Genomic DNA, 140,584 nt, shown 5'->3' on the forward strand with positions numbered 1-140,584 from the left:
GCTGCGCCGCTCTTTGAAGGCGTGTCCGGCCACTGCGCGAGCTGCCATTGTCTGACCGGGCCAGCCAATCAAGTGTCGACCGGTCGTGTTCCGTGTCAACCAGTCAGTGAGCTGTCGGAGGCCTGTGTTGCCGAGTCAGTCGAACAATGCATACCCCTGTGCAAAGATTCCATTCAGGACGACCTGGGGTGCACTGTGGGTGTGGGTATGTAGAGGCCACCAGGCTGGCCAAAGGTCAATGGAGACATGTGAGAAGTGCGGGTTATTCTTTCGCAGCTCTCTGTGTTGGTCGAATGGTGCCAAGGAACAAGCGCAAGTGATCGCTTCTGTTCCAGTCCAGTTCAACAGAGCTTTGCAAAGGTGTAGACTCAGCTTTCAAATCAACCGCTAGTCTGCAATCTACAAATGCCTACAAGCTCGTAAAAATGTAGCAATGCAGCGAGCCGATAGGATCGTGTAAGGCTAGCATTGCCAATCCGCCCCGGCTGCTGTCTCGCTCTGTTCAGCAATGTGTTCTGGAGGATGAATGAGTTCTGACTTGTGTTCTGTTTGATCGACTGGATCACCCGGGATGGCTGAACGTACCGAATGGTTGATCTGCAAGCGATCTGCAGAATGACCTCCATATTCTCGCCATTCTGGTAACAGAGATCACTCGTGATTTGTGGATGTCTCCCGGACGTCGCTGACATCCAGCTAGAACAAGATTCTGAACGAGCTGGAACTGTTAAAACTTTTGGTACTGAAATAATGCAGTTAGGTACAGTTAGGGCCAGAAACCCCGGTGTGGCTCATTCGGACGACCGCGAAGAGAAGTATAACTGACAAGTGACAAACATATAAAATCGGAGCTGACGCCAGCTGTGGAGGGCTAAAACGATGGGTGGCCGCTTCGCCCCGGGTGGCCGCTTCGCCCCGGGTGGCCGCTTTGCCCCACTATAGGTACCTACATATATGAGTTCTATTTTAGCATGTATTCGGTACCTGGAAAATGAGGGATAATTATCCGGGATCACCGGTAATTATTTGGTATTACAGTGACCAATGACCATTATGCAAGTAGTCACATTTTTAGATTGCTTTTGCCTTACGAATGGCTCTTTTACTCGTTGTCATGTCCGTTGTGCACTGTGTCAGCCTAAAATACCGAATGATCCCGGCGATCTCGGAAAATTATCCCTGATGATTATCCGGATCCCAAACGCACGCTTATTCTACAGACTAAACTAAATGCATCAGCTGTCAGCATTGTGTAAGGACGCCATCGTTGTTTTCGGTTGTCACAGCGGCACCAGTGCGTCTCAGCCAAATCTCAGCCATCCAACTCAGCTGTCATCGCCTCACCGAGCTGCCAACTCAGCAGCTAGCGGCTGCTGGTGGTGGTGAGCGTTGGGCGGTGGACGGTGGGCGGTGGACGGTGGACGGTGGACGAGGGACGGTGGACGGTGGACGGTGGACGGTAGACGGTGGATGGTGGACGGTGGACGGTGGGTGGATGGTGGATGGTGGACGGTGGACGATGGGCGGTGGGCGGTGAAGTAAACGTTGGACGCTGGACGGTGGTGGAAGATGGTGGTCGGTGGACGGTGAGTGGTAGACGGTGGATGGTCATGGCTGATGACCTGCAATGTAAATGGCGACTGAGGTGGTTGAATGGCAGCTAGGTAGATTTAAAAAAAAAGTTTCTTGCTCAATGCAATTATGCAAGAATTCTACTCTATTCGTTCTACGGTTTCTTTAAAGCTTCATCGGTCCTGCAGCGATATTTCTGTGCTCCGTTGCCATCCATATGTTCCATCCAGTGTGTCACTCACTGTGGTCCCTCGTGTGGTCCCGTGTGGCTCGTCTGTGGTCCGTGGGTGGTCCGTTGTGGTCCCGTTGCGGTCTCATAATCGGATTATCACCACCGTGCCGGAAACTCGGCCGATGTGTCCCCACTTCTTCCGCCGCAGCCGTTGGCAGTGATTGAGATGTTGCTCACCACACGTCAACTTTGCAGGCATTAAATCCTCCACCGCACAGTGACAACGCTGCGGCGAGCTGTCAGCTGAGGGTGAGACTGAGAGCGAGATGGGGCGTTACGCAGCCTCCCAGCAGCTGGTTGCCAGGCCATTGAAAGGTTTTGGATTTTTTAGATTGACAATCTCAAAAATCCAAAACAATCCTATGGATTGTATTGTGTTGGCTGCTGTTGAAGCACTTGTTACCTGCAGGTTATACAGAGGCGGAAAGAAGTTGTCATGGAGGTCAAAGTCAATCATAAATGCACGTCATCTTCGTTGGTCATCGACAACGACGGAGGAGATCATCGACAACGACGGAGGGGCTCATCGAGAACGACGGCGGCAGTCGTCGATAGAGCGCATGACGAGCATCCGACAACAAACAACACAGCGGAGACGGGAGTGATTTACGGTGATGGACTGGACCTCCAACTGCTGGAGAAACACTGTGAAACTGTCGTCATCGGACTGAAATATACGACCGCGGAGGTGGTGTGGTGTGGGCAGAAGAGGCAGGTCCAGGCGAGAGATGAATGCTCCGGACCGAGTCCGCGGCTGGCTATCACCGGGCAGAGAGCGCTCTCTGCGGTTACCGGGACGACACACCGTGAACGATTGACGTCAATGGATCCTCAGATGACGTCACAGGGTTACCAAACCAGGGCGGACGGCAGCAGCTGCTACATGTGGCCTGCTGTTGAGGTGGGACTCGAGGGGTAACTGAGTGTGAATGATTGGAATCGAATGCCAGTGTGGTGTAACGATTTCACGACATGAATAATATGAACGGGAACTTGACTTGAGGTACCTATGTCAAATAAATAGAAATTCGTCTCATTTTATTTATCTCCGCAATCAATGGCTTGAATATTTTACCAGTTTAGCAGCAGCTGCTGAATTTTAGATGACAATAGCTGGCGTTTATACATGATCGTTCGCACTTGCCTCTTTTATTGCATTAGAAATGGGTATGATGAATTATCTTGGAGATTCGTTTTACAAGGAAGCACAATCAAATGCCTCGATTTTTCCGAAACGCGATTCTTCCTGTTAATTCGTCCAAGAAACGATTTGAAATATTGATGAAACATTCTAATATCTTTATTTGACGGTTTCGAAGCCGCTTAAAAGTTAGCGACCGACAAAAAAGTCACACCGGTGACGAAAGGTGAGCAATAACTGTAGCGAGATTCATGCACGAGAAAATTAATCGGCGGGGTGGTGAGCTCGTTAGCTCGGCCGAAACCTACCACCACCACACCAAAGAAGCTCAGATCTCAGCGTCGATCCCTCCCCTCCCCTTCATCCGACGACCGACCCCATCCCATTGTCGTCTGCTCCTCCCTATCTACCGCCCGGCCCCGTGGCTCCGGAGGGCCCATAGAGCCAGTGAATCCGTCTCATAGGGGTGTGGTACCGAACAGCGGTTCGCACCATGCCCGCACCTGAGCAAACAGACCATCGGCCACCGTTCACTGTTCGAACTGGTTCAGTGATAGTCGGCGTTCTCAGATCGGAGTGCAGGCGGGTCTTCTGAACAAACATCAGGTAGCGCCACAGCTGGTTACCTATCTGCCGGGACAGAGGTGGCGACCTGATGACAAAGGGAAACGTTATAAAAATCGATTCATAAAACGCCACATTGTTGGCTGTAATTTATCATAGCCGTATGAATTATGATAAGAATTTTTGACTAAGGTGTTTTACTGGTTTCTTGCTTCGAATCAGTTAACAAAAATGGACCAAGACAGAAGACCACGATAATAAAAAGCGTGAAATGAAGCCAGAAGGTACCTAATTTACTTTGGCATAGCTAAATAAGTTAGAATATCCCACAACGGAGAGTATTTGGCGCATTTAAAAGCTAACCATCGTTCCAAGTGCCGGACAACCAGAAAGCAGACTGGAAGTGTTGCTGGCACTGCCATGGGACCCTCCGCCTGCAGTCCCCATTCTGTCAGGTGACCGTTCACCGCCGTCCCACGTCTCATCTCACCCTGGTCACGTGACAGCGCACAATACCGGAGCGGCGGTGCCGACGACCGACGCAGTGACACGAGCGACTGCGCCGGCTTTGTGGCGACCGCGCCGCCTTTGTCGCACCTGCAGGCGCACAATGTGACGCGGCTGAGGCTGCGCGGATTACTGGCGTCGTGAGATGGAATTAAGTCAAACGGTCGCATTATTTGTAGCACCATTAGCGGGGCTAAGAAGCGGCGCGCCAAACGAGCGTCTGAATGGCGCGCTGGCGGATCGCGGCGCGCCACAATGCGACTTAGCGTCCGCGCGCGAGATGAAATATGGAGGGCTTAATTAAGGCGCGGATTCAGCGCCACCGCCAGCGATCTCTGTTATTCTGGAGCCGGCCGTGGACATAACTTGTGCTGTGAGCGTCACTGGTGACGTCATAAAGAGGCCGATGATACGCATAGGGGGTGAGAGGGATGAGTATTTTAACAGTGTTGCATTGAAGAAAGGACATTCGCTTAAGAACCGGACATTCCTCTTTTGCTCTATCTTCCCTGATCCCTCTCTCCAGCTTGGTAGAGAGGATGCGTCTTCAGTCACATACCACATCACCCTAAGAATGAATGTCCGACGTCATTGTCTGAGAGGCATCATTGCCCATTGGCGATCATTATTCGTTCGCATAAATCACAACGGATATTAATTCGGAGGCCTGGGGAGATAACGCTATTGTCAAGCATATAAAGCAATAGGCATGCTACTCGTAACGTCTTGCTAGCACTTAGCAGAACATTTTGCAGCCCAGCAACTTTATGTGGGGATGGTGCCTAACTCCACATGTGGAGTTTGGCCCTTTCCGTCAAATGTCAGTTGAGAGCATCTCTGATCTTAGGGCTGCGTCCGTGAGATGGAAACAGCTATTGGGCCGAGGCGACCGCGGGGTACGGACTGCCACGCTACAGCGGGCAGGCCCACGCTGTAAGGACAGGAGTGATCTGGATAGACCATCCAGCCGCTCAAACGGTCGTCTCACCCCGGAAGATATAAGGTTTGGCATTGAATGCTAGCATGTTGGAACCGAGCTCAGCTAACATGGCCACTGCTGGTCATTGCATTGCTGACCGTCAGCCTGGAAAAAGCAAACTGATTATTCATCCAGGAGGATTCGGGCTGATACTGAGCGTGGAGACTGGAGAGCGACAGACAAAATACGGGGAGGACGGATGACAGCCGAAAGGGAGGGGACTCGATCTGGGCTGAGGCCTCAGAGGCTCTCAGAGGCCAGCTTGCAGAACACAGAGACATCTACAAACTATTAGTTAGTAGTTACTATAATATTTGTAAGGGGTCGCTGCTATCAAACACCGCGGCTTACAGTGACATCTAGTGCCGATAATGATAACTAATATCAAGAGCCTTTTATTTTTGAAGCATGAATGACGCAGCAAAGACATTCGTGAGAGAATGTAAACAAACGAAAACAAGGAAGGGCGTCGTTAGCGCTGCGCCCGCTACGGAGTTGTAACTTATGCCAGCTGTTTTGTTAATTTGTTTCAAGTAATGGCGGATACAGTAGAAAAATCGGAGTTTCAGGAAGGTCTTTCTCAAGATGAGGCTTTTCGTTATAGTCGGCAAATGATCCTGCCTGAAATAGGGCGGGAGGGTAAGTCCAGGATGTTTTCAGCTCAAGCTCAAGCTCAAGTTTTCCTCAACCTTTGTTTTCTCCTTCATGTATTCATATATTCATACAGTACAATCACAGCTACCAAAGTATGGCCTTGGTGATGTTGGCTATCGCATACATATGGGCTGTGTTAACATTGAATGCTTGAGTCTCGCAGCTACACGAAGGCGGGTGATTTTTAAGGCCTTTGCCTATCAAATCACACATTTTCTAATGTCGCCTAATGTTGCCGCCCTACCTTATCAGTAATCTGACAACATCTGTGCATGAATAGAATTTGAATTATTAATTGGCCCTTCTTTGCAAATCCTCTGCTTTACAAAACTCTTCTTCAGACGCAAGGTCTATGAGACAAATCTATTCATTCAGATTTTAGAGGAGCCAACTGGGGTAAGGCCAAGGTGTAAGGCTTAACTTAGGCACAACTTGGTTTGGTTAAAAAGATGTAAATATTTCATCAGCCATTGTTTGATTGTCGTTTTTAATGTTTTCCTATTTCAATTTACCTTAAATTGTCAATACTCTTTTACAGGTCAGGAGAAGCTGAAGAATTCATCCATACTGATTGTGGGAGCTGGCGGTCTTGGCTGTCCAGCGGCAATCTACCTGGCAGCAGCTGGTGTGGGTATGTTATAGCCTGATAGGATTTCTTACAGTGAGAAATATAGCTCAATGATGATATGAGTTTGTGACCTATGGTTAGCCTTAACTATTTCAACCTCATGTAGGTAGGTAGTGCATGCTTGATGGCTTTCTTTGTCCCTGACTGTTGTAGTCTGACAGGACACTGTTCCAGGTACCCTTGGTGTGGTGGACCATGATGTGGTGGAGGTCAGTAACCTCCATCGGCAGATTTTGCACACTGAGGGACGGATTAACACCCCAAAGGCCAACTCCATTGGAGAGGCAGTTGCTGGGTGAGTCCAGCCTGATATTGGGATGGTCTGATTGTTTATTTTTGTATATTCAGTGTCTGGTAATCACCTGACCATGTTTCTTATGAGTCCTCAATTTATGGCTCATGTCATACGGACACATTCCTCTATCTACAGACTGAACCACCATGTCTGTGTGGTGCCGCACCACCTGGCTCTGGACAGCACCAACGCCCTGCAGCTGGGTGCAGCGGTACGAGGTGGTGCTCGACTGTACCGATAACGTAGCCACCCGCTACCTACTGAACGACGCCTGTGTGCTGGCCGGCCGGCCGCTGGTCTCTGGCAGCGCGCTGCGCTTCGAGGGACAGCTCACCACGTACAAGTGAGTGGGTTGGGGATGCAATTAGGGGTAAGCCCTGGCAATGGCTACAGTGCAAATGCATGCTGTGGTGTGATGCGAACAACTATTTCTCTAATTGTCCCCTGTTCAGTTATACCTACTTACTATGTTTTTACCATTTTTCCCTCGCTTCACCCTCGTCCTCAGCACGGCACTTTGTTCGCAGCTCACTGCACACTGACCTTTTCCCACCCCTTTTCCACCTTTTCCAGCTACGCGGGCGGTCCGTGCTACCGCTGCCTGTACCCTCGGCCGCCCCCACCAGAGACCGTCACCAACTGTTCAGACGGCGGCGTTCTGGGCGTGGTGCCAGGAATCATCGGCTCTCTGCAGGCCCTGGAGGCGGTCCGCCTGCTGATACCCGGCCTGCGCGCGGCGCACGCGCAGACCCTCCTTCTGTTTGACGGTCTACTGGGAGCGTTCCGGTCGGTGAGACTGCGCGGCCGACAGCCCGACTGTGCCGTGTGCGGCGACCAGCCGACCGTCACCGAACTGGAGGATTACGTACAGTTCTGCGGAGCCGCGCCTACCGACAAGGTAATGGACTGCTGGTGGCAGACATGGTTAGGAAAGCATGACCGGCTATCGGCTGGAAATGAAGGCAATATTCCTAGCAGGTAGGCCCGATGAACTCATAATCATCACTTGTTTTGTATGCTGACGTTTGTAGAAACCTATTCATTGTCATCGTAAAGGGTATATCCTATTGATTAGCCATCATAATAACGCGTTTCGGTCGCGAATTTCCAGCGACGCACGTTCTTCTGGACCTTGCGCCAACGAAGCTTGGCCGTCTGGTATGCCTGCTTCACTCTACACTTGCTCACGATTCATGATTGTTCCGCTGTTCCCACGTTCAGGACTCCGGCGTGCGTCTGCTGGCTGCCGAGGAGCGGCTCACGCCTCAGCAGTACCAGCATCTCAGCACGCCTAAACTGCTGGTCGACGTGCGCCAGGCCAATGAGCTCGACATCTGCCGACTGCCGGACGAGTTTCAAGTTCTGAACGTGCCGCTAGGGGCGCTGCGGACGGTGGAGGGCCGGGAGACTGTGCGGCAGGCGGCCCTGGAGCGCCGCGCGGGGGATGGACGGGTCACAGGTGAGTTTGAGCGGGTCACGGTTGAGATATTGAAGAAGCGGTTTAAATGTGGGATGGGTCAGTCGGCAAGTATATGTGGGTATTGACCATTTGAAGTGACTGTAATGGGATATTGGCGTCCCGTCCTGGGCATGAGGCGTGAAGCATGAAGCTAACAAAGCTATTAGTTATTATCTACATCTGGCTTTCCCAGGAGCCGGAGTCCCTTTTTCGCTTACCTTGTCGTAATCCTCGACCCTAATCGCTACACCAGACTTTAAACCCCTTGATACCCACCGGTAATGATCTTCAGCTGTTGGCACTCTTTGGTCCCATTCGCCTAATTTGGCCACTTCTATACGTTTATGCCCTTTGTTTGTTTGTTTTGTTGGGTTAGGCCCTTTCGGTCCAATGAGACCATTTCAGAGCCGGGAGGATGATAGGATATAGGGGGAGACATTGGTCTGGGCAGGCACCCTAGTGAGTCGCCGGGGCTGAGCCCGTCCAGAGGACAGGCCACCCAGCCCCAAGGCACTCACTGCACCCGGCTACGGGGTGCGCTCCCTCGGGAGCAGCGGTGCCGCTCCAAGGGAGCAGCCCGCATGAGATAAAGTTGCCTGTCCAGCCCGGAGGGGGGTTGCGGCGTGGAGGAGAAGGATTTCAGTATCCTGAGGATAGAAGCACGGAACGGAGGATTATGCCCTAACCCCCGTCTCTATTTCAGTGGTGACCCTGTGCAGACGCGGTAACGACTCTCAGCGCGCCGCTCAGCTCCTGCAGAGACATCTAACGGAGACCCCCGAACTGGAGGTTCGTGACATCCGCGGCGGCCTGTACGCGTGGAAGGACGAAATTGATCCCTCACTGCTGCTCTACTAGGCCCCAACTCTTCCCAGTCCTCTCCTAACGAAAAAGATGTTTGCTGGCGAGCTATACACGCATACGGCACTAAAAATACCTTTTATACGCCGTTGAGTTTTATAGCGTGTTTGTGAGATTTATGCGGGGTTATTCGTTTTTAGACACCGGCAAGCTGGACAAGAATATGTGGTCTGATTCGTAATGTGCGAGATGTTGTCCATTTGTAACGCCACATAGATTTTGACTTTCATTCCTGCTGTCTTCGTCATATGTGATCCAGTGGCTACTTTAGGTGGAAATGAGCAATGGAAGATATCGGAGGTGACGTTCATTAGATTTAGATCCCAGACTACGTTTCGATATAGGGATAGGTGTTCGACGCTTCATTCCACGCAAATGGTAACAGGGACCATAAGACAATCATCGCACCATCAAGCACAAAGCTTCTGATCTCCGCGTAATAACTTCAGATCGTCACTACTCACTATGTTAGTACAACCATTCAAGTTCCGTATGCCGCGAATATCAAGCCAAACAGCAAGTGATGTCGATGGTTATATTTCGATTAAAAAAGAAACAACTACCGAGCATGCAACGCTAATGAACATGTCTAATGTGAATAAATGCGGCGGCACGGATCGACAATGTTTATAAATAACGCCCGGCGGGTTCGTAATATACACACAGCGCACGTTCCTGTCCGAGTCAGCGGAGCGTGGCATTATAGTGAGACGGCGATAGAAAAGTCGCGCAGAGTGGCCGGATGGGAGATCAGAACGGAACTTTACACAGCCGTCAGTGAGATCACCGACTCGCAGACGGTTGTATGATAGGACGCGATAGCTCAGAGGCACATTACGCCATAATTCGACAAGCTTTTACGACCGCTGAAATATTAAGCACACTCGCCATTTTCGGCATTGCTTTGATTAAAAGCATGCCTATGTACATTTTAAGAGAAATTAAAAAGCCAACAACAAATCGTTATCTTATAACTATGTCTAATATTTACAACGCGTGCAATCAAGGAAAGTGTAAACGAGATCGAATCTAAGCAATGTCTGCTACTAAGACTGCAACAAACCCTGTTAAAATGTGGTATCTGGGATATTTTCTACCGGTAAAACATGAGCATCGAAGAAGCACGACAGCTCCAAGACGGAAAGGCCACTGTTGATTCGATTGCATGTCGCAATCATGCCGCAACGATCAAGGCAACACGTTTCAAAGACATCTGAACATCCGCACTTCCGAGGAGACAAGTCCCGGCTTCCCCGACACCAGCCCTCGCGGACGGTCGTGGTACTCTGCCAAACATCGAGACAGGAGAGCCAAGTAACCGCCTCGGACGATACACAAACGCATTGCCACTTGCCCAGGAGCTTTGGTGGAGTTACCCTGGTCATACACAAATTGAGTCAAACGCTCCAGCTCCGTGCCATCCAAAGTCCGCAGTGTGGCGGACCTTGCGGCTTAGTCTCTTGAGGGAGCGAGACTCGGACGGAGAGGGTTGCGATGGACGGAGTTCAAGCTCACGCAAACTTCTCAGATTCACACACAGCACAGTATGGACGGAGCAGCAGCGGCAGCGGCGCGGCGCCTGGACTCTCACTGGACGGACTGGACAGGGCTGGGGCGCCGGCGCGGGCGGCTCGGCGTCAGGTGGGCTGTACAAGGCAGGGGTGGCCCGAGAGGACACGCTGGAGGGAGCGCGGCCCTCACGACTGCATCGCCACGTCCAGAGTCGGGTAGTCGACCAGCATGGCATCTGACAGACAGAAAATGCGCCGGTTATTACACGCAGTAGGTGTATCAAAAACATAATTCAGCTGCACATGATACGGTAATTAACAACAGATGGTTTTGATATGTATGGGGTTAGCTGATGCGCCCACCCTTGTTAGTTCCCAGCACGCAACAGCCTCGGTTACTCCCCTCCCCTCCATAAAACTCCAGCTCTCTGACCGTCCATCTCACCCTGGGCGATCCTGTCGTTCCGGACGGGCGTGATGAACTGCACCTCCACGTGGCTGTTGGTACCGCTGAGGATGCGGTCGGCAGACTCCTCCAGAGTGAAGGTGGTCGGCGGCGCCGTCTGCAGCAGCGTCCCCGTTATCAGCTGTGTGGGTCCGGGATAGAACGGCACGAGCACATCAGACACGCGACGGGGTTAGGGTAACAGCGCAGACCAGGCTCTACCCGACACCCAAATCCTTACGGGGGCTGCCGTTCTCTTCTACAGCTTGCAAATGTCGTGGTTGGGTTCCCAAAGCCTCCGCACAAGAAAAGCATCTGCTCCAGTCACCATGTTCTCAACAGGTCACCAAACGCTTTGACTACACAACACTATCAATGTTCAATGTTCAGCGGCAGCCCAGGCCGGTCGGCGGGACTCTCTCACCTGATCGGGCACGTAGTCGAGGTACTCGATGCTGTACTCTCCCGTGATGGGCATGTTCTCCTTGTTCTCGGCAGCAGAGCTCAGCCAGATGTCGTTAGCAGGGGAGGGGATGTCGTCACACAGGTCAAACTCGACGTCATCACTCAGCTGGGAAGAGACGGTGGCTGTGGTCAGCGACATGTCCATACCGGGACAGATCGGATACAATAACCAGCATGAGCTGGTTTTCGTAGCTTATTACTATAGATCACGCAAGAGAGATAGCACCAATGAAAATGGAGCTAACAAAAAAAAAAATGCAATCATCCTTACAAGTTATACGCAAAAAAAAAGAAACATTGAAACTGAGCTCTTTTCAACAGTTAACAAAATCTGACGGTCAACGTTCAACAGTAGATTACATTTCCTCCCACTCCCTGGCAATCAGAAGAGCAAAAAGCTAGGAATAGCGGACAGGACGACTCTATCTTCGGTCAGCTGCATGTGTGAGGGTATGATCCAGGACGGAGCGGGACGGGCTTTACCAAGGACACGGACGAGGCAGAGTGCGGGCCGGGTCTGCCGCCGCGCCGGCCGCCCACCTTCCTATTCGGCCGGCCCATGCGAGCGGCCACGTTGTTCCGCCGCACGCGCCGTCCCTCCACGTTGGCTAGCATCCAGAGGTGACCCGAGCCGCCCTTGGCCTTGTCGCCCTTGCGGAAGTACGGGTTCATGGAGAGGTTGTGGCGCACGCTGTTCTTCCAGCGGTCGTCGCACGATTTGTAGAACCCGAAGTGACTCCTGAAAATAAATACAAACGTTCATGTTAGCATGCATATCTCTATTAACTTCATGACGTTGCGTTATTTGCATTCCTGCCAACCATCCAATAAATAATTACGCCACAACCCCTTTACTTCACCATACATCATCACGCCAAAATCACTCAGTGCGAGTGAGGGCGCTCTAATTTGTCGCGCGACCACACACATTCATTGTCTGAGAGGGCGGCGTCAAATCTAACGACCCGTGACCAGTGCCGTGCCGGACTGTCGCCGCCGCATACCTGCCACACAGACAATGAGCACTCCTAACGATTGTCATTGCGAACAGAACGCCTGCGAGCAGCGCCGCCGGCTAAAAAGGATGACGTATGCGGTCCATTGTGCACCAGTTTGTTCGCCCCCGCGAATCGTAATGAGACTGTTGCATGTCTCGCGCTGGCTCGAATTCCTCAGCTGCGTTGACAGGAGTCGACTTCCGGCAGCCGCGGGCCGGCTGGGGGTGGGGTAGGATTTGAAAAGCGAAAACCACTAATGAGGATTGCCGATTTCGCACATTTGCTGTCAAAAGTAACATCACATAATCGTAGGGGAAGCGCAACTCGAAGCCACGTGTCTGATTTGCTCCAAGTCACTATTTCCAGTGACCCAATAGTTTAAGAAGAAGTATTACCGAACACCGTCCTATAAAAGTATGTTTGCTTTCCTGAATTATTAAAAAAAAAAATCCGTGGAACCGATCCCCATTCACACCGAACCAGTGTAATGCACGGTCCATGGCCCTATCCATCACTGGCTGGCGACACTGGGCTCGGGTGTCACTCACTGCTTGGTACGGTCAGATTCGCTACCGGCAGCGACTGGTTCGAATCAGGGGTCCGCCCATTACCGGTACAATACGCCTCAAACGGCTCCAATTGACGCCGGTCGGGCGGCAGGTGTCGGCCGTTCCGTGCCGGGGCCCATTTGAGCGGGCGTCATATCGCTGCACACACCGGCAGAGTCCGCTCCCCTCCCCGCGTGGCCGGTGGGCTCTCAGATGAACCGGCCGGCTGGCTGCGGACGCCGGACATCCGGCCCGGCGGCGGACAATGTCCGCTGTCCACACGCGGTACCCCTGCCTCCCCTCGGGTGATTCACAGGCACCGCCTGCAACTGAGTTCCCGCTAACCAGTCTATGAGCCGGAACATCACTTGTCACTCACTGAACACACGTGTATCATCGTTATACGGCGACGGACAGCTCCAAATGGCCACCAACGTCAGGTGCAAATGAAAACGACCTCCGCCACATGGGCGGCGCGCTCATTTTCCCATGGCAAAGTTACCGCGCAGTGAGCCGGGGACGGGCGGCCGCCTGCCCGCCCACCGTCCGTCATAATACGGCGCAACTTTTCGACATTAGCTACATTAGCCGGGAACGTACACGGTCCCCGATCATGCAGCTCGGTTTTATCGCCGGGTCGGCGGACGGCGCCAGTGGATGAAGCACCGAGATCGATGCCGTATCGTCATCAGGCGGCGGTGGCGGTGACAATGGCGGACCGTGTCGCGCCGGCCGTGTCCGAGCGCCTCCCGCCGGGCGCGCACAGGGCCGTTCACCGTCCCACGTCAATGAGCTGTGATGCATCACTGCGCCGACACGCTGTGCCGTGGGCAGACACGAACGTCGAACACAGACGCGCCGTGACCCCATCACTGCGGGCGGGGTGGCTGCTACGCGTGACGTCGCGACACGGGGAAACGGAACGGCGGCTGCAAATGCAAACGCGGTGATCGGGATGACTGCCATTGTAGATACGAGTACGACGATGTTACTATATGAAAAGCATTGAGAGGAGTAACAAAGCATTAGTGCGAAAGCATTGAGAGAAGCATGTGTTGCCGGTATTTGTGCTGTTCAAATAAAGCAACTGCATTTTTAATTAGCCAGCACCACACCTAAAATGCACTGTTCGTGACGTGCAACATAGCTTCAAAAGCATCAACTTGTCATTCACTCACTAGATGGCACCAGGAGTCTGCGCCTGAACTCATACTGTGCCGCCGAACTCGCACATCAAACCTCAGCGCCCGAGTATTTTCAGTAGCTCCCACGACTGGAATTTAGTTAGCCCCCGAAGGCTGTTTTTGACTGCCGCATCCAGTCGTCAGGACGGGGTCAACTGAGCAAGGGGAAACAATCCCAATCCGATACCGTCTCGGTCTCCGTCTCGGTTTCAGTCGGCACCGGTCGCGTGCCGTCTGACGTTTAATCGCGGCTGCAGCGACTGCCGTCCGTCAGGGCCGGTCCGCCAGCGCTCTGTTTTGATTAGCCGTGTATCAAGCCGGGCCGACCAACTTCCCACATAAAGGCGCCCGGTGCGGCCGGTATTGGGAACGCACCACGTGCCCGGGGACCGCACCTGCCGCCGCCGGGACGGGCTGCGCTCCGCCGGCCGCCCGTCGAGCCGCTGTTTGGCCGGCGCGCCCAGCACGCAGAAGGGTACGAGCGGAGACAACACACTCCACACGGTCCTCAGAGCGCGGGTCATAAATCGCTCCACAGCGGCACTCATTTGTCGCAGTCATAAAGGCGTCGATTGGTGGACGCTCGTTTTTGTGAGCCGCCGCCGGCGCCGTTATTTACTCCAATTTCCTGGGGGATCGGCGGCGAGCACAAAGCCGGCCGGCCGTTAATCACATCGATGATGATGGAAGCGCCGATTGCATTCTGTCGGTGCGAGCGGGACGCGCCGGCGGCGGAGGCGCATCGCTTCCGGACGGCACGCAGCGCACTGCCGGTGACAATGGCCAGTGGGCGTGAGCGGCGCGTCGCCTGAGGCGGGCACGTGCGGCCGTGCCGGGGCGGTGACGCAGCACCTGAGGCGCTGCCTACCTGCGACCGGTGACGCGCGTCCGGCCAGGGGGACGCTGCGCCGCCCGGGGGGACAGCGCGCCGCTCCAGGCGCCGGCCGGCCGCTGTCAGTTTACAGCCGGCCATTAGTGGCATTACCCTAAACTAGCCCGGTGGCACTCGGATCAGACATGTTTGAATACTAACGGGTGTCGGAGACAGGCTCGGCGCTTTTCCGCTCGGTCCTGTTTCATACATCCGAAGTGCCCTACAGTAATACGGGGAGCGCAATGAACGTTGGAAAGGAAGGCGGTCCTTCATGTTGCTCAAACTGTGACCACTGTGACTAAACGAAAGGCCTGGCGCTTCGTAAAATAAGGGAAGACATATTGGTTTCCAGAACGTGAGCCTCATTAAATCGTAGAGCGATTTACTAGTCGTTAAGCCGGGAAACTCAAACTCACATATTTGACATGTTACCTGAGCTATCGTTCACCCCAAAAGTTGACAAAATTCAGTCGCAGGAAACAAATTATCGTTTTGTCGTGATCACCAGGCATTGCCTCTATGATTCACTGGTGAGTTTGACCCCCTACCAGGAACATGACACGTGACAACTACATCCAACAAAACCACAGCGCACCGTCCGACCACCACCAGGCAGCACCGAGTGACAAAGTGCAAACGACCACCCGGAAACCGCTCCCCAAAGGGACATCACTTAGCCCCCTTCGGCGGCCGCATTGCGGCGACATTTCTCACACCCGGCGGCACTGCGGCGCGTGTCAGCGCCGGTCATTACCTGTCGGCTAATGAAATTAGACGCGCCGCGCTGTCCGCCACAATCAGGGCGGCCCGTGTGACCGATGACGTCACGTGCCGGTCGCCGGAACCGGTCGCCATTACCGTCGGCAGCGCCCATTACCGCCGCCGTGCTGACCGGACGGACACGCATTACCCTGAGCGGAGCAGGCACATCGGCGCTAAAAATCGCTGCCTGATTGATGGCGCTCTTGCAGTCGACACCTGGGAATCAATCAGGGCTAATGGCGGTCGACGGCCGGCTATTGTGTGCAGGAGCCGGTCGGCTGAGGTCCGGTGGCCGGCGCGCTGCACTGTGTGCCTGTCTGTGTGTGTGCACGGTGTGTGTGCAGGGGGCGGGCGGCTCGGATCAGGTCGGCCCGTCCGCCGCCGCCGGGCTGCCACCGGTCGATGGTGAGATTCTCCCTGCCGCCTGGCACGGACGGTACCGCCAGACACGGCTCCGAGGCCGACAATCGATCCCCGCCGCTGCCGGCGAGCACCCGACCCCGCCGACGCCGCAGCCACTCGGCGAAATACACACGAAATATGGCCCGTCTCTCAATCTGGGGGCTGCTGCGCACATAGCACGGGCACGGCGGCACCGTATTGCGCTGCATAATGGTGAGGGCGGCTAACTCAGGCGTGCTGGCAAGCGCGGTGCGACTGAAAAATTTCCAACTAGATTGGCTAGATTGAAACTAGAGGAAAACTGTTCAGACTCATCTGATCTGGGCTGAATGTGCTCATGCATATTAGAGTAAGGCATTATTGGCTCATCTGAATCTTCTGTAACAGTTACATAATGGCGTCACGCACGCATCTAAGCATGCAAATAGTTAGTTAATGTACATATTTTGATAAGAATTGGTAATGAAGTCCCAATCAAATCTGTCATCTACTAGAGGAGCCCTGAGGAGGCTTCTAAACGTCTTCAATGAAAAATGACTGCACTATTGCTCACATCTTTTAGCATCTGGACGCGCCAACATACGACTAAAAATAGGAGCTCACTATATGAAGAGCACAAAGTCAACAAAAGTTACTTCCATTAGTGGAAATGTGGAAAGTTGCGCAGCTTCGTCAACGGTGGAAAGTTTCCAGCATTAAAATGCTGTAAAAGTCAAGTGAACTTAGCTGGCTCAACACAAAATGGATGATCGTGGCAGAATGGGGTACAACCCACGCTCATGAATTTAACCGTCAGAAGGGATGGCTATTGGACAATGGACAATATTCTAAAACAAAAAAAAAAGACTACCTGAAGTGTTCCCGACTTCAGAATTTCCCCCCCCCCCACCCCTGGCTAGGTAGGGACGTAGCCAAGAGCTTTTAAGCTTGAAATGTCCGTAAATAGCACCTCCATAGGTAAAATATGTTTAGGTCTATATCTGAGCAAAATTGGATACTTCCTGGACAATTTTGGCTACGGGCATGGAAGCAACGAATGTTTTCGAATAAGCCACTTGGTGGGAATATTCAAATGATTTCAGACGAGCGGCCCACGGTAGGGCTCGCGCACAGCCCTCGGGGTGCGTGCCAGCTCCGACGTGCGTCTGACGCGGGCCACGCCGCCTCAATCTGCGCTCTGACACACGGCTCAAGGCGGTGCGCCGGGGGCATTAATCTTGTATTGTCCGTCGGACCGCCGTTTTAATTACCGACAAACACCGCGCTGGCGGCCGCTCAGTGACGGCTGCTGCGGTCGAGCGCGGAGAGCGGCGCGGCCCCTAATTTCGTGGCGCACGTGCCACGGCCCGGGCGGCGGCCGACGCAGGCGCGTGACCGTTTTTGAGTTCGCCCGGACACGGGGTGACACGCCATGCCGTCGCGCCACGGGGGCGGTCCGGGTAGACAGGGGACAGGGGTGCCGGGGGCGGGACGGGGCGGGGGTCGTGATCCCGAGCGGCGACAGCTCCATCGCCACAGCCGGCCGACTCCGACCGCAAAACAAACAGAGTCACCGCCCGCCCATCAAATCACCGGTGGCGCGCCGTAACCACCGGGTGACCGTCCGGTTACCGCACGGTTAGCGACGGTTATCGGCGGGCGGCCGCCGGCAGCAATCACGGACCTCCGGCCGGGCCGGCGGCGCCGTGTGAAGCCGCCTCCGCCCCCGATCGGCGGCCCACAGACTCCCCCGTACGCGCGCGGTGTGAAACGGCCAACACCTGGTGCGCGGACCAATGTCCGTAAAACTGCAGCGGCGCCCGCGGCAGTTAGTTAACACCGAACGCCGCCGTTACGCGATATTGGCTGCAGGGACATTGTTTACACGGTCAGAAAATGAGCTCCAATTTCAATCTGAGCTGTTAATAACGACCGGGCCTAGTGCGAGCAATCGGATATGGTCATATTTTCACCTGAACACATGGTGCTACCCGTGAGCAAACTGGCAAAAACACTCCCATAGTGGTAGATTTATCGCGGGCGTGTGTCCGTTTTTAATCGCGCAGATAGGGCGTTCATCGCGTCGACCCCTGTTTGTCGTACTGCCACCTCACATGCACCTGTCGCACACTGACCACATCGCGAGAAAAATCACCCTTTTTGAGCTGGGGCGAGACACGCCTCGGTGCCGGTCTGGAGCACGATAATGAACCCTGGTAGTGATAGAACGACCAACACCTGGCAAGTATCAAAGTTCAAACCCCAAATGGCGCAAATGGCGAATCCCAAACGGCAAATGGCAAATGGCAATATGGCTATGCTGGCATACTGCTGCAGTACCGAGACATGGTGCAAACTCCACGTTGGATGTAACAGACCCGTGTCGGCAATACCGGCCGTCGCACCGAGCACACACCGGCAGCGGCGGCCCAGGTCGGCTGAACAGTAACTGCAGCCGACCACAACAGGACAACACCAGCGGCCGCCGCCCCCGCCGCCGGCGCCGGCCGACCGCCCGCGGCGTCAATCACGCGCAGCGCCGCGGGGGTCGGCCGCAGGCTGTGTCACGCGCCGCGGGCCCGCCGGCCGCCCCACCGGCCACCACCCCCGGCGTGGGAACCGCACCGGCGGCTGACGGGGCACGGCGCCGCGCGTGTCCTGTCCCCACGGCCAGCTCATTTTAATATCGGACCGCGATGCGCTTTAAACCCACGGACGCACCGCCGGCTGCCACCAACTTTTCCAACCGAAATGGACTCGAGCTGGGGGAGCGCTGTAGTTATTAACTCCGAACAGGGTGCTCTGTATTTATGGGACGAGTGTAATGCGCTTGATGCGACATTCTGGACAAAAACTGAAATGAAACATCGCCACTGAAGCATGATTGATGGGTTGTTTGCCTAAAAACGTTAGCAAAGGTAAGATCACGGCTAATCAGGAGTCATACGTCAGTGAGCAGAGTGCCTCGCGTGATGGCCAGGCGAGGCACAGTAATAGCTTTTCGTTGACTTTGTGCCCAGCGCTACCCGCTCCCTTACAAAAGCCGTCATGAGATGATGGACGCCGATCGGTGCCGTTTGCAGTGGAAAGGTCCGATAACCGGACGGACCATCTGCCTTCAGTGAGCCTCGGCTATTATCCCAATTAACCTTCCAACTGCTGGCCTTTGACTGAGTTACCGATAGACGCAGTCATCCATTAAAAACGGATCATTGTGACGGATCGCCGGGGTGTCTGGCTACCAGTCGCTGCTGATGGTGGACGGACCCGATCGGTGTCCATCGGAACAACAATACCGCGCGCGGCCAACAAAGCAGCCGCGGCAGATACTAATGTAGATCACAGGAGGTGGGCCAATGAAATACAGTTTATCAACGTCTAGTTTGATCCAAGAACGTAACTGAATGATTTGTTTAAGACGTCCAACCTAATGTTGTTAATAATGCATTACAGAAGATGGCCAGAGCAGAGTAACAGCAACACATTAGGTAAGTTGATACCATTTGTTTTAGAAGGGTGCCAGCTACACCAAATATACAAAACTCAAAGAAATCTTGCAAAAATTCGATAACGCGAGCACCGAAAATATCTACCAGAAAAACACTTCATTTACATAACTCGGGTGGAATAAAATGTCGTGAAAAACTTAAAATGAAATATCTGACAAAGCAGCCATCAATTTTAACAGAGAAGTTATAACGTTCCAACTTTGGCACTTTGGTCATTTATGCGGTAGTTGGCACTTGCCATCGCACAGTAACTTAATGCAGAAATACTAGCTTAAATTAGCGCCTCCTGCGGGCATAAATGCAGCGAGAGCACCAAACTCGTTTAGTTGAAGTACTTCCTGGGCACTTCATTGTCAGTTCAATAAACATTTAAAGTTGGCACGTTTCAGCTCAAATGTAATTAGTTTGGCAGCAGCAACAGCTGCAAACCAGCACGTGCAAATCAAGTGGTGCTGGGGAGACGCAATACGGCTAGCATATAATTCTGATGTTGCCTCGTATGCTGCCGAGTGAGCACTTACAACTATTTTTATCGAAAGTCCATGTTTCTCGCGGCTTTCACGAGAATCGCGAAGGTTTTTACCAGGCCCTCTTACATTTAGCTATACTCTGTTCTATGTCAAGCTTGCGGCCGAAGTGCGCTGCTGAAAGCAGTGCATAATTTCTGTATATACAGCTCCTGCATTCAAAGACGCAAACTATTAAACGGAGGCGCAAACTGCTGAAGGAACTCCGACCGCAAGCTTCATGTGGAACAGACTATAATAAAAGTAAACTGCCCGGAGTAATAAATACATAAGCAAAAAGGGAGATAATTGAAATTCGATTTGCTGTTTTGATATCTAACTGGATACCAGCTATCAATAATACAGACCCAACATTACAAGGACGACGTAATCAGAGAAAGACGGACGCAGGGTAAAACAAACTTATTGCCCTCCAGGCATTCTGCATAAATGCGTCTTTTATCAAAAACCGATCCATCACGAGTCCAACCAACAGATTAAATAATACATAGATAATTTATACCTACAAAACCAATGATACTTAAGTTGCAGAAATCTTAAGCTCTTTTCCCATACTTTCATTCGATATACGCGTACCTTATGTTCTATTGTACTTACCGTCTGAACCCGCTCCCCCGTTTATATAGTTTTAGTTATCGGATTTCCTAGGTTATTTCACGCGCAAAAAAAAAGTTAAGCGCAAGAATGGGCAGTTTCCCCCTAAAAGTTTAAAGTGTCCGAGACCAAACTACCTTCAAATGACGACTGCACGATTCACGTCTAAAGCACGAACAAGAAAATGAACAGATGTAACACCATTATGTGTTCAAATGATTTTGGCCGAAAATGCATCGCAATTTCATGACTTACGTGATCCACTTGTAGATGCCGGACACGGTCAGTTCGCCCTCCTCCAGCATGGCCTGTTCGATCAGCTCCGTGTACGTGAACGGAGGCTTCGTCGTCGAGTTCGCGTAGTAGCCTGTAAATGTACGGAAAGCATTTCACACGCCGGAAGCGAAAACCAGACGCGAGGCGTATTTCCGTGGCAAAGTTGGATACAGACGAAACAGTGCCTGTTTCAGTAATATGGCACCGACGAATGAGCAAGCAAACAATTTATCTATTTTAATTCAAACCATTCACAACCTAATATTCAAGTTAACCGAGCACGAACGAGCTCCCTCCAATGAAGCTGTAGAAAATACTTGTAGTCTGATCGACACCATTCTATCATAGCGGCCGATTTCGTGCGCCTATATAGTTGCAATTGTATACCGATGAATAGGCAATCCTTGCAGCCCGGTAGTCCCACCAAACCTGACAAATGTGTTACCATTGCTAGCACTCACGGTTGAGTGCAACTGCTTAGAATACATGACAATATAAAAAATGAAAAAAACGATATGCTGTGAGAATTCCAACTCAATTTCACGCAAATTTCGCATCCGTAGCAGTAAGCGATTTGGGTAAGCCAAACCTACCTTTGGGTAAGCGAAACAGAACAAAGTCTTATTGAATCGGAAGGAATTACCTAAATCAAAATAAGGCAGAAATGATCTGAACTGATATGATTAAATACGCTTAAATGGTTTCAAGAAAAGACAAAATGTTATCCTGTATAATTACCTTGCTGCCGTAGCATGTCCTGTGTAGCTCTGAAGTCTTGCTCGCACTTCCTCTCGGAGGGACCGCAGTCGGCAGATCTCTGGCACCAGCCTGAGTACGTGGTTTCCTCCAGCGCTACAGGATCGGGCTGGGACTGCGGCTGCGGCTGCGGCTGCAGCTGCTGCTGCTGCTGCTGCTGTTGCTGTTGCGGCTGCTGCGACTGCTGCTGTGGCTGCTGCTGCGGTTGCGGCTGCGGCGGTGGCGGTGGCGGCCGAGCTTGCTCCCGCAGCCTGCTCGCCGTCGCCGGCGGCGGCTGCTGGGGCGGCGGCGCCTGGGGAGAGGACTCCTGTGCCGGCTCCAGCAGATGGTCTAAGCGGTAGTCGAGCAGCCACATCAGACTGGAGGCGTCTCCGTCCGGCCGGCACGGCTGAGCCACTATGCCGGCCGGCGGCTGGCTGGCCGCGCACTGCAGCGGTCGCTTGTAGTCGCCGCCCTGCTCCGGCGTGATGGGAGCGTTGGGAAACTGCGGCATCGTCTGAGTCGGGTGCCCCGGAGGCGTGTAGCACTGCGAGTAACTGGGCTGCCAGTCGATGCCACTGCAGTCCATGCTGCAGCTGCTGTAGCCAGACGTGTTCGTGATGTTGGTGTTGTCGAACGCCGAGCGGACCAGCACGGTCTGCTTCGTATCCAGGTCGCAAAGTTCGCTCGCCATCACTTCCTGCTGATGTCCCATTGATATTTTAAAGTCTGGTACCTCTTTGTTACCGACTCTGACCCACAAGGCTGATGGCTGGGCCCTCCGATAGCCGACTTTCCGGTGCGAGCGCTGGAACGTTTTAGGCGGCTGCTGGGTACGCAGCACCGACGGAGCCGCTTCCCGGTCGGGGGCGGGGTGATCGCGCGATGCCGTCGGCGCCGACGAACTGGTGACGGCGCCGACGGTGAGGCGGACCCTGCCCGGCTGCGAGGCGCCGCCCACCGCGAACAGACGCCGCTTCACTGGTGGACGCGATCCACATGGCACGCGTCGAATGATCCGGGCCCGTGGCTGGGGCCGCGGGGCAACAACTTGAACTGGCTCCTCGGGTTCCTGCTTCATTCCTGCTGAAGAGATAAAATTTACCTGTGATTCCCAGACAGCGATGAATGTCAAAACAGCAAACGTCTCCGGCAACTTCCCAACTGCACAACACGACGCGAGGACTGCGGTATTCTTGCGAAGACAAATAAAATGCAATTGATTAACAGCAATATTTGACAATTAAATTGCAATGAATGCTTAATCTACTAATTCTACATAATTCCAAGAATGGCATTTTTAAGTGATTCTAGAACTGCTACTTGGATACCTAGCATGTTTATACTTAGGTATCTACTCAGCATTCAGCAGTGCAATGAAGGCATCAGCATCAGCATGCCATTGCATAAATGCAAACAAAGACAAAGGATGACTTTGACATGGGCTAACAGCAATAATATTTTAAGAGCAACGGCAAGTTCAAAGTTCAATTAAAATGTATCTCATGTTCCCTTTATCGCGAAGCACAAGTCACAAAGAGAAAACAAAATTATTTCCAATAAATGTTGAAGGCGCCGGCCCTACCTGCAATGGCGTCCACCGGCACCACACAACAAATTTCAAGGATTGTACTCGCAAGAAAAAATTATAGCAACTTATCCTCACCTTTCTGCTTTATCACAGAGTACATGAAATATAAAGAATAGTTTTAAAATGAAAAAAATCGAGCAAAACGCCCTAGGACGTCGCCTTTCTATTTTCCGACGAGCTCGCGCAGCAATATCGCGATCAAGAACTTTTGCGTAGGAGAAACTAATAACCTTTGCACTCCCGATTCCGGAGAAATCGAAAAGCTATTTTATCCGAGTATAGAACATTTAGCTATGGTGCGGTTCGGAAATCGGAAATCGGAAATAATTGTTCGAATAAAATTATGGTTCGTGCTCCCATCCTCGATCTATGGCTTGTGGGGCTTGTGCAACATTGCCAAAAAGCATTAAGCACACTGCATTGTTTCAGCATTTAGCATTGTTTTTTTTCTACATACGCATCTGGCCGTATGTGTGCCTTGATCGCGTAAAGGTCTCTGACACCGGGGGGAGGGAGGGGGGGGGGGGGGATTGTGGGCTTTGGATGCTCCGGTAGCACACCACCAAAAAAGTTTATCCAAATTAAAGGGACCCTCCCACCTTAACATTAGATTTGAGTTGAGATAGCCAAAATGGGGTCCCTGGCTCACAATTACCGGTTTCGGCACTCACAACATCGAGAAATGCCTTAAATCGGAAATATTGAATTTCAAAATTGCAGCATTTTGATTCAGAGGGGCTAATGCTTAGGAATACCCCTCTGAATGTGTGACGTCAGCGCAAATATCTAACGATTTTTAAATGTTTGACTAAAACGTTTTGTAGCACGCGGTGGTATATGCTATTTGCGCGCAACATCTGCCGCAAACGCCGCACTTCTAAAATAAAGTCGCTAGAAACAGCGGAGATCCCAAAAAAGTAAACAAAAGTAAAAGTCTAATATCTTGAAAACCGGTATATTTTTCGGTGAAATTTGGTAGATATTCGTTTTCGCTCTTTCTGAACCGAGCGACATCACTTTAATGCCAATTCATAAACTTTTTTGAAGGTGGGAGGGTCCCTTTAACCCTATTCCTGGCGGGGGGGGGCCTCAGGAGCCCCCCCCTGAGGTTTTTTGGTTATATCTCCCAAACGCGTTGAGCTAGGAAGCTTAAATTTTCTGACTTTTCCTTAAAGGCTTCTACGCAACATGTCTGAAAATTTTGAGTTGATCTGACCTCAGGTCAGGTCACCAGAGGCGGTTTGGTGACGCTACCTCATAAAAGTTTGCAATCACGCCAGAGCTAGAGTTTTTGACCGATCAATTTCTTCTCTTCAGGGTTTAGTTAGGGTACCAGTATGTGCAATTTGTATATCTCGGAATTTTGATATCGGTGACCTAAGGTCAGGTCAATTTCGCGACCTCCCCATTATAAGTCAATGGGGGAAAAATCAACTCCCTGTTTTTACCACTAAAACGGGTCGGAATGGCCCCATATACCATACATGACTTCATATACGATCAACCTTCACTACCTTGAGGTCTGTTTTGCTGTTGGGCAGCTGTGAGGTCATGTGACGTCACCAAAGGTCACCAAAGGTTTTTGGCCAATAACTCCGTACAGGAACAAGATACAGACGCGTGGATGGTCTCATTGTGTTCAGCTCGTCAAGACGCATCGAATGATATACATGATGACCTCGAGGTCACGTGACCTGAGGTCAACCTTTGACCTTGACCTTTCGAGGTCAACATATATATCATTCGATGCGGATTGACGAGAGGATCACGATGATGCCCTTAGTTTGTTCCTATCTTGACTAATTCGAAAGTTATTCGAGAAAAACTCTCTCCATATCTAGTGCCGCCATTTTGACTTTTTCGACCCCTGTGACGTCATCTTTGACCTGACCTGAAAATGACCTTTGTAAAAATTGTAGATCTTGGCCGTGCGTATCCGATGCCGTTTACCGCTTGTCGCTATCTTGCTTCGTTCTCGAGATCTCAGGGGGGGGGCCGAATCGCCCCCCCCCCCCCCCGCCAGTTTCTTGTCCCGGCGGAGCCCGCCAGGAATAGGGTTAAATAGCAAAAAAAAAAAACTCTTCGGATTTCGATTCCCTACGCACTACTAAGCAGTTAAAAGAAACTTTTCTTGATAAAAGTTGTTTACTTTTCGTTCCATTCTTGAAAAACCGCAAATTTTCGTCAAATACGGGCGCCCCGGGGAGGGCATTTGCCCAAATGCCTCCCCCCCCCCTGATCCGCCAGTGCAGTTGAACATCAGTGGACCAGATAGAGGCCAGATTTGAGCGCAACGGGGGCCAGATTTGAGCGCAACGGGGGTTGACAATTTACATCACAATAAGTCGGCAAATCGGGCTGGGCTGGGACTTGGCTCGCAGGGCCGTTGTAAATAGAGATCAGAGGCCTGTTTCACTAAAAACTTGTATTTACAAGTGTTTGTAGTTTACAATTCATAAGTATTTTTACCAACTACGTAAAAACCGATTTCACTAAGCTTCATCGCCAGTGGCACCTCCGATAAGAAAATGTTTGCAAATAAACTTGTAAACAGTAAAATTGTTATGAATCAAGAACTATAGCATGTTAAAGATATTGCTTCTTTGTATCAAATATAGTCTAGTATTCATGTCAAAAGATGCCTAATTAAACTATAAATAATGATGCTGTTGGAAAAAGATATAAATGATAATTCACATTGTCCTATTATTGAAAGAAAATAACACGCAAAACATTTGACAGCAGAAGACTGTTGAATGCAATTATGGCGCGCGAATGACAAAACATGACGATATTTTAATACCGATCATTGTGCTCAGCCACGTGGTTAGCTCGCGTGTCGGAGTTATTCGATATTTTTGCGATAGGTGTTGCGATATAGATATTTTCTCGGCTCAGTTCTCTTATCTCACAAATCACAAATTTCTTGGAGCCTCTGTTTGGTACTTAGTTTTCGGTTTTGAAGTTTTCCGTGCGCGTTGGTTGAAGTTGGCGTCTGCACGTCGCCATCTTGTCTACTTCATCAGGTCGTATTGTCCATTCTTTTCGCTTTCTTCTTTACTATTCTAGAGACTTTTCATAATCAAGGTCCTTTGTTCTCTATCTGACCATGCCGCCTGCCTTCTCCAAGGCGGTCACTGCCACGCTGGAAGGAAAGTTTGTCCCAGGCGGCCCAGCCTACGTTCTTGCTAGATTCAAAAACAAAGACAAAAGCTTTCGAAATTTTAGCCCATACAAAATCCGGGATGAACTTCTGAAGGTTCTGTATTACCCAGCAGCCAAAGTCTCTGCCCTGCGAAGTGGAACTCTTCTAGTTCAAACACAGGATGCCAAACAGACTGATGCGCTTCTGGCATGGACCTCGTTCGGAGAGGACGAAATATCTGTGATTCTTGCTGATCGACTTAATCAGGTTGAGGGCATTGTGTATGCCCCAGAGCTCATGACAGAATCGCCTCAAACTATCCTCCATGAAAGCCGCGACCAGGGAGTAGTGAGCATCACTCGACTTCCTTCCAAAAACAACAAACCCAACCCGCTTCTCAAAGTCAGGTTCTCTGCAACGCAACTTCCAGCTCACTTCTATGCTGTATATGTGCGGTACGAGGTGAGGCCCTCATACCAACTCCCTCGACGCTGCCCCAGGTGTCAGAGATATGGACATGGCAGGGGCACGTGCAGGGCTCGCACGGAAAGATGCGCAAGGTGTGCTGGAGACCATCCAACTCTTGGCTGTGATGCCCCACCATGCTGTGCGGCATGTGGAGGCCCCCACCCAGTCACCAGCAGAGAGTGCCTTGTCTGGAAGGAAAAGGCCAATGAGCTTCGAGGTGTAGCCCCACAGTCGTCCAACCAAACCCGGACCCAAGCAAGGGTGGTCCCTCAGGCCAGTCCCTTCAACCAGGAGCGCGATTGGCCAGAGCTGACTACCCCAACAGCTGGCCCTTCTGGTGACAGGTCCCGGCGAGCTGCTCCCAAGCCCCGACCTGCGTCCTACAGCTCTCTCTCACAGGCTCCTGCAACCAAACCAACAAAGGGGCCCCAGCTCGTGCGTGAAAGCACCGAGGGTCGCCCCCCGGCCCAAACATCAGAACTGAACGGAGAGATCGAGCAGGACAGAACCCCCTTGCTCACTGACCCCTCCCCAGTAACTCCGATACTGCGGTCCAGGGCCCTCGACTCTGATGACTCGACAGGTCGTGAGCAAACAGAGAATCTCACCGATGAGGAGGAGACGCCAAACAGTCAAAACAAATGGAATCAAACTCACTCTCCTCATTTATATGCGATCAAGCAAAATCTTACATCCTGGACAACTTGTAACCAGCCAAATAGGATTCGCGAGGTTACACTGGCAAGGCTACGATGCGGACATACTCGTTTCACCCACTGTCATCTTTTCGAAAGGACGGACCCACCAATATGCCAAACATGCAACACACGCATTACGGTTGAACACATTCTAATCGGATGCACAGCCCTCCGCAACGAACGAAAACATATCAACAACCACCTTACAAAATATCGCCTCAGAAACGATCTTCCGACTCTTCTCGGAGATGATCCAGCACTAACTGATCTTGTACTTGATTTTGTCTTAAACTCACCTTATTCCGACAAACTGTAAAGTATGCACCATTACTTGACCTCCTTCTCGCTATCATCGCAAGGGACTGTCCACATACTCTGGGACTGTCCCTTCACCCACTGCACAACGACGAGCAGCGGCCAAGGATTCTACAGTCACGGACCCGGCCGCTGAACAGCGGCAGCGGCCGGGTTTGGGCGACCACAGGCCCGGGTACAGCAATCGGCCTTCAACAGCGGCAGCGACATATCCCCCACTCTTCAAACCATTCCTATCATCCAACTTTATCGTAACATCGTAACCCTACCATTCACAAACTTCCTCCTTCCCTCCCCTCACAAACATCAATTTAACGGTAAGTCGCACTGTCATTTATGTGTCTTAACGTAAATTCATGGGTTTTTCCCCATATTCATGGCATAGTACATGGATATGGGTTTTCCCATGTTGTCTTGCAGTAAAAGTGGCCACCGGTCTTAGCAGGGGCGGCGCCACGGGTTTTCGATAGGGGGGGACGGGGACCGAAAATCGAAAATCCCAAAAGTAGATACTGATCGTGTATGCAAAAAAAAAAAAACGAGGCACGTAACGCCGCGAAACTTGGCAAGGCCCAAAACACATCGAATGGTGCATCCCGCTTCCAAACTTATCCTAGGAGTAGGACACCCTAAGATCGATCACCTTTTCAAGCATCCTTGCCTCTAAATCAAAATTTGCAGTCTTGCCAACTCAAAGCTGGTTTCCTACAAGCTGCGAATTGCTTAGGTATGAGTAGCAGTGCCAGCTATTCTTACGTTTCGTACTTTCAAATTTTCGATCTTACGTCTGGTCAGCTTCAGGGCTTCACCATCATATAGTCATGGAGGAAAAGTGGGAATGTCTTCTGCTCTGACAAGTGCGCCAAAACCGCAATATAATTTCAGAATCATGACATCACCACCTGATCCATATGCAACGGGCAGGGTGCAGCTAATGGCTAGCCGTCAGTGGTCATGTCATCGGTGGTCACTCAAAAGGCCATGCTAGGTCATGGAAGGTCACCAGCCGTTATTTGATCACACTTTCTGATGGATTTTACTTGCCAAGAGCTTCGCGGGAAAAACGAGCGCATGCACCGTTGAAAAAATTGAGTGAAAGGGTCTCAGGTCCGGCGACCTCTGCAGGTGAAATGCCCCAGGGTAGGATTCCGGTCCTTGTTGATTAACTTCGTCAAAAATGGCAGTAGAGCTGTGATGTCGGCACCATTGTGTTCGTCATGATCGAGCTGGCACGACCTGCATCGTTCTCATATTCACCCTCCAATCGTAACAACTACAGCAGGGATTGGCAAATGGCGGGGCACCCCCTTTGGAAGGTAATGAAGGTCTCTGGAAACCTCATCCCACATCTCTTTAGCATTAGTGGCTCTTCTTATGGAACAGGTTTCTTGACTGGTCTGTTTCACCCTGGGGGAGCCGATGCTATATCCAATTATAAGGTCTTGGGCTACTGCGTGCTTTTTTGGTCCTGCCTGTGATCTATCCGAACACTTTTTCCCACAAGTGCTGGGGTTAAATGGCATAGATTTCAAATGGTTCCTGTGGTAGAACTGCCATGCTTGAATTTGACTAATTAGGAATGGAAAATTTTCATATAGTAACGGAAATCTATGGAATTTCAGTGAACTTGGTATTATCGGCAATGGGGTCTGGCAGTGGGGTGGGGAGGTAATAAGTAGGTAATAACCCTGCCTGGCGCCCCAAAAAGGGGGCACGATCCCCGAGGCCCTGCCGATCACCTTATAACTACAGGCATCACAGCTCCACACCTTTTGCAGATGGCCAGGACCCCCTGCGATGCATCCCAACAGCAATCTTTATTCAGAACCTGCCTTGATTAACCAACGATGCATTAAATGCGACGGATAGCTCTATAATGCATTGTTATCAACTATTGAACGGGCCTCGCCGATAGGGGGGTACTGTACCCCCCTAACTTTCGATAGCGGGGGACCTGTCCCCCCCGTCCCCCCCGGTGGCGCCGCCCATGGGTCTTAGTTAGGACGGCCGGTTTCTTTTGCGCGGCGTAGTTAGGTCGCCGCCCTCCTCGCGAGGCCGGTAACGTAAGTTAGGGCCACTAAAAAAAAAAATAAAAAAAATACTGATCATTTTGCTTCTTAGGGTGTGTGCTAAGTAAAAAAAGAGCATAAAACGACTCAACAAAGCATAGTTGTTCTAAATATATGACTGTTTTGCATTATTGCAAAAAAAAAGTATTAAAATTCCGAACGTCAGGACCACTGGAATTTCAGGTTTGTAATTACGATGTTTTCTTTCAAGTTTCTGGTCTTCGTGAAACAGAAAGTTTGCGATTCCCATGTTTTCTAGCAAACTTTTTCTTGTAAAAAAGTTTGCAAATTTTAAACTCAAAATTCATGTTCAAAGGTTTCGTGAAATCCAAATCTCAAATGTTGGTAATTATTTCTTGTAAACTCAAGCTTTTTCTTTGTAAATACAAGTTTTATTCGTTAGTGAAACAGGCCCATGTTGCGTGTGATTAGACCACAAAACAAAAACAGATGTTGTACGTTTATTACTAAAACGGGACACGAAATCACGTTGATCGTATGTTACAAAACGCTGTAAGCTATTACTCATCGCCTGACACGAAAGCACTTCCTTACATAGGTCGAACCACAGGGGTTGTAGCTTGCACAGAAAATACAAAGACGGAGCCGAGCGTTAAATGCTTAGTATGGCAGCTCGATACTCGCAATACGGCGTGGTTTTGAACATCTATACAGAGTCAGAGTCAGACATGGCGTCAACACTTAGCGTTCTTTCCGGCCCATAAACCGGGCACCGATATAAATGGAAGAAAATGATCATAATGATGCGTTGGCAGGCGATTTCAGACATACAGAAGATGAAGATGAGAGAGAGAGATAATAGCATGCAGATAGTATAGAGAAGGTGATAATATAGAGGCTACAACGCATGTCAGAAACGCTACCAACATTTCATCGCTGTCCTTAAATATAAATTGACAAAACAGACTGTTATGTGATGCATACGCGATAGTGACAAAGCTGCAGCAAATCGATTTCAAATTTAAGATAGAAATGAGTATGAGAAAGAAAATGCTACGACAGAAAAGGTTCTAAAAAGCTTTGAAGCGTTAGTAAATAAAATGAGCGACCGTAGCCGCCATGGCTGCTGCCACTAAGCTCTAAACGCCGCCAGCACCCGCCTGCGAGTCGCGACTAAATAAGAAACACAGCATACACACCTCTCTTCACACGATCCAAGTAGTTGACACTCTTGTTTCACGAGTAACACCTCGCGTGAACCCAACAATTGATCCAGCGTCAGTCCGGTACAAACATCGCTCAAGCCTACCTACCCACGCTCACACCGCACAACACACAAACACAGACACACGCGCATTTGTCGGCGCCACCCGGTGTACCCACGGACACCGTCAGTCCCTCACAACATCCACCGGTCGGCACGTGCCGGCACCCCCGCCCGCCCGTGGCACCCGTGGCGCCACGTGTCCGCTCAGTACGAGGACTCGTATCGGACAGGCATCTCGTGGCGCTCGGCGCGTGGCGACGAGTCCATGTTGGGCGCCCCGAACTGCTGCTGCTGCTGCCGGCCTCCCGGCGGCGGGGCCTTCACCAGGGTGGAGGGCTCAGAGGAGGTGCCGCTGCGGCTCGATCTGTGGAGCGGCGCCGCGCTACCGGTCAGCACTGCGACGGAAGGCAATAGCTACTAGTGATGTCAATTACGGAAAATCGGAAAACCGATACCAAACCAAAAACCAACCAAAACCACGGGAAAATACCGAAACCAAACCAACTTGGGAATCTGAGGGAAATGCCAACTTTTTACCGATTTCTTAGCCTCTTATACATTAGTGAGGGCTTAATGGTATCAACAAAATACCAACACATTACGATTGAAATACCAAATACTCGTACCAAGTTGGTATCGGTTTGGTATCGGTATACCAAAAAGTTGGTATCCGATTGACATCTCTAATAGCTACTGTCTACCCTTCGGAAGAAGGATGCACTACTTTGCTACAGTGGATTGATTTACTACACTAAACTACATCAAATAATGACAACTATACGTAGCATGCTTAACAATAACGAAGTAAAAGGTCGACTGTACTCTAATCTAGGAATACGTTGCTGAACACGTATGTATGCAGAACAAGCTAATCCACCGTACTACACTACACCAAGAAATGACCGGAGCGAAGAAGTCAGGAAGCACTACACACAGTTCAAACTAGCATCCCATGTTAGTCATGGGTTATTGGGCATTACAAAAAGCACACACCAAAAGCCGTGGTTACACTACGGGAGCATAGGCTCCCCTGTCGTCTCTGTTGGAGCGTTTCTGCACCGATCGCCGAACTTACCCCCTGGCCACGTTGTAGCCTGCGTGTCGGCCCACGGTCTCCCTGTCCATCTCGTCAGCCTGGCTCTTCAGGTGGAAGCCGAAGCAGACCAGCGCCGCCACGATCGGGATCAGGATGCTGAACACAATGCCCGCCTGGATGCCGACGTACATGGTCTTGTACTGGGCCTCGCCTGGGGAGGAAGGAGGCGTGGTTGTAAGACTCCAGGGTAGTCACTGGGGAGATGTTTGGTCAAGCAGATGGACAGTGAATCTCACTGAATCTCATGACTGTTGTAAAGCTTTGCAAATCTGATATGGTACTCGTATATGGGGCATTCCACGATAGATCGTACCAGGCCCGTCACCCTCATCTCTCAGATTTTAATGAAAATCGGTCCTAGGGGTAATCATAGGCCCCAAAGACGCCTGGCAAAATATCAGACTTCTCAGATCAAAACTTTTTGAGTTATATTGCATTACATCTTTTAACTTCGGTTTGTAACGGTGAGTTTGATGGCCTATAACTCAAGAACGGGTTATGCAACCAACAAACGGGAAACAACACTAAGCTTGCGATGAACCAAAAATTGATATTACTTTTTAAAAATTCTTAAGAAAAATTTTGATTGTTGAGCAAAAACCTTAATCTTTTTTCATTTGCCTCTAATGACTTTTGGGACCAAAATTGTTCACATTTTTATTTTTTCAAAATAAACTTCATGTCATTGCAAATCGACATGCAAAAAATTAGAAAGGAGTTCTTTCTATAAGTTCCTCATTTTCCCGCAAACAAAATGGGTTTCGGAGGGGTTGATACGACCCCAGCACGCCGTTTTGCTTCTAATAGAGGTAGAGCCTCGCGGAAAAAACGAACGTGTGTGCCGTGACAAGTCGCAGCGATTGGTACTCAATTTTAAGGTCTCAGGTTAACCGGTAGCGTCTGAGGTCAGGTCAAGTGACTGAAGTTACGGGTTCGGTTTTTAGTAAATAACTTCGGAAAAATGGCCGCAGAGCCGCGATTTTGGCATCATTGTGTTCGCCTAGCTCAGGTGCGTCGAATGGTATACTTTTTGTTAGGGTGAGGTCAACTTAAGTAGTTGACCTCGGGCCAAGGTCAGGTCAGAGCCCCTCAGGTCACGAAGCTGGGCAAAGGGTATCATATGGCATATCATTCGATTCGGAAGGTCTTCCCGAGTCCATTGGTGGCTTTCCCGACTCTCTAGCTCAATTTAATCGGGAGTTATTGACGAAAAACTCGTACGACCCTAGTGACGTCATAAATGACGTCACGCAAGGTTAACAATGCAAAAGTGAAGCATTGGACTTTGCAAGGAGTGCATGAAATCACGATACCATGTACGTGAGATAGTTTTAGATCATTATCGGCGCCAAAATTACAGATTTTATATTTCCCCATTGACTTATAACAGTGATGTCACGTGACTCATGTGACCTTCAAAAATTCCCAGATATATAAGTTGTGAGACCTTTGGAGGACACCATGTATGCGTCCTGTAACTTTTATCCCGGACAGCTATGGTCATTGGTGTCCAAAACAATGTCAGAACCAAACAGCCTTTTTCACTCTCGCGCTTATAGGAAAGAGGCCGGTTGGATGAACCCTCTTTTCATTTTTTTTAGATGACTAAGAATTCAATTGAAATTTCAGTAACCCGTGATGTCACTAGGCAGCTTTACCACGCCATTTGTAAGCTCCCCTCCCAAAATCACTATTCGAAACCGTTATCGTGACGTAAAATAAATACATTTATAGAAAGAACATCTTCCTAATTTTTTGCACGATTCTTAACAATGAGCTAAATATTTTTTAAAGAAATAAAAATTCAAAAAAAAATTGGTCCCAAAGTCCAAAAATACAAATGAAAGATAACTCGATATGTCATATTTAAAAAATAGCGTATTTTTCGAAATTTCAAAAATACATATTAATCTCTGTTTCATTGCAAGTTCAATGTTATCCAACATTTGGCATTTGAATAATCCGTCTTAGAGTTACAGCCCGCCAAACTTAGCGCTGCAAAGCAAGATCCAAAAAATGTTAATCGCCATAACTCAAAAAATACTTATCTGATAAGCCTAAAATTGTTACAGGTAGATTCAGAGCCCCTGATTACCCCTGAAACCAATTTTCGTCAAATTCCGAGAGATGAGGGTGTCAAATTGGAAAAAGTGGTACGATCTATCGTGGAATGCCCCATATACCAAAATGACTATACTACACAAAATTAAGCGCTGAGGTTCGTGAGAGGCAGGGCAACAAATGAATTAGTTGTGCATCTTGACATATCAAAGGTAATAATTAAACCACATAATCATCGCATCAAAGAGCATCAGTAGCTCTGTAAACACCTCAGCCTCCACCCGCCGCGGCGTCACACTCACTCATGCAGTTGACCTCGCCGTCCTCCGGCCAGTTCCAGTCTCCGGAGGCGTAGCACCAGCGGCGGGCCTCCCCGACCAGGATGTAGCCCGGGTCACACTCGAACTTCACCATCGTGCCCGGCGTGAACGCGAACGTGTTCTTGCGACCGTTCTGCGGTGTCGGCAGCGCGCCGCACGAGATGACTGCGGGGAGGGAGGGTATGTCAAGGGTCAGAGGGGAGAGAAGAGACATAGGGGCGTGTCAGATACCGAGGTCATTGTCTGCAGCAACTCTTGAGGTGGTTAATTCTGGTCGGTGGTCCAATCGCAACGTCATTGGCATATGACCTAGAATCTAACCAATATTATTTTGGCTTTCTTTCGTATTTTGCATTTCACACAAAATTTGCGGCAGTCGACAAATAAATATCGCCATATAATCTCATTTAGCCACTGACTTGTTTCCAGTCCGCTGGACTTGATGTTGACGAACTCGTCCTGGTAGAACTTGGTGAAGACGGCCACGTCTCTGCGCTCCGTCATGATGAAGTCGTATGCGCATTGGTAGGAGCTACCACAGACCCGCTTCACTTCTTCGACATCCAGCGTGCTGACGGAAAAGGTCACAGGTCAGGGACATCAGATCGGAGAGGAGACAGAGCGGTAAATATTTCCAACAGGGGGTCGGATAAGATAGAACATATTACAAAGGCAGAGTTGGGGAGGACAGGACGCTGACCGATCGAATCGAAAGCAGCCCTAACCGAAAGCGAGTCATGGGTCGTTAAGAAACAGCTGGTTGAGTAGATGCCGAGTCACAGGTCATTTCCGATACTTTTTAATTTTTGACGTTTCTCAGCTTGGTCCGTAAAGTCAATTGGTTACTACGTTTGCCAAACGCGGTTATCTGGTTACGACAAACCATCAGTAAAATATCGGAACTCACGCACATCGCTACCATACCACAACACACCACCGCCAGCGTCCCAACTCTCTGTCTTCCCATAGCTTACACCACTGTGTCTCGACAAACTCACCTGTTATCGGGAATATCCGGCGTTTTCTCGAACTCAGGCAGGAAGTCCGGGTCGTAATAGTTACTGGAGGAGCGTCCGTTCTCGTGGTAGAAGAGTGACCCGCCACGGTACGGGTCTTCCTTGTCATCCAACATCCCTGAAAACGAGGTCAAGGTCAGGCATCTGGAAGATGCTGCTCTATGGACGAATGAACGACAACAGACAACATGCTTATACTGAACGAGGGAGTTACAAGAAAGACAGGCATTCTTTTTCAGACATGAAAGGTCTCCTTTACTAAATTAGGAGCACAATCCCCTTTAATCGGCATACTAATTTAGTTCCTTTCAATCGCCATCGTATTTTACATGTTTAAATAACATGACGATGATAAATGCTAATAAAGGACGTAACATATATATTATCCAGTAGCGTATGTCAAATACGTATGCTGAAAATATGCTATCAGAAATCACAACGCGTTCTTACTCACACTGCAATCCGAATCGTTCGTAGATGGACTCTGAGTTGAGGATGTCCACATTAGCCTGGGTGCCGTCTGGCAGAACAAAGTCGTCGCCCGGATCGTTGGACCAATTGCCAAACAGACCCTTTGTCTGATTCTGAAATAAAGCGCAGTGGTTCGTAAGATGAGTATTAGGAGATTGGATATTGGCATTCAACTAAACAGGATCGATGGTTTGCCACGATAAACGCTGCTGCTTTTGCCACTATCGCCGCTTTGTTTATCAAGAATTCGCCCATGAACCATGTGCGATAAAAGTCCGTAAATTTAAACGAACGATAAACGATGTGTTTTCGATGGAGCCTCATGGACCATGGTCCCTTGGAATACACGTCCCCCCCCCCCCACTAATCTTAATCTTCAGCAGCTTTAACATCCCCCAGACCAACCCATTCGTCGTTTCAAGCTATTCCTCGCTCAACCATCCTTTCAAGCAGAATCCCATCAACTATAAATCATTGCTTGCCATGAACGTGAGCGGCAGGTAGAGCCGCGCGGCCATCTGTCCCTGGTTCTCCAGCACCTCGACACCGGCTCCCGACTGGAACAGCACGATCACCTGCGACTGGTTGTGGATGTAGGTCGGCACGTACACCAGCATACCTGCCAGATGGGTCACAGGTCAGAGGTCAGGTCAGGGCAGGTTAGAAGAGACAGTTGACTGACAGTGTATCGCGCTGGCCAGGGCAAGTACTGGATTGGCGTGTTTGTGGCCGATTGTTGCTCACCTCTGAAGATCTGCATCTTCTCCGGGTATCTGTCGAAGTAGAGGTACTTCTGGTTGACGAGCACGTTCAGTTTGTAGCGCCACTGGGCCTCGGTGGGACGCAGACGGATCTCCACCGTCGTCGAAAAGTTGTCACGAGCTGTCGGAATAAATATCATTGTTAGAAAAATATCATTGGGCAGAACTTGATATCAAATCATAAATAAAAAATAACATATTTTTGCTTTTTGTATTGAAGTGGCTAACGAACATTTTAATAACGACAAGAAAGCATGCTTATCAAGAATATATGTACATATAGATGTATTTTCGTGATTCTGCTTACACCACTTACCAAGAACATTCCTACAACCCAACGAAGCGATCAGCCAGCCGTACCATTCACCTCTCCCTTCCCGCTCTCCCCCTCCACCGAGATAAGGAGACATCTCCTCCCCACTGACCTGCGATGGCGGTCAGCTGAGTGGCAAACACGGGCCCCATCTCATTGTCGGGCGCCTGCTCGAACCGGGCCTGAACGTCCAGCTGGTTCCGGTTCGTGTTCACCCGCGTCAGCACGTACTCGCCCTTTCCGTTGAACGTGTACTGGACGTCATCGAACGTGTAGAAATGCGGGTCGCCGAACACGGTGGCTGTCGGAGAAGAACCGAGCGTAAGTAATAAGTGCACGATAAAACAGCAATACATAATTGCAGTAAGCGCAGATTGCATAGAAGGGTCCTATTAAGACCTAAATACATTGTAATGAAGCATCGGACGAAAATCGACGCCAGCGCCGCCAAATGAATGGCATACTCGTATACGAACAAAAGAATGAGGAATAGTATTCGTAGGCTGCAATAATTAAGGTCGGCTCATGCACGATGCTTGCAGCATCCAAATGGAGCATTCACAAAATGTCACGCCCGTTTACCTCGCTGTGCTTTCGGCAATAGATGTCACACATTTTAAAGTCGAAAACAAACAAGTGACAGATCAGCGCCACCCCCGGTCGCAAACCGAGTTAGAGGTTGATCCCCTCACCGGCAGAGGGCGGCTGGTAGCCGACACAGTCCTGGGAGGCCCTCCTCTCGAACCGGTAAGTGGTGCACCCCTGGCTCTGCTCCCCCTGCCACCGACAGCACGAGTAGAACGGAGCCACGTCGTGGTACCAGTGAGACAGCGACGGCATCTGGAGGGGGAGAGAAGAGGTCAGGTCAGGTCAACACGGGGTCAGGTCAACACGAGGTCAGGTCAACACGAGTAGAATCACCGTTCCATGCTTCTATACTCAGGATACAGAAATCCTTCTCCACGCCGCAGCCCCCTCCGGGCTGGACAGGCAACTTTATCCCATGCGGGCTGCTCCCTTGGAGCGGCACCGCTGCTCCCGAGGGAGCGCACCCCGTAGCCGGGTGCAGTGAGTACCTTGGGGCTGGGTGGCCTGTCCTCTGGACGGGGTCAGCCCCGGTGACTCACTAGGGTGCCTGCCCAGACCAATGTCTCCCCCTATATCCTATCATCCTCCCGGCTCTGAAATGGTCTCATTGGACCGAAAGAGCCTAACCAAAAAAAAAAAAAAAAACGAGTAGAATGGAGCCACCTCGTTTTTAAATACATGTTTCACGAATTGTCGACTGAGTATCTGACAGTATCTGCTCCACGAACAATAAAAACGTTCCACCAGCGATCGAAAGATAAGTGCAACAAAACCTTACACGAAAGTTTACGCAGTATGATACAAAATAAGCACAAGCCACGATTCCATATCGATAAAGTCACTCGGACCGCCATTAGCATTAAGCCTTTTCTATTGTCACTGTTCTCCAACCCCACCTTGTTGGACTCGTAGAAGGGTCGCATGCCGAGGTTGTGGGCCCGGTGCGGGTTGCCGCCCCACATCGTGTCCGAGGTCATCATCAGGTAGCCGTCGATGTCGTAACAGCACTGCTGGCCGGCGCCGTCGTTACTGTAACGGGATCGTGAAGTCGTCAGAAACGCTCCAAGGCCTAAGTAAAGGCGCAAACTGGAGCTGCCAGTTTTTCCATATTTCAATGTAATTCTTGTTCCCAAAATATAGTGATGGACGAGGGCAATCGTAGCAAACTATAAAAAATAGTCAATTAAGGTTAAAGAGATCTATCCTCTTTAGTTACCTCGTCGAAAGCTTGTGCCGTACCGTAGTGCGCCCAGCACCGGGTCATACTGCTAAGTGCAGGTAGTACCGCACCGCAGTGACTGCGTACAGTTAAGTGTCAAATTTCATGAAGTTTCCTAATTCCTATACCCTGTCGACCTACTCTACAATGCCATGCTCGCTTTACCTGATATTACCGTAATTACCATGCTTTTATGCTATTCTTGTATCACTCACTTGACCATGCCGGCTCTGACGCAGTGGATGGCGCCGCGGTGCTCGTCACAGGCCGTGTTCCCGTCTCGGTCACAGTCAAAGTCGGGCACGTACAGACCCTTGTTGGCCACCGCCTGTTCGATTCGGCATGGGCAGCGGATCACCTGCAAACGGAGGGAGAGAGGTCAGCGGGAGAGTCGCAGGTCACCAGACTAGACCCAGGTTATTTAAAAGGTCAGACGCCACTAGATAAGACACATGCTACTGGGCAGCTTAGGACATGAGCCTGATAGTATATGAGACTACTACGGGCTCTGGAGGTCACATTACAGTCGCAGGCCAACTCAACGCCCTCCCCGCTGCCGGCCTTCCTAAGCACTCACCTCTCCGGCAAAGTGTTTGAGGTTTCTGTCGTTCTCGATCCAGCGGTTACAGACGCGCGCCGCCCATTCGGAGCCGTAGACTCGTTCCCACTGCGGCCCGAAGTACCAGGCTAGCGGCACCGGTCGACTCCATAGCGTACTAGAAGAAACGTAACGAGACGGTAAGTAGGTATCGTTTGAAATGTATGACTTAAGAGTCATGCTACCTTTTCCTCAAGTTATAATGAATATGAAATAATATTTTCGGAGTTTCTTGAGTGATATATATTGAAAAATTGATAGCAAATATTTCGATACTCGTAGTGGTACCTTTTTCAATGCGAGTGATGCACAGTGCGAGCTTTGTTAAGCACAACAAAATAACACAATTCCCATGCAATCGGAGGAGCTGGGTCCTCCAGTGCAGATAAAATAACCTATACGATACCGCCTTCCTAAGAACTTATACAATATCACTGTCTATCACGGAATTTTAATTAAATATTTAGACAATCAGCGCTAATTTAATAAAAAGAGCGTCACTTCAGTTACAGGTAAGTCACACTTACACAAGGTGACCCCCCCCCCCTCGCGTGTTCGTTCAGCGTGCCAACCACTATTTTTTTAGCACAATGTCCCATATTGGGCTCAGCTGGACGCCACCGCTGTGGAGATTCATTGACGGGCGCAGCTGTCGGATCTCGATGGCCTCCCTGATTTTACGTTTTTTCCGTAAACGTAAAATCAGGGAGGCGATGAAGCTCGCTCACGAAGCTTCATTCACGGCGATGAAGAAGATGAAGCTTCATTCACGGCGATGAAGCTCTGCAAGAGTTCCACCAGCGGTTGAACGATTTCTGCCCAAGTATCCAGTTTACACTGGAGCGGGAGGTGGACCAGAAACTGCCGTTTTTGGACGTTCTTGTCCAGAGGTCAGAAGGTCGGCTGGGCACCTCAGTCTACCGGAAGGCGACCGCATCAAACGTGTACCTGAAGTACAACTCGAGCCACCCCGCGGCCATGAAAGCTGGTCTAATAAGATGCATGGAAGCCAGAGCAAGACGGGTCTGCAGCGACATGTCAAGTGTGAAGGAGGAGAAGAGCAAGATACGGGATGTGTTCGTAGCCAATGGCTATCCGGAGCCGTTTATCAAGAGGGCTATGAGACGCCGTGACGCCAGCCAGACCGTACAGGGGGAAGCCGCCGCCAGAGACCAAGAAGCCTATGCGGCAGTGCCCTACGTCCCAGGTCTCAGCGAAAGGATAGCCAAGGTTCTCAGGCCACACAGAATCAAGGTAGCTCACAAATCCAAGCGATTGAGGGGTCACCTGGTTAACGTCAAAGATCCCGTGGAGCAGAGCAAGAAGAAAGGGGCCGTATATGAGATAAAGTGCTCGTGCGGCTCCAGCTATATCGGAGAGTCAGGGCGACCAAAACAGGACAGATTGAAGGAGCACACCGCCGATATCAAGCACGGACGCTGCGATACGTCAGCGACGGCCAGACACTTTTGTACCTGTGGCGGTGACTTGAACCCGTTCGAGGCGAGAACCCTAGCCATCGAACGCCACTGGAAAAAACGTAAAATCAGGGAGGCCATCGAGATCCGACAGCTGCGCCCGTCAATGAATCTCCACAGCGGTGGCGTCCAGCTGAGCCCAATATGGGACATTGTGCTAAAAAAATAGTGGTTGGCACGCTGAACGAACACGCGAGGGGGGGGGGGGTCACCTTGTGTAAGTGTGACTTACCTGTAACTGAAGTGACGCTCTTTTTATTAAATTAGCGCTGATTGTCTAAATATTTAATTAAAATTCCGTGATAGACAGTGATATTGTATAAGTTCTTAGGAAGGCGGTATCGTATAGGTTATTTTATCTGCACTGGAGGACCCAGCTCCACCGATTGCATGGGAATTGTGTTATTTTGTTGTGCTTAACAAAGCTCGCACTGTGCATCACTCGCATTGAAAAAGGTACCACTACGAGTATCGAAATATTTGCTATCAATTTTTCAATATATATCACTCAAGAAACTCCGAAAATATTATTTCGTATCGTTTGAACTTGGGACATATAACAACTCGTTATCTATTTAGAAGACACGGCAAAAAAAAAACAGGCATGACTACAACAAATACATTTTTGACTTCGTGTGTGCATACTCACTTGAGCTCAACCTTGTCAGCACTTGCGTTCAATAATACAACTTGATGAACAACGACCTTAAACGGAGGCTTACCTAAGTTTACATTTGACCACATCAAATACAGCAAACGTTAAGTTACCAGTCCTCGCCCACTGCCCAAACTCACGGTGAGCTCTTCAGTCCCGACAGGTAGGTTCCTGGATTGGTGAGGTTGATGTGGATCAACCCGACCTCGATGTCCAGGTAGTCCCAGTTGTCGTTGCCCATGAAGTCGGCCGTGCTGATGTCCTGGATGCCGTCGTTGCTCCCCTCCTGCAAACATTATCAGAAAGTCAGCCCGTGACGTAAAAAGAATACATCGATACGATACGGAGAGTCGGATTAGATAGCACTCGGCTTAGGGCAGCTGCGGGGTGGATTAATTGTACAAGACAGGGCGAGATGTCACTGACTGGGGAGCAGATAAGCCTGATACCGGCAACCATCTAAGAGCAGAGATACGGCAAGTCTGTAGTGAATGGCGTCTGTGCTTTCAGCGTAGCCTGAATAATTGTCTGTACTGCTACCAAGTTTGTCTGATCAGTCGCCATGGCTGTCTGTTCACAGGGACAGCTCGTCCCATGCTTCTGTCCGTTCAGACAGACAAATGGCAGTCATAATTGGCCGGACGTTGCAATGACAGTTCAATCGGCCGGCCAAATGCCGCCTTCCGGCCCCATGCCTCCTGTGTTCGGGCGGACGTCAGGGAGCGTGTGGTCAATCCAGCTGCAATGCGGCGCATAGGAACGATGGACGGAGGACGTTGATGGTAAATTCCATGGGAGAGATTTACACGAACACATGATTGTGTACGTTTGTGGGAACCATGGCATGCCAGAGAACGGGACGCCGCTTCAAATCATCCCGGATAACACTTACAACTACCAGTATAACTATAAAGAATTATAATTATAACACTCGGCATCAGCTTTTTCTACTGAAATATTCTGTAAACGAGAATTCACTTAGGAAATCAAACTAATTTGGCCTGTCCCTGCAAGGATAAATAAAGCAAATTTACGGCAAACAGATTGATTGACCTTTCTTTCTGATGCACTCTCTCTAAGCATCCAAATCAATCCCACCCAAGTTCTTGGTGGCATATCTCCTGCCCGCTGTTACAACCGCCCGTTTCCTTTCCGCCATCATCCACCCACCGCTATGGTGTCGATGTACACCAGCTCGGGCGTGTTGGTCGTCTCCCGGTAGCCGTAAAGAGAGATGGTGACCTTGGCGCTCTGATCCATGGTCAGGTTGTGCCACAGCCACTGCAGGCGCAGTGAGCCCGGCTCGGCCAGTTGGTAGTCGTCGTTGGCGAACATCACCGTCTCGGCTGATGTCAGAGGAGTCTCTGAGGGCCAGAGGGTGGAGGTCACCACGGCGTCAGATGATGGCGCGAGCAATGAAGGGCCAATGACGTTAAAATATGGGCTGTTCGTAATTGAGACACATTTTACACTTTAAGAGTTCGAGTTATCACCTAGACCCAGACGCAAATCTGACCATGGTTGTCCCTTCCCGTACTACTAGATCCTCTTTCTAGCACTAACAATCTTTTAGCAAGAAGCAATCCAATCCTCTACCGAGCTTTTACTTCATCCCTCACTCCACTGATCCACTAACCGACATAGTACTGTCCCTTCCAGTAGTAGGGTCCTCCGTCCAGAGACACGGCGATGTCCACGAATCCGGTGGCGAAGAGGCGCGGCTGCACGCAGAAGGCCGTGTTGGTGTCCCGGACCACACCCTCTACCTCTCGATCGTAGAAGCGGCACTTGACCAGCGTGTTGGGGCCGAAACACGGGCCGGAGATGTTGACCAGGTTGCCGCCCAGCATGTTACCCTGTTCCGGAGCGAACACCAGTGGAAGGTTCGAACCATCTAGGAATGGAAAAGACAGGTGAGAAAGAGAACGTTAGTGCATGAGTTACCAGTTTTCAGTCGCGCAAGAGTTATAGACATCGACATTGTGATAAGACGATGGCCCCGGCGGCAGGAAGCCACTGCGTCATCGGGTTTATACACGGCCGATCGGATGATCACGCAAAGTGCTGATGATTTATTCGAGCCTTATCTCAGGTGAAGCGTTCTGACGCGATAGCGAGCATCGCTGCGACGTTGAGCAATGTAACGCGAGTGAATCATACAAGGACGATGCCGAAGTTCAAAAGTGATACAAAGCTCGGCAGCATGAGCAATGGCTTACACAAGTGGCTTATCAAAATGTGGCCTGTCGCAACACCATCTTGCGTCAGTTAAATGCACGAGCTAATCGTTTTTCCGTATCAAGGGCCAAATACCACCCCACACATCTTAGAACACCAACTCAGTTTCTTAGTTTCATCCAGCCACTCCTAACTCGCACTCTCATAAAGCTCAGGCCAACCAAAACTCTCTAACACTCTAACTAAAAAAAATAATAATAAAAAACTCACAGAGTTCATGTCGGCAGTTGCCGGCGAGGATCTTCTCGTCGATGCGGAAGATGTGTCGACCGGGGAAGCCGTTGGCCATGCCGGTCGAGGTCAGGTCACGGATGTACATGGTCTGAGAGTACGGCGTGTACGGGTAGGCACTGGTGCCGTTACCGGCATTAAAGCCAACCTAAGAGAGGAGAAAACACGTGAAAATAGGGCTCGGGCGAATCAGCAAATATCTGTGATAAGGAAGCAGACTTTGGTGACAAGTAGTTGCGATTATTCGCTGCTCACTGTACGACATAATCACAATGCTTCGTCGTAGCTCGTAAGCTGGTTTCAACGAATGAAACAAAAAGGATAATACACCTCCGCCATCTCCACATGTCGTGACAGTGTCACTCACGAGTCATTCAATTTCACATATCATATTGGCAGGTTGGCCCCCTGTCCTCCCTCCAACTCACATAAGCAGGAATGCCTCCCTGTCCCTCGTTGCCGTCGCCGCCCGCCTCTGTATGCGTGGTCCAACCCATGTGCAGGTAGTTGAAGAGCGCATACGAGCGCACTTCGTCAGTCGCAACCATCAGCTGGAACGTGTTCGTCTGACGAGAGGAGATAATGGGTCAGGTACCGATAAATAATAGAAACTTCATAAATGGGGCTAGTTATGGCGTTTCAACCTGACCTGACCGATATGAGTTAATCGGGAACGTTGCTCAGAGAATTGGCGACAGTTTTTACAGGTTCAGATAAGCGTGTCTTTTCGTTACGGGATAAAAAAGCAAAAGAAGCATACAGTCGATAAAAAGCAGTAATGAAGTGGGCACAGAATCACACATATCTTACCATGAAACATTGTGACTTCTCTCTGGCGACAGTTGTTGATGTATGGTGTCATAAATGTAAGCCGAGTAAATAACAGCGTTGTGACAGCCATATCAAAGATACAGCTTTGAGACGATAGACGGGCGAAAAAAGAACGGACAATCAATAAAGAAAGTGCTGTCTTTATCTTATATGAGCAATTACAGCGGTAACTGAGGGTGACAGTCAACCGAAAACAGTCGGCACACTCACCACTCGTCGGGCGCGCGAGTTTGAGTTTCCTCCGTTGAACGAGACATTCTTCCACGTAGTGATGACAATGTGTTTGGGAGTAAACGCCTCGGCTCCAACGATTCCCTCGCGGATGTCCCATTTAGCCCGCTCGCGCAGCTCCACACCAAACTGGTCATATCTCTCGTACAGATCTCGCTCAATCCTGTGGAACGGACGGGAGAGAGGAGAGAGGCCGTCAGCAATGAGGAGAGAGGGGCAGAGAGGGGAGGGAGGAGGGGAGGTCATCCCCAACCGACGAGCGGTTGGGGAGGGGCGCAGGGGACAGCGGTGGCGGTGGTGCCGGCGGCAGTCGACGGCTGACGGCGAACGGAGCAAGTGGCCTGCAAATGTGCACTCGGAAAAAGGTTACAGGAGGGAAGAAAACTATCATCAAAACTGCTAAACTGACTCTGCCACCGCAGACGAGTCTAACGACTCAACCAGCGACTCAGTCGCCACTGCTGCCTGTACTGCTGATCGCGCCGGCTCTGGTCTTCTTCGTTGACCTGCATATTCGGTGAGGTCTGTGGACATCTGACATGTGCTTTTTTACTGTGATCATACCAACGACTTTTTAGCATTCTCAACGCCAATAAGTCCACTTCTTGACTAATGAACAAATCAATCCAATAGGGTGTAACAAAGATTCTACGTCTCTTCGTCGTAAATTAGGATCAGCTATGAGTATCCCAACGACGAACGTGAGCTGATAACATTTCCAGGCCGTGGTCATTTTTCAGTGTTAATCGTTATATTTGTTTGTTTTTGTTTTGTTGGGTTAAGCCCTTTCGGTCCAATAAGACCATATCAGAGCCGGGAGGATCATAGGATATAGGGGGAGACATTGGTCTGGGTAGGCACCCTAGTGAGTCGCCGGGGCTGAGCCCGTCCAGAGGACAGGCCACCCAGCCCCAAGGCACTCACTGCACCCGGCTACGGGGTGCGCTCCCTCGGGAGCAGCGGTGCCGCTCCAAGGGAGCAGCCCGCATGAGATAAAGTTGCCTGTCCAGCCTGGAGGGGGGTTGCGGCGTGGAGGATAAGGATTTCAGTATCCTGAGGATAGAAGCACGGAACGGTGTGTCGTGTGAACCGACCTGTAGTAGACTCCTGGCCGCCGCGTGTCGGTCTCCTCGCCACCGATCTCCCCCATGACACACTTGCTGTAGAAGGGCCCGATGAAGGAGGGATCGTTCTTGACCGGCCAGTCCGGCTGGGGGAACGTCAGCGGGTACGTCTGCGGCTCCGAGGTTGGTACGGAGAACCCGAGGAAGCCGTGCAGAGACACCTGTTAGCGGTAAAGAGAAACGTCAGTACAATGAGAGGTTGGGAGGTGGCGGATGTGTCGGTTGGAGCAGGGGTTACAGGCGAACGTGTTAGCATGGAAGGAAGCTTCAGCCCTGCGTACGGTAGGACAATGGATATTAGACATGCTGATGTTACGTGGAGTACCGAGTGGTTAACTCTCTGATACAACAGGCATCGTGTATCATAAGAGCTCCATTTGTCCCGACCAGACCAACTGAATAACCCCTGGGTCTTGGCGCGAATCATACCTATTACCTATGCACTATCGTGGATCAAGAGGATACCCGTTTTATAATAAGTTCTACGCAGTACGTACCCATGTATAGTTGAAGAGGAACCCATAGAAGGGGAACCTGAAGTTGAGCTTTTTGTCAATCTGCGGCGTCAGGTCGTTGATGTCCTTCTGGTAGTCGTTGGGGTCCTTGTAGGGGTACATCATCTCGGATCGGATCTCGTTGAGTCGGTCCTCGGTAATGACATAGTGTTCCTCGTCGTCCCACGCGTCGTACGAGTTCAGGCCGCCAGAAGGACCACCTGGGAAAAAAGAGACACAAGAGGCGACGGATCAGGACAAAGGGATGCCGAATGGTCATCGGTCATCAGAATGAAACGACTTCGTTTGTGCCCTATTCTCTTTGTCGTTTCTTGGAAATTTCATGACCCGTTTTAAAAGCGGCAGTTGGCACCAACTGATAGCTCAAGAGCAGCAAGGAGCACTCCAACTATTGCACCATCACTGTGTCAGCATGTCAGTATCTTACTATCTAAGAAGCTGTGTGTCAGGAAACGTGACCAGTATCTCGGCAACTGTGTGTCAGTGCACGGGCCAGTATCTCGGCACTCGGCAGCTCAGAGCAGAGTGGCTGGTGACGTCACCCCCCCCCCCCAGTACCCCCCCCCCCCCCCTCCCCTCCACAGCCCGGGGTATTAGCGTGGCCGTAGATAGGCCGCCGTGCTGGCTCGCGATAAGACGTTATCGGTGACTGCGAGCCTGAGGTGCCGCAGGGGGGCCGGCACCGCTGCCGGCGCTGCAGCCGAATGACAGAAAAGGAAAACGGCGGAAATGTTAGCACTTGGAATGCTACTGTGTGAGCTTTGAGCCATTTCAAGCCGAGGAGATGGGATCGAAAATGGCGGAATCCCTGGAAGTGAACCATAAAAGCATGTATTTAGGCTCTACTATGCTGCAATGTCATGCGAGGGCGCGGTTCCGCAGTAAGAAGCCTGAGGACGGACTGGCCCGCAAAGCAAATGCCTGCATGTATTGTTGTACTTCATGAAATTCACATCAAATCAGCACATTGTTCCGACCTTTCTATGCATCTGGCGCTTCGTCGATAGTCAAGAGTTTTTGAAAGAGTTTACTTCGAGTATTGACCAAAAGTTATTTGAACTTCTAGAGGTCCAACTGGCCCAAATAAATCGGGCGGAGCGCACAATCAGTTTCAGTGCAATGCCGGCAATGTTTGCAGTGGCTCAGCAGCTGCGCACTGCCATCCTGTGCTGACGAGGACGTTTAATGTTTATCGAGCCGCGTATGTTGTGACACCAGTACCGGGGTACGTCGTGTCCGGTGACGTGGTACGGGCCAGTTTTGGTGGAAAACACTGCAACCCACTCAGTTGTGACGAGGAGGCGAGCCGCAGCGGACTGTCTTCTCACTGGTCAGGCAGGAGTTGCAAGAGTCGGGAGACGATACGACAGAGTCGGAATTATGGTTATCCAGGCGAACAGTCATTGCTTTTACGGTGAGTTGTGTGAAAGTGATAGATCACTTTGCCGTTAACTGTTGAAAACGATATCACTGCTGTGTGACTTCATACGGATTTTTTTCTCCTGGGTCGTATCATGCACGATACTGAGGCCAAAAACGCGCTTCTGTGAACAAGCTTTACATAGGCTGATGCTTCTAGAGATTCCTCTTGTCACTTCTTAAGCATAGCCCGCGCAACATTCAGGACCCCTTGCTAATTCGTTTGCAAACAAATAATCGCAGCATGCATTAGTGCAAAAAAACCGGAGTTGGCTTTGTGTGCATTATTTCAAGCACACGCATGAGTAAGACAAGAAGTCATCTTGGTGACCCTTTGTGCCATCCTGAACAGCAAAGATAGCCTCCTCAGCGGGTGAGTCACGTTTCTTTGTGTCGCAGTTGTGCGATAGTGCGATATACACCGTGGGTAAGACGGAAGTCCCACAGTATCGGTGATTGATGTCGAGAGGCCACGCCGATAGCGTAGCTCCGCGGTGCGTAAATCCGATCATGAATCATAGCCAGCGGCAATGTCAGCAGTCCGCACACAAACGACTGACAAACTGCAAGCGGATCTTTGAATTGCATTGGCTTAGATAGCTAGCAACTACCACTTAAACATTAAAAGCAGGTATGTAGATAGAGTTTAAACGGATGGATGGCTCATGCCTGTTGAGCCAGAGCCCAATGACAGAGCCGGAGCTCATGCTTAAGGAGCTGCATTGCATAGGTCCCGTATTGGCATATAGGCCATTCGATTGTGCGATTTCGAAGATCGGGAGGATTTAGATTGCAAAGTTTAACGTGTCCATCAAAGTCGGAAACGGTCCGTTCCATTCAACCGACTTCAACAAGCTGCGACTGCTCCCGCACCAGCCGCAGACCATCTCTGTCAGGAGTGAAAGATAACCCAGCTATGGCATCCCCAGCCACCCAAAGATATTCGAAAGATATCCGCAATGTCAATGTCAACAAAATGTATCCAAGATTCATACAAAAGACGGAACACATTTCTAACAATTTTTTGAATTAAATAAAGCAAGTACATCTAATGCTTCATTACGGAGGAGGCGCCTGATTCGAAAAGAGCGTCAATTTATGCGTTAGCAGGCCCGTGGAATGCAGCATCTAACCATTCGGGGCTCGCCCAACAAAGCGCCGCCGTACTCACTGTAATAAGAGTTGCTGATTTTCCCGGAACCCATCTGGCGCCGGGAGCGATTGCGGGCCGTCGCCCCGCTTACTGCCACCACCAGCACCAGAAGAGCCAGGGCCAGCCCCGTGCTGCCGCGGGCCGCCGCCATTGTCTGTCGTGCTCGGACACCGAGCTGCCTCAGAGCTCACACCCCGGCAGTCGGTCTTCAAAGAGTTACACAGTGGTCGGAAGTCACTGTCTTCGCAGTCTGGTTGGCTAAATCAGTTTCCTTGCAGTCCCACTGACTTATTAGTCAGCCTTCTAACAGCTCGAGGGGCTCTTCAGTCAATCGTCTCACAGCTAAGCGGAGTTCTCAGTCTCGAATACGACTTTATCGGGTCCTCAAAACCCCAGCAACAGCACTTCTCTGTCGACAGCCGCCACACCACTGGCTGCCGGTTGGCTGGCTGCGTTCAAACTGTGTCTAATCGGGGCACTGATAGCGGCAGGTGAGTCGCCGCCGCCTCCGCAGCGACCCGGGCCGCGCAGCGCCGATAGCGACAGCGAGGGCACAGGCGGAGGTAGAGGTGCAAACCTGGCTGTATGACTCGGGTTCCAGCCCACCAAGTTTAGTAGAGGTGTCCACAAACAGGAGCATTCTCATATGCTTCACGTCTGATGGACGGGAGGGTTCCATCAAAGACAAAATACATGTTTTGCGTAGGATGGTCAAGCCCGAAGAGTACAACATCGAGGTCAACCTCAGCCCACGAAGGCAGCATAGCTCGGTAAGCACATGGATTGAAGGATCAGATGAATACCTACTATAATAGTCACAAAAATGTCAGCGATGAATAAATCAGAAGTCATACGTTCAAACGTTACCTACTTCCGAAAAGGCGACAGAGAACAGAGAGGTCGCCAATGACAAGAAGAGCACCAAGCCGTCATTAAATTTTTAAAACGGACATTGAATCGGTGATTCCAACCAACTAGACAGTGGACACCTCCCTAACAACGAGCAATATGCACCTGCTCTCATGAAAAAAAAAATACGCACTACGCAGGGTTTGCATCTCGAGCGATAGCACATATGAGTGGTGCAAGATGCAGCCGTGAACATTCCTGCGTGTTCACGATAGGGAAGTCCGACGAAGGACGATAACATATCGGAGTGAATCGAACTAAAATGGCGCCGAAATTCGATGAGGTGTGCAGATGCCAATACCTATAGAGATGAATGAATCATCAATTGACATATTCACTGATGTTTCGTAATGATCAGGTAAATGACAGGTCCATATTTTTTTTTTGTATGAAGTCATTACGTTTGACGTCATTATGAAGTATGAAGTCATTACGTCAAACGTATTATGAAGTCAAACGTATGAAGTCATTACGTTTGACCTGTTTCGTTCGTATTCCATTGTAAGGTGAAAAGGCTCCAGTGACTCCTCAGTAATAGTTTATTTGGGCAGTCAAAGACAGAATTTTCACTACATGCATGACGTTAAGCTTGGTAACCCAGCATGACCCATAAATACAGGGTGTTCATTAGCAAATGACATAAAGTAAGCCCCCGCTGGAGGCACATAATGTGTACCTACTTTAACATATAAACAGCACACCGTTAGTATGATAGATCTTGGACATTTGACATCACAAACACGAAAATCAGTTGTGACCCTTGGTTTCTCTATAGGAGGTGCTCGAAGTGTGGCAAGCTCTGCCCGGCGCCGGATGTGCCGCGCCATTTTTCTCAGATGCTCGCCGACCGTCTTCGGCCACTTACGGCAGCATGTATGTAGTTCATCAAGGTGCTTGAGTTCTTTCCGCACCTTATTGAGCTGCTTGGAGCCAGAAGGTGAAGTTCAGGCAGGAAAATCCTTAGAAGGTGGAGAGACTTACCATTCTTCCAAAAAACACCCAATATCCACGCTCGCAAGTCTTCAGGAGGCCGGGAAATGTCTTTTTTTTGGAATGTATGGACAATTCTCTGCAAGAAACTGAGCTGGCAACCATACCGGGCGATCGTAACTGCCGTCCTCTCCACTGACAATATGGTGTCAAGGCTGGAAGCGTGCACCCTCTGGCTCAGACAAGCGGAATAATTGTTCGAATGGGTGATCTGGAGTGCTGAGAAGTGCTTAGTGCTACAAACAGAAAGAATACAGACCAGTCTCCTGGTCACCGGCGAATTCACAGAGGCTGATTCCATGCAAGAATCCGCACGGAGCAAAGGTCATGGGCCATGATCAGAGTAGAAAATGTATTCCTCGTTACTCGTACTGAGTCATATCACTAGAGTGCCGTGCTGAAAACCATGGCGCAGTTTAACCATGATTATTTGTCTAGCGATGAGTGATGAACATGCATATGGTTTTCATCCCGTGAAATTCCATTTTGATTCTACGTCACTTTCCTACACATATTAGTGCAAACAAACTCAGCAAAGATCTATGTAGATGAACCCACGCAATAGAAGGCAATAATAGAAATACTCCGCATTCGAAAAAATATGCATTGTTATTAGCCTTCTTAAAAACGATAATGAGCATCCACTAGAACTGATACGTCGGCCATCCACTGAAAACGCCGGGAGGTGATAAAAACGCCGTCAATCACCGCCCTGTCTGAAGCCTACCGAGCGCATGTAATTTCACATACCTACATATAATTACTTTCCCAGAAACCCTTCACCTCGCCGGGGGCTCCCTCCGTACGGAGCAGCAGCGTATGACCTCGCCAGAAGGGTTATGACGCAGGAGACACACCCTCTTTGCCGGGAACCCCGTCCACACTCACAGTATGACGTCAATATGACGTCACCGACTGGACGACGGCGGCGGCTCGGACGTCTGTTATATAAGGAGGCGCTGACCGCCCGGACGATTTTAAACCGAACGTAACGCCGGAGCCAGACGCATACGCATGCTGATCGGTCCAGTTTAGATGCGCAGAAACCGTCCCGAGCTCCGATAACGCAGTCTGAATCTAAACTGAAGTGCTTTAGAGAGGTCATTGCTCTGATTCAGACAGAATCGCAAAGCGTATTTATCATTTGAATATAGGGTGGCCGAACTATACGAACGTGCATTTGGTACATAAACTGTCGAGCGGCAGTGGCCAGAGCGGCTTGGATTGGTAGAAAATCGGACAAAGCCACGCGCTCGGGTGACCTTCGATCGGTTTCGAGCACCCCAAAGAGGACAACGGAGGTGTGTGTGTGGCCACACGCGGAGAAGGAACACTTGAGGCCAGGAACATCGACCGATAGCGGCGCATCCCACCGACAATGATTGCCAGTGAGTGTGTGGACGGTGTGGGCAGAGGCTGCGTTCCCCCGGATCGCAGACTGGTGTCCAAGAGTGCCGTCCAGCCGCTCACTGACCGGGGAGTGCCTGTAGAGTGTCCGAACTCCGAGGAGTGTGTTGGGAGTGTCCCGGGGTCGGCAGCGTCGCTCTGCGGCAGGAAGGGTGTTCATAGAGTTGGTGACGGCTGCTGACGGAGCTCACAATGCCTCCAGGTGTCGAGGAGATGCGGAACCAGGCGCACGGCCTCTGCCGAGACTACCTGCACGGCGCGTGGCAGCTCATCTCGCCAGATGACATGGTCATCAAACCCATCAGGTGGGTCCCGTGTATCATTTCGTCAGAAAATAAAGCGATCACTAAACCATTCAGGTTGGTCACGCTCATACGCCGAAGCGAGCATGGCTAAGGTATTTAAAACAAATTCATTTCGTATGTAACATCCACTCAATGAGGATTGGCTACCAATACGTTCTCTCCTATTCCTCGAGTCAAAGTCTCGGGCCACAGATAACAGTAGTACTACTGTTATTTGTGCTCGAGCCAATATCATATTCGAGTCTCGACAAAACTAGCACAAAGGACTGGCCGCCTTGTATTTCAACTAGCGTGCCAGGGCTGCCCAGATGGTTATACGATCCCCAAATATGACGAACACCTGTGACTCTGAGCCACATGGACAAAAAAAATGGGCACTGTCACCCAACTTACCCGCAAGTTTTCTACATATTTCTAATGTGTTTGCAATTGCATCCACCGTCATTTGAATGGTATCAGTGCACCTCAGTCGTATTAGTGAATGATATATTTTTTGTGGGTAAAAAGTATTTAAAAAATGTCAGTGAAACATTACTTGAGTTTTTTTTATTCGGATGGCCGCTGTCTATAAAACTTATTTTGACATTTCGGCGATGGGCTCTACTTCGCACATAAACATGTGACTAAAATCATGAGGAAAATCGTTCGAAGTCATCGGCGATAAAAGAGAATATCACCGCATCAACTGTGGACATAAATGTTTTCCATTGCTCACCCACATGTGCCGTTCCGCGAATGACGCCTTGCTTGAGTTAATGTTACAAAATACGCGAAGACTTATAGGAAGTGTTCACATTTCTGCCCTTCTGTTTACATACGGCGACGACAACCGGAGCATATCATCCACACATTTATCAATTCAAATGAAAAGGAGCCCATTACAACCAAACCAGGCACGCCAGAGCGTACAGTGGAAATGTATGCGTACAGTGCGCAACGCGCTAGCTTTAGCGGCCTGGCATGCCAGACACCAGACCGAAGACAACGCCAGCAGAAGAACGAACTTATGCAATAACATCCGGCCTACGTCGCTATACGAACGGCCAGCCACGCAGTCCGGAATTCTTCCACGAGCATACGACAAACGTGCCGGCCTCGGTCCATATTTTGTGGATTGTGAAAGCGAGCCTTGTTTGAGATCTGGCTCCATTCAACGCAACTTGAGGCGGGGGAGAGGAATCAACAGATGAGAGGTCGCAGCGCGTGTGCTTGCTTTGAACGTCACTAACGCGAAACAGTTCGTAGATTGGAACTAGACACGATCATGACGAAGTTGTGAACGCCGATGCGCACTATGAGACTACAGGTTAAATTAAAGCTTGGTTTCTTAAATCGGAAAGGGTCTCCATATGGCGTTAAAGTGGACCACGCTGCTCGTATACACTGCAGTCCACTTGTCTACGCGGCTCTTCTTCCATTCCGATCTGGAATTGAAATCATCAAGAACATCAAGAACACACCAAGGTCGATAGAATCAAAAGTTCTTGGCCAAGTTAACAGAAAAACAAATCAAACCTCTATAATTGGCAACTGAACCAAACAACTTTATCATATCAGGTTGAAATGAATCAGATAAGGCACACAAAAACGGCTCCAATATACCTAATCGAGAACAGCTCTGGAAGTCAGTAATCACTTTGTTTTTGGATATCAGTATTACCTACGGACAGGCGGCTCTAAAATTGGGCACTATTATTTTATAGTGCAGTTGTCTGTGTAGCTATCAATCCGTGACAAACTATATGTGTGTTTTCAGCGGCGGAATGAGCAACTTTTTGTTTCTGTGCGAGCTGCCCGACGATCAGCAGCCGTTGGCCGGGGAGCCGTGTCAGGTGCTGCTCAGGATGTATGGACAGGTAAGCAGAGCCTCGCATCCCAACAACTCGCGAGAGGAACATTCCCATTACGTTGTGAGTACACTGAACTCCATGATATTTTACTGTCGGCGTTAGGTAACGCGAATCAGTCGTGATATTATTGGTCTGTAATTGCTAAGGCAGCGGATTGACCAAACGTTCGTAATTCATCATGCAGCCCTCCCTCACGATTCTGCTCCTATCCAGGTGCAGGACGGGGGCCACGAGTCTATCACGGAGTCGGTCATCTTCACACTGCTGGCCGAGCGGAGACTCGGGCCCAAACTGTACGGCATCTTCCCCGGGGGAAGGCTGGAGGAGTTCATTCAGGTCAGTGGCTGAATCAGTGATCAGTGAATCAGGCAGGTCAGTGATCTGAATGACAGAGGAGTTCATATTTCATTCAGAGTTTACCGACAAAAGCTGGAAACCAATAGGTACGGTCAACTCAATTATATGTGTCGCTAAACGTCAATGAAACGTAAGTCACACATTTTTCATCGATAACATCTTCATCGACGTTTGAAAATGAACAAATCGCCTATTTCCAGTCTACTGAACGAAATACTACGATGCACTAAAGAAAGATATGTTGAGATGTCACGGATCAACACGGCAATGTCTTTTGCACCCCCAGGCCTCCTCTCTGCGGTACAGTGACCTGCGCTCTCCCGAGGTCAGCCGTCAGATCGCCCGTCAGCTGGCCACGGTCCACTCGCTAGACGTGCCCATCTGCAAGGAGCCCAGGTTCATCTGGCAGATGATGAAAAAGTAAGAAAGCGTTGACAAAGAATCTTATAAGTTATACCTCTCTTAAACTACATAATTTCTTCTTATGTCTCAGCTTCAGCACATGGGCCTCAGTCGCTGTGGCTCGCTAGTTTGCAGGCAACTATAATTTGAGCACGGCTTCATATTGATTTTAGAATAGTTGGAATAACTGAACAGACTTTAAAATGTTGGAAAGACCAAACTGTTTATTCCCTTTTCGCCGACAGGTGGATCCGGATGACCAAAGAGTGTCTGGACGACCGAACCATGGCAGAGCACGCCGACAAGGTGGATGTCATCAAATCACTGCGGCTGGTCAGCTTCGAACAGGAAATGGAGTGGCTCAAGTAGGTGGCACCTATATACGGCCTTGGGTGGCACGAAGATATGTAGTATGTAGAGTAATGCATGACATTGCATTTGTACCGGAGGTTTGATTTTGATTTTGGAGGTTCTCTAGTGCATTTGAATAGGTTCTCCGTGGTCAAGCGGAAGATGACAAAGGTCACGAAGGGTTCTGAAAACAAAATTAGGAGTTAATTTCCAATCAAAATTTTGATTTTTTAACCAAGATTCCGAAGGGCACGCTTGTCAATACAAAGATGCAGCAGGGCTTGGTCAGCGCCGGCCGATAATTGTCACGTTGATAACGATGTCGTGCTTGATATTAAAAGGTCAACTTGAGGTAGGAAGTAGAAACGCATTAACTTATTGCTAAGCATGCATGCTGGCAAATGACTCACTTGAAAAGTATGTAGAAACGATACCATACAGTGTAACCCGATGCTTGTCGCCACGCTCCACCAGAACGCACAAAACCTCAGCTAGTAACAAGCCAGGCAGCTTGAGTTCATGTTCCAACATTTCCCAGTGCTCCTGTCCATCTGCCCCCCCCCCCCCGTCTGTCCGTCTGTCTGTCTGTGTGTGGTCGCCGGTCGAGGAGGCGATATGACACGGGTTCCGAACAGACCCCTGTGGTGACCTTTGCCCTATGCACCAGTCTCTCTCGGTCCGGGGTCCACCCGCGGACGGTTCGCCGTCCAGACCACTCACGTGGCCGGCCGGCTGGTCCAGTCCTTGTGCCGAGGTCGGAGGTCGCCAGAATTGCGTCGTCGAATGATGCAGTCAATGCGCGGATCATTGATTTACAACGAACTAATATCATGTCTGCATATCCAATGTCACAACAGTTAATGTCCATCGTCCAAGTAACCTTTTAAACGTTTTCCCTAGGGACATCAACATAGAATACTCGTAAGCTACTGCAGTTACATACGAATTACAATTAACTTCATAAATGTACTGACGGCGGGACCACGGCGGTACTGACCACGAGCGGTCTTCAACTCCCGTTCTCCTCGCCCTCAGGCGGTATTTCGACCGAGTACCATCTCCGGTGGTATTCTGCCACAATGACCTCCAGGAGGGCAACGTACTCCGGCACAGCGACGTCAAGGGAGGTCGGCAGCGACTCACACTGATCGACTTCGAGTACTGCAGCTACAACTACCGTGGCTTCGACCTGGCCAACCACTTCTGCGAGTGGCTGTACGACTACTCCTCGCCGCAGCCGCCCTTCTTCACGGAGCACCCGGACCGATGGCCGAGTCGGGATGAACAGGTGAGGGAGCTTTGAGTCCCCAGCGGTAGGGATGAGGGGACGAGTTGGCAGGGACGGACGAGTTACGGAAGGGACGTATGAACCTTCTTTGCTTTCCCTTCCCTTGCCGACAAGCGAACTGAATTGGGACGAGCGAGTGGGATTCTCCAGTTACTGACCAATGACTGATCTGACAATGGCTGATGAGTGGTGACTGAGGCTTGACGTATAAAGCGGAAATAAAAAAGCGCAAACACTACAGCACATTTTGGTGTTGGCAGGTTTCATTCTACCACTTGAGAAAGAGCAAAGTAACCAAAAGGCAAATTCCTTTCCAAGATTCAGTGAAAGCAAATCGGAACTGCGCGCAGTGATAGGCAATCCGCTTGTTTCCAAACTATCGGCTAGCTCTACTGCCAGTCGAATGAGGAGTGGACTCGTCCAATGACCTCCATTTCAACAGACACCGGTACAAAGCCAGCCCCTGTACCCAATCAACACAGACTGCAAAACAGTCGGAAATTCTGAGCCCGACCAAGCCTCCTGAGAAAAGTTCAAATTGTTTATCGGTGACATTGGCAGCTGGGTCTGAATGATTGCAGACGACCAATGTTCGACGCGCTATGGAGGTCGCGAGCAAAAGCACGCAGTAATCGAAGGCCGAATGCTCCAGTTCTGACAGATGTGTCAAAGTGGAACTGTCTGGAATTTTCTTCTTTTAAAATATGGGACTCGAAGGTGACCAGCACCAGCACCAGCAATTGCAATGAATTGAAGGAAACATTCCGGATTTTATGTCCATAGTTCACCATAAAAGTATCACTATGCGAGTCTGAAGAAACCGACTTACGGCACATTGTTTCCCTGGGGAACGTATTTTACTCCCGTTCTTTTCTCCCATTCTTCAAAAACAAGCCATACTGGGTCGAATGGGGATGATGGCAGAAAGCCTGAACAGACACACGCTTGTTCCATATCTCATCCAAATGCCCGTACATATTGCATGCTATGCGTCACATGTGGCAGCAATGTGTAATATACAAGAGTACATACGTAGAACATGGCACGATGCGTCGCACATAATATGGTTTGTTCTGATGAGTGCACACTGGAGTAATGAGAACCTCGAGGCTCGTTTCGTGCTTGGCGTGCGTCATTTTTCCTCCCAGATCAAAGCTCGTGGGAGGACAGTGAGACGCCAACTCCCGGACATCCTTGTTTATCAGAGTCGGAGGTTGTCATCATCCACTCAGTTTTTCCCAGAATAATTTTCCATCTTCGATTGGTAATGCGTCAACCACCACCATGTCTCGCCGTCTCAGCTGCGAAGTCATGACGTGGGTGTTCAACAAACCTATCAATGTCAAATTGTTTTGCCAATTGTACAAGAAGCAGGGATCATGGCGTCATTGAAGGGTGCGTAATTTCCGACATAATCCGCATCATGTTGAGACAGAAAACATGTTCAGGAACGTTCGACATTACAGTTGCCATAGGGAGGCAGACGTGGTTTGTTCACTAAAACTGCACAAATAATGTCCCCGGCCATAACCAAAGCAATGCTTACTTACGAAATCAGTGTGCAGATATTTCGACCAAATGTTATACCAATACCGACAGGACAATTTGGCCTAGACCTAAAAAGGAGGCCCGGCTTAAAAAATATATATATATATATATATATATATATATATATATATATATATATATATATATATATATATATATATATATATATATATATATATATATATATATATATATATATATATATATATATATATATATATATATATATATATATATATATATATAAAACGTCCACTGAGCCCGGTCCTGAGATCGACCGGTGTCTCTAATAAAAAGCGACATCCCGGGGAGAATTCCGGACATGTTTTGGAGCAGACACAGACACTTACGACGCAGACACCGGGTAGGCACGGCGGCGACGCCGGCGTTGCAGCTGCAGACCAACGCCAGACCCTGCTGGCGGGCGCGCTATCCGGTGCACTTGTCCCCAGCGGTCACCTTCAGCGAGGGAAGCCGACACACCTCCCTGCTGAGGGGGTGTGCACCCCTCACACACCCCTCGACCATGTGCCGAAACCGGGACGCGGTCTGGCTGGTCCAAAACTGGGTAACATAACACAGAGTGAGCTGCACGGCAGAATCCACGTCAACAGTACGTGCGGTGCGGGTTCAGTGCTGGTCCTGCCAGAGCTTAACACTCTTGGACGGGTCGGAGAACGCAATGACTTAAAAACGGGTTCATGAGACGAGACAGCACTCCTTATCGGGCTGTCGTATTGAGTTTTAACGTTTCCCAAGGTCGTTGTCGGCTAAATACATAACTATTGAAACCGCTCACTCCACAAAGTCAAAAAGTCAAATCCATCACTTAATTAAACTCTAAGCCATGTGTTTTCCGGGATCAGTGTCCCTTGTCTCAATCACCCTGGCCTGAGTTCAGCCCGTCGGCAGCCCTGGTAACTCCAGTCAGACAGCCACTGTTCCGAAGGCCGGAAAGCGGAGAACATTAATCATAAAGGACCGGCGAGGTCGCGCACCAGGCCGAGAGGCAGATGGACAATTCATATTGTTACCATGCCGATGAAACGGACACTTCGTTACGAACAGATACGCAGGCTCCGAAGCAAAAACAGGGGGTGGGTCCGGTGGGGGCTAATAACCAGATGTGGATTATTTAGAATACTATACAAATGATAAATGTACGCTATCGAAAACTATAAAATGACGGTCCGAGATAAGCGCTTCTGTAATAAGGCATTTGTCATCCCTGACCGGTTTTTTTTTCTGAACATTACAAGCTATTCATAAAACATGATAACACCTACCATTAAAGGGACTATCCCACCTTTAACATGGGGTTTGAGTTGAGATAGCCAAGTTTGCGGCGAGGTTCAGAAACCACTATCTATCTAGGTTGCAACCCCCGCGGCCTCTTGGTGTTGAAGAAATTCGTTCCCTTCATTTGAAAATGGGCCTTGTACAAGGCCCTATCTTCAACATGGAGCGACCGTTAGTGTGACGTCACCTCGTTTAGTCATTCTGATTTAAATGGGTTTGTTCGTTGAAAAATCACTTAAAACTTGGTCTGAACTTTGTTGTGGTGCCTACAGAGTAAAAAGAATCAGCTTTATGACAGTAATGTGGCCTGGGGAAGGAGGTAATTTTGGGCTGTGACGTCACATATTTGAAAGTTTGTGTTTGGAATATGGGAAGCCTAAGTTTAATGAAAAATAAATGCCAGAACCGTGTTCCTGGTCATCCAAGCTATAAAGTCGGGCACAATTTAACTGGTTTTAACAACATTTTAGAAGGTGGTTAATCGCAGTTTCCAAGCGTCAGATGCGCAGAAAACGATCAAACAAAGCTTAAACTACATGCTACAAGCTATTCGGTCTAATACTCGTAAATGACCTAGTAAAAGCAAACAATGCAGAAAAGATATAAATTGCGAAAAAAAACTTTGAGGTGTGCAGAACAATGAGCGAGAAGCCAAGCGACCTTGTTTGCAAACCTGTAACACATGAGCCCATTGACAGCTCAGAGCACAGCCGAAATGCATTTCTTCTTTTGCCCACTACTGAACCACATGACTAACAATCACCCCTGTTTGTCCGCAGCTGCGCTTCATTCGCGCCTACCTGGAGCACCGCTTCAAGACTGCGGCCGTGGACGACGACGACGAACACCCGGTGATGGACAAGGAGCAGCTGCAGCGAGAGGAGGAGAGCATGCTGGACGAGATCAACGTCTACAGTCTGGGCTCGCACCTGTTCTGGGCCGTCTGGAGCATCACCAACGCGGCCACCTCGTCCATCAACTTCGGATACTGGGTTAGTGTACGGCCGGAGCGGCGGAGAGGAGTGTAAACGTTGACAAATTACCACTAGATCTACACCTGTTGTTTTACAGTAAAATTCGAACAAATACTAAAAATGATTCGAACCTATAGCCACAAATAAGTGAACGGCATGCTAGTGGACGGACTGCATTGGCGACCAGAGGCAGCCTTTGATTGAGTCCGATGGACCGGGCCGATTATCCGGGACGATTTTCAGAGGTGTCGACAAAGTGCAGTTAAATCGCACTCTTAAAACTAATAAACTCATTTGCTAGTTACCAACATAGAAAACCAGGTGGTTAACATTACTTCCCCTTCTCCGTTTCAGGATTACAGCCTGTGCCGACTGAAGGCATACCAGCGACAGAAGCAGCACCTCATGGAAAGTGACCCGCGCTGTCCAAAGATGGCACAGGGCGTGAAACGGAACCTCGACTAGAGGTCATCTCCCATGACCCGGTATCGGGTCAGACAAGTCTTGATGAGCTCAGTACGACGGATGTATGACTGGCTCTTGCAGCGACGGTCGCGCCGAGACAAGGCGTCAGCTTGGAGCCCAAACCGCGGCACGCGTGGACACACTAGGTGGCGGTTGGGTGCGAAGCGGGGAAATAGCAGAGGGCGATACGGTAAGTACCAACCATTGAGGAGCTACCGTCTCGAGTGGAGGCTCAGGGCTCTACAGGGGAGCATCACGGATGGCACATTACAAGTTACAGCGATGCTATGTTGAGCGCTCAGTGTGTATCGGCTGCACAAATCCAAGCCAGCCATTAGCGTAGAAGCCTCTGGGGTGCAAAGATTACCACTCAGCAGCCAGCAGGGTAGAGACTAGATGTGCCATTGCTCACAACCGATCGCGAGACGAATTACGTGCCTTACTGGACCCATCAGCCACTAAATGGTAGAACGAGTGATCCATTAAATGTGTGTCTTCTTCGTGGGCTGTGTTTCATGTGCGCATTCCTAATCAGCGACTAGCGAGTACCTCATGTGCACCCATCGGAGACCAAGAAGAGTCTGTTTGTGAGTATGGGTTGTGAATAGACTTCAGAGCGCTGTAGACTGCAGTTCACTACTGTGCAAGCGATAATTGGTCAGTGATTGGTTTTAGATGTGAAAGTGTTTGAATGGAGAGAAATGATGTATTGATCATGTTAGTTTTAGAAGAGAGTGGTCAGTATTAGAAGTCTGTCAGACCAGACGATTTGTCTTCAATTTCTCTGTAAATACGAGTGAATGGGGCTGACATTACAAACGATTATCATATCACAATCTCGATTATCGCTTTGAAAACGTATAAGCATGTAGGTAGTATGATTGCCTGCTGTTGGCATGTCTGGCTGGGACCAAAGCAGATGGTCCATCAATATGCAACTGTGGCGTGCAATTACGATTGGATTCATCGATCAGGGTGATCACCATTGTTTGTGAATCCTGCAATGGAATAGTGATAACACAACGCGCATTATTTACAGCTCACCTGGTCCAATACGTGGAGCTTACCAGGGAAGAGGGAACACAGTGAAGTGTTTGTGAATCAAGGAATGTGACATGGCTGTAAAATAAACCGTGAGCATGGAAAATATTCACCCGTTTCCAGTGTGAACTGAATATGACGGCCGTATGACATACGAACGAAGTTATAGATTGCCATAAACACCACAGCGCAGGCGCTGGCATTTCAGGGGAGATCATGAGATGACCCTAATTCATCTGGAAACATGAAAATAACGTCATAGAAAGCAGTCATATATTCGTCATCGTACAAAACAGCTGATTTTCAATAGCACCAGTCATCACATGCCCCGTGCATTGCCCAGAAGCTACCGTCGAAAGGCGACCGGCAAAGCACTCGGACAATCTCAAACAGCATATCGTTAGAAAAACACCCGCACTTATTTAATCTTATACACCTATCGATCATTTGTCATACGCTGATACTTTGGAGGAATAAAACCAAGGCCTATGGTTTATTATGGGAAGCAGGGTAATATCCTGAGAAGAGGAGCAGGCTAGTTGGCATCGAATAATGTATGGTGCCGTGCCGACACGGTATTATTTAGGTTTCACAACAGGAGAGGAAGGGCAAATGAATCTCCGAGGTCAATGAAATAGAAGCTATCAACTTATCAATACGAGCATGACAAAGTTCGGATCGCAGCGTTCGTTGGTCATTTGTAGGCTGAAAAAAACGTAGAAGTTCGTCGCAAAGCAGCCTTCGGCATGTTTGTGCCAGATAAATACTTTAATTTCACAAAATGATTGTGAATGTTGACTATTTAGCAAAAGTGATTCGACGAATGTCGTTAATGGGCATCTCTGGTCTGATAGCGGTCAAGCAAGAAACAGACGGGATAGACGCAAATTGTATCACCTGGCAGAGAGGGAATGTGTACCCTTTTTCGCTAATCGCTATATCCAACCCATATGATCGATGCGTTCCTGCGTTGGTCAAGGCACAGTGTCTAAATCTATGTCACACACAATCGTTAAAATGCACATCATCGACAGTTTTATCTGGTATGGCACAGTCTTCGGCCAACTTCCGGGCTAATCTCTATGAATGGTCGAGCACATTATAAAAATAAGCCAGTCGGCTGAAAATGTCCCCAGTGACTGTGATTCGAGTGAGGCCACGCCAATAGAAAGACGGGACCCCATTGAAAGTCTGCCGGCTTGCGACTATAAATATACCTTCTACGCAGCGTTGACAAAGCGCATCAGTCTTAGACCCGAATGAAGCTCTAAAAACGCCCGAGTATGTATTCACAGCGACAGAGCGGGTAGAAGACGTTAAGCTCCAAGTTATTGGTATAAATGTGAGCCGAGGCAAAGTGCCTCGATACAACCGGCCGGTTGGAATTGACCCGACCGTTCCGCCAGTGACTTGGTCATACCGCGGGACGATCACAGCAGCGTTCTGGGGACAGCTACAGCACCCCCTTTCATTTAGAGCCCTCATTTAGACCAATCTTCCTCGGCAGGATAACTTAGCATAGTTATTGGCATCACATTCACCACTTAATCCTTGTCCCAGTGTTACAACCAATTGGTTATATTCCATCACACAGTTTCTCGTCTCCTCGCTCGGAAGAGGCAACATTTCATCCCCTCCCAGTGTGCCATTCCACTCATGCTTTATATGTAGAAAGATGGACGTTGACAAAATCTCACTCGCTTTCCGTCCACATTCTGTCGACTGCACGATGTGGAACTGAAATCCATTCACTTTCGAAATGCTTCCACTTTCGCCAAAAGACAACGACAGCCTGAAATCGGCTAGTCCATCGTCGGCAAACATCAAAGATTGACCGCGCGACTCGTGTCGAGTCGGTCAGTGGTCGGTGGTCGACGGTCCATGTCGGCAGTCAGAGGTCGGAAGCACGATGTCAGTGGCAGGTGGTTGGCGACCTTAGGTCGATGATTCGATGCCAGACGTGATCAGGTGGTCGGTACTGCCTGTATGACTGTGCTCACTCAGATGGTGGGCACATTCTCGACCTCCACATCCACGTAGGACAGCGGAAACTGTCCAGAGACGCCGCGCCGGCTGCCGTAGCCCCAGTCGTTGTTCAGTTTTCCCACGACCAGAAGCATGTCGCCAGCCTGTAGAGAGATCAGCGGACAGACCGCGAGTCACTCTTCTGCCGTTAGGGAGTGTGGAGTGTGGAAGCTCAGCGGCTGGCTACTGGAACTGAGGAGGGTAGATCAACGTCTGAGGATCCGCGGACTATGGAGCAGTAAAAATATGGAGCCAAACCATAGTTGATGGTTGCGAGGATGGCGATTCCCGGTCTCTAGTATGATACCGAGCTGATCGACTGGTTGAGTTAGAAACGATGAGGGTGATCACGGCGGAATTAGCAAATGGCAAGCGAATAGAGCTGATGGGAAATAAAGAAACGGAGAGGAAAAGCAAGATGGAAAGAAAACGGAGATAAAAGAGAAAAAATAAAAAGATTGATTGTCCGAATTCCAAAATCAGCGATTTGATGGAACATGTCGAAGTTCGCCAATATTTGACGGGTGTGACAAAGTGGACGAAAATATGGACGAATATATTCATCAGACGGATGGATAAGATTGGATGAATGAATGAATTACGCCACGGAGGAGCAATCAGCAACAAAACAGATTCAGGGCGTCGATACAACAAATACGATATGATTATGAGAAGAACTAATTTCCATCCACTGAAGGCACAGGCACAGATCGCCTGAACATAACTAGATAGGTCTCTAATAAGGCCAAAAAGTAAATCTGTTAAATTACAAGATATAATTATATCTGACTGAGTCAACTTATGACTACATAAGCATTCAGACTCCAGATTCTTGATCATACATTGCGGCCCACACTCCCAGGGCCCCGCTTCAGTGACTCAGCCACTGACACTTCAATGATGCAATGCAACAGGCGGTCCCTAACTACGCTAAAACTACTCAGCGCTACTACTACCAGCTAAAAGAGCCAGGACAAGGCCAAGCCGCATATTAAGCACTAACCCTAACTACGTCCTTGTCCCACCTAGCTACATGAGCGGTTTCAGGCGGCGCAGGCCACTCACCTTAAAACCCAGATCGTACTTCTCCTGAGGTACGAAGTCGTACAGCGCCATCGCGCGCTGACCCTGAGCGGGCGGACCGTCGGGGCTGGTGGGCTGCGACTCGGGGCTGGTTGACTGGCTCGAGGACAAGCCCGGGGCTGGAGGGAGCGGGGAGGCCGCTCCAGGCAGGGACACGGAGAGGGAGGTGGGCAGAGGGACCGTCTCTCGGACGTGGTGAGCCGGTACCAGGCCGTGCCGGTCCCCCACTTGGCAGAGAAGCCAGTCGGCCGTCACACGACGAACAAGTACCAGAGAGTCGCCCGCCTGCACGGAAAGGGTGGAGGAACGTCAGAGATGGATAACATACGAGGGCACAAGCAACAGCTACAACACTACCAAGAAACACCATTCTGTGAACAAGATAAAACATATTAACGATAATGTCAAACAATCAAGAGGCTATCAGAATGAGTGTTCCCGGTTGCATGATAAGTTGATACCGTGTGTTTACCTTAAATGGGAGGTCGCCAGGCGCCGAGGAGTGAAAGTCGTACAGGGCTACTGCTTGTGGTGTGGTTGACGTCACCTAGAAACAAAAGATAATTAGCAGTTAGAACTGAGGACGGCAGGCACACGATGTTTACCAGCTATCATGAGAGGATCAGCAGGAGCGAACAAATCACTTATCAATAAATAGACGAGGTGTGTATAATAAATTCAACCAAACGTTTTCTTCCGCTACCTTAGATAGGTCGAATAGCCTCAGCAAATTATTTTTGCCGATTGACGGTTGAATTCGAGAAAAGTCAAAAATGTAGTTATAACGCGAAAACTTCGGCGATTTAATAGATTACGCGCATCTAATTGCGAATGAAAAAGGCCCTGGAGCATCAAAATTTCAACTTGTATCCAAACTTCCACAGTCCATGTTGTAAAATCACCCATCCGTGCATCCTTACTCACCGGTTCGACGGGCAGTCCCCAGTTCAGTGGTGGAGCGTCGCCGGACCCCCGATGGGCATCCACCGTCGAAGACGTCACTCGTGCCGCCCCTGCCGACGCGCCGCCACGGTTCCTCCTCAGCACGACCCCCTCCGAACGATCACATCGGTCTCCTGTATCCACCAGGTCACCGTTTTCGGCCAACGAGTCGCCATTATGAAGAGCGGGGCTGGTGGTTGAAGAGGTGACGCCAGCTCTGTCCGGAGAAGTGACTGAGGATCGAGCCGAGCCTTCACCGGATCTGGCACCAGCCGGAGAGACGGATGAGGCGTGAGCCGAGCCGACCGGAGAGCTCAATGACTCAACGGTTGTGCGACTCAGTGCCTCTCCCGCTGCATGACTCACTGACTCTCCCACCGTGAGACTCGCTGACTCGCCGGCCGACTGTCCAGCCGAGTCATCGGCCGATTCGTGGCTGACGGTGGTATAGACGGTCAGAACCAGAGGAGTAGAAGACGGGACCGGTGGGGAGCTGGTGGCTGATCTTGTTGGTCGCGCAGTTCGAGGGCTGGTTGGGGGACTAGCTGGTGGACTACCTGGAGGACTAGCTGCAGGGCTAGCTGCGGGACTGGCTGGATGGCTTCTTACAGGACTGGCTGGAAGACTGCTAGTTGGACTGGTAGAAAGACTAGCTGAAGTACTTGCTGATGTGCTTGTCGCGGCTCCAGCCGACCGGATGGTATCGGACCTGCTTACCGGAGCTTCAACTGCTTGAGACACAGAGCCGGAAGGCTCACTGGGTGAGGTTCCAGACGCACTCTCGCCATCCTTAGACAGTGACCCCGACGAGCCTCTGGTCACCATCTTATCCGAGGTCGAGTCAGCCCGGGTGATCCTCCCAGCCCACACGGTCTCCCGTCCAAACGGCGCGCCGTGGTGCGCCGTCCTGCCCGGCCCGTCTCTGGTGAAAGGACTGTGGTTAAGCTGAGAGGCAGTACGACTGACTCGGCCTGCCCAGCCCGAGTCTCTGTGAGCCGAGCTGCTGTTGGAGCCCGCCCAGCCGGCCGACGGGGTCAGACCGCTACCCGCGGGACCCGCTCGGCTGTGGCGTGGCGGTGCGGTGACAGAGGAAGTCGATGCGCTTGCGGATTGACCGGCCTGTCCGTCTGCCGGTAGCGGATGGAATGGATTATAGCTGGACCTGCTGCTCTGGGTGGCTGATGATGAGCCCTCCTGACCGCTGTCGAAGGAACTCCTCTCCGCTCCACTCCCCTGTGGGTCTCCAGAGGCCACTCCGCTCGACCGGCGCGACCAGGGGTCCGCCCCAGCTGGCTCGCTCTGCGTGTCAGAGATAACGGCCGCAGACGCGCTGTCCAGCGAGGGCGTGGCGCTGGATCTGCGGGACGAGTCATCCGCCGCGGATCTGGAGCTATCCGCAGCGGACCTGGTGCTGGAGTTCCGTGACACCGAGCCGCCGGCCAGGTTCCCGGAACTGCCGGTAGATGTCAGGGCGGACGAGGAGTGGTCGCGGTGTAGCGGGGAGGCGGCCGGTCGGTCTGACGTGCGGCGGACTCCCATCAGGAACGGGTTACCGCTCTCCGAAATGGGCTCCGCCAGCCGGTCGGCCGCCGCAGAGTCCATTTTTAGCGTCTCTTCATAGGACGGTGGTGAGCCCTGGCAAAGAGAGACAGAATCAGCAACAACATCCATTGTCACCACAGCAAATATTCATGCACCAGAGATAACCAAAACTCGTCCGCACACATTTTCATTAATGTCCCATCTTAGATTGATCATTCTTCTCCCCATAGCATGCCAGGAGAGCACCAAGTCAGGACACATACGAGAATGACGTATCGTCATTAATGGTACTACAGAATCATTTGAACAAAGCGGTCATCGAAACGCCAAATCAAACCGGTACATATCGGTTGGGTGTGGTGGCGATAAAGTCACGAGGCTGTGACGAAATCAGCACCGCATGCGACCGATATCGCCACGATATCAACGGTGTCGACTGTCGACTGTCAATAGGAAGAGCAAGAGCACCGCATTTCGCAAAAGCATATCGAATGAAAGTTTTACTTTGTCCAGCACTCTATGCGTTCTTTGGAAGTTCAGTACAGGTTTATGCTTGCCACCTTTTACAATAGTTTATTGAGAATATAGTACTCACCAGCGCAGCCTGCAGGTTAGGAGGCGGCGGCCGCGGCGGCGGCGCCCTCTTCCGTGACTGCTGTTCTGCCCGGCGAGCCTCTTTGTCCGACTTGCGCGAGCGTCCATGGCGCCCCGAGGACCGCGCTGGCCGAGACGGCGGCGGGTCCGGGTCGTTTCCGTTCCGATCCACCAGCTCCAGCACGGGCCGCCTGCCGATAGAACAGATGAGCGGTAAGACTTTTCGATCGGAAACGGAAATAAAAAAATCACAAGAATTTAAGACAGCTAGCTGACATACTTCAGACTGAAATGGAGGGTCTGGACCCGCAGGAAATGGGGGAAGTAAATGAAAAAAAAAGATGAGAAGACGGTCTGGAGAGGCATACCTCAAACCTCCCTTCAACACCAGCTTCCGTCTGCCATATCTGAACGCCTTCGACTTCCTAAACTTCTCTTCCAGTTCGCATGGAGGCACGCGCGGCAGATGGACCAGGGGACCAGCGTGGGCACTGCTCCGCATCACACCGTCAGGCTGGTCCCGCGCCGCTGCTCCTTCTGCCGGACGGCCATCTCGGCCGGCGGGCCGAGGCTCCCAGACGCTCAGACCCTCCGCACGACTGGCACTGCAGGAGCGAGATGAGGCGGCGCTGCCGGACCGGCGCTCTCGCCGCTCCCTGCGCTGTCGGCGGGACTCGGATCCCTCTCGGCTTCCCTGGCGGCGCGCCGCAGCCGGCTGTCTGCTGGTGCGAGGCGGCGACTCAGATCGTCGGCGGCGCGGGCGGGATTTCTCCGAGCGCGGGCGGGCTCCGGTGGCAGAATCGGCCCAGTAGGGTGGCGGGGGCTCAGGGTACAGGGGTAGCTCGGACTGAGGCCGGCCGCCGCTCGCCATATTGGCCAATGCTGGGTGGATTTGGATGTCTTGGCTCGAGCACAACCCACAGAGAGCTTTGATGTCTCGGGCTCAACACAACGCACAGGAGCTGAGTGTGTCGCGTGACTCTCGGCACCACTGCGCCACTTGCTAACTGGTGGTGGCCGCGAGTGGGCGCCACCTGCACAGCGATAGGACGACGATAGGGGCGATTTGCCGCTGGCGTCACACGCGATACTAAGCCTTGTGGCGTGGTTCGCAATCAGTGGTCCGCTATCAACAGCAGAGTGGGATGAGTAATCCGAAGGTTGATAGGACCTGCAGGCTAACGCAGCGTATTTAACAGGTGGTGGAGATGACTGGAGCAACGCAAAAAGAGATTTCGATCTGATTTCGATAGGATATCGTGTTCCAAAAGAAGCAGGTAAATATGAAAATAATAGCTATAGGGTATAGAATTGACCACACTAGGAATAAAACAACGAATAAAACAGATGCGGTAAAAGCCATCGGTGTTCATCGGCTTTTGACCACTAGGGTGAAGAGTGGACCGGCGGCTCGGAAGTTAGCTTAAGCGAAAGCGCCCGGGAGACAGTGGGACGATAACATATAAAGCGTCACAGGGCTGTTGCTCACCTGTTGTTGGCGGGTTGTGACGAACTCCTGACGAACCCCACCTCCACTCCGGTGGGGGCGGGGGAGGGGGCGCCCGGGGGCGGCGGGGGCGGCGCCGTGCGCACCGGCACACGCTGATCACCGCCCAGCCTCTGTAAGAGCACGGAGATGAGCAAGCGACGCAGACAGGTGTAGGTGGCGGCCCAGAGGACGACAAAAAGCCGCCAGCGAGACGCAATGGACAAACACAGATAACAAATATGACATCACGATGTAACATAGCGTTAGCATATGGTTGCAAAGCTTCCAGTTTCACACAACGACTCACCTACTTTCTGCTCAGCTGCGTAAAGTGTAGGTAATAAAGGGTGCGACAAAAGTTTGTATGCTTTCCATCTATCTGAGACAATCTGGTATATTTCCAATAGGTATGCTCCTAAATATAGTGTTGCTGAGAATGTCCTTGAATTCCTGCATCCTTCCCTGAGGCAGGGATTAGGTAGCTGCACAGCTGACCTTGACCAATAGGGTGACTAGCCTGGGTCATTGCCTACCCAGTGATCAGTGCATGAACCACTGCCCAGACATGGGGGTCAAACTTTACAGTTTAGAGGTGCGTAGTTGCGCTATTAGCTAACAGCTGGTGCCACTCATCAACTGTTACTCACAATCCTCACTATTGATTGAACTCTGGTTCCACCCCACAGGCCAAAGCTGGTGCAACATACTAGATTTGTATCGCCAGCTTCAGGGTTGTGCCGTCGGTCGGAGTCTGCAGTTTGCCCAAAGTCAGAGTTGCAGTTGCTAAAATCTTACTGACTCTGACTCCAGAGTCCAGAGTCAGAGTTGACACTGAATTGCTCAGTCATGCAATTTACCTGGTTGCTTGATGATATGTATTATTTTGCTCTTGACCTTCCAGACCCAGATTTTGTTGAAGGACATACCCATTTTGGACGAATATTTCTTTGCAAAAGCTGAAGATGGCTACTGTATCAAAACTTGTTTTCATTAATGCATAATATCTTGATCTAAGAAGTACTTATTGGCAATGCAAGGCCTTGGAACTCACAAAGAGTCGCCTGAGCCCTGAGGCATGATAATCTCGCACATGAAATTTGATTTCATTACATGGACTTAATGAGAACTATGTCTGGAGTCACAGCTGGAGACGGAGTAAGAGTTGGCAAGGGTTGATTTTGCAAAGTTGGAGCCAGAGTCAGAGTCAAGAGTCATCTTAAAATCAATTGAGTCAGCACTCCGCAGCCCTAACCACTGCACTGGCCAGCTTTGTTTGTCACCATCAGCCATCAGAGGGGTGTTCACGGGCACCGCACACTGCTGCGTGCGGTGTGTGCGGTGCGTCCAGCAGGCGTGGGGGTAGGGGATGCCGAATGGGTAGGCGGCTCTGACGTCACGGCTGCGTGCGGTGGACGGTCCGCTGTGGCCAGTCCCGACCGGCCACAGCGGTCGCTGTGTGCGGTGACAGAAGGCTAATGTAGGGACGCAGTGGGCGGAGCTTGGAGGCTGTGTGCGCTCCGACCGCACACAGGGCACCCACAGGGCCCCTCAGGACAATCAGCCAGCACGAGACTGCACGCTGTTATGAAGTGTTCCTACTTCTTTATCTGCTTGAGCTGAACCAAACTGTAATGCATCCAAACTCAGTTGGGCAAACTAGGCGGTGGGAATCAAAATATGGAGGCATCAAAATATTGATTCTAGTGGGCGGAGCTTTGACCATATATGGGCATAGAATCAATATTTTGATTCAATTTGGGACATTCCCACCTTCAGACGACCCGTTACGGCGGAAATAACCCCCATGACGGCGAGATTTTTTGACAAGTCAATACAAAAAACTTCCCCGCTTCAATTTTTCGCTGCACGGCTATCAGCCGTTTGTCGCGCGTACCTTTACGAGTGGCATAAAGATTTCGCCGCCATAATTCAACAAAAACGTGCTGTTAAAACTTGCTCTGTTTATCATTAACGATGAGCCTTTGTAATTTTTTCATAATTTTGTCTAAAAGAAAATAAAAAATGCGTTATTTAGTTGTATAATTCATTTATAAGAAATATTCTTTTTCTTTGTATCTAGCCACGATTTCCGGTTCCCGCCATTTCGCGCCGGCGTCGTGGGTGTTTGGATGCAACGTAGTGCTCCCGGTTTTGTTTTGTTTAAGCGACCTTTTCTGAAGTGTAAGTAACAATGGATCATATTTTAAGATACTTTGAAGTGTGTTTTTCAATTTCAGGCATGTGATCTTAACGTTTCTTACCGAAAACTCGTTTTAAGAGATGGTTTTAGGAACATGGCGCGGTAGCGACGTCAGCGGCGCGGGACGCCTTCTCACTCTTCTATTGTCTTTTTAAGCTATATTTTTTTGAAAATGATGTCTTAGGTGTAGTATTTCAGTGAAATATGATGTCCTTTAAAAGTTACGGTATAAATTAGTTACAAGAAGCCTCATGTTTTGTCTCACATGATAGAATTGTTGGGTGGACTCATGAAATGGGGGCAGTGCATGTCCAGTATTTTACATAATTTGGATGTTTTAGCCTCTGCTTGTGTCTCACTCACCCAATTGTTGCTACAACTTTAATTTGTAGCATTTAAATTTTTAAGGGCAACTAGGTTATTGACTTGTTCCGAGTTAAGATTGAATGGTCGTAGTGCATGTTCGTGTTTGCCTTATCTAAATATTAGGTATGTATGCTTGGCTTGTAATTGCTTCGCCCAATTTTGCTACAAATTCAATGATGCTTATTTTAAGTGTAACAAAAGCAACTTGCTGAATGGTGTAAGCCATATTTACATTATGCGTGATCTTCAAGAAAATTACGTGTCTAATGTACGTCAGTCCAGGGAATGCTGGATAGTTAATTTTCAGGATTGTCCATGCCAAAGTTAATTTCAGAGGCCAGTTTTATCAACACAAATAGCTGCCTGCTGGAATTTTTTGCCTAAAGACTGCTTCACATATGGAGCGTTAACATGATGGGCACGTAAACGGATAGGGCTGTACCGTTCATGCTCTGTATGTGAAGTAACTTTTAGACAAAAAAATCCAGCAGCCACCTATTTTTCTGTTGGTACAACTGGCCTCAGATCTACTTTTATGGCAGAATTTATATAACTGCATGAGATGACAGTTGTTGGCGCACCTGGTGGCGTTCAGTGGAAATTTAAGTGACATTAAGTATTTAATTTTTTATTGAATATATTCTAAAATTAATAGTTGCTGAACAAGTAGATTAATAACACATATAGTTTCCTAATTTATTGTCCACAAATGTCCTAATTATTGTGTTCTGTTGTTTGCTGCAGGTCAACCAAGGATCAAACACTGGTCGTTGCGGGGATCGGCTTCAGAGGGTCAAGGATGGCGTCTTGAATCGCTGTTCAGTCGACAGGCAACTGTATGACAACGCCATCTCTGTCAACCAGAGCGTCGACCAAAGTAGGGCGGCGTTGCGCGGACCTGGCCGCACCCGACCAACCGGTGGAGTACCTGACTCGGGCTGGGCGGAGACTACCTACATCACGACCTTTTGAACTTTGATCTCGTGGCGAGAAACAATATGACGTAAGGAAGTGTGTATGTGGCTGGCGGGGCCGAGGGTGAAATGCGCCACGTGTTTATCCTGCCGGATGACGACAGCGTCACCAAGCTGTCAAAGAACGAGCAGGTGCAGCGCGTGATGACTGCTATCTCGTCCCTAGAACCGGAGTAGAAAAACGTGCGCATAGCCCAAATGAAGCGAACCAAAACACAGACAGGACTGATAGCTTTTCGGTCGAGAATGTTCTGAAGATGCTGATCAGTAGACCAATTGGTGACCGTTTTCGGTGGTAATATGGGATCTTGTGGTGTTCCAAAGCGACCTGCTTTGGGTGTGGACATAAGTGGCTCAACCTGACAGGATTGATGTTTTAGGTAGCCGTGCTAATCATAAACCCTATATTGAGTGTATCTGTACAAATTTTGTTTTGATGTATTTGATTCGAAACCGAAAATTGCTCTTTGTAATTAGGCAACATCGAGACGTTGAGGTCATTCTCCAGACGTTTATTTGTTTTTTCTTACCTGTCCACGGTATGTCTTATCGGTTAGGTCTCAGTTTCAAATATTATTAACTGCATGTTTTGCAAATACGTAACCATATTGAATAAGAGACGTGTCCTAAAAGTGAGTATTGCTTTGCATGGGATGTGGGCATCAACGACAGGGCTTTGTGATGGCAAATGTGTGGCAATTGCAGGGATCGTTGTGAAATGTGTTATGAATATCATCGTATTATTTGCGAATGCAAATACATCCGTGTATCATATTTTCATTCAAATTGTGCAATTTGTGCAACGGGCTTGAGTATATTGTTCGGCGAAATATCTCTTACTGTAGGCACTCCACAGAAATGGGACGGGATACAGATGCGTAGTAACACATTCATGAACACGTGAAAGACGATAAGTTAACTTTTTTTTTACTCAAAATCAATGCTACAAAGCAGGGATGTGGAGCCGTGAAAATGTCAGACGGCTTCGGCTCCGGAGGAAAAAATCGGTTCCAGCTCCGGCTCCGGCTCCGGCTCCGAGTAAAATGGTCGGGCTTCGGTTCCGGCTCCGACTCAGTACAACCCCTATACGAAGGTCAGCACGGCTCCCTTCACGCATTCCCTCGAAGGCTTGCAGCTTTGAGCAGGGAGCCAGGGTGAGTGCTGAAAATCCCTGGTCTATCGTGGGAATAAGGTCTAGAAAAAAATTACACGATCCTGTGCTGATAATATCTTCATGAATTTATTGAATTTGCATTATTTGCACACAAGAAACATTCCATAAATCAATTTGAAGAGTGAAGTACGTCTGCAGAAAGGACGACGGTGAAAACAGGGCGCCTGAGGCAATTTGATCAAGGTTCGTGAAATTCACACGTGATATTTAGAATCTTGAAGGCCCTTGGAGGGGGGAGAAGCTCCAAATGTCACGTGACTAATATGCCCTCCGGCGCCCTGTTTTCACCGGCGTCCTGCAGAAAGTCGGTTCGCAGAATCAATATATTGATAAACCAGCTGATTTCAGAATCAAAATAATGATTAGCCAGCTGATTGCGGAATCAAAATATTGATTCTCGCCGGGATTAGCCGCCGTGATGAATCAATATCTTGATTATTTTCAAGACGCTTTCCTATACTAACCAAAGAGGTTAGGGCTATTGTTTCGTGCCTGGCGGGTAGCTTCAACGTTGCTCTTCATTTTGTGAAGAAACTATCTTGAAATTGTAGCCGGTTGCTGAAGAATTGACGTTTCTATGGTGGTCTGCACGTATGCCCATATATGGTCAAAGCTCCGCCCACTAGAATCAATATTTTGATGCCTCCATATTTTGATTCCCGCCGCCTAGTTTGCCCAACTGAACTCCAAAAAGAGGCAGAACATTAATTATTTGCTTGAATTCACTTTAACATTACTGTTACTGAATTCCAATTAACAGGGCATTCAGGAGAATATACTTACTTCTGCCATTGTATCACACTCCTAATTGTTGGAGCTTGTTTTCTTGTAATGCGTAACACTTGTCGAATTTTCTAGCGAGAACAGTTTGAAGTGTGATGAAAAACCAATGAAAAACCGCGCCCAACTGCAATGCTCTCGTGATGCTCTCGTTCGAATTTCGCAAGGCCATTCAGTCAAATGTTTGCGCCAGCATACGTCTCGTACACGCCGCTCACGCTTGTCTAAGCTGCTGCCATATACTAAGCGCATTTGGCAGCAGGCGACGAAGGGAGTCGAGCTAATCTCTTCACTCTTGTCCTCACTCACTTCATGCTTTTTCAGCCAACAGTGCTCAGCATGGGAAGCGTTTCACGTTTGTTTGGTTGGTTTATTTTAGCGATGCTAGCTACAAACTGGTGTAATAATGATATATTATAGCGATGAATTGTATTTCAAACGAACATCGTGTCAGCATTTTCTGAGTAAATCCAGTCCCGATCATTTCCGAAGAGATCGAACTTTAGGTAGGTTATGTCGTTTATTGCTCGGGAAATGAGCTTCTATGAAACATTAAAACAGCAATTTGTAACATTTTGCATATAAGAAGTGCATAAACAATAACATTGTCCTTATAAAAACGCCGAATCTGAGCAAATCAAATTCTTCCGCAATAGCAATCTTTGGCACTGTGAGCGAACGGGCAAATTGTCACAGAGGAGTCCCAAATATGCCTTTACTAGAAGTCACTTGATCTTCCATTGCTTGACAAACTGCATACAGTGAATTGCGATAAATCAGAAGAAACGCACCATCATTGTCCCAGTGCTTGGGTTCTGACGCAGAGCAAACTGAATCGAGACCCGGCGCGGTGGCATGCGACGTACTGGCCCGGTCTTCACATCATAAGTTCGTAAACCACAGATACCATCGCGGCGCCGTCAGAGATTACGGGAGGACCGTCCGCCACTCAGGTCAGGTCCTCCAGATGCCCGCCGCAGCCGCCGCTATGGAAGAGGCCACTAGGAGGGCCAGGAGTCCCGCGGACGTGCTGAGACCGTTGGCTCCGTTACAGAGGTAGCTACCGTGACAGAAACACGTCTGAAATGAGATAGGAACATCCGGTTAAAGTCGTATCATTATGATACTAGTTACTGTCAGCACTTATCAGATCATAAATGCGATGAACTTTGGCTACAAATGGGCTAACACTATATCGATAATTGAAATTCACAACCGTAAATGCTGTTGCGATCGGTTCGTAACCAGCTCTGAGAAAACTGATACCATAGCGTGCGATAGCTGGGTATGACAATTGACAGATGATGACCTGCCACCCACAGCCACTCAATCATAAGCCCATCGGAAGGTGGGTGACGTCATACACCGCGTGACATCATGAACAATGGCGTGTCAACAAGAAGGGTAGCAGGCTCATCAGCTATTGCATGGGACCTGTGGGATCTATTGTATTGAAGATAGTAACGGCATCGGCTAACCACAGAGCAGTGTGTTGAACATGACGCCTATGTCGGAAAACACTGACAAGAAATGAAACCCGTGAATCGCCTTCCTTACATTCTAAGCCGCCCTCTCTGGATCTCTGCCGTTGACAGCGCCGTGTCTCACCTCCAGTATGAACGAATTTATCTGCTGCTGGTAGCACCCGTCGTTGACCACGGTAGAGAACACGCCCGTGTCGGCGTTGCCGCTGCGAGCCGAGCCGCAGAAGCGCGAGTAGTTGACGATCTCTGCGGCAGCGACAGTCCAAGTGAGACGAGAGCAGTGCTAGTAGATACTAAACAGGCTTTTTGCTGAACAGAGCAAGCGATAATCTCACCACCGATAGCAGATTCAAATAAGATCTCACGGTCATAAAGTTCAAATCCAAAACAGAGGTTGTCACCACATCGTTCACAGGTCTGCTTGATAGCGAGAGGTCGAGAGTAAGAGAGACAAAGAAAGCGAGAGAAAGGGAGAGAGAGAGAGAGAGAGAGAGAGAGAGAGAGAGAGAGAGAGAGAGAGAGAGAGAGAGAGAGAGAGACCATCGCGACTCCTGCATATTGCACTCACTGAGTTCGTTTGTGGTGACATCGGTGGTCCAGAAGGCGTATTTGACGCACGACTCGCCTCCCTTTGTGTTACACCACAGTTCCGGAGGGCAGCCGCCGCTCTCGCACAGCTCCTGGAGTTTGGTCATGTTCGGTTCTGTGCTGTTCACTGCAATCAGGTGACACCATAGCCGATCAGTCGCGGACTCGACAGTAAAGTCAGTGGGCTGGTATGGGTAGGACGCCAACGGTGGGCCAAAGGCAAAGACGACGCGAGCCAGCGGCTCACAGGTTTGATGCCCATAACGTCAGATATGATAGTCAGTTCAAAGTGAGTTAATTGACGTTACGCGCTGGTTCGGTCGGTAATAAAGTTAACTAGAGAGAAAAGTCAGCCTAGATAAAACTTCAGTCCAAACTATGTCCTGTCAATAAAAAATAACGGTGCAACAATTGACCCTAAATTATTTCAAATTGTTTCTCCTCAGTGCACCGGGAGACTGGGACTGCAACTAAGAGGAAAGACCCTCCCCTCTGACCCTCTGACAGCCACCTACTGGAAAGTACGAAGGGCTCGATGCCCCCCAACGGACCCCCCCCCCCCCCGGGCCCCGACAGCCACCTACTGGAGAGTACGAAGGGCTCGATGCCCCCCCCCCCCCCCAACGGACCCCCGGCCCCGACAGCCACCTACTGGAGAGTACGAAGGGCTCGATGCACGGCTCCGTCTTGCCCTCGCAGGTCGTCTCGTTGTCGATCGGGCTGTTCCAGTCGACCACTCCCGGCCACGTGTACTGCCAGCACCGCATCGCTGAAACGCATAGTCACACGTCGTCATTGCAGCCTCGGAACCGAGTAATGGGGGTGAATTGTGAAACCGCATGAGATTTGGTCACTAACGTCAGCAAGCAGTGTCATCATGGAGTACACCCGTAATCAATAACATTTCACACTACCATAATAATAAAACGTCATACATATTCCTTTAAATCGAGCAACTGAATGCGTAGTCAAAGTTCATCAGCTGGGTGCCCCTGATCAAATAAAACCAATATCAAGAGACAAACAGAGGCAGTACGTTTACAACACGGTCAGCATCAGCAATGAACAAAAACCCTTTATGGTACTGCTTGGCATCCAACAGTGACGCTCTATGAGAGAGAGTGGGCCTTAACCGATAAGTATTGACAAAGAATCACTGGTCAGTGGTCATAGTCAGGGTACGGCGAGGCACATCCATGAGAGTGATACAATATACATACCAGCCGGGTGTCCGAAGTCCCGTCCCCTGCGTACATACCTGCTAGCTGTCCAACGGTGAGCAGCAGCATACAAGCCGCAACTCTCACCAGTACAGCCGACATGGCTGCGGCTCCACCTGTCCCGGAGAGCACAGAGCACAGAGCACTGGGGAACCCACCCCGGCACGAGCACACAGGGAGGCACAGACGGCTAGGCTGCTCCTGTCGCCGTCTGTCCGGCGGCCGCCGGAGTTCTGTCTGATATCAGGGGCAGTGATAGTCGCTCGGCTATCAGGGGATCAGCCGGATCCGGGCCGCTATCAGAGAGGGCCTTGAGGAGTCAGCGACAAGCTACTGTATGAGATCAGGTCGACGTGCCATTATTGATATCCCCACGATCCTCAGTTTCTCGCAGACGAGCAGAGCACACTATGCCTAAAGTCCCATGGCTTGGAGCAATTTGTGCTTTCGAATATCGGAATGTAGCAATCATCCGTTTGTCTGAACTCAAACAAGCTTTGATATTTGCTACCGTAAAGTGACGGGGAATCAAAGGTTGACTGATCATGGACTGACGTAGGTACATTTCATTTCCAATCAATCCTGATAAGACGTCTAATGTACATTGATTCCAATCAAGCCCGATAAGACGTCGACGATAGCAGCATGTTTGCTCGTTGTTAGTGCTGTTCGACCCTCGAAGTAAGCGTTTTGTAATCACTTGTCACTCAACGGACGTCTCTTTGCGAAAAAAAGAATAATAAAACAATAGGAACTGCCAACAATGAGTGTATTATAAATTAATGCATTGCAAAAACGGTGAATTTACACAGGTGAATACGTGTGTCACCAAACCAAGTGACTCCCCCACAAAGTTGCGGGACGAAATGAGAAGATCTGTTAAGGCGAGTTAGCGGCCCCACGGAATGTCTTCTCCACCATCCACCGGTGCGCTAAGGCCACGGAGTCTGCGCCCCTCCTGTTAGTGCGTTATTCGTACGGCGCTACTCAGCTCGAGTAACGATAAACTGATGCGCCTCAGTTTCAACCACAACCCTCACCGATGTTACCGAAGTGTGAGCCCAACAAAGTACGAGCCAAGGGCCAGAGAGTAGCTGAAACCTCCCAGTCTACCCGAAACTGAGGAGGCTCTTTCATTCTCTTCCCACTGCCAACGATAAAACTGCCAGTACCGGAGCTGTGGATGAGTTTGCAGCTACCGAACTTACTCTTTGAGCCGATATTCTCCTGCATTCCGCAAAGCTTGCGTCATATAGACGCCAATATCAGCCAGGCTACCCTACAAACGAGACCCATGCTTAACGTACGCGCCTTGTCACGAATCTAGAATTCGATCTTTGGAATTCTGATAAAAGCATTGGAGACGTAATGTCCAATTTTTAGTCCTAAGGCCCATCCTGTCTTCATTGAGTCACCATTCGTTGATTAATGACTCGCTAGTCAGAGTCGGTGTCAGAGTCATCCGCACGTCCACGAATCGTCTTCTTCTTCTGGGTGACGTGGGACTTGCGCGCGCCGGCGTCGGGAGGAGTCAGCAGGTCACCGCTGTAGTCAATGACACCCGCCTGTGGACACACGGCGAGGGTGACACGGTCAAGGACGACCACAGAGAAGTGAAGGGCGAGAGGGAGTTATACCTATTGCTCACGGAACGGAACGACTTTAGACACGGTAAAAGAGGGTGACATGGTTGGGAGACGCCAAAGAGAGGTTAGGGGCGACATGGACATCGGTCATGAAACGAATGCTGACACGACGGAACGGGAGAAAACAATTACATAGGTTTGCGAAACGGCGGGCGTGTATGGAACAAGCCCTGTTCCCATCGTAACAAAGCTCGCGAGTGGGTGACGTACCTGCGCTATCCTCCACTCCAGCAGGTCGGTGGGGAACTCGTCGTTGTTGCCCAGGTCGCCGAAGCCCACGATGTAGTCCTTGGTCTTGGCGTCCTTCACCAGAGCAATGGTGGGCAGCACCTTGATCTTCAGACGCTCTGAAATAAATAATGTACCGTAAAATATATAACTAAGAACCGTTTCAATGGGCGAGTTTATAACATAGTTTGAATAATTACTATATGAAAAAATAGGCATGTTGCCTTTGGCTAGGACATCAATGAAACAAGAAAAACTAGCAGAACAGTTCTAATTGTGACAAAAAGGACGCTGTTTGTTTTAGCATTCAGATTGAGGAGAAAACTCACGTGTGAGGAAAGGGCACTTTTCGGCGTTGATCTTCACAAACTTGGTTTCCATGTGCTTTTTGGCCAGAATGGCCAGGTGCTTATCAACGATCTTGCACCGGAAGAAGTCGTCACGGTAGAAGTGGCAGACGACGTTCTCGGATTTCTTCGGCACCTCGAAGAAGTCCTTCTCCTCGGGGATTTCCGTGTATTCTCCGTGACCCTGTAGACATTTACGAGTGAAATACAAATAAGGAATTCACAGTTTGGCAAGGTTGGACTCCACAGGCTCTGCATATCTCATTCCAATAAAACGGCGACGAAAATAATAAGTCGCATTTTGTTTGGCAATATTCCATAAAACACAAAACATAAAAGTGGAATGAAATAAATTACAGTCCAGAAAAAAGCGTAACTACCTATAAAGAGTCTGCTTTCAAAAAATAAAAGCACACTCATCACTCATCAGGAGCTCCACAACAGCTCGACGGCTACACAACGCTCTCGCTCACATTGGCGTGCCACTGGTGGCGTTTCTCCTTCATCCGTTTCATCTCGGCGATCCGGTCTCGGCGGATCTTCTCGAGGTCGTCGGTGCCGAGCCGGTCCAGCCGGCTGATCTCGTCATCCAGCTGCTGCTCCAGCTGCTGCGCTGCCGACACCAGCTGCGCCTGCATCGCCGTCTCCATGGCTGAGTCTGTTTAATTGCTCCTGCAAAACTTCTGGAAACAAATGGCATTATTTCATCCTGCTGGCAAAATACCTGAAGTAGCAGGATGAAAGATCTTATGGTTATGTCAACTGTCAATAATCCTATAAATCAATTAACAATTATACTTATGCCTACTGTCAATACTCCCACAATTCCAAGGCCAATCTTTGTTATTCATTTTGACATCACATGACACATTCGAAGTCTTAAACATTGATAGTGCATTTCTTACTAGGCATCAGCATTTTTACACATCTCCTTTGAAAGCCTCTAACATAGCTAAGCTGGTAAAGCATTTGACTCTGAGTAGTAAGAGCCAGGGCCAACTCTAACATTCCATTTGGAACTCCCGGGACAATGGTCTGTGGCAGGTGGGTGGGATAAATTAAGCAATCAGACAGTACTAGTACCACTCAGGCCTATCCAATAATCACTGCTTAGCAAAAACGCTTCAATGTTTCCCCATCCCATCCCTAACCAAGTAATCACTGAATTTATTTATATCAGCAAATCTTTATCTGCTGACCTTCATGCAAGCAAATTTGGTTATAGATATATGTGTCCAAATTCCCCATCATACAAAATATTGTCTGTCATACTTGTCAATTCGGTAAAAGTATACATTAGGTCCGAGTGACTGTTAAAAGATAAAATTTTCATATTCATACATAATTTGACATCCTGAATCCAAAAATGATACTCATATGTCTTGGAAATAAAAGAAAAAACATAATCAATCCTGACCTAACCTTACCTATTTAGTACCTACAACCCCAACCTACAGCCTACAAACCTACAACCTAACAACCTAAAACCTACAAACCTACCAACCTAAAACCTAAAACCTACAACCTAACCTAACCTAGCCTAACCTAAAACCTAATTTTTTTGCTGTTACATATTTGTATCGACAGCGTCACAATTGTCCACTCGGACCTAATATATACTCATACCATCAATCCCATTGCAGTTCATGAGTTCAGATCCCCAATGCTCCTCCCCCCTCCCGTCCCCCTCCCATCATAATTATCACGAGCTGAGTAGTTGCTGTCATGGGTGGTAGAAGTGGACCTCAAATAACATGCTTGACAAACCTGGGTGCTGCCAAAATGTCAATTGGGTGGTTGCCAAATGCCAATTGCCATGACATAGGTAGCCAGCTAATGCCACTGATCTATTTACAAGCTAGCTGAATGACTGATAAGGGGTTAGAGAGGTATTTTCTTAGCAGACATCACCCGAGCTGCCATATCCAGTTAGATAGGTTGGTAGGTTAGGTTGTAGGTTGGTAGGTTAGGTTGTAGGTTGGTAGGTTAGGTTGTAGGTTGGTAGGTTAGGTTGTAGGTTGTAGGTTGTAGGTTGGTAGGTTAGGTTGTAGGTTGTAGGTTGTAGGTAAGGTTAGGTCAGGTTAGATTATGTTTTGTTATATATTTAACCATGAAAAGACAATTGCTGCGCACGTAAGACGTAGAAATGGCAGCTCGGGTGACGTCTCCTAGGAGTACCGTTAGAGCTACCTAGCTACAAAATATCAGTGTACTTTTCACTACTATCTTGGATAATCTTCTTTTAGAATTTGGTCACTACTATCTTGGATAATCTTCTTTTAGAATTTGGGGCCTCTGGAATTAAAAAAAAATACAAATACTATAATAGCAGTGCAACTCACTACAAGTCAGCCAAAATCATATTGTATTCATAAAAAAGAACCGAGACACAGTTTGCAGTTTGCGATCTTACAAATATCCAACTGTGGTATTCTGTCTTATCCCACCAAAAAAAAGATGTGTGTGGATGAACAGCGTAGACGGCCAAACACTTGTTTAAAATCAAAATGTGAAACATTTTGAGCCATATTGCACCATTCAGCTTTAAGTGATGCTCCCAACACAACTAACAGAGAGAACCATCACAATAGGTATTGCCATCCAGGCATGATAGCTTCTTTAATGTTTCTGCACCTAACCATGGATTAGGTATTCCTGGATCGGACACTCCGCCGATTTTCCGACCACCCGGCGGCGGCGGCGGATTTCACAACGGCGAGGGCGCTGGCGTCATTTTAGCATTGCGGGCTATGGGCGGAGCGTGTCTTTTTGTATACTTTTGTCGTTTATTACTTACCTATAACCGATTTTGATGAAAATTTTTTGTGAACCAGGTAGAACAGGAATTGAGGAATGTCATGGAAATATTCTTTTCCCAGTTTTGATTTAAGAAGTTGCTTAAATTCTGCTGACAAGTGAGGGTTCGTGATTACAGCCGAAGAGCCAATTTTGGAATAAAGTTAAGTTTTATGCGATAACATGTAAATAAGTTGATATTTGTATTAAATCATCGATAGGAACTTGTTTGACTGCCGAGGAACGATGATATTTCATGATAAATTGCATCGGCAAGTCAAGAATACCGGCTCAGTTTATCGGCATCAGGTAATGATTCCGTACGTGATAGTGACTAAATGGAGCCATAATAATTATAAGAAAGGACTAAAAATTATGTTTAAAGTGTCTGAAATTGTGTCTTATTAGCTAAAGTTCGCTAATTTCGCCCTCCATTACCGCGTTTTTAGCACGCAAGCCGGTGCGGCGGCCGCCGGCGCACTCGCCGCCGATGTTTCGGAGCTCCGCCACCAGGGCGGCCGCTTGGTCGCCGGCGCTAGTGTTGGGGAATAGGGAGTGTCCTATCCAGGAATACTTCATCCATGACCTAACCATGGCAGACAAAGGCAAAGAAATGGTGAGACTTAGACAGGTGACCTCCTTCACCCCACAGGTACAACAAATCAATGAAAAAAAATGAAATGGGGTCACTCTTGCCTTTCCGAAAATTAACAGAACTACCTACTGCAAATACTTTATTATCTATCAAAAACAACAATCATCTTGGTTCCCAGCCACACACGAATCCCGAGAGAATGCCAACGCCTTTACTTGGGTTCCATGTAACTTTGTGATAAATTAAAATCCCTATTTATATACACTGTGGTTAAATCCTTCCCTAAATTTTGTTTTTGAAAACTGTTTCTTTCCAAAACACTTGCCAATTTTATTTATATTTTTAATAAAAACAACATGGGCCGCTATAAATCAACAAAATCAAGTATAGGGAGAAATTTTAGAAGTTTATATAAGACACCGCTAGTTTCTATCAACTTTTTTTCCTTGATAGCTATCTATAACCAGTTACCGTGCCAGTTACTCAGCTATTTGTATACAAATCTAGCGCATATGTTTCTTTTAATGATAAAACGCCAGTACTAAACTATCATGTATGAACAAACAAGTTTTTTTCAAATATTAATCAAGCAGCTGGTTATTGAGTAGCCCAGACATTTAACATTACATAAACCTGTCTGTAAAAAAATGCAACTCCATTGAGATTTTACATTTCAAACACCTCTTTCAAAGTCGATGCATGAGCTACCAAAGGAAATCAGTGAAGCGCTACGGCACAGTATGCCACCAGGCGTTGCCGCTAGTGCCATCTATGAGCAGAATTAGGGACTAGACAATAGACGTGGGCAAAAGAGTCGACGTGGGGTATACAGTACACACATATCTCATGAGCGAGAATGTTGGATGAAGCCACCTTTAGCCGCTCCTTATTTTTTTTCTCGGTAATATTCATAGGTAATAGATACGCATTGTTTCTGGGAATGCAATGAGTGACCGTCACAGTATTTGAGAGACGCCCCTTTTGGTGTTGAGAACTTAGTAACTTACCAACATAGGTGTAGCAACGTATCTCTTTGGTGAAGGATAGCTTTCACCAAAGTTTTAGATTGGTGAAGGATCCTTCACCAATCTTAAGCAATGCATGTGAGGGTCTTCACCAATGCTTAGAACGACTAGGTACCTACGACGGACACGGTTGTTCTAATGTTAAAGAAAAGGAATAGCAAGGCCAAAAGGGATGAACAAAAAGGCTAAGACGGCAACAGGCACCCAATTATCCCGTCCTTTTAGTTATGAAGCGTTATGCAGTTCCTCACAATTCACGCCATTTTATAAATGATAGGTAAAAATGAAAACTAAATTGAAGTTGGTAAACGTGTAAATGTATCTCAGTAAATGATATCAAAATGAATTGGCTTGTTTTTACTCGTGGAAAATTTGTAGGACTTTGGTCACGAAAGAAGAGCAATGGAGCATAACTTTAGGCATAAGAGCACTCGTGTGTAGCATCTAGGTCCCTCAATAGTCCAAAAGCGGCCCCGTTTACATGACCGGCTTACGTCAATCGCAAAGGAGTTCATGTTCGTAAGATAGGATTTATGCTGCTCTCTCAAGTATCATACATCAAGGATTTAGCATTTCATTTTCATTGGCTCCGGCCCTCAGGCTCAGACCACTGGGTCAGTGTGAGAGGCCCGCGTGAGACAGATGGCTGAACCTGCACCCAGATCAGCATAAACCCTTTCAGACAATTATGTAAGCCTTGGCACCAATGTAAAGGACAATCCAGGGCCCATAGATTCCGGTGAGAACCTTCAGAGGTTTTCGTCAGCATTGCCAGCCTTTAAATGTCAGTATGGGCCTCCAGGAAGGTACAAGCACGGGGTCGTCAGAGACCAGAACGAGCCCTCAGAGACCCCAGGAGTCTGGGTTCGCGGGATTCCTTTTGGACTGGCACGGGACCCTCACTAAGGCCAACATATTTCCTGAATCCGACCTGCGATTCTGAGACAGGTGTGAGGCTCTCAGGCTGACGTAGGCCCCAAGAGTTTGCAGACCGACGCACTGGCTGATCTAGGGGAGGGGGGGGGGGCAGCATTTGGAACAAATGATCCCTTATACAGAGGGGTTTTAGATTTTCTTCAAACATTTTAGGTTTCGTATTTCTTTTGTGAAATACAAAATAGTATTCGAAGTAGGATGGGAAACAGTTTCGGGCAGATACGTTTAACATGCGCAGTGGAAGGGTTCCGAGAACTATGCCCAGTGGAAGGGGGCAGCGAATGTCGCCACCCCAAGATCTCAGCTCCTACGGAAGTCAAAAAGACGAAATTCATAGGGTGGTTGGGGACGGTGTGGAAAAGTGTTGCCAGTTGCAGAAAATGTATGTCCAATGTCCGTCCAACGTCCGGTAGTTAAGTCGACTCTCCATCCAAAGATGTTCAAGCCAGCCATTGGTCCGAAAGGTGTACGAAAACTATGCAATAATTAACCCGCGCCCTGATGGGGGGGGCCATTTTGGCCCCCCCCCTGTGGTTTTTCTTAAATATCGAGAAAACGGCGGCGCGCAGCGCCGCCAAATTTTGGGTACCTTACCGGACATCAATTTGACACCTTCACACAAAATTTTAAGTCACAGGTCACCTCAGGTCAGGAGTTATTGAGGTCAAACTGAGGTCATGTTCGAGCAAAAATGAGCAAAAAACATGACATCTTGAAACGCTCACCAATTCTACAGTTAACAAGCAATTTTAAAGTTCTTTATGTGGTTGTGTAGAGCAAAGACGGCGCTACAAAACTGCTATCTCGGATTTTCGAAATTTTGGGATTTTGACCCCCAAAAATCAAAAAAATTGATTTTTTTAGAAAAACTCAAAAAATTTCCAATTTTTTCGAATTTCGAAAAAACCGGAATATATGTGATAGTCCCTACGCTCTTCGATATACATACCAAATTTTAGATCGATACCTCTTTTTTTGGCCAAGTTATAGCAAAAAAACTGTTAAAAATTGATGACGTCAAATTTTTGAACTCAATTTTTAGCAATTCTAGACCTCGTAGCGCTAAACGGAGACCACCGTTGAACTCCCCGTGACGAGCTGCATCTAATCGATACCCATTTTATGCAAAAATATCAACTTTGAAATTTGACCTAATTTGACCTGACCTTGATCTGACCTTGACCTGACCTTGACCAAAACGTGACCTAAGCTGGCCCTAAAGTCTGTCTGACCCACATAATCGCATTTGTCATGTAAAATGGACCATAAAACATGTATCACACGACACTTTCATATTGTGACCCCCCAGTGACCTGACCTCTGTGACCTGACCTGGTATCAGTGACCTCAAATAGCAAAATATGTGTTTGAAAAACATTTCTCCACCGATGATTTTCAATGAAATGCATTTTACTCGATTTTACAACGCATTTCTTGAAATGCCTGTAAACGGTGAAAATTCGACCTTTGACCTGACCTGTGACGTCATCGGTTTGACCGAGGTCAATGAAATTGGGTCACAAGGTAGTTCCCCGTTGGGGCTATCCAACACCGTTTACCGCTTGTCGCTATGTTGCGTGGTTCTCGAGATATGAGGGGGGGGCCAAAATGCCCCCCCCCCCCCATCAGACCGCGTTGCTCGGCAGACCCCATCTGGGCGCGGGTTAACACTGAGCACTGTCATTTAATTTGGTTTTAATGAACTAACTATTACCAGCTCAAAAAGTGTTTATCATATCGAGAGCTGAACTTTCTATTCTTCAATCAATGCTATGCACGATCACTTAATAGAAATGCTGAGGTGTAGCAAGTGATTGTCCAATGTTGTCCAAAGCGTGCTGCCTTTGTCAAATCAAATTCCGAATTGGACATTGGAGGACAGAATCGGAATCTCGAAGGTCCCAGTTCCGATTGGCACCACTAGTTTGGAACTGTATTGTGTGTTAATTTCATGACACTAGGTCAATATCTTTAGGTCAAATGAGGTCAACCGTTGTTAAATTTTTCAGATAAGGGTTTATTTTGTGCTTACACGCCCATACCTCAAAATGTTATCAGCAAATTTTCATATTTCTCTCACGACAAGATTTCACATACCTTTTTGAGTATACATTGAAAATCTATAGTTAATCCAGTCATAATGATGGCACTTAGAAGTTAAAATTCTTCTAAGTATAAGATGTCTTCGGGCTGAGGTGGGAACAGCCGACGCGGGAAGCGTTTCAGTCAGTTTTGTGTTTGCTTTGCACACACGAGACTCAAAATGTTACCGGCTGATTTTCGTATTTCTTTCACTATAACATTGCTTGTAGTTCGTACATTTTTAAGTTTGCAATGATATATTGACGCGAATCGAGCATTAGCAGCGGTAAGCAGCGCAACGCAAAGACGTAACTGTCCGGCGCCGGCAGTGAAAATCGGCCGGCACCGCCCGTGTCGCCACTCGGGAGGGATTTTTGACTTTACACCCCTGTTACTAAAAAGAAGTTGCAGACCGATTTACTCATTTACGATTTACATATTTCATGGCAAGATGCAAAATTCAATTTTAGGCATGTACTGAAAATTTGACGTTAATTAGATGATAATGGCGTGAGATATTTGCGAAAAAAACAGGAGGGGTTGACGAAATTCGCCCCCTCCACTGCGGCAAAGTCCTGTACCTTCTCAGAAGGTTCAGGTGACATCCTTCACCAATATTTTTGGCGCTCCTACACCCATGCTTACCAAGCTCCGTAGTTCTTATATTTCTGTAGTAAGCATGCGTCAGGTAGAACAGAAAATGAATTACACTTTTTAAACTTGGAGGACCCTCGCACTACATACCAACGAAGGTGGAGCGGGGGGAGGGGTGGTCCACTTTTCGCGTAAAACTGCGTAGGCACTATATAGCTGCGCCTGCATCACCGTCTTTATTAAGTACTGTGTAAAAACTATGTACACTGTAAAAACCCATGTCAAAAACCAGCACCCTGTACCTGCTTATTTTAAGCAGGCTAACTGGGTGCTAAATTTTAGCACCCTTTTCGAAAAATAGCTCCCTGTGCCGGCTTATTTTAAGCGCCCTAAATGGTTGCAGCCATTTAGGGTGCTTAAAATAAGCCGGCACAGGGAGCTATTTTTCGAAAAGGGTGCTAAAATTTAGTACTAATTTAGCCTGCTTAACCCTATTAGTGGCAGGGGGGGGTTGTTTTTATCCACCCCTCAGGTTTTTCGGGAATATCTCCGAAACCGCTGAAGCTACGATGCTGAAATTTTCTGACTTTTCCTAAAACTAAATTGGGCACATTCCCTGAAAATTTCAAGTTCATAACTTTACCAGGGGCGGTTCCAGAGCACTGGGAATTGGGGGGTCCTATTCGTGAAGCGAGTCATTTTGGCGAAGATCACGATGCTGCACCAGTTTTACGAACAGTGAATAAAAGGTATCATGTGATAACATATACAGTTATTGTGCATCCTCTTTTGACACGTTTTTGCTATAATAGGCGGATCCAGGCGTCCAAAAAGGGGGGTTATGTTTTACCTCCCAACATAGGTGCCCTGACACCGCCTATGCATTACCGATACAATTTTAGTCGTTCTCTCATAAGAAAATTATAACATAACAAGACCATTACCACCCTTTTTAGAAGCAGTACCAACAAAAACCTTATTTACTATACTTTTTGTGTACCCCCAATCTCAATGATCTGTATCCGCCTATGATTTTTGAAAATGCATATTTTTAGGATCCATGTGAATTCCTGGTTCATTCTCTATCGATCGGCAAAAGTTGCGTTAAGATTGGTTCAGAAACCTGGCCGTGATAAACAGTCTAAAATGTATCTGCAATTTGCCTGTTTTTACCCCCCTCTACCCCCCCCCCTATTGACATTTTTTATTTTTTATTTTTTAGAAATGTAGATCACGTTGAGCGAAATCGAATGCCGTTTGAATTTTGAAAATCGGCCCGTTAGATCTCGAGATATCAAGGGGGGGTCGTAAACAGCCCCCCCCCCCTGCCACTAATAGGGGGTAGCCAGGAGCCTGCCACTAATAGGGTTAAAATAAGCAGGTATAGGGTGCTGGTTTTTGACATGGGTGCTAAACTTTTTTTACAGTGTACCTAGACTTTATAAAAATCTCTTATATAGGAGGCTGCTGTAACGCTGCTGACATCTATCGCATTGCATACGCTGATACCTATCATAGAGGTCACTGGCGCTGTTGTCCTATTCAGTATTTAATTTTAGGTAACGATGTTTTATACGCGTAGAACGGTTGCGTCGTCTGAGAGAGTAGCAATTTTAGTTTCTTTCGCCTTTGAAAATACGAGTAGACCTAACTTGAGATCGACGATATCGAGAAAAATAAAATTCATCCATCTCTTTAGCCAATCTATCCCCGAAAATTTTAGTTAATTATTCAGTCGGTGCAGGTAAGGATAAACACTTATCATATCTAGAGTTGAGGTCACTTAACCCTCGCCGGACCTATTGGTTTTCTACATACGCGCCGGCCGAGGGGGGGGGGCGGGTACGACCCCCCCCTCGCCGTTTCGCCCCTGGTGGAGCTAGCGCGTCGCGGAAAAAACGAGCGTGTGCGCCGTTACGAGACGCAGAGATTGGTACCCGATTTTAAGGTCCTAGGTCAACCGGTGACCTCTGAGGTCAGGTCAAGTGCCCCAAGGTACGGTTCAGTTTTTGGTGAATAACTTCGCAAAAACGGCCGCAGAGCGCCGATTTTGGCAGCATCGTGTTCGTCTCGCTCAGGCGCGTCGAATGATATACTTTTTGTCTGGGTCAGGTCAACTTGGGGTGTTGACCTCAGGTCAAGGTCAGGTCAGCACCCCCAGGTCACGAAGTAGGTCGAAAGAGGTCATGTCGCATATCATTCGATTCGGCAGGTCTTCCTGAGTCCATTGGTGGCTTTCCCGACTCGCTAGCTCAATTTGATCAAGAGTTATTGACGAAACACTAATATGACCTTGATGACGTCATAAATGACGTCACGCAAGGTCAACATTGCAAAAGTGACGCATCTAACCTTGCAAGGAGTGCATCAAATCACGATTCTGTGTGCTTGAGATAGTTGGAGATAGTTCCCGGCGCCAGAATAGCAGTTTGAATTTTTCCCCATTGACTTATAATGGTGAGGTCACGAAAATGACCTAACCTCATATGACCTTTAGGAAAAATCCGAGATATACAAGTTGTGGGACTCATAATGGATACTAGATCCTGCAAGTTTCATTTCCCTGTGACATCTCCTCTGGCAGTGAGGGCGTTGCGAAGTTGCGACATCTGAAGACCGTGCAGAGGTTCACTTATGACGTCATAGGTCAGTGACCTGACCTGACCCAAAAATGCGGTTGGTGTCAAAAGATCCGGCTTGGATCAAAGGTCAGGTATGCCAAGTTTCAGCTCTCTATCGCCAGCGTGTTCGGAGCTATCGCGAAAAAACCCTATGGGGGGCGGCACCCGCCCCCACCCCCTCGGCCGGCGAGGGTTAATGAGCAAATTTTCGGCCGCGAAAAAAAAATATTTTTCGGGCATGGGATGCGCAGCTTCATATCCATACAAACACCAGATGAGCAAGGAAAAACAAACAATTGTTCATGGTTGACTGTATTTGTACAGAGCGGCCATGAACTGATGGCAGATCTCCAACACCATGTCGAGACTGTACAGATCTGAGTAGTCCGGTTCCAGACTGTACGGGGACGATGGAGACGACCGTCCCACCGCTGAGCGTCCAGTACCACCACCGCCCGTCAGCTGCTGTATAATGTTCTGCGAATGACACAACACACAGAACGGTCAAATTGGTGGTTGGATTTTCGGCACGGTAATTGAGCATTACGTTTGACCTGAGTCGGACCTGATTATTTGACCTTGTATGCTTTCATACGTCAACGTGTGACGCTTTACTGCCATGGTTGCGCGTAACAAATGGCTTATTAAGCAGTACATAAATCGTCATATACTAAATTGTCCGGGGGCTCAGGTTTATTTTTAATAAAAAATGCAATTTTAACTAATAGTGTTTTGAACTATTCACCACAACTCTTCGGTTATTGTACATTCTGTCGTACCCACTACCCTTTCTGTTCCACAAAAAAGTTCCCGTCCCACTTCCATCTAGCATGTATCTAATCTCAGATGCCCACTGCCCATCACCAGATGTGGTCGAACGTTTCCAGACCCTGACACCGACCTGTAGGTTCTGTATGATGAACACGGCGAAGGCTAGGAAGGCTATGGTGAGCAGCGCCGTCTCCAGCGACGACCCGCCGCCGTGCCCCGACGAGCCGTACCCATCACGAGCCGAAACAGCTGAAAAAGAACGTAGGTAAGAACCTCACTCTAGTGAAACAGGGAAACTCACTAGCTAGGGAGAAGCACACTCAACTGGACAGATTGGATCGCAACTGCTGATATTGAACAGTTGGAAATGATTACATAAAATTTAGAGTCGAATACATTTCCCCGATTGCATTAAGAAAGAGACTTGGCACTTACGTTGGTTGTTCTCGTTAGGGCCCGTGGCTGTTCTTTCTGAACTCTTGAGCTGCAGTTCTGGTTGGACATGTCTGATCCCCATACTGTCACGCATCGCCTCATGTTTCGATCTGGCCCTCTGTTGACTCGTTATGGTAGTCGCTCCCAAACTATTGTCTTTCCTCTGTGTGTCTCGGTGGTCGCCGTTAGCCGTCCTTTGCTCGTTACCGATTGCTTCTCTTTTCGATCCGTTCCAGCTAAGATAACTATTTTCTCCTCGTTCAGAAACTTTCTTCGCATTTACCAGATGATCGCCGGACTCGCTGCCCGGTGGTTCCTCTAATTTGAGGGGAGGATACTGCGGGTTGACGTCTTCATAGCTGTCAACCATTCGTAAACCGTAAAGAGCAACGGTCAATATCAGCAATACTGAAGGCGACATTCGTCTCCGCCAGTGTCCCAGACGCCACTGTCCGGTGGACAGTTTCTGATGGGCTCAACTGTCACTGTCGTCAACTGTCAACTGTCAACTCAACTGTCACTCAACTCACCACTGTCACCACCCAAAACCTCTATCAGCAGTCACTATTCATCACCATCTCACGTTCACGTCACCACCAGTCATCGCCATCGCCACCGTCAACTGGCACCTCTGTCGACACTAAGACAGCCACCTCCCAATGCCGCCACCACTGTTGTCGTCACCGCCACAGCGACTGTTAGTCGCCGACACCGCTACCGCCCGTCACCGCCGCAGATCTACCCGAGTCTGAAGAAGCACCCCGTGCCACCACTGCTGCCAGTGACGTCATATCGTTACAGCAGTGACGTCACGGTTCAAAGGTGATGAGGTGCTGCATGGAAGGGGCATGGAGGAGGTATATTCGTATATGCAAGCAATGCTTCCGTGTGTTGAATGTTGAGCATCTGGGTCAGGGGACTTTATCAGACCGCAAGTTCATGATGTTTATTTGGCCTCGTCAGCCCCATGAGTGCCGTTTTGTGTTGCAAATGAGCTTAGCCTTATGGATGTTAAGATCCCATTCATCGAATGCATAATGCAACCCTTCTCAGAATGCGTAGCTTTAATCGCTTCATAAACGCTTTCTCATCAACGGAGTAATCGTTCCGCGCTTACGTCTAAGAAACCGCTTTACGAACCGTTAGTGCGTTCTGACTCTGCTCTATAAATGCTCTGAGGTCGTCTCAAGCTTGCCCTTGCCCCTCAGTCATGGTTGGCCGTCCTCACGACAGCATTTGCTCGACCCAGAGCGAACGCGCTGACATACCGTGCACTACCGGTACCGCTGCTGCGCACCAGAGCGCGTCTAAAGCACTGTAAGTGCACGCGTGCTTACGTGCGAGCTCTGCATGTTTCAGATGTGAGTACCGCTGATGTATGTGCCACTTATCTACATACTGTCGTATGGGGTTGATGATGTTACAATTCTGCGTGACCTGAGCCGAGATGTATTTTTTTGGCGGGAAACGCATGATTTATGTGCCGCCAAAATGGAGGTCATGAAATATATAGTCATTATACGTATATTTGCACTGCTCAACAAAGATTTTGCAGTAAAAAGTACAAGTTAATAACACAAGCACGCACATACATTCATGTAGAATCACGTATACACTATAGCATACACCATATTGCACAAACGACTCCTCCAGTGCATTTATATGTATTTGGTATGGTTTTCGAAGGAGATTATTCAATAATAATGTACATCAAAAGTTTTGGAACCTCTGATTTTCGTGTTCAGAGTACCGGATGCTTAGGGTGGATAATAATAAGATGTTCACCAACAAGCTATGGTGCGATCCCTAGTATCAATTTCTGCGCACCTAGTGAACACTTAACAGCTCAGCTCAGGACCGCCAATCCGGCTCGCGCTGTTCACTGCTGCTGACCCAGCTGGTGAGAATGTTCAGCGTCTCCTGCGTCAGGTCCAGAGGCAGGGGGTCGTCTGCCGGGAGCGACCTCTTCCCTCCTCCAGTGCCGGTACCGGTGCCTCCCGTTCCCCCCGTTCCTCCGCCCGTGATCAGCGGCAAAATCGCGTTCAGGAAGAACAGGGCGAAGGCGAGCAGAGCCAGAGCGCTGAGCGCGGTGTCCAGAGGACTGGGACCGCCACCGCCGTATCCACCGCCTCCGCCTCCGTAGCCAGAGGACCGCGCCTCGGCTTCTGCTGCTGCTGATATTTCCCCTTCGTGTAGACCCCACGAGGAGCGGACGAACTGCAGTATTGGCGCGCTGAGACGGTCCACCACAGCCAGCGTGGTGTGCCGCAGCTGCGGGTCGGAGGCCACGGCGACAGCGATATTCTCCGTCAGATCAGACGCCATCGCTGGAGTGAAGGGTGTGAGAAGTCACTGGTGAAATGACGAACTGCTGGAGCAGGAGCAGGCTACCACAGTTTACTGGATAGTTATCAGGTCACCGCACTCCATTACCAAAGAAAATGGGAGCAGGACACTGTTAGATCTTCATCCCACTACGAACCAGACGAACCGTCTAGAGCCACCGTCTGTCCGTGCGGCAGACCCGGCGCGCTCCTCAGGGCCTGCTCGTCACCGCGCTCCTCAGGGCCTGCTCGTCACCGTGCGACTGAAGCGGCGCGCCGCACCGCACGGAGCCGTTCTGCCCTGCTGCCGGTGTCGACGGCAGCCGTTGCTCCGAAGATTAGCGACGTCAGGTCGGATAAAAAACGAGCTACCGGCTGCGACGAGCATACATAGAAAAGCTTTGGATATGTACAGAGACATAACCTAAAAGAACAAAACAGTTTCTTCAAAATAGTGACGTAATATCAACATAACTAGCAGGCATATACTCCAGGTCGGACTGGACGCGTGATCCCTTTTGCGTCAGATTATTATACGTGCCCACTGCCCATTAAAAACTGCTTTACTTTCTCACTCATTTTATTTCGTTGAAATTTAGTAAACCGCTTTAGGAATATGCATCACGAAAACTTTCCAAAAGGTCAAAGGGACGAATTACACAAATCGACACAAATTAGCAATACCTAATTCTATAAGCTATTTCGAAACTCTCTAAACCCTAATCGCTGTAGAATCTTCATTGCTCTTTGCTACTCACTTTCATTTAACTTTGCCTTTGTCGCCATTGTCGTAAGTACCTATGCGATTCGTTCTTCGCAGGTATCAAAACACATGGCGATTTCATATTTTTTTTGCGAAAAAACAGCGCGGCAGGTAAGCAACAATAAAAATAAGCGCTCTTACTATGGAAACAATGATCAAATTTGAGATCAACTGTACGGCTTGTTGAATAGTGGCAATGGGCTATTTTGTTTTATAATTTTCATTGCGCTTTTATTTTATTCCTTATTCTTTTTTCTTTGCATTCATTCTTTTTGTCGTTTCCTGCCGTGTTCGAAAGATGGGTAAATGAAAGAAAAATGAGAGCGATCTTTAATGTTTCAGGCCGCAGAGTTAGTGGGTGTAGTTCAAAAGATGTATTTTTAGCGGAAACCATGCATTCACAATACAAAGGACGGCTGGAAAATACCATGTCCTGCATGCATTACAATTGTGGTAAGTTATAGGTACATGTAATTCAACAATACCTATCTAAGCACAAGCATAGCACACCCCAAATATTCGTTTATTTCAATGAACATCAGGTGAGTACAACAGATAATAAAGTCCCCACATTAACATAAAAAACACAAACATACAGCGCTTAAATCCATCAACGCATTTTCCTCCTATGCGGGATGCGTATTCGACTCCTCCGTTGTCGAACATCCACGGGCGGCGCTTTATCCAACCGCTGGATAATCCCTGACGGCAGCGGGTGAAGTTGCGGCGTCCATGAGCCTATCTGAAACATGCCAACGCCATTCGACCGGCCGCCCCCTCCGTTTGCTCCATTTATAGCCTGCTGCACGAGCAGCAACAGGAACAGACCAAACGTGGCGAACGCCAGTCCCGTCAGGAGCGTATCGAAGCTGGGCAGCATCAGACCGCCTCCGTACCCGCCTCCGCCTCCGCCGTACCCGCCTCCGCCTCCGCCGTACCCGCCTCCGCCTCCGCCTCCATACCCGCCTCCGCCGCCTCCGTACCCGCCTCCGCCTCCGTACCCGCCTCCGCCTCCATACCCGCCTCCGCTGTCGTACCCTCCGCTACTGCCGCCGTAACTCATCATAGGAGCTCCGTAGCTCGTGGCAGGCGGACTGGCGTAGCTGCTCATTGTTTGTGCTTGGCTTGATCGATAATCGATCGGTACTTATCACATTTTAGGTTACTGTAACACATTCAGCTAAACAAAAGATCAGTCACGTCTGGAAATCATTATCAGGTACCGTAATGCAACAGCTCAAGCTTTAGAGTGAAGTGTCTTGGACCACTTGAATTCACTTCTCCAACTTCCAGCCGGACAGTTCCTCTCAGACTACCAGACAATAGTGCCTGTAGTGAGTAGTCACGCCATGCAATGCTTGACGAGGTCTGGCCAGGGTCCCGGGCAATTTAAGAACGTCTCGCTGGCTGGCCGATCACACATACGTCGTGGCGCGACTTCGTGGTTTCTTGGCGTTATTTTAGGACCGTATCCCGAGTCCAACAGATTGGGACTGACTTGAGACTTATCGTAGCAGTCCGTTTGACGCGTACAGATACAAACGCTTCTCTGGTAAGCTGACTGATATCAAAAGCCACGGTGGCCCGATGAGATGAAATCCAGCACCAATTCCTGGTGAATCGCTTCAAGAATATGTCGCGAGTGCCTCGCCAAGCCTCCCACACACCTCTCTCCCTCCTGAACTTCCACTGACTGTTCGCCAAGCCAACGACAGCCAGCGTCTGTGCCGCTCCCGACTCGCTTCAGCGCCCTCCGACCGGCTCGACGTTACACCAGGCGTGTCGGAGCTGAGAGGCTGGCTACAGGTCACACAACAACACCATTAGCGACACCGGTAACTCTGCAGGCAGCTGCAACGGGACGGGGAGGGAGGGGAGGGAGGGGAGCCGCGCCATAGACCGGGACGGGAATGGGGAGGGGAGGATGGTGCCACGCTGCAGTACCTCTGATGTGCAGTTTACAGGCAGTTTTGCGGTACAGTATTGTTCCGTAACGCAGAGCGGAGCGGAGGGGAGGGTGTCATTGTTTCGATCTGACTACCTGCAACTGTGCTTTATCTGGGTGGCGCTTTGCCTGGATAAATAGATTGGTAAAATAAATGCGCAGAGTGGTTTGAGTGATGCACGGAAATGCAGAGACGACTGACGACTGCTCATGACCTGCGCCATTAGCGTTAAAAATGCTTGTACTCGTATTATATATGCTCAGTCAGAGCAATGTCTCGTGAAAACAGCAGCTCAAAGCGGTTATGGTGTCCCTCGTCCATGCTAGAGTCTTTGATGTACTATCTTCATCCGTTTCTTTAACTGGTGTTGGACCTATCTTATCAGAGATAGGTAAACACCATTTGGGGCTTGAAAGTTTCATGGATAATGTGGTCGGATGTCTAGATCAAGGTCGATTAAGCAGAGGCTCGTAAAATTCTGCTTGCCGCCCTCCCCCCTCCCACAAAAAAGATCGATTGATCAGATATGATGTAAAATAGTCATATCCATGCATGTATCGCTGAACTGAACTTACATGCAGTGAAACATCTGATTTGGAATTATATTTTATATCCGACTGTTGGGCCAGACTGGGCGGTGGAAGTGTGGTCTCATTCGATTTGAATGCTTTAAATGCTTGTTTTAGGGCAATGCCATGCGGTGTTTTCAGTTTTACTTTGGCGAATAGTAACCGCAAACAACTTTCTCCATCACGGAAATGCCAATGAAATGTCAATAGCCAATTTACTTTGTTGCTGTTTTGACTCAACGGTGAAAGTCAAGTCACCAAACCATGTTGCTATGGAACCTGGATACACAAAGTCGTATAGAGGTGATGAGCCCATATATCATTGCATAGATCACTGAATAGTTTGTGAACCCGTTATGTAACTACATAGAATCTAGCAATAGCTTGTCGCATTCGTCAAAGAAATTGGCAGGTGACTCAAGAGCAATAAGTTCGAGTGTCTTCAGCCCATAGGTAGGTACCTAACCCCAATGAACCTAGTCATAAAGCAAATATAATAAGTTCCGCTGCACCCCTAGGCCCTATTCCAGTTGTCATAATCTCTTCTGGCACTGTCATCCACTTTTGAGTTCGTTGTGTCTATACTCATTATCATCTCATTTCCGTGAGGTGAGCAATGTGATCTGTCTGCATGAATATTTTTATTATTTACTATATACGTCTGTTTTTTAAAACATGCCTTGATCAATTTGATGGCAAATGACTGTTGTTCATACCTACGGAGAGCATTATTCAATCTAAAAATGCACCCTACAAAGAGCGTTATCTAAATATCCAGCTCATAATGCAACCCACTTCGGAGCTGAAGATAACAAATGAAGCGTTTGTGGAATCCACTCCAGAAACGTATGTAAGTACGCTCTGTGACCTTGATGCCATTGCATAGTGTTACTATATAGCCGGTTAGCTGTATTTAGGGTCTTGGTAACAGCGTTCAGAGGTAATATAAGTTTTAAACGTGTTAACATGCGTTGCTGTTACCCGTATGGCCAGCAACAACTCAACGAATGAGTGCCATCGCGGGGCTGCGATTGTTACCCTGTATATAATATTGTTTCCTCTGGAGGGATCTTCATGCTGCCGACCACAGGTGTGGGTGGCCACCTCAAACAGCGCCCTCTACCCTTAGGAGGGCTGCTGAATGTTATCCTTCTCGAAGAACACGTAGCTGAGGAGGATCGTGGCTCCGAACAGGGTGGCTCGTGTGGCCGGATCGGCAAAGTCGGGGAAGCTGACGCTGAACGTCTTGCTGTCGTTCGCCAGCTCCCTGCCGATGCCGTTCCAGCGTTTGGTGAGATTGCCGACCTGACGCCGGCCGTCGGCTGACATGACCGGGAACTCGATGTCGCTGCAGCAGCCGCAGCCCCAGCAGGGGCCGGTGATCTGCAGACGAACGTCGCCGTCCGGGCCGCGGATGCTGAAGCTGGGGTAGAAGACGGAGAACTCCTGGGTGACGGTGCCCAGGAGCACCCCGCCGGAGGAGACCTCCAGCTCCTGGAGGCAGCAGAAGCAGCAGCAGCACGAGCACCTGTTGGGACAGGGTCGGTGTCGGACGTCGGTGCATTGAGTCGACTCGGATTATTATGACGCGGAGCTGAGCAATTGAGCATGCGTGGAAGGACGCACAATGCAATGCACTATGCATTATGCAATGTTTTTTATTTTTCTTTATTTTTCATTTTTTTTTATAAAAAAAAAATGCATTATGCAATGCCAGACTAAAAAAAAAAAGAATACGGTAAGCGTGAAAGCGCAGTAAATCTAAGATCAAACTAAAAGGAAGAATATTAGTTCAAAATATTGCAAAACATTTTGAAAGGATTGATTTATAGTGAAAATTAACTTTTTACAACGCATTGTTCTACTTTTGTGAAAAGCCCTTCAATCTTTGCACCAGCCTTTCATCATTCGCATGTTCTACAACATCCCGGCATCCACTGCTCACCTGAGTGGCCTGTCCAGTAAGAGCACTTCGCCGTGTTGGCTGTCGACGACCCTCATTCGGAACGATCGGCCGCGGCCGCAGCAGTTTCGGTCGCAGCAGCCGCTCTCCTCGGCCGCCCAGTAGACGGTCTGACCGGATGGAGTGCTTATCGAGTACTTGTTCGCCTCCAAACCTTTGTCGAAGTCGGTCACCTCGCTAAGAATGTCTTCCAGGAGAGTCGAATCGGGTGGCTGTGGGGTCAAAGTTGTCTTTAACGCCTGGTAGGAGTGGTCATTAACCGTACTTTCCTACACAACTATATGTATGTAAGAACCTATCTATCTACCAGAGAACTGCCAGATCTCTTTCAAAAGACAACATCGCTTTGAAGTCCCATGCCAGTCCTGTTATCTAGGTCGATAATTTCAGTAACGTAGGTAATGCAACTACGAGTATTTTACGAGAAAAACTCCATGGGTCACGGATGCATAAGTCTTTTTCTTTTAAAAGTCATTGCTCGCGTTTTCATAACTGCAGACATGGAAACCAGCATAAATCCACACCTTTTGTTGAATGATGAGCTGGCCGGTCTTCGCCATCATCTCCAAGCCTGGAAAATACCGAGTTGATAAAGCTAATCAATTATATGTCCTCATCACAACATTTATATTTTCTATGCCCAAGACGGTTTGGAAACCGGTTTGGATGGAGCCCGCAGTGGTAAATCACCTCTTTGACAGCCTATATATACCTACCGACTCCTGTGACATCCAGGTATGCTCTGGACACCTGCTCCTGGGGCAGCCCAGCATTCAACCCAGCTCTGGGATAGCCCGGTATATGTATGTATGTGCCCACCTCTGGGACAGTTAGGGACGACTATATCTAACCATCTCTGAGACAGCTAGGAATGGCCCCCCACTTCTGGGACAGCCAATTATGACCTGTAATACCCACGCAGCTCCTGGACACTGAACAATATGACCAACCCGGCCACCTCTGGGACAGCCGGGTACGGTCACCCACCTCTTGGACAGCCGGGTACGGTGTTCTGTATCAACATGGCCGGCTGAGGAGTGAGCATCACCGCATGGCCGGTGACGGTGGTGTACGGGCCGACGCCGAGCGGCTGCGGCTGCTGGGTGGTCGGCGCCGGCACCACCTGGTTTGGTAGCATGGTGACCGGTGCGGGCACGGCGTCGACCGACCCGGCCCGGGGGAGCTACAGGTGCCGTCTGGCCGGCCGCCGGCACCGCCGCCCGGGTCGGGACGGAGTGGTCGATTGGTGGGGCTAAGGAGGGGGAGGTTCGGCAAACTATGAGGTAAAGGCAAACGTCTGTTGCATTAACCCTCGCCCGCACATGCCATTTTCCCATCCTAGAACGCACATGGGGGGGGGGGTGGTTGGAACCCCCCCCCCCCGCGCCATTTCGTTCCTGTTGGAGATAGAGCTTAGCGGTAAAGACCAAAAAGATTCTTTGGGAAGAGACGAATCCAATGATACCCAGTTTTACCTTCTCAGGTCAGTCATTGACCTTCCAGGTCAGGTCAAACTAAAAAATGTTGCTGTTTTGGGTCACCGTTGGATATCAAGTGTGCTGCTTATCAAATACCGATGACGATGCTGTTTTCTGGTGCCAAGCCAGCTAGAACCTCTTTGTCACACTACCCGACCAGAATTTTGCTGCTGAGATCATTTCAGGTCAAGTTAGGTCAAGGTCAATTATATGTGTTTGTATGTCTGTGTGTGTCTGTGTGTATACTGATGTGTGCACCGATTGTTTTTGGGTCCATATTACATGAAATCATGATCTGAGAAGCTTTTACCAAAAATGCAGTCAAAAAACTTCAAAAAAGTAAATTTAGCTTGCCTAAAACGCAATTATCTTAGATGACCTAGGTTGACCTTGACCCTGACCTTGACCCCTGTACATCGTCGAACAACATGTTCCATGATAGGTGGGAGGTAAGACTGGCAAAAAAGGCCGAAATCAGGGTGTCAAAAGCTCATAAGGCCCATGGCAAACGCAATATGTTGAGAATTGGCCATTTGGGTCATGACATGACCTGACAAGGTCATATCTCCGAAACCAAAAATCACAGAAACTTGAAATTTTCAGTGGACATCAAGAAAGGATAGAGGAGCAGCTATACGAAAAATCAGCCTTCTAGCTCTAAAAATGTTGAGTGCAGAGCAGAAAGACTACCTGGGGGGTTGGCAACCACCCCCCCCCCCCCATGTGCGGGCGAGGGTTAACACGTCATTAGGGCATGTTCGTTAGTGACTGAACTTCAATGTCGTCTTTCTCCATGGTGACGTTTTGTTTGTTTGTTTGTTTGTTTGTTTGTTTGTTTGTTTGTTTGTTTGTTTGTTTGTTTGTTTGTTTGTTTGTTTGTATGTTTGTTCGTTTTTTTGCTGACTTATATAATTTAGTGCTAAGCTTCACATTGATTTATACGAGACATATATGTAACTACAACAATTTTATAGCAGGCTATCACGCTTTCTCGCGCTGTGTTAGGTTTCACATATTCGTCCTTCTTTACACAGCAACAAATGTTTCAGATGAGAAGACTCCTGAAAGAAAGACTCTTAATATTCATATCAATGTTTGTTAAATAAAAGACGACCAAAAATGTATTTAAAAGGAGCGGGGTCGATTTTAAGTAGTTGCCTCACTCATCTGATTTTAAGGCAACACAGGAAATAAGCAACCACAGATAAAGACAAATTCCATAAATATCGATTCTCCTCAATACAATATACCAGCCAGCTAAGTTTGCAGTGAATGTTTGCTGATAATTTGGGTACCATCAAGTGATGGCACGTCACCAACATGCCAATTGCTTCTCACCGCGAGTCGGTCTGTCGACCGAGTAAACCAGCGGGGTAAGTCGTCGGACCGACACATTCGACTCGACTTCCAACGGCGTCTCGATGGTTTTCTCGACGGTTTGCATTACTGTGTTTGCGTGTTTTTTTTTAGTTTAGTTTATCTTCATGATTGAATGAAAAGTCGATCAGAGTGCTGTCAAAACCTCTCATTCTTAAGAAAAGGGTGGAAAAAGCGAATTGTTAGTACAAAACAGACATACCAATATACCATTTTCCAACTAAGTAACGTCTATACTGTATCATGCCTAATTAATTATCACTACCTATATTATACCATAAGCCGGTATTACAAAGATGTGGCATCTCTGAATTCCGATAGGCTTTGATGTTAACCCGCGCCCCGCGTAGGGCTATCTGCGGACCTTACCAACCGTACGGGGGGGGGGCGCGTTTTGGCCCCCTAAGATCTCGGCAAGTTACCGGCCGATTTTCAAAACTTAAACGGCGTTGGATAGCCCTACCGCGGAACTACCTAGCGACCGAATTTCATTGACCACGGCTAAACCGATGACGTCACAGGTCAGGTCAAAGATCGAATTTTCACCGTTTACAGGCATTTCAAGAAATGTATTGTAAAAGCGAGTAAAAGGCATTTTTTTGAAAATCATCGATGGGGGACTTGTCCGTAAAACACATATTTTGCTATTTGAGGTCATTGATACCAGGTCAGGTCTCAGAGGTCAGGTCACTGAGGGTCACAATACGAAAGCGTCGTTTGATACATGTTTTATGGTCCATTCTACATGACAAATGAGATAATGTGGGACCTTTGGGACCTGCGGACCTGCGGACCTTTGGGGCCAGCTTACGTTATGTTCTGGTGAAGGTCAGGTCAAGGTCAGGTCAAATAAGGCAAATTTCAAGCTTGATATTTTCGCATAAAATAGGCATCGATTCGATGCAGCTCGTCACGGGGAGTCTAATGGTGATCTTTGTTTTGCGCTACATGGCCTAGAATTGATTTTTTAAAAAATAGTTTGGAAATTTGACGTCATCAATTTTGAACAGTATTTTCGCTATAACTTGGCCAAAAAAAGAGGTATCAATCTCAAATTTGGTATGTGGATAGAAGGTGGGAGGGTCTATCATATATGTTTCAGTTTTTTCGAAATTCGAAAAAAACTTTCGGGATTTTGTTTTGGCTTTATATCAAAACAAAAAATAAGTTTTTTTTTTTAATTTCTGGGGGTTAAAATCCAAAAATTTCAAAAATGTGAGAGAGCAGTTTATAGCCGTCTTAATTTTAACACTTCTTATGTTCGAGCATTTTTCTGTATCTTCAAAGCTGTAGGCCTGACAGCTCTTCCCGTGAAACCTTTTTTTTGTCAAAAATGGCAGAACACGACATCATTCTGACGTCATTTGCAGCCAACCTATCATAGCCTCTGGAAACAATTTTGCTCACAATGTGTACAATTGATGTCGGGAGGGGTTTTTAAAGTTTGGTGACGATAGCTGCAGTCGTTTAGGAGATATCGACGGAAAAGTACAGGGGGGGGGGGCGTTTCGGCCTCGCACTATGAGGCGCGGGCAAAGTGTCGATAAAACTCATTCCTAGATACGCATCATATTTTCAGGGGAGCTCAACCCAATGGCAGCTCTCTCAGCTGCATTGAGCATTGACACATTGCTAATGCACCTCGCATTGCATCGATTGGCGACCTTTGCGAGGTCGGTGGGCGTCGACATCCAGCAAGGTCGCCAGGCCGCCGTAACACGACACATTCAGGCAGCCGTGAGCTGTTGATTTTCTCACCTTTGTGAGAGGCGGTCGAGTCAGGCCTGCCCACGGTGGCCGACGGCCCATTCAGGCTACGTCCGTGCTCGCGGCGCGTGTTTGTGTGTCTGTGTGGGCGTGTGTATCGGTCGCCAGGCAACGAGCGCACATGGCTCGATACGGCTCCGGCCGGTGGTGGGTGACAATGCTATCCTCTGACGAGGCCACAGAGCGCGCCGCGCGTAACAAAAGAGCGCCGACCGGCTGGCATTGAAGGGCACGCGGCCGACGTTACACACCGACTCGGCTGACCTGTCTCGTTTGCACCTGGTGACCGGCACAACATATGCAGCGTAGCTCGTCTGGGCTATGTTTCGCTCGGTACTGTAACACCTCAAGATGTAGGTAACCAAGTGATCGCAATTCGCTCCCTGCGTGGCATCACCTTCAACTCTTCCTGTTTAAGTTCACTAGTAGGTATATGTCAAACGATGTATTGCAGTAATCACAACAGTCTAGACATCCCTAGACTGAGTCTAAACAACGTCTATGTAGACTGAGTATAGACAACGTCTATAGACGGTGTTACGCACTTGGCTGTCTTGAACAACGTGCTTCTGAGTTTATTCCATCTCTAGCAATGTTCCCAAATCGTTATACGAACCATTCATGATGAACACACCACACCATCCACTTCAAATGTATATGTTACAGGGAGTATGCGATTTCAGTTAGTTTGCAACGACCCTAGGGTGGTTGTAACCTCCCTGAACGATCAGTTTGTTTGCAACGACCCTAGGGACGTTACAAAATAACTGCTCATTCCGGGACGTTGTAACGAAACTAGGGTCGTTGCAACCTCCCTAGTTAGTATGCAACGAACCTAGGGTTGTTACAAAATAACTAGGGAGTTTAAGAATTCATCGAGTCTCGTTTCACAGGAGGGCCGTCAACAATCTTGTCCAATGAAAATCTTGTTCAATCTAGCTCATTTAAAAAGAAAAGGGGACCAAAATTTGAACATTCAGCTCAGGAGTATTTCACGACGGCCATCTATAGTACACATTTTGTGCAGATAAGGTGCACATTTGGTGCAGATTTGTTCAAATTAGATGGACATTCGCCAGGAAGCCCTTCGTAAAAACGGCCATTATCCGCTCGTTTCCAGTCTTTTTGTGATCGTAAACGTTCAAACATGTGAAATGATGGTGGTCCCATGCATTATGGTGGGCGTCAAGGTCACGTGAATGTCAGGTCAAGGTCATTGACCTTTGATGACCTTAGTTCACTTCTTCTGGGCTCATATATTTTTAAGCTAGTTTTTCGAGCTGATTTCGAATTTAGCACCCATTTGAACATTTACGAAGTAATTTTGGCGCCTTCCTACAATGTCACGAAGCTGTCAGTGTTGGTTGACACCTACCTATTATGGACAGCTAGCAAGACGCCTACTGGTTGACCTGACCTGACCTGACCCGACCTGGCCTAAAAGCATCAAGACATCATCGGTGATCAAAGCTAACATGAAATTCGTGATCAGCGCCCCGAAAAACCTCGTATCAACTAACTCTCCAAAGTATGACCTGTTAAAGGTCATAGGTCCCGATTTTCCCGACTGTTGAGTCACTGGCCTGACCTGGAAGGTCAACCAATAACCTAGCCCCGCCTTTTGCGTTTGCAGCTAGCAAAACACCAATAAGGGCGAGAGTTAACCCCGCAGGACCTGTTGGTTTTCTACATACGCGCCGGCCGGGGGGAGGGCTGGTACGACCCCCTCGTCGTTTTTCGCCCCCGTTGGATTTAGAGCGTCGCGGAAAAAACGAGCGTGTGTGCCGTTAGGAGACACAGCAGCTAGTACCCGATTTTAAGGTCTCAGGTCAACTGGTGACCTCTGAGGTCGGGTCATGTGACCCAAGACACGGGTTCGGTTTTTGATCAATAACTTAAAAAAAAAACAGTTGCAGAGCGCGAGTTTAGCATGAACGTGCTCGCCTTGCTCAGGCGTGTCGAATGGTATACTTTTTGTTCGGATGAGGTCAACTTGAGGTGTTGACCTCGGGTCAAGGTCAGGTTAGAGACCCCTAGGTCGTGAAATTGGTCAAAAGAGGTCATGTTGCATTTTATTCGATTCGGCAGGTCTTCCTCAGTCCATTGGTGGCTTGACCGACTCGCTAGCTCAGTTTGATCGGGAGTTATTGACGAAAAGCTCGTATGACCCTAGTGACGTCATAATCACGTAACGTCAACAATGCAAAATTGAAGCTTCTAACTTTTGCAAGGAGTGCATGAAATCACGATCCGTGTGCTTGCAATAGTTTGAGATTGCTCCCGGCGCCAGAATAGCAGTTTTCATTTTTTCTCAATTGACTTATAGTGTTGAGGTCACGTGACCGACCTGACCTCATGTGATCTTTAGGAAAAATCCTAGAGGTACAACTTGTGAGACTTCTACATAGGAGATGCACGTTCTGTAAGTTTCATCCCCTGTAAAAGCTCCTCTGGGACTGAGGGCGTTGCGAAGTTGCGGCATCTGAGGACCGTCCACTTATGACGTCATAGGTCAGTAACCTGACCTGACCTGAAAATCTGGTTGGTGTCACAAGATCCGGCTTGAATCAAAGGTCAGGTATGCCTAGTTTCAGCTCTCTGTTGCTGGCGTGTTCGGAGCTATCGCGAACAAAAAACTAGGGGGCGAGGATTAAGCTAGGCTGGTTTGGGTAAGTTTGGCGTCCCACCCGCACCACCTATTTATAGCAGCTGTACCTAAACCACCAGCGACAGCTTCGTAGCAAGTTGCATTGGCACCACAACTATACGTACTTCTCAAATGTCTCAACGAATGCTGGATTCGAAATAAGCTAAAAAAAAATCCTTAAAATCGTACAATTTGGAACAGTCACCTGAAGTCACCAAACGTCAATGACCTTGACCTGGCCGACAACTGACAAGTCAACTTGAAACCCATCATGATGCATGGGACAACCATCAGTTCATATGTTGGCACGTTTACATGTAATCACAATAGAAGTCTGGAAACGCAATTTAGTGTGCGCTAACATAAACGGCAAATCATTTCGGTCTGCCATGGTCTCAGAAATCAGATCAAAGGTCATTGGTCATTGGTTTCAGGATCATGTACTGTAGGTATAGGGAATGTGTAACCAGTAACGTAGATAAGTTCGAGGACACTCAAAGTTTCGTCACGATCGGCCGCTTTTAGCGCGAGATAATCGCGAAAAAACGAGGGGCTTTATCCGACCCGCACCCCTAAAAGTGTGAGGGATAACCCGCACACGGATAGCGACGGATATCCATCACACCTACCCCAGTAACTCTATTTTCTACATGTAAGCATATGCTGGCGATATAATGCAGCCAAAATTATCACAGTTACGTAAGTACCTTGTCCCGGGCACCACATATACTCCTGAGCTGAATGTTCAAATTGTGTTCTCCTTTTCTCTTAAGCTGAACTAGATTGAACAAGATTTTCATTGGAAAAGATTGTTGACGGCCCTCCTGTGAAACGAGACTCGATGAATTCTTAAACTCCCTAGTTATTTTGTAACAACCCTAGGTTCGTTGCATACTAACTAGGGAGTTTGCAACGACCCTAGTTTCGTTACAACGTCCCGGAACGAGCAGTTATTTTGTAACGTCCCTAGGGTCGTTGCAAACAAACTGATCGTTCAGGGAGGTTACAACCACCCTAGGGTCGTTGCAAACTAACTGAAATCGCATACTCCCTGTAACATATACAATGTACTCGTACCTAACAAACGGCGCGAGAGGTAGGTATAGGTATACAAAATGCGACACTTCGATGCAGCACTCAATAAAGCTTAGTTACATTTATGAAGAGGTGTAAATTGCCTATGATTCCTCAAAAGTTTGTAGGGTGTATTTCATTAGCATTTTAACATTAAATAAAAAGACGTTCTGATGAATAGATATCACCATCGGAATGTTCTCTTCCGGCTGTGGCAGTTGAATGTGATCCAATGGCGTGGCGCACCGTGTAGCGCATTGTTCAGCTATAGCTTTGTCCTCTGCGCGAACATCCCCACAAATGCCACACAGAGGCGTGTCGGTGTACCATCGACGGGTGAAGAGCAGAGCAGACCAGCTACTGCGCACCGGAACTGGGGGGAAATGGAGAGCCATGTGGGGCAGCAGGGCAGGAGGGGCAGAACTCGACACGGGCGGATCGCGGGCAGAGAAAAATGCAATCGCTGAGCAGATATTTTCGCTTTGACGTGAGTCCTGTTTTCAATTATTATTTTTCTTCCGGGATCGAGTGCTCAATAGAAAAGGTCCTACTGGAGGCCATACATCACGGTAGTACCTGATGACCCCTCTACGCCCGTGCTCAGTCCGCCATCGCCAAAGCTGATGTCGCTCCTGGCCATAGGAGAGCACGTCCATTTACATAAAGCTGAGCAGCGGGTGCCACCGGGTCAGTCAGTCACCAGTGGAGTTCAGCTGTCGACAGAACCACCACAGAGCCATGTCTACCGTCCGCCACTGGATGTCACCGCTGGTGCTGGTGACAGCGCTGGTGCTGGCACTGGTGCTGACCACTGCCGACGCCCAGATCCAGGGAAACAACTCCCAGGGTCCCAACTCCCGAGCGGGCATCTGTCCCTCGTTTGACAGAGGAGAGGACTGTCCAGCGTTCACCTCCGACTGCGAGGTTGACGCCGACTGCGCGGAGCCGGACATGAAGTGTTGCGAAGATCCCTGCGCTGATGGCGAGATGATGTGTCTGGAGGCCGTGCCGACGTGAGCTGCTGCTACATTGACACCCAGGTGAGCAGCATTCCCGGTGATGTGATGATATTGTCACTTGTCAGCATCAGCAAAAATATTGTCGTCTCATCAGCAAACGGTTCAGTTAACCATTACCTACATTTACCCAAACGTATTTCTTTTCAACAGATCCTGGCGATGAGAAACGGACCACAGAAGCGCCCCACAACTCCCAGATGATCAAGCGTGACTTTTCGGTGGCGGTTCCGGACCCCGAGGAGGGCAGCTGACATCTATTGGTGGTTATCATTTCCGGAACTATCTTTGGTCTCCTGTTTTGTATTTGATCTATATCGCTTGAAGGCACGAAGTGTTTGGATTTTTCATCTCCCAAATAAATTTGATTATGCTATGCTTGCATGTGATTATGCAACTATCTATTAAACCAACTATAGATAGATAGAGCGAATATCTAGGTCTCCTGATGATTGTCGGCATAGGCGGCGGAACGGGGAGGCCAACGGGGCACCGTGCCCTCCTTTGATTTTGGCATTTTAACATTACGAGTAGCCCTATGGGCGTTGCATGAAAAGAATGGGACCAAAAGTCGGCAGTGCCCCCCCCCCCCCTTTAATTGAAGGTGTTCCGCCGCCACTGATTGTCGGGGCATGCATGAAAAAAATCATCGCTTAGGTAGGTACATAGGATTGAAAAAGTATGCTTAGCTTAGCTTGTTTTGAGGGGTGCAAGTTTTACGTCAATAATATGCATCCCACTAATCATTAAATTTATCGCGTGTTGTTCAATTGCTCATTACAATTGTTGCTTTATGAGTAAAGTTAATGTTGAACGAAACTATAAAATGCACGCCGCTTGAACCTGCGTGGTAAACGAAGGCCTGGCAGAGGCTTTTTTACCTTTGCGCTTCTGTGTATGCACTTCGTAGGACATACGCAGTGGCGTATATAACACAAATTGCTCACAACAGGAGGTGCCAACGAATGCTTCTCGTAAGATCACTGCGTCGAGAAATCAAAGGCTAGACAGGTAGGGCGGTTCGGTGGTTCAAGGGTGGTTTCGGTACTTATACGGCCTTGGTTTCGGTCAGGGTGGTTGCGGTTGTCTATGTACTCTGGGTTGAACTGTCTGGACAGAAAAGTACCCATAACCTGAGAGCACGTATTTTGTAGCCCTAAATGAGCAATTTACATCGTGAGCCTTCGCAAAAGTTGCATTTACTACTATACAACATGTAGACGTGCTGCTGTATTACGGTTGTATTGTATCATAGCCTTATTTTATTGCCCATAATATAAGGCTATTGAGTTTTAAAGTTGAACAAGATTCCCCATTAATGGAAAGCCGGCAGATACAGCGGTATGAAACATACGACACTCAATGAAATGCTCTTACTCATGCGGTAGAAGTCAAGGAACTCACAGATCCTCTAGTAAACCAATCATAATTATTTTCGAGTTTAACTTTTGCTCAGAATCATGGTATTCATCACAATTTTACAGCTTATCATGCTTTTCATCCATCTCGGATCAGCGTCCGAATACACACTTCTCATCCTTCATCAGGGAGACATTCACTCTCGGTTCATTCCTATCGATGCATTCGGCATCACGTGCACAAACGAAGATTTTCAGAGAACAATGACGTGTCACGGCGGCTTTGCTCGCGCCGTCGACTACGTGAAGAAAATGAAGAAGGAACCATTCACGAAGAACGTGCTTGTAGTTAATACGGGTGGTTTCTTCTACGGCGAGATCCTGCACGCTATTTTTAAATGGAGGGCATCTGCATATCTTGCAAAGCTGATGCCCTACGACGCATTGATTTTGGGAGATAAAGAATTTCATGGAGGACTAGATCAAATGATGGATTTCATGAGATCACTACCTTCTAATTTGTTTGTGTGCACTAACATGGACTTCAGCAAATTCAACAAGACCATGAAGGAGGAGCTGGGAGAACGTTGTCCACCACATCGGATCCTCACCATCGGAGAAAAGAAGATCGGCCTTCTCGGCTACCTGACGCCGAACGTCATGGAGCCCTTGAAGGTGCCCGAGGTTCACATCGAGGACGAAATCGAGGCACTGACGCGCGAGGTGGCGGTGCTAAGGAAGAAGGGTATCAAGCTGATTGTGGCTCTCGGTCATTCGGGATACGAGCGTGACCAGGAGATTGCTCACCGTGTGCCCAGCCTGGACGTGATTGTTGGCGGCCACTCGCACACCCTTCTCTGGCCTGACCCCATCAGTCACCAGGCGCCTGGGGTGCCGCCGGACCCGGCGGACGCCGGCAACGTTCGCGGCCCGTACCCGACCGTGGTGGTGCAGCCCAGCGGGCGACGCGTCCTCCTACTGCATGCCTTCTTCGGCGGTAAGTACGTCGGCAACATCAATATCACCTTCAACGCTGATGATGAGGTGAAGGACTGGTGGCCGCAGCCGCAGCTGCTCGATGAGAGCATGCCACAGGACCCAGACACCAAGGAAGTGATGGACGACCTGCAGGAGCAGTTGACGAACAGGTCACACGATGTGATCGGCAAGTCGCTGGTGCAGCTGGTTGGCATGGCCGAGATGTGTCACCAGGAGGAGTGCAACCTGGGCAACCTGATGGGGGACGCCATGCTGTGGGCGCTGCGGATGTACGTGCCGGACGTTCCCATCCAGCTACCCATGGTGGCGCTCGTCAACTCTGGCCTCATGCGCAACAACATCCAGGTGGGCGACGTGACACCGCGTATGCTCACCGAGGCCCTCTCCTGGCGTAACCTGGTCGAAGTCATCGTCATTAACGGCAGCATGCTACACGCCGCCTTGGAGCACGGCTCTTCCACTGTCGAGCAGCGCCACGGCCGCTTCATGCAGGTGTCTGGCATCTCGTACCAGATCGACATGTCTAAACCGCCGTACCACCGTGTCAGCCACGTCCACGTGCTCAGCGCCAACGACATGATACCCGAGTCGCGGCTGCTCAACCACTCGCAACACTACCATGTCGCGCTCACCAACTTCATCGCCGACGGCGGCGACGGCTTCCACATGTTCACACCGCCTATCAGTCGCCAGAGTTTCGGCATACTGGACATCAGCCTTTTGCAGAACTACATTATCGCAAGGTCGCCCGTGTTCGCCGTCGTGGAGGATCGGATCCGGATGATTCTGCCGTCAGGTGATGGAGAGGAGGAGCACCATCACTCCGGTGCCGGCCGTCCTGCTGTCCATCTCCAACACCGACCGCTACTGGCTGCTGCCACCGCCCTGCTGGTCGGCGCAGTGGCTGCTGCTGTCGTCACATCTTGAACTGGCCCATGACAGACATTCTGAGCTCCCGATGCTCGTCTGGTCCGCTCGATCGCTGCAGCTGTTCTCTTCACGGTCGCACTCGGATGAGACCGACGCCTCTCATTCAGAGGCCATACTGAAAACTTCTACTGCAAGGGTAAGGTGTGAAGAGCAGCTCGTATCCTATTTAATTAAATGGCGTGCTGGTATTTTTCGCAACTCATGTATAAGCTTGCGACGTCAACATGTATTCACATTGCACCTGCTTATGATGTGCGTATACGGTGTGCAATTTTGCTCGTTTGTGCGTCCTAATAATGTGTTGTGTTGTGTTTCGTCCGTTCCGTTAAAATGGTTGCCGGTAGTTGACCCAATCCTGACCCTCTATGCAATTGAAAGCTGAGCACACAATGAAATGAATTTATTTTTCAGTTTGTTGCAGGACTTAGGGTGTATATATTCCGTGGTGTAACATTGCTAGTTTTAGAGTAGATAATACGTAATCACGATTCCGTCTATATCAGCAATCGATATTTATATACTCGTGGACACTGCTTCGCTGCAGCTCACGTATCCTGGCATTTTACATATTAGCGGGGAAACAGTCTGGACCCGACGTAGTCTAAAAGGAGTCATACGGGTTTGAGTTCCGCTAAGGCACGCACTGCGAGCTACGCATTCCCGTCTCTCCTTGGTTACTTTGAACGGCGTGACGGTTCGGTTGTAAGGACTTGCTCCATTGGATATGATGCTCAATCCAAATCACATCCCAAAACTGGCTTCTACACATAAAATATATTCTACATGTATATTGGCAGGTTTAGTCGTGCTGCCTCTTGTGAAGATTTTAAAGTTCTTCGGAGCCGGAGTAGCATCACTTTTGGCGTCTTCGGCTCCGGCTCCGGTCTCAGGCCAAATGTGCAACGGTCCCGAATGCCCCGGTTTCGGCTCTCTATCTATCCCTGAATGCAGCCGCATTCATTATACCTATACGAATTTGTTGTTATCGTTAGAAAATGGTGATTTAGTTATTACATAATGGTAGGATAAATGATAATGTTTTGTCGACACAAATCTCGATGCATTTACCAAGCCATATATTATAGCAACAGTCTTCAAATGCTGCGTACCTTGTCCGTTCAGCACCAGAGCTCAGTATTGCTTTTTTAGTCGATCTCAGAAATATCGGAGTCCTCGATCCCGCATTATTTACTTACATAAGGTTGGTATTTATCGCCTTGGGTTCATCATATCAAGTATGCCTATTTGATGTTATAGATGTTGCTCCCTTGCATCCAGACAGACTTTCCAGAAGTTTTCTCCCCTCATCTTAAACATTTATCCATGTTGATGGCATTCACGGTCTGGGACAAACATATATCGCAGAGACTACAATAACAACTTTTTACGTTTCGACTGGACCAGGCATAATGACCAATCCACCAGCTCAAAGCCGACGAATTCTGACGTTTGCGTAGTTGCGAGCAGAGTAAATAGGTACCTGCTAATGCTTTTGGCATTCCTACTCGGCTTGGATGAAAATGCTGGTGCGTTACAGACTGGTGATCGAAAAATATAAGTACGAGCAGCCACCAGCTTAAAAATTGCTTCAGTTACGTTAACAATTCGTCTCTAATGTATGCAGCTGTTCTGGTGCTCAAACGATAAATCATTTTCGCCGCATATTTAGTGCACCAAAACGAAAATTTTGCATTCAGGGAGACAAGCTCAAGACTTAGGGGAAGACGGGGGAACACCGACCCCCTTAACCCCGGGCCCGGCCGGGTTAACCTTTTAGGGTCTAGTCACGTAATTTTTGGCCAAATAATCAATCTCTCAGTTTCATTGGATTGTCGCATCCTTTTTACACACATATCAACCAATTGTTTTCTTGTAGTGCCGTTCATAATTGCATGATTCCACATTTAGTAAATGTCTACAATTTTCGGGGTAACACCGGCCGTTGGGCAGATTGCTGGACTATTAAGTTGTTCTTCTTATCGTAAATTTCGAGGCGTTTTAGTATATTTATAAAGTATCAGTGGAAGCGATTTATTATATCCCTGGCACAATATAGTACTCATTTATATAACTATGTAGACGACTTAAAGTCCCAAAATTTCATTTTCTCGAAATTGTCTAAAAAGAAAACAGCAACAACGTTCTTTCTTTATTTGAAATGCGCCAATCCTGGGTTAGGTGTCACAATGTGCTATTAGATACCAAATTTCCCAAGTGGGCGGTGTTACCCAAGTGTCGGCATTTTTAAAGAAAAAAAAAAATCCTTCTATATGGCAGCACGACAAAGGTTTCGCTCGAGCAGGAGCACGTAATGCTTGGATGAGTCCTAAGTGGCAAAAAAAAACACTACTTTAGGACTAATGTCTGTCAAATAAGATCAGTTTCCTTCTGCTTATTATGCTAGGAAAAGTATAAAACGTAATCACGAAACGTAAAATGAGGAATTTCTCGCAAATCACCTGAACCAATGCGGTGCACTGCCTATACCTGCACTTCTGTTGTCGTCACGCTGCCAAAAGACAGTCAGCTGTCGCCCTAGACCTTTTTATATTTCTGATATCGGGGTGGGCGGTGTCCTCCAAAGGGCGGTGTTCCCCCCCCCATCTTCCCCGAATAAAAATATTTTTCCCGAAAGGCGACGTTCTTGTTAAAAATCAAATGATTATAACTTTTGGCGCGTTTCTCACAATTTCTTACTTAACCGCACTTTACGCGTACCTACAACACAAAAAAAAAACACACACACATTGTAAAGCCGTTTTCATGCGTAAAATCAGACAATTAGCTTGCACAGAAGCCAGTTTTACCAACAGAAAAATAGCCGCCTGCCGGAGTTATTTGACTAAAGATCGCTTCACATACGTAGCGTAAACGGTAAAGCCCTATCCGCTTACGCGGCCATCGCGGTTACGCTCCAAATGTGAAGCGATCTTAAGCAAAACAAAACAAAAAAAAAAAAAAATCCGGCAGGTGTCTATTTTTCTGTTGGTAAAACTGGCCTCAGATATATCTCCGATTCATTAGTTTATACTTCCTCGGTCAGATTGCAAACGCATTGAATCATTCATGACGAGCATTTATTATTTATGTACAAAATAGATATAAAAGCACTGCGAAATGTCCAGGTAAGACTCAACATAACATACGGTCAGGTTATCGAGAAAGTAAAACAAACATGGATCGCCCATCGGCTTGTCAGTCTCTCAGACACGTTCGAAGTGATTTGGACTAAGTCAGTGTGTGTACGTACAAAACTTAGCACGTCAGGCTTACGCAAAGCCAGATGTAACAAGAACAATGTGGTATGGCACACAACATTTTGATACTAAACACAAGTTCTCATTTGGCCATGCGTGGCAGAGGAAGATGGCTGGTCCGATTTCGGAGTCGTGCCGGCCTCGTTTCGAACCATCAGGAACGTTGAACTAATGAAACCAGCCCGGCCAACCACTCGAGAGAGCACTTCTCGCGTGGGTAACTGGGAAAGTCATCCGTTAATCGAGGAATCGAAGGTCCTAACCTGGCAACATTCACACAATCTCACAAGCACGATGAGACGACCGACAATGGCAGCCCGGAAAGCATGTTGGGCTCCGACACACACTCGGCCGCACGGCACATCACCCTCGGCCGACCCGTGGGTCACAGGTCGCCGGCTTACTGGCAGGAATGGCGCCCCTCGCCGTGCAGACCAGCGGGCGGACGGAGAGGCACTTGCCTGGTGCGCGCGGGCCCGGCAGGGGCACCGTCCCACAGACTCCCGAGCGGCACGCGCCGTGCCCCGTCCCCGCCCAAGAACAGGGGCTGCCATTGTGAAATAATCAGATGCGATGCGGCTATACTGCTATGACTTATGTACACGTTTACACAGGTTGGGCCCGCCGGAGCAGGGCTATCACAATGATCGCGTCACAAACAGATATGACCGGTAAAATATCTTCCATCACATTGTAAAGCTTCTCCCGGTGTCTCCGCAGCGACCGCAGCGCCACCACAGGCGGCGAACCAGAGCTTGCTTCGTCCGCCCATAGATGGCACCATCACATGTCCACGTCCGCCACAGCTGTACACACATTTACAGCGGCTAGCCTCCACGTGGGAGGCTCACCGTGCCACCAGCCGCAGTAATAGCAGGCCGGCTATACTGGAGAGGAGCACAGTGTGCGAGTCTCTGTGCCGGACCGAGCGGCCCGCCGCCGAAGACGTCAGCCCTTCGTTTTTGGCGTACACGTCGTTCGGATGCTGCTTCTTCCTGTCGTACTCATCTGAAAACAGACATATTCTGTTAGAAGGCAGTCACATGAAAACACCATTCCTATCGTAATAACTGAGAATCTTACCTTGACAAAATAGCAGATGGAACTAAACGGAGGAGTCCTGCTATCCCGAGTCGAGGGTTGTAACGAATGCCTTAGATTCGAGTGAGGACAGACAAGATATCACTACATGACATCAAAGCACCAGGCACCTATTTTGTAAAATATAGGCTCTATCGACTCTTCCAATCACGACCGACCAAACAATGCGCACTCCTTACTGCGACTTTTCCTCAGCGCGTCCCTACCACTTCCAGATCCTCACCAACTGCTGATCTGACCCCCTACCACTCTCCCCATGTCGTCCAATGTCACACCCTCTGCACGCACCTGATTTCTTGGTGTTGACATCGATAGAGAGCACCTCTCCGTAGATGTCCTTGTGCAGGTCCTTGAAGTGGGGCCGCGTGCCCGGCCGCCGTGTGGTGGTGGCTGAGGTACGCGGCGGCAGCCACGCCTCAGTGGTAGTGGTGGTCGAAGGAGCCTCAGACTCCTCGGAGGGACCCGGCAGGGCCGCTGTGGAGAGAGGAGAGACTGGTCAGAGATGGCGAGCGCAGAGTGAGTAAGGTGGTACGCAGACAGGCAGCTCGGTGGAACACGCGCATGGGTGTCGTTTTGTATAGGCTTGGTAGGGCCTGAGCCCTACCAATAATCTCAGAATTTTTACATTAATCCTATGGCGCTGCATGGTAAGAATGGCTTGGTATCCTAAAATTAACCATACAAGCCCTACCAATAATTTCGAAAAGTGACACCCGTGAACACGCGAATCAGAATTTGGGATACAAGGGAACTCAATGAATCAATGATAACTTTATTCTCAGCCGTCAAAGTTTTTCGCTTTTGCCTGTGGCCGACAACCTTCAATTAGGTCGCAAATATGCTACTTCGAATAGTTCAGACTGGGAAGTTATAACTTTTGACTCATAATCCGAAGCTGATAGTGAGGCCATCCGTCCGTCTGTCCGTCCATCCGTACTGCGGCCGACCGGCACGGTGCCGGGCCGCGCCGCGTTTCACCGACACCAAGTTTAGTCCGGCCCGATGCTATCGAGCCAGTCGGCGCCGCGTGCCCGGCAGCCAGCCGGCCGCTCGGCGCGCCGTCCTTTGCATGCCGTCGACGCCCGGTAAATATGGCTACGTGTCGACTCTGAGCCGGCAGCGCGGCACGGAGAGCCACCAGCGGCTCGGCTGGACTCGGGCGGTTCGCGAGGGAAGGTAGGTGACAGCAGTGGCTTCATAGGTAGGGTGGATGGAACTGTGAAATTGTGGGCAGAAGGGAAGATGAGGATGTGGAGAGGATGGTGGCCGTCGAGACAGAGTTGAATAGGTACAGGGTTATGAAAAATTATGGAAAGGTATATCAGATTATGGATTCACGTCCGTCACAACGGTCGTGAGTTGGCTTTGTTTAGAGGAGCATGTGCAGTCTCCGTTTTGCTCAGGAGTGAGGCAAAGCAGCTCCATTATTATAACCCAACCCTTCCGACTTTATTAGCGCTCAGGCGTCAACTCACGTGTGTCGATGTGGTTGGTATCGGTGTCGTTGCAGCACACCTTGAAGACCACCTTCATGTTGTGCGTGGAGCACCGACCGCCGATCCTCCTCAGCATATCTCCCCGAGCGGACGTGGCTGTGGAGAGAATACGAGGTCAGTCAACGAATTGTCACGGTCAACACAACGCACGAAACTCAGCTCAGGGCCAACACCATACACGAGCTAGCAGTAAGAGTCATCTCATCACGGTCGACAAGGGAATTCAGGGCCAGTGCGCCATGCTGCATGCCGGCTATATTCTCTGAAAGTCCATGGTAACAAAGCTGTTGCAGGAGCCGTGTCGGACTAGCCTGAACTTGTTCCCCGAGGTCGTCCACGGCTCTATATGAGCGGCACCGCCCTCCGTAAATAAGGCCGTCGGCATGTGTGGCCGCGTGCAGCGCCGGCCGCTCTGGACAGGCCATTGTATGCGTCCGAAGGTCGATCGGGACCGGCGGGGAAGGAGGTGGGCGGCGGTGGGCGGTCCGGGAACAGGGAACGTCACAGAGCCACTCCCCGTGCTCCCAACCCCGACAGACACGGACACACCTCCCCGGAAACAGCGAGCACTTCCTCCTCAGCCCCAGCTGCCGGCACGACCTTACTCTCAGAGCACGGCAGGCAGGTATCCAACACAACAGGAACGGGGAAGTATCGGACCGACTCCGGCCCACACCGGTCACGTGATATGACGTCAGAGGTGACCGCCGGACCGAAGTCGGCGGAGGGAGGACGGTGACAGTGGTCAGGTCGGCTGCCGTCGGACGCAGAGCGTGGCGACGCATCCCAACAGCCAGCCATTTGAATACAATGGCCCAGCTGCCACCGGCGCGGCTACCTGACTCCAGCGGTGCCGTCTCCATCCCTCCCTCCGCGCTGATACCCAGCACACAGACACACAAACGCACGACACAACAGGCCAGAGAGGAGGATACAGCCGAAAAATAAGGCGGCAACCGGCGGCGCGTCGTCGTTCAGATGGCATCAACGTCTAATGACATCAAACTGCATACAAAACAGCGTCCGCCGACACTGTGAATGCTTCGCACGTGCTCTCAGTGCTGCGAACACAGAGTAACGTCCATCCGCCGATCGTTGGACAAACGCGACTCGTGACGGGACGGGACGGGACGGTGTTCGGCGCGGCCCAGCGAACGACAGGAATGCGAAGACGGCAAACACAGCCGTTAGAGCGGGGCAGACGGGCACCGACATACGGCAGACGGTAGACGAGAGACGACAGGCCGAGATGGGTCGACTGGAGAGCGGGAAACAGAGCGGAGAGGCGGCGGACAGGCGAGGTTCGGACTTCGGATAGTACTGAGACAGACGGCAGCAGTTGTCATTAGATATACACAATAGACGGAGGTGGGATGGCAGGAAAGTGGCCTGAGCTGACGGGAGGGGGGGGGGGGGGGGGGCAGATCCGGACTGGCTGTGCAGGGAACATTGAACATTCTATCAGCGACATGCATGGCACGACACGACGCGCCGGCAGGCTGCTGACAGACACACAGACAGACACACAGGCTGCCGGAACCGGTCCGCGATCCGCAGCAGAGCTATCGACAGGCGGGCAGAGCGCGGAGGCCGGAGAGAGCGGCGCGCAGGCTCGTAATTACCTTCACCTCCGACCAGGTCCGCTTGAAACGAGACGGTGCGAGGGTTCGTAACGCCGAACACACCCCCAGTCAGGCGAGTTCCGGCGAACACATCCGAACGAGCCCGCCGCCGGCGCTACGGCTCGGGAGAGCGGCGGCTCCCACGCCAGCCCAGACGGCCCCACATACCCGCGCGAGAGCGGCATAACCAACACCCCCGGGCACCACACTATCGACACAAGCCCTGACATCATAAATCCCATCTCCAGCGACATTCTTGGGTTTACTTACAGATAAAGAAGTAGTCCTGGCCGGGCCGGAACTCTAGCCCTCCCGGCTGAGGTGTGAATGACCGGAATGTGATGGTGAAGAACATCAGCTTGTACGGCTTGTCGCAGACGGCGATTATCCGCGGGTTCGGGTCCGTGATTCGGCACGTGTCGTACTCTTCTTTGGACACCTGAAACACACAGAGACACATGAGGGTTAGTGTTGCACCCTCACAGTCACAGATAATAATGATTTGGGGGTTAGGACTGCGGTGATCATCGGCGCCCATCAAAGTCACAGAAAGAACGTCACAGTAAGAACGCAGCGTATCCAACAGAGCCTCAGCTCAAGAGGCTACTGACAACGTCTCGGTAACATGATCGAATCATCGTCCAGCAAGTACGCCACCTCACCCAACAAGCTCACAGTCCGACTTCACATCCCTCCCATATCATCCACACATCAGTCGCAAATCACTCAAACCGCTCACTGAGCACGTTCAAAGCGTTAGTTAGGTAAACATCTGCAGCATTCCAGTGGTCCCGCCGGCCACCAAATAAGTCCACGTCCCCAGTCCAGCCGTTACGTCAGCGATTCTGAGCAGCTCGGCGCCTGTCGGTCGGATCGCTGACAGACGGTGGGCTCGATCGACGAGACGGAACGCTGCCAGTTAGGGTGGAGTCCGTGGTGACACGCGCGGACCGAGCTGTCCCCCGCACGGAGGAAATCACGCGACATTTCAGGCAGCAGTGAAGGTCAGTTCGGTACCTCAATCGGCTTCGGTGAAAATAATAAAACAGTAAATGACAGCAGGCGGGGCTCTAGAATATAATGATGCACTGGCTATCTTTTTCAGAGACTCGACGAGTTAATATGCAGGCAGTGCACGGAATGACCAACTAAATCCCCAGAGAAGCAGCCGGTGTCCGGCTGGTCGGCTGGCGCGGCGGCGTCTCTTCACTGCCCGATACGGCGCTGGTGACCGGCGGACGGCTGTCAGCGGACGATAGTTGCCGTCAGCAGCGGACGATAGTCGCCGTCAGCCGATGACGATAGTCGTCATCAGCCGCTGACGTACCGCGGCCATCGGACGGCCGTCATCCTGGCAGCGGCGCGACCATAATCGGCCAATGACGGCTTGGTCTGGTCCGTCCGGTCCTGCCCAGTGCCCACTGCCCAGTCAAACCTCAGCCTGGTCCGTTTCATGGCTCTCTCTCTCCTCACAGCGCGTCGAGCGGCGCCCGGGCCGTAGCCCGGTCGCCTTACCGGGCATATTTAGGACAGCGGAGCGTTCTCGGGACTGGAGGCTGGGGCCGGCGGCGGTGGCGTCCGCTGATGATTGCTCGCAGCCCACAGACACTCCACGAGCATACCGAGTGGAGTGCCGGCACTCAGCAGAGGGCGGCGGCCAGCGCGGCTGCACTCCCAGCGCGCCGGCAATCGCTGCAGAAGACTGGTGTGTCCGCTGGTAATTAGGGTCCTACGGCGTCTCGACAAAAGATCATATGCCACAGACGATTGACAGACGATTGGCAGAACGTGGTAAAAAGCCGTGTAGTGACATCACTAAACGACTTGGGAGTGACTATGGTCTTGTCTAGGTACTGGTCCTAGAAATCGCAGGTCAGTATTGTCCGCGGAGGGGCGCTCCAGTTGGTATACGTTGTGGTAAGGATGCAGCTGCCCCCTCAGTCATCGCACCTGTCCCCTGAGGGCATTCGAGAAAGCGTCGAGAAGCGGCCCGCGTAGCCGACGGCGGGGAACCGCACGCACAACTAACTACCTGCGCCGGCGGCGGCTCCCAACAGCGTGAGGGATGAAGAAGGAGAGAAACAGGCCGAGAGCCGCAGCGGGAAACACAATTGAGGGCACGGAGAGCCGGGGGCACGCAGGCGATAGAGTGAGAGGATTGGTAGAACCATTTAGACGGTTCACTGAAGACTGAACGACCGTGGGACGATAATCTCCAACTACACTATTCATGAGACTGTTTAAATGTCCCACGAACCATCCTCGAACTACTCACGAGCCTATAACTGTCATTCCGTGAGCGAAAGCCCTGCATCTCCAATCCAAATAGACTCGTGACATTGTGCACCTATCCACATCAGCAGTATCCTGATCAGCTGCATCCTCGACATACCGCGTCCGGCCGTCCCCGTCCCACCGCCCTGCGGCGGGTCCGAGCCTGCATCAGCGCCCGCCTAGACAGCAATCTTCCTCTGATGGAGCCCTGGCCAGGCGGCGAGGAGCGGCGAGGAGCGGCGCACCGCCGGCCGTCGGCGCCGCATTGGCAGCTCACGGCCGTCCGACATGCGACCGAAGCGGCCGTGACGCCGCCACCCGATCGCTGCAGCCGGCAGCGCCATCGGGACCCTGGGAACCGAGCAGGATGGAGTGGGGTGGGGTGGGAGACGCCGCGGGCGGAGGGGTGCCGCAGGACACCGCCCTGCAACTGACCACACGCACCGAGCGAGAGAGGCATACCGGCGCGAGGTTGAGAGGGTGAACAGAGAGCGTCATGAGAGGATAGGGCAAAATGAGAGCGACCACTAGATAAAGATTCATTTCAGTGCAGCAATGTTGAGAGGTGAAGTGAACAGAGCTCCGATGAAGATAGTAAAGTTGACACGATTCTTCTGCAGAGGACCTCGAGCTGCGGGTGGCGGCGCCGAAGTACGTACCACGGGCACCTCGGCACGACACTGCTGATGTCGCCGCCGATACCGGCACCAGTGTCACCTCCGCTCCGTGACTGATGGCGGCACGCTGACCGAGCGCGGCCGGCCGCCGCCGGCGGCGCATCCATCATGATCGTCATCAGACGTCAGCGCGCCGACCGCCCTGCTGAGGGCGCCGCCGGGCGCCGAGCAGCGCGCGGGGTGCAGCGTATGCTGAGCACGCCGCATCCGAGAGGTAGGTGGTGAGCTGGCTGCTGCTTTACACTCCACAGAGCCCTGCTCGGTGAGGAGGGTCAGCCTCCGCAAAACGCATTTAGCAACCATTTGAAGCGGACACAGACGGCAGAGCGGACGGCTCAGTCGGTTTAAATACCCAACTCATGCCGTAAACGATTCATACAATAACACTATCGGCTCGCGAGCGTCGCCAGCAGACATCAAAGTGTTGCTAGCTGGTATGCGCTCACGCGTCGGGTCCCGCGGTGGGTCCAGCGTCGGATCCAGCGTCAAGCCCGCAGTGGATCCCGCGGCGGACCCAGCGTCGGTTCCGTCCGCCGCTCGGCACACCAATTTGGGCTCCTGGCGGCGCAGACGAGGCTCGGAAGCTGTCTTCATTTCTGAGTAATAGCCCGGTTATGCGGAGCGCAGCGCCTCGCGGAACATTCTCAACATTGCTGATGAGCGAGGGAGAGACGAGGCGGGGAGGGATGAGACGGCTGGTTCCCATGTCCATTCTTTGTTCTCTCATGAGTCATGTTCCAACGAATGCAATGGTCGACCCCAGTCACTTATCGTTTAGAGTTCGGATTTATGGTTTAATGGTCTTCGTGTGACTTGGCCATTCGGCAGAAAATAAGTCAAATTATAGCATCTCCGAACAATGAGTAAACGTTTCTACCGAAGATATGTTATTAGTTGGAGCAGAACAAAACGAAAAAGAAAAAATTATGACATTACGAATTATAATCATTATATCAAAGTTATGACTTACCTATGTTTATTACCATAGGTAGTTGGGTAAAGGCATTCGCAAAGTCCTTCATAATCCTGAGGAAGACATGACTCATTTTCTATCTTGCAATACACCTGTCATCAAAGACCATAAAATAAGAAACATCGTTCGGCAAAACGTTGAATAGCGTTCACCTGTGCAATGACCATCACGGGACACTGTCGAACAAAAGACTCAACCACGCTGTAATCACGACTGTCAGCAAACAACTTATGACTTGACACATTAAGCCATTCATGGGTGCCGGTACAAGACGGAATTAGCATTGCAAACGCTGATAGTTACATGTTTCTTAGTATTTCGCAACACTCTAGAACACAGTACAACCATAACATTAACGGGACATAAAACATTATGGGCGATAAAACCAGAGTGAGACACGGCATGTCCACACATTACGATATGGATGTATATGAGCGCGGAATGGCGGAATGCCTAAGGTGGAAGTGCCCAGACATTGCAACAACAGGAAAATCGCATCACGACATGAGGACATTACAGCAAACCACTTCGGTGCGCATCGAGGCTCGAGCACCTATGCAAGCCATCTTGATCAATAGCCCTTTAGTAAATAAAAAAACATGTCTAACTCCACCCTCTTATATCACGAACAAGCTCGCAAAAAAAGATAGCCCGTTCCAACCTAGGATGCCGGTTCTGGCAGTGACCGCAGCTGCGCCCTGTGAGTTTCGGTCCCGCGTCCACGCCGCGCCGGTAGCCATTTCCACCTTCTATGCCATTCTACTCGGCGAGCGATGGGTCTGGTGGTGGCCCCGGGTATCCAATGACCACCGCGGTGTGTGGCTGTTGTCCCTGGCCCGTCACCGCGCCTCGGTTTAGAGAGAGACATTCTCCGGCGCAGAGCGTCACCCGTGAGTTATTTGGCTGGCCTTGACGGCTCACCAGAGTGGCGACTGGCTAGAGGAGTCGCCATCGTGTCGGGCCGCGAACGCCCCCAAACCGGTCCGCCAAGGCAGAACAGCCGATCCGTCACCTCTGAACACGAGATGGGCCGCTTTTTTTCCGCACAGACACAGTCCCGCGCGGAGGCACGGCCTGACCGTGTCCTCTGTAGGAACGGCGAGACCTTGGAGCTACACGGAGAGCTGGTCCCGCACCGCACGTCACTGGGTCAGGTCCTGACATGCAGCACCGGTGATTAGTCTCACACAGGTGATAAATCTCGTACAAATGTCTCCATAGGCCGCCCTATCGCTGCGTCGCGCCGGCTCGGCACCACCCTCATCGGCATTGTGTAACGCTTCAGGTGAAAGCTTATCGGTTATGTCGGCGGAAGTGCGATTACACCCGAACATTTGTCCTACACGCGTCAAACGCTTATGAAATAGTACACCACGTCCGAGTGGCAATATACAATGAAAAGGCGGAGCCAGCCTTCGCGTGATGAATGGTGCTGCTATGAATATTACACTATCATCCGAGCGCGTATTTGCACAGGTCGTGCATCAAATTCCAGTCGCACATTATTTCTCCGGCCGTCTCACCTACACAGCACCCTACTTTGCAAGACAAATGGCCCAGTGACTAATTATTTAACCTGGCAGCGACATGACACTACGGCGGGTCCGAGCAGGGCATATGGCCCGCAGACGGTCTGTGCACTGCCCGGTAGCGGGGTTTAGGACGTGCAGCGCCCACCGGTGCACCACATATCGCACCTTCAGTCAGGGTAATTTGAACAAATGTCAGACTGCGTGTGATTCAACTGAGAACTTTGCCGAGGGTCGCCACAATAAATCAGCTGGATGACAAGAGATGGATGTCTCGTTCCACGGACCACCGCAAAGCATAATTAAAAGGAGAACAACGGCCAGTTCCGTGTCAGTAGAGGTCAGCTGCAAAGAAGTCATGATACATGTCACACTGCAACTTAGTTTCATGCAGGTAAGTCAACTCTCAAAAGCTATCCCATCAACATTTAGGAGACGTTCATTTTTACCCCGACTTACGTTGTAAATGATGTATTTCTCAGTGTCCTCCTCCTTGGTGAACTCGTCGTAGTTGGGGCAGATGATGGTCACCTGGTCGTACTCGAACAGGTTGTTGCCCTTGTTGACGTCGATGATGTGGTCTGTGTTGCTGATCTGGAATCTGTGGACGGAGAGACGGGTCTGAATCAGCATGGTCCTATACCCTGCCTCATCACTGCGCTGACACCCTCCCTGTCCGGCACCGGGAGCAGATAACAGCGTGTCATAGCGCGGCGACAGGTCTGGAGAGTTACAAAAAACCGACAGGTACCGGCTTGTGTCCCTCATTCAGAGAAAAGTATGCGGTTTAGGGCATGTCCAAAGCGGCGCTGACAAGATAAATACAGAGGGCGTTGGGAAGGAAACACCCATTTTAACACAATCTCGTCTTAGCTGGTGAAGGTTTATTGGCACCTGAACACATTGAATCTGGTGAGAGAAGATTTTGGATGGGAGGAGGTGGAAGCCGGTAATCTTGATGGGCGTGAGGAACATGGGAAAGGGAAGAAGCAAGGCCAGTACACCTATTAAAATAGCTCGAGAGATTTTCTTTGTTTAGCATTGTTTATCGCGCTCCTTGGCAAACAAACTATGCTGAAATATGTCGAGATGCATTTCAAATATATTTTGTGAATAATTCGAGTTTTATTAGGTGCAATGAGTATTTTTTTTTTTTTACTATCTCGTGAAGCGTACATACATCAGTTTGCTCAAAATGATCATCTGTCTGAAATAGACCGACCCGCATGTGATGAAAGAAAGCGACCGGAACATTCAAACCCTGTCTGGAGAGAGAGAGAGAGAAGAGCAAGCCCAGCGCCAGGCGTTTCCGCCGTTCTTTTCGTGACGGCACCCATGGGGGTCTATGTGTAAACGGCGACGCCGGACCGGATGCCCTCTCAATGGGGCCAGTCGACGCTCACCCAGACCGCACCGGCCCCTCTACAAACAGAGGCTGTGACGGGCGGCGGCGGGGGCGACAGCGGCTGCGGCCGTGGCAGGCACGCGGCCGCAGTCGCCGCCGGTTCAGTCAGACCACCCCAGTAAACACACGCCGGGCGCACGCTGCACCGGAGTAAACAGAGGACCACACAGCTGGAGCGGCCGTCGAGGCGTCACATCCGGCGCCACGCCGACCACACAAAGCCCTCCTGGGAGCCGCTCCGGTGGCGACGAGTGCCATGACCGGCGCCGGGTCACCGTCTGTGAGTCACCCCACTGCAAGAATCCGGGAATGTTTGACTTTGGATAGCGAACGGAAGTGGACATCCTGCGCCCCACATGCCTCAGGTTTCGACATCACGCGTGCGGCCGTGCGATGTGGTCACTCTGGCATCCACGTTTGACGTTCGAGCCGCCGACGCGCTTCAAAAAGTCCGTCCGGACGCAGCGAACTGAACAACGCACGTCGAAGGCCGAGCTGTTTTAAATCGCCGCGCAGGCGACCGGCAGGCGCGGCGCTGTACGGTACCGAAACGATGCAGTCGGCCGGCAAATCGGCTCGTTAAAATGCGGGGCTGCTGCAAACGCAGGATTTACGCAGAATCCGTGGACGTGCGTGAATGCGGTCCGGCTGGTTTTCTGGGGATCCGCCGCCGCTGCCGCCCGTGTCGTCTGTCGCCAAACTTTGTTCAAGCCGCGGCAGCTGCCGCGTGACGTCTGTCGGCTTCCGGCACGAGTTGTGATATCGTTGGGAACGAATTAGTCAACTTGTGACACCTGGCTGTAGTCCGTCTGCTATAGACAGGGTCACTAATGGACAAACGCGAGAGCAGAGAGCAGCAGGCGGTGGTCGCTGAGGCGAAAACAGGGCGTCAGGTTACTGCCCCGCGTCGAATGGTGTTAGAAACAAGCCGAGCTGGTATGCGGAGCGACAAACAGTGTGGGCAGAGCAAACTGTGACGTAAGGGACGCCGTCGTTACGGCCGGAAACGCCGTCACTCAGCGGACGAGCCCGTGACGCACCATGAGTGAGTCACCTGCTTAATTCTAGGGCGAATCCTGCCCAAATCCCTGCCTCGCCGATTGGGCAACCGAGTTGCTCGATTGCCGGAACGTAAGAAGCTGTTTCAGAGTCAAACCACGAGTCAAGCCAAGCCTTTCGGGGGCGCGGCGGACGGGCGGAGTCGGCCGGCGGGCGGAGCCGCTCTCCGGACTGGAGGGCGACAATGGACCGACCAACTGACCCGGCCGCTAACTCAGCTGTAATGACGGGCTTCTCGGCGGCTGGCGGGTGCCGCCCCACCCGCCGGCGCCGGCACGGGTCTTGGCTCGGAGGCTGCCACGCTCTCCTGCCGTGGTCGCTGTTTCTGTGGCGACCAGCCCACCCAGACCGCCGCCGAGCCGACTTACCGCTCACGGACAGTCCAGGAACGAGGTGGAATGCTATTGTTCGCCGTTCACGCGGCGTTGTTTAGCCCTGTTTTCTGTCAACGTCGATACCGTAGAAAGAAAGGCATCCCGATGCAGCAACACTTAGTAAAAGTGTTTGATCAAAAACGTTTAATGATGGAAGCATGACAGGAGTATTCTCCGCCGCTAAGTCGCGACTCACGAACAAAAAAGTCGAGTACTGAACGTGTCCGTCCGCTCAAACAAAGGTCGTGGCAAGGCTGGGAGTCCTCTGGGCAGCCACGAAGGCGGGGTCGGCCGGCACGCCAGCTCAGCGCACGCCATGGTCCCACAACCCTGACACAGTTGTATCCGGGATCAGACCACGGCGACGGAGCAGTCGGGCGCGGCTCCGCGCCGACCCGCCGAGCGGCACCAGTGAGTTCTCGCTGGGCCCGCGGCAGCAGGCGAAAGTCCGGACAGCGGTTCTGCGACCGGCAGTTCATCACCTGCGTACGTCCCTCCACCACGGCTGATCGTATCAGCTCCGCCGGCGCCGGCTGCCCTCCGTATACGGGTTCCATTTGGCGCCGCTACTGAGCCGAGCAGTCTCGGCCTCGTCAGCCCGCGTCAGCCCAGCGCCACTGCCCCCGGTGTTACCCATCTAACGACTGCGTGTCTCCTTCTGTCCACATTTCTGTATACGGTGCACTGCACTCGCACAGTGCGTCACAGTTGCGACAACGCGACAGGCCTACGACTGTCGAGCGGGCACGAGCTCAAACAGGCGGAAACAGGGCCCGGCCGGAGGACTTCTGAGGGTCCGCAGCGAGCGGCGGATGTGTGTCGCGGGCCGCTCACACAGTCCGCTGTCTGCGCGTGTTAGTCGCGCCTGGTTGGTCGCGAAGAGGTGGCGAGAGACACGGACCGCCACGCCGGAGCCGGACGCCGTCGCGGCGACTAGTTTTTGTCGATCTCGGTGGCAGCCACTGGGTCAGAAGTCGCATGCATCGAGCCGACATCGGCACAACAGCCCGTTATCAGAGGCATGGGGCCGGCCAGAAAAGGGTGGGGAAGAATAGAAGAGCGCCTCCGATTTACTGCAGGTGGCCAGTGAACCGCAACTTCGGCACTGACTGCGGTAAAGCATTCCTGTGATCTCGACACAGGTGAGGCATTTCTACCGGCCCCGATGAAAAACGGCCTGTCCGGTGGTGCTTTTTGCCGGCTGACCGCACGAGGAGCGGCCGGACGCGGCCAGAGTCACGGCCACTGCAACGCTACACCGCCGAGTAAATATCAATTGTCGATGAATTGATGGCGGCCCAATGAGCCGTTTGTATGCCGGCGCCGCGCGCGCCCGCCGGCCGATCGAGCAGCCGCCCCGGTTGAGCGCGCAGCGAAACGGCCGGAGAAGAGCAGGGAAGAGTGTTCGTGGCATGCTCCGCACGCTTTAGAGAGCGAGGCGTGGAGACTGGAGATCCATGCAAAAGCGCGACACGAGACGGATCCTAGTCTCCCTCTTGCTTAGAACCACCACTCAAAGCACCTTCATCGCCAGCATCGCTGAAGCCAAAGTCACTGCCACAACCAGCTGGCATGCGATCGTGAGAGACGCCCACTCACGTGCGTCGTCTCTCGCCTCCGCCCACCAGGGTCGTATCTGTTACACAGGCGACGAAACATGAGCACCCGGCGCCACTCTACCGCCGGCCGACCACGGATAAATCCCAAGCTCGTCACCTCAACGGTCATCCAGACGCTCGGAGTGAGTCCCGACTGGCCATTACAGCAGCCCGAAACAGCTTCGGGCGCCACCGGCGCTGCACACAGCTGACGGTCCAAACTTCCAGACTGGCTGGAACGCAGCGGGAGCCATTGCGCGCCTCCAGATGAGCCCCATTGTCCTCCGGGGTGTTCACTCCACCCAGTCATGAATGGCTCAGAGCGCCAGCGGGCGGCGGCGGCCGCGGAGGCGGCGGGTACGGGCGCGGGCGTGGAGGTCACCCAAGGCTTGCGGAGGTGTGGGAACGACAATAGACGTATAATTTCAGCGGTGCGATGATCGAGCGCGTCGAGGAGCGTTTAGCTAATGCCTGGCTGGCGGCCGGATGGGCGGTGACCGTTCTTGGGTGGCGGGGCGGGGGCGGCGCGGGACGGTCGAGCATCAAAAACGCTCGCCCGAGTTCGCGAAGCTCAGCTGGCCGCGAAGTGAGGTGCCGTCGTCGCCGTCGGCCATGGGCATTCCTGGAGGGCGGGCGGTGTCTGCGGCGGCGGCGGGCCGACATATTCTCCCAGCCTTTGACCGCAGCGCTGCAGGGCGGCGGTCGGCGATCCACGCGGCAAACCACAGCCAGCTGCAGCGCTGAGTCCGTGGGAGCTCGCCGTCACACGCGCTCAGCCTCGGCCTCCGCCCAGCCGGCCACCCGCGCCACACTCCGACAACCCCATCCAGTCGGCGACAACAGGCACTCATTTGGCGGCCCACAACGCGGCCACAGCGCGGCGCGCCTGAGGCAGCCGCACCACCCCCGACAAACAGGCGCGCGGCCAACAATCGACAGCGCGTGAGTTGCACTCTGGCAGCGGATGCTGAGCGGCGGCGCTGCGGCGAGGCGGCCGGCGGGGCGCCGCCTCTCGGACCGGCCAGTCACGGCCAGCGACACACGACAGCTCGTGGTGCCGGCACCCCGCGGCCGTGACTCGTGCACGCCACAGAGCGGCCGATCGGCACGATAGACGGCGCCAGTGACACCCACACGGCCCGCGCCGGGCGGGGGCGGGGGCGGGGGCGGGCCGGAACACCCGCGGCAATCACGAGCTACCAACCGAACGGGCTCAATCACGACCGGCACCCAGAGCTCATGTATCCCTCTAGTCACACCACAGCCGTCACTGCACGCCGCCAATCGTTTGCAAACTCGGAGTCCATTCTCAGCAGCGCCGGCTCGGCGGCGGCGCCGTCGTCAGAGGCTGCGGATAATGAGAGACCGGATGAGCCGCTCTCCATCGCCATTAGTATGGAGATCTTCACAGCGCAGTCGCCGCCGGCACTGTGCTTTTTCATCGGCGACGAGCGGACGGCGCTCATTTTTTGTCCGCCGCGCCGTTACCATGTTTGCTAAGCACGCCGTGTGTCTGTCGGTCGGCCGGCAGAGAGCTGTTATTAGCTGGGAGATTCTGACCGGGCCGCCGGCAGATCGGACTGAGTGGGAGGAGGGAAGACAGGGCGGAGACGACTGGAAGGGATTGAGACGGCTATTACATGTGAACGCTGGCCCGGAACGATATAACGGGGTATTTCCACATGCACTAGCACGCGATCGTGTGATCATCTGACAATGAGGTGTTGATTTGAGAATCAAACTCCACAAAAGTTGTCAATGAGCTGAGTTATGAGCCCTAATCTCTGAGTGGTAAGGTCTGAGCTCAAAGCTCCGCGCCTTTGACGGCCGGTCTGTCCGATGATCTGTGAGCCCTGGGTTGAGTTCTCTGAGCTCTGAGCTCTCAGCCCTGAGCCCGGAGTTCTGTCGGCCGGCCGGACCATCCATCATATACAGCCGATGGTGAGTGGAGAGCGTGCACTGGCCGGCCGGTCGGTCGGCCGCCCGCCACAATGGAGTGCTGTGTATAATATTAACCCCCGGGTCAGCGCCGCGCCGACGGTCACGGAGAGCCGAGCGCACGAGGCCGGCGGCCGTAAGGGCCACTCGTCCAACGTGGACTACAGTATTCTCGCCCGTAGTGACAGCGGCGGCGAGAGTATCGGGGACCGCCGATGAGGCGATGGTTTCGGAGAGGGATGTAGAGGGGGGATGAAGGAGCCAAAGATCGGTCCTCCAGAATCCCACTCTGGGTGGGCACAGTTGAACAGTTGTACAACCCACAGAGATCAAATCTGCTCGGCACGAATCGAACGTCATTGGGCCCGGTTCGACAAGCGGTACACCGTACACGGCAAATGAATGTGTGTCCCTGTCCCTCACTGCGGGTGGGAACACTCAACAGCGCGGCGCGACCACCATGGCCTTGGCTCTTTCCCATTCTTTTTTTCTCGCTACACGATGTCCCACACAAAACATGATTAATTGAAAGTCTAACGAACACGACAGCTTACAACTAAAGTCGTTAGGCCGCGAGGAGCGAGGACAAAAAGTAGCAGCATGTTTCCGAGTGACAAATGTCAAAATGTCCAGGAGGTCTCCAACCCATTCAAACAGGAAGCCACAACATTCTGATCATTGACGACTTATCAATACTAAAATGCTCCAAGACATGTTGGTACTCAATAATGCCTAACATAAGCCAGTTAATGAAACCCAGATGTAATGCAGCTTGTTTACTACAGGGAAAACAGTTCTAGAGAACGACAATCACATGTGTTCTTAAGTCATAAATTCAACTGCATTTCCTTTAGTCATAATGCATTCGTAATGAAATGTCAAAACCAACGAAATAAGTCTAAGGAACTCTTAGTTTAAAAGACGGCCCAGGGTGCAAATAAATTAATTGAGACCGATCGATGATATCACTGAAAGGAATCAACCAAGGCTCGTAAATTCCTGCCGACATTTACAGCCCTTTTTATATGAATGGAGTCACTTAACACCAAAATCTGAACAGCTTAAGACACTTACAGCATGGACACGGGGACACGGGATCTAGATTGACATTAATCGAGGAAACATGAACATATGTAATATGTTTTATGATCTGCATCAACAGACAAACCTATTCACCACTACATGAAAAAACCTACGTAACACAGAATAGATAACTATGATACTTTTAGCTATAGTTATACGAATAACAGTAAAAACAACACCTAAGAATAAAACTAATTTACAAAATATCCAGGCGCAATAAACCGTCTAGTGAATGAACTGAACGCAATGAACCGTCTAGTACCAAGGTCTAGTGATAGCGTCTTGTGACAGGCCGCAGTCTCCGGTGTTACGTTTCTACCCGTCCGCTGCAGTCTCCGCCCGCCGCCCGGCTCTAACAAGGCGTACCGACAGCGGGTGACCATTTGAGCTAGCGAGCTGGTTCGGAAGACACCACATGCAGCAATCAGCTCACCAGCCCCGCTGCGTGGAGCGCGTCCAGTAGCTCTTGTTTGTTTATTGGGGCTTTAGGGCGCGCCGACTGCAAAGGTCATTTTGCGCCCATGCGTCCAGTAGCTCATTGAACGGGTCACAGCGGTCGGTGCGGTCCCCACCGCCGGCGGCCAGGCGCGGCGGCTCAGCAGTCGGGGCTCTGGGAGCGTCCGGCGCCGGAACTGGGCTGCGGCTGTCACGCCGCCGCGGCGCCGGCGCTGGGTCGTCCGCCGGTGACCAGCACCGACCCCTGACCCGCCGTGAGACACGATGGGAGCGCGGCCGGGCCGACGACCGACCGCCGGCCGGCCAGCTGAGCGGCGGCGGGGGAGGCGACCCTGCCCAGGCAGCAGCTCCCAGCACCGATGACGCGGTCGCGGCGTCACTCGGCCGCCACAGTAAGTGCACTGCCATCAGCACCGGTCGCTCCGCCGCCACCGCCGCTGCGCTGCGGTTTCCGCCCAATTGCGGCACACAATGGCCTCCATGCAGCGGCGAGCGGAGTCAAGTACCAGCCGGCGGCTGGACATTGGGAGAGGTGGGGCCCGGAAAAGGATGGATTATTTCCTCTGAAGGAAAACGCCAAGTATTTATAACATTCCAATAATGATAACTGTCAGAAGCCTTTGAATAGTGTCATCCACCCCATGAGTTCAGAGAAACCGGCCACAGACGGCAGCCGACCATTAATGCAATTGAGATGCCGATCATTAATTTGCCTCAATGCAAACACGGAGAGCCATTAAGCGATTAGTTACGTTCTTTCCATACATCACGCTTTGGGAATGGAACGCGACGAGCAAATAGCTCATGGCTTCCAATCGCCGACGTTCACTGCGATGTACGGGACACCAAACGACCCATAATGACCACAGCGATGAAAAGCCAGCAGACGGACGGCCGTTTTTGTCGTGTCCCGGCGGCTGTACGGGCACGACCCGACCACGGCTCATCTCCGAGTACGGCGTGGTGCGGTCCGCCAGCCCTCGCCCGGCGGCCACCCCCGTGTGACCCGGTACCCAGGTAATCCGTGTCGGGTGTTTTTCACCGGAGCACCATTCATTCGCCGGTGAATTTCGGCCCGGTGCGCCACTATTTGCCGCGTGTCCTATGGACGCCCGTCGGGGAGCAGGCGCCCCACCAGCGGCCCGACAGGAAATTCTTCGGGCGCCCTTTGTGTCCATCAAGTGTTCCATTCCCATTTACCCCTTACCCTGTCCGGCGGCCGGGCGATCAGCACAAAGGCTCTTTTAAATGCGCAAAATAAAGGTGGCAGTGGAATCCGCAGCACAGGGAGGGGTAAGGGTCTGTGCGGGATCTGTCATTGGCGGCGGACAGGAGAAAGAGGGAGAGGGAGAGAGGGAGAGAGAGGCGAGAGAAGGGGAGTGAGAGTATTGGTCCGCCCCCAGCTCAGCGATACAGTGCTACATGGCCAGGGTACAATACGCATTGGAGTCGCCTTTCAGCTGCTGAATGAGGCTTAATTGTACCGGCGGTCGGCCAGGCGTTAATTAAGAATTCATTAGAGCGGGCCATGTCGTCATGCGCGGCTATTTTCGGAGGTGGCGGTGCCGAGCCGCTAGAACGCGCTCGGTGTGGTGAGCGCGGCATTCCGCGCGGGCAAGCCGTGTCCGAACCACCACGATACCGGCTGCCATCACGACACCTTCCACGAAACTACGAAACTGCGAACCGAAAAATCACGGGGCCGCCGGCGGCGGCGCGCGGTCCCGGTTCCCGGTTCCAGCCGGTAACGGCGGCGTCAGCGGGACCGATGGGTCAGCCACCCCGGCCGCCGCCGAACAAAATCGCAACTTGATACGCCTGAATCTGGACAAAAATGTGGGAACGCCACGACCTCCCTTCCGCCCGGGTGACGGTCAAAGAGGCCGGGTGTTCGGGCGGTGTCGCCGGAGCGGCGGCGGCGAGCAGCGGGCCGGGGAGGGAGAACCGTGCCCTGGGTGATCCCGACAGGCACCAACGGCGGCCCCAGTATCCGACGGCCGTTTCCATGACAACACTGCGCCAAACGGTGAAATCGGAGACGGCGCTCAAGTCACGTAATGTGCGCTCTGGGAGAACCAGGTGCGCACACAATAGTTAGTCGAACTCGCGTGAAATGGAGCAGGTCGATATTGAACGAGCGCGCTCAACCGCAGACGCAGGGCTATAATTTAAAATCAGTACCTGGCGCAACCTGGCAATCTATCATGTGTACCCAAGCACAAAAAAGTTGAGCCCATTTCATTTAATATTGACCATTTCATTTCGGTAAGTGCTATGAGCCAGAGCCAGTGGACCAGTCGAACTTCCTATAATTTCCCCATGGAGCGCCACCCCTTCCGCCCCATCAGTTTTCATTACACGGACAAAATCCCGGCTGATATGTGTTTACAACTAACGAACAACAAATTACCATCAGGTTTGTGCGGCTGGAAGGCCAGCTGCCCAGTGAAACAATGGCACGCCATCAGCCGCAGTGCCCGAGGCGAGCTGGCTGTTTACCGTACATCGCGGCAGAGCCGCACTGCCGCCGCCGCCGCGCCGACTAGGCTCCTCGCTATTCCGAGCCATCGCCAGCAGTCGTAACGCAAAAATATCCGGATTACGTGTCAGGCAATTGGATTTGACGGAAATCCTATTCACGGGCGGGTGTTTGTTGACAATGGCTGCCGGCGGCCGCACGGAGGCGCCTTTGTCGGAGTTTCCGCGTGCGGCTCGCCCCGTGCGGCTCGCTCCGTGCCTGGCGAGCGCCATGGAGCCGCCCGGGCGCCGCGTCGGGAGCCGCTCGGGCGCCGCGTTGGGGAGAGCCGCAGCGCGCGGCGCCAGGTATGCGGCCACGGGCCCGCGGCGGTGATAGGTTCAAGTATTGATGCCTCGGCGCCGCGCGGCGGCCGACCCGCGCGCCGTCTGGCGGCCGGCGAGCGGGGAGGATGCCAGGTGGACTGAGCGAGAGGAGCTCGAGAGCTGGTGTCGGATCGACCCGAACATGAGGGACGCACCGGGAGACTGCTGCGTGCGGGGAGGCTGTTTAGAGCACCCACAGAACGAGTTCCAACAGCGCGCGGCGATGACCCGAGTGCGTCCGGCCGGCTCGCGCCGCCGGAGGAGCAACGCCCCGAGTTTAAACTGCTGACCGTCGTTTGGCGGTCGCGCCGCTCACCGCCGTGAGAGCGGACCGCGCGCCGCTCCCACGCACGCGGCCTTTAATCGCCGGTCTCCGGACAGCCGCCGCCCCGCCCGACCACCCGGCCACGGCCGCAGCATCCCCGCGGCGACAGCCGAGGTCAGGTCACCTGGCGAGGTCAGGTCACCCTCCGCCCCGCCGTCTCCACCCGGAGCGGCCCAGCCTTGGCCGCAGCGTGCCCGCGCTGAGGTCAGATCAGCCGGGCCATCTCCCGGAGCACAGTGTTCGGACACGACGAACCCCGCCGATTCACGGACAGAACACGGCGTCATCGGGCCAGAGGCGGCGGCCGACAGCGCGCGCCTCCGCGGGGGGCCGGCCGGCGTTTTTCCACCCCCTTCCGAGCGGTTCAAGGTCAACACCCGGCGTGATTTATCCACCGGCGGCGGAGGCCGGGACGAAGAAGGGCCGCCCAGCGCCGGGAGATTGCCCCGACACGCCGCGTGGCTATAAATCACACATCAGGCCCGAGACCGGCTGACAATGGGCTAATGCGGGCCCGGCGGACGGCCCGTCAGCGACCGGTCGGTCCGACAGCGCTCGGCCTCGGGCAGACAGGCGGTGAGTGCAGCACGCTGGAGGCGGACGGCCGCTGGAAATACCAGTTCACATGGCGTGAGAGTCTGATTGCTAGTTTTGACAAAGTGCTAACCATGACTCAGAAGATTTGGGCATGATATCCGGCTACCTATCTCCGGATGCCGAATCACCCATGAGTGAGACAACCGGTCTCACTTCTTGCGAAGAGGTTGTCCAAGAGTGAAGGTTCATGAGCCGACCATTATTATCTTCGTCACTACGAGCGTGACGACCCTACCGACCACACAGACTGAACAGGGCAGTCCCCCAACACGACCAGACCACCAGAGTCAGACCACTCTGACCAGGCCAGTCCAGTCTGATCATACTAGACCAGTCTGACCAGACCAGCCCGCTCAGCCGGGCCGGCCGGCACGCCGCCACCGCCGATAACCAGCCATGAATTACCTGCCCGATCAAACATGTAATTACCTGGGCCACGGACTAGGCGCAGACAAAAGAACCCGCCGTGCAATGCACGCGTAATCATACGACGTCGAGTCGGACAAGATGGAGTGGGACCGCCGCCACTGCGCCGACACCGCCCGAGGCCACGGGGCTGGGAGTCAACAGGACTGGCAGCGTGGTGGAAGATTCAGGAACTCTTCAGGACTGACAGTGGTGGATGGATAGGCACTGAACAATTCGAACACTTGTGGGCTGGAAGCTTACATACATCATGATAAGTGGAGTTTTACGCCATGATAAGGTGTGGGATTTAATGGTGTCCTTGTTGGATTGGGATAAAAAACGACATTTTCTTTCCCGCAAGAATATTTCAAAGGGCGGCGCCGTTTTTTTCATGCACATGCGTGCACGAGTAAGTCATTCGTAGTCACTCAAGAGTTCCTCATTGCACCAGCGGGGCCGGCAAGAGGCAAAATCTCAGGCCAGGACAGCCATACGCTGAATAATGTCTTCATTGTTCTGGCGTGGCGACCGGGCCGCTGCACCAGTGACCAATATGTCGTGGCCTGATAGGATCGGAGGCGGATCGGTCGCGGCCTGGACACGCTCTCTGCAGCGAGGAGCGGTGTCACTGGACGGCGGAGGGAGGCCGGTCAGGGACCGGGCGGAGGTGGAGGTGTCATGCTTCACGGTACATCACCGAATAGAAGTCAGGCTGGTCCCCGGTCCAGTATCTCCGTGCAGAACGGCTCGGTGCAGCACCGAATCACAGATACTCACCTGAAACAGACAGAGAACAATGGGTTAGAATTCAATCACGTAACTATACTGATAGCTTCTAACAGCACCGCTTCACTCGTCACAATCGTGGAGCACCTCATCCGATCCGGTAACGTTCTCAGCACCCCCGCACCGTACCACGCAACGCTCAGCTCCTCTGGCAGGCCGAGGGGCGTTTCGTGACAGCGGCACATTATCTCGGTGCGCCGTGATCCTCGATCGGCAGCAGCCGCAGGCGGCGCCGGCCGAGCCGATCATCTGAGGGTGCCCCGGGCGGCGGCGGCGGCCCCGATCCAGCGGCGGCGTTCCCACAGTCTGCACGGATTCTGCAGAGGGCGGCGGCACGCGGGCGGGGGCGGGGGCGGCCGCCGAGGGCCGCGGCGTCAGGGCCGGGGTCAGGTGCGCTCTCTCCGGCCCGGCAGCCCGACCGAGCCGAGCCGGACCGGACCGATGTCGGCGGCCGGAGTTATCACCGAGCTGCTAACAGCCCAACAGGCTAAGCCGCGTCACTGGCGGCGTCTCTGTTACTTCTCGTCTGAAACACAGGGCCGCCGGCCTCGCGGAGAGCGGCACAGGCTGAACGCTGGCCAGCTCACAAGATGGCGTCGGCCGGCGCTCCGCCCACAGGTGCCGGCGGCCCTGTATCAATGGATAATGACGAGCTCCAGCAACCGATCGGCCGGGTAATTTGCTCGTCTCTGCCGCGGAGCCATTACAGGTCTAAGGCGGCCGGCGCCGGGGCCGCGGAGGCCGCAGCGGCCGGCCCGCGTCACCGGTTAGATGGCTGCGTCAACACTGTCGCCAGATGCGCCGCCGCGCCGCCACCGCGCGCTATAAACACGATCATAAAACGTCCGATCGACATCGGAGCGTATAAACGCGAGGCGACTCGGGAACCGGGAAGGCTGATAAGACGGCTGTCTGGGGGCTGGTCGGTGGACGTCTTCATTACGACACACCGGCCAGCTCCGAAGAAAGGCCGGGGTCGCCGTCGACGGAAAATAAACGACGCGAACGCGTCCCGGGGGTGTGGCGACCACTCTGCAGAGCGGCACTCCTAACTCTTGGGCTGACGATGCTGGCACGCCGCGGCATAACTCGGGATCACTCCGACAGATGCAATACCTCGCCCCGCTATTGGCACACACGGCACAAATGGGACGAGAGAGACCCCGTCCGCCCCTCCCAGGGATTGCTGTGGTGGTACCGTGACGGGGTGTCGCAACAAACGTCATTGATGCGACGCGCATCGAACGGGGATCCTGGTGGCACCATACCTCACCTCTAGTTGGTTCGTGTTCAATTATTGCTCACCCATCTCATCCTG

The 140,584-nt window shown here is 50.5% G+C and overlaps 10 protein-coding genes and 1 long non-coding RNA gene across 36 annotated transcripts in view; 4 read left to right on the forward strand and 7 right to left on the reverse strand.

Moving 5' to 3' along the window:
• The first annotated feature begins 5,455 nt into the window (after positions 1–5,455).
• LOC122380572 (adenylyltransferase and sulfurtransferase MOCS3-like) lies at positions 5,456–9,509 on the forward strand. The gene is given in 8 exon segments (XM_043363848.1): positions 5,456–5,634; positions 6,188–6,280; positions 6,452–6,572; positions 6,708–6,774; positions 6,776–6,915; positions 7,146–7,470; positions 7,794–8,031; positions 8,735–9,509. Coding segments are annotated over 8 exon segments (1,242 nt in total). The 5' UTR covers positions 5,456–5,531; the 3' UTR covers positions 8,890–9,509.
• Positions 9,414–25,779, reverse strand: LOC122380570 (activating signal cointegrator 1 complex subunit 2 homolog). Of its 19 annotated transcripts, XM_043363833.1 has the most exons (8): positions 25,627–25,644; positions 23,287–23,371; positions 21,705–22,787; positions 20,946–21,057; positions 11,797–12,052; positions 11,273–11,419; positions 10,849–10,990; positions 9,414–10,639 (listed from the first exon to the last, which is right to left on the reverse strand). In XM_043363833.1, the coding sequence occupies exons 3-8, from the start codon at positions 22,780–22,782 to the stop codon at positions 10,590–10,592; spliced, it is 1,785 nt and encodes a 594-aa protein (XP_043219768.1). In that variant the 5' UTR covers positions 22,783–22,787; positions 23,287–23,371; positions 25,627–25,644; the 3' UTR covers positions 9,414–10,589. The 19 variants fall into 19 exon arrangements, with proteins under 19 accessions (XP_043219768.1, XP_043219771.1, XP_043219772.1 ...); XM_043363836.1 differs by lacking the exons at positions 23,287–23,371; positions 25,627–25,644 and adding an exon at positions 25,762–25,779; XM_043363837.1 differs by lacking the exons at positions 23,287–23,371; positions 25,627–25,644 and adding an exon at positions 25,195–25,235 and having other exon boundaries at positions 21,705–22,784.
• Positions 25,780–30,435: 4,656 nt separating this feature from the next.
• LOC122380573 (protein mesh-like) lies at positions 30,436–50,016 on the reverse strand. Its single transcript, XM_043363849.1, has 22 exons — positions 49,552–50,016; positions 46,944–47,161; positions 46,417–46,607; positions 45,302–45,485; positions 44,689–44,826; positions 44,240–44,408; positions 43,428–43,685; positions 42,962–43,155; positions 41,932–42,077; positions 39,638–39,776; positions 39,276–39,418; positions 38,738–38,870; positions 37,946–38,093; positions 37,366–37,554; positions 36,924–37,061; positions 36,662–36,798; positions 36,163–36,292; positions 35,691–35,826; positions 35,112–35,263; positions 34,675–34,857; positions 32,291–32,462; positions 30,436–31,579 (listed from the first exon to the last, which is right to left on the reverse strand). Exons 1-22 carry the CDS (start codon positions 49,682–49,684, stop codon positions 31,420–31,422), a joined length of 3,591 nt encoding a protein of 1,196 aa, XP_043219784.1. The 5' UTR covers positions 49,685–50,016; the 3' UTR covers positions 30,436–31,419.
• LOC122380575 (choline/ethanolamine kinase-like) lies at positions 45,698–62,825 on the forward strand. Of its 3 annotated transcripts, none has more exons than XM_043363856.1 (9): positions 45,698–45,839; positions 53,042–53,144; positions 54,901–55,000; positions 55,208–55,330; positions 55,638–55,771; positions 55,999–56,118; positions 57,140–57,392; positions 61,019–61,231; positions 61,568–62,825. In XM_043363856.1, exons 2-9 carry the CDS (start codon positions 53,053–53,055, stop codon positions 61,676–61,678), a joined length of 1,146 nt encoding a protein of 381 aa, XP_043219791.1. In that variant the 5' UTR covers positions 45,698–45,839; positions 53,042–53,052; the 3' UTR covers positions 61,679–62,825. The 3 variants fall into 3 exon arrangements, with proteins under 3 accessions (XP_043219791.1, XP_043219788.1, XP_043219790.1); XM_043363853.1 differs by lacking the exon at positions 45,698–45,839 and adding an exon at positions 48,252–48,375; XM_043363855.1 differs by lacking the exon at positions 45,698–45,839 and adding an exon at positions 52,408–52,820.
• Positions 62,826–62,978: 153 nt separating this feature from the next.
• Positions 62,979–76,286, reverse strand: LOC122380574 (cell wall protein AWA1-like). Of its 3 annotated transcripts, none has more exons than XM_043363852.1 (7): positions 75,892–76,286; positions 70,395–70,525; positions 68,907–69,096; positions 66,752–68,404; positions 66,300–66,374; positions 65,810–66,112; positions 62,979–64,848 (listed from the first exon to the last, which is right to left on the reverse strand). In XM_043363852.1, exons 1-7 carry the CDS (start codon positions 75,898–75,900, stop codon positions 64,720–64,722), a joined length of 2,490 nt encoding a protein of 829 aa, XP_043219787.1. In that variant the 5' UTR covers positions 75,901–76,286; the 3' UTR covers positions 62,979–64,719. The 3 variants fall into 3 exon arrangements, with proteins under 3 accessions (XP_043219787.1, XP_043219786.1, XP_043219785.1); XM_043363851.1 differs by lacking the exon at positions 75,892–76,286 and adding an exon at positions 71,610–71,705; XM_043363850.1 differs by lacking the exons at positions 70,395–70,525; positions 75,892–76,286 and adding an exon at positions 69,274–69,909.
• On the forward strand, positions 72,053–74,714 carry LOC122380578. The gene is made up of 2 exons (XR_006256347.1): positions 72,053–72,575; positions 73,705–74,714. It is a non-coding gene; the product is annotated as an uncharacterized LOC122380578 (long non-coding RNA).
• A 103-nt stretch (positions 76,287–76,389) lies between the features above and the next one.
• On the reverse strand, positions 76,390–79,436 carry LOC122380577. The gene is made up of 5 exons (XM_043363861.1): positions 79,219–79,436; positions 78,613–78,729; positions 77,941–78,087; positions 77,497–77,618; positions 76,390–76,968 (listed from the first exon to the last, which is right to left on the reverse strand). Exons 1-5 carry the CDS (start codon positions 79,280–79,282, stop codon positions 76,843–76,845), a joined length of 576 nt encoding a protein of 191 aa, XP_043219796.1. The 5' UTR covers positions 79,283–79,436; the 3' UTR covers positions 76,390–76,842.
• Positions 79,437–79,935: 499 nt separating this feature from the next.
• LOC122380576 (thioredoxin domain-containing protein 9-like) lies at positions 79,936–85,244 on the reverse strand. 4 transcript variants are annotated; one of them, XM_043363860.1, is made up of 5 exons: positions 85,213–85,244; positions 81,875–82,084; positions 81,384–81,585; positions 81,037–81,173; positions 79,936–80,745 (listed from the first exon to the last, which is right to left on the reverse strand). In XM_043363860.1, the coding sequence occupies exons 2-5, from the start codon at positions 82,049–82,051 to the stop codon at positions 80,617–80,619; spliced, it is 645 nt and encodes a 214-aa protein (XP_043219795.1). In that variant the 5' UTR covers positions 82,052–82,084; positions 85,213–85,244; the 3' UTR covers positions 79,936–80,616. The 4 variants fall into 4 exon arrangements, with proteins under 4 accessions (XP_043219795.1, XP_043219793.1, XP_043219792.1 ...); XM_043363858.1 differs by lacking the exon at positions 85,213–85,244 and adding an exon at positions 84,922–85,039; XM_043363857.1 differs by lacking the exon at positions 85,213–85,244 and adding an exon at positions 84,894–85,004.
• Positions 85,245–99,750: 14,506 nt separating this feature from the next.
• On the reverse strand, positions 99,751–102,028 carry LOC122380607 (phospholipid scramblase 2-like). Its single transcript, XM_043363909.1, has 4 exons — positions 101,809–102,028; positions 101,346–101,392; positions 100,804–101,033; positions 99,751–100,386 (listed from the first exon to the last, which is right to left on the reverse strand). Exons 1-4 carry the CDS (start codon positions 101,957–101,959, stop codon positions 99,984–99,986), a joined length of 831 nt encoding a protein of 276 aa, XP_043219844.1. The 5' UTR covers positions 101,960–102,028; the 3' UTR covers positions 99,751–99,983.
• A 9,191-nt stretch (positions 102,029–111,219) lies between these two features.
• Positions 111,220–113,877, forward strand: LOC122380612 (snake venom 5'-nucleotidase-like). The gene is made up of 2 exons (XM_043363916.1): positions 111,220–111,247; positions 111,696–113,877. The coding sequence occupies exon 2, from the start codon at positions 111,803–111,805 to the stop codon at positions 113,462–113,464; it is 1,662 nt and encodes a 553-aa protein (XP_043219851.1). The 5' UTR covers positions 111,220–111,247; positions 111,696–111,802; the 3' UTR covers positions 113,465–113,877.
• A 2,650-nt stretch (positions 113,878–116,527) lies between these two features.
• The window catches only part of LOC122380579 (ephrin-A5-like), a 37,183-nt gene continuing 13,126 nt past the window's right edge, over positions 116,528–140,584 (reverse strand). Inside the window, exons 2-6 of the mRNA XM_043363862.1 lie at positions 126,856–126,997; positions 121,214–121,382; positions 119,301–119,417; positions 118,114–118,299; positions 116,528–117,732 (exon numbers count right to left, since the gene is read on the reverse strand). Of these exons, the coding sequence (XP_043219797.1) occupies positions 117,572–117,732; positions 118,114–118,299; positions 119,301–119,417; positions 121,214–121,382; positions 126,856–126,997 (775 nt within the window). The 3' untranslated portion in view covers positions 116,528–117,571. The remainder of the gene's footprint in view (positions 117,733–118,113; positions 118,300–119,300; positions 119,418–121,213; positions 121,383–126,855; positions 126,998–140,584) is intronic.

This window comes from Amphibalanus amphitrite, unplaced genomic scaffold (assembly GCF_019059575.1).
Source record: "Amphibalanus amphitrite isolate SeventyFive unplaced genomic scaffold, NRLGWU_Aamphi_draft 000101F_arrow, whole genome shotgun sequence".
NCBI classification, from domain to species: domain Eukaryota; kingdom Metazoa; phylum Arthropoda; class Thecostraca; order Balanomorpha; family Balanidae; genus Amphibalanus; species Amphibalanus amphitrite.

Coding starts and splice junctions, on each gene's coding strand:
- LOC122380570 (XM_043363827.1), bottom strand. CDS start 23,392: ATGTACTCTGTGATAAAGCAGAAAG. Junction 12,053..20,945: donor GGCATCTACAAGTGGATCAC/GTAAGTCATGAA, acceptor ATTTATTTTCAG/GAGTCACTTCGGGTTCTACA. Junction 10,991..11,272: donor TCGACTACGTGCCCGATCAG/GTGAGAGAGTCC, acceptor GGACCCACACAG/CTGATAACGGGGACGCTGCT.
- LOC122380575 (XM_043363853.1), top strand. CDS start 48,342: ATGGTTATCCAGGCGAACAGTCATTGCTTTTACG. Junction 55,772..55,998: donor ATCTGGCAGATGATGAAAAA/GTAAGAAAGCGT, acceptor TTTCGCCGACAG/GTGGATCCGGATGACCAAAG. Junction 57,393..61,018: donor GGCCGAGTCGGGATGAACAG/GTGAGGGAGCTT, acceptor GTTTGTCCGCAG/CTGCGCTTCATTCGCGCCTA.
- LOC122380573 (XM_043363849.1), bottom strand. CDS start 49,684: ATGGCGGCGGCCCGCGGCAGCACGGGGCTGGCCCTGGCTCTTCTGGTG. Junction 38,871..39,275: donor GTCAGAGCCGGCATGGTCAA/GTGAGTGATACA, acceptor ATCCCGTTACAG/TAACGACGGCGCCGGCCAGC. Junction 37,555..37,945: donor CTACCAGCCGCCCTCTGCCG/GTGAGGGGATCA, acceptor CTTCTCCGACAG/CCACCGTGTTCGGCGACCCG.
- LOC122380574 (XM_043363850.1), bottom strand. CDS start 69,776: ATGGCGAGCGGCGGCCGGCCTCAGTCCGAGCTACCCCTGTACCCTGAG. Junction 66,113..66,299: donor CTGGCGACCTCCCATTTAAG/GTAAACACACGG, acceptor CTTTCCGTGCAG/GCGGGCGACTCTCTGGTACT. Junction 64,849..65,809: donor AGTACGATCTGGGTTTTAAG/GTGAGTGGCCTG, acceptor ATCTCTCTACAG/GCTGGCGACATGCTTCTGGT.
- LOC122380577 (XM_043363861.1), bottom strand. CDS start 79,282: ATGTCGGCTGTACTGGTGAGAGTTGCGGCTTGTATGCTGCTGCTCACC. Junction 78,730..79,218: donor CACCGTTGGACAGCTAGCAG/GTATGTACGCAG, acceptor TATGCGTTTCAG/CGATGCGGTGCTGGCAGTAC. Junction 78,088..78,612: donor CGAGCCCTTCGTACTCTCCA/GTAGGTGGCTGT, acceptor ACCTGATTGCAG/TGAACAGCACAGAACCGAAC.
- LOC122380576 (XM_043363860.1), bottom strand. CDS start 82,051: ATGGAGACGGCGATGCAGGCGCAGCTGGTGTCGGCAGCGCAGCAGCTG. Junction 81,586..81,874: donor GCCACCAGTGGCACGCCAAT/GTGAGCGAGAGC, acceptor AAATGTCTACAG/GGTCACGGAGAATACACGGA. Junction 81,174..81,383: donor AAAGTGCCCTTTCCTCACAC/GTGAGTTTTCTC, acceptor TATTTATTTCAG/AGCGTCTGAAGATCAAGGTG.
- LOC122380607 (XM_043363909.1), bottom strand. CDS start 101,959: ATGCTACCAAACCAGGTGGTGCCGGCGCCGACCACCCAGCAGCCGCAG. Junction 101,393..101,808: donor CGTACCCGGCTGTCCAAGAG/GTGGGTGACCGT, acceptor GGTATTTTCCAG/GCTTGGAGATGATGGCGAAG. Junction 101,034..101,345: donor AGCTCATCATTCAACAAAAG/GTGTGGATTTAT, acceptor TTGACCCCACAG/CCACCCGATTCGACTCTCCT.
- LOC122380612 (XM_043363916.1), top strand. CDS start 111,803: ATGACGTGTCACGGCGGCTTTGCTCGCGCCGTCGACTACGTGAAGAAA.